We start from the raw sequence: 118,131 nt of genomic DNA on the forward strand, positions 1-118,131 counted from the left end.
GTTTACACTAGAGGAGAGTTTTCCGGATTCATCAATTTTACGTATTCATCAAAAGTAATCGGATTCAAAGTCCCCACTTTAAATTCCGGATTCAAAATCTCCGGAGACACGACCAAACCGGGGAATTTTTATTTCGGATTCGTCCACTTTCGTCGGTAAACGGCAAAATCAATCCGGTACTAAAACGTTTCGGATTCATCACGAATCCGGAACAATTTCCTCTAGTGTAAACCTAGTCTAAGTGTAGCAAAGTATATATAAAAAAAAAAAAACTGACAAAACAACCTGCCTTTCAAGCCTTTTTATCCTCGTAGATGCTAAGTGCACATTTTTTTATGGAAAAGTTCTTTCTCAGTCCAAAAAACTAAAGTAAAAACGACTGGTTGAACCGGCTTTAAAATGTAGAAATGCAACCCAGAGGATTCACGATTGTTACAGCTTTCTCTCCGATTGGCCCGGCGGCCGCAAGAAATGTGTTTCAAGTCGTGCTCACGTTAACATCTATGACGTAATCGTCAGATTGGTAGTCGTTTCCAACCCATTTCATCCAAATTTGTAGGACTCAAATCAAGCTAGTCGTCGGTCGTAATGTGAAGACGTGAATGACAAGGTTTTGAAAACGAGCCAGAATGAATTACGATAAGGCTTGAAGACGCATTTAGTACAAAGAAAGGAGTGTGTAATCTCTTCAGCAAAGGTAAATACTGTATTCTTGTTGGAAAACATTAGATTCTAGTTGCAGAATGTTACCTTGGTCGGTTGCCACGTGCGCGAGTAGTTGGATTTGGGCGTAGGGCACTAGAACTCTAATTTGATAGCAAGATCTGGAAACAGTTTAATTCTGCATTGTAACCAGGGCATTTAAGCGATAACTTAAGCTAAATAAACTGAGAATATAAAATTAGGAAGGCAACTAAAGCATCTCAACCTGAAAACTCGGAACGCGTTTTAAGTCTTCGAGCGGGCCAGGTGCATACAATTAACCTATTTTCTTATCTTGAAAGATTTTCGTTGAGGCAGAATCTTTTGGCGTGTTTCCTAAGTTTCTTGCACCTTTACTTGTAGAGTTTACTGATCATAGCAAAATTTGGCAAAATAACTACGTATGCACACCTATGTAGCTTGCGTTGGTTGAACTTCTTGTTAGGGAACCGAGTAAATCACATGTTAGCAAAACCAAATTTGTCTGTTGCTTATCAAGAGAATGTTTTATTCATCTTTCAGGAAACTTTCTTAGTGGAGAGGAAAAGTAAGACGAATTACCTTCTCGAAAGGACAGGTTGAACCATTGGAATGACGAGAAGATTCGTCGAAGAAAAGAATCATTTAAATTAATCATTTTTTATTTGTAATAAAATGGTGACAGAAGTACCTCAGCGAGGTGCATGATGTTTAGCATATGAGCAAACAATTTCGGCGATAATTAAACAATGTCAAGTTGCTATAATCTTTGTAGGGGTCATCCTCTGTGCAAAAACCTGACGAGGTTTTCTTTGTTTCATGAGGTATTGTTTTGCTGTGCGCTATTGTACGCTATTTCGTTTTTTTTATTGTTGGCTTTGTTTTACGTCACTCGTGAGCTTCACAGGTTTTTACACCGAGGATGAGCCCTTTGTTGTCCTTTAAACAAAAGCGAAGAGGGGGTTTCTGTTTGAATTCGTAGCCCGATTTGCTCGGTTTTTATTTCAAAAAATGCAAAGCATTTAAATGAATTCATGTTGATGGTTGGTCACTTTTTCCCAAAATCAACGTGTTTGCGTATTTGATATTTGGTTGAAGCTGTTCGGTTGAAATTTCAGGAATGCAAAGCACTCGGCTCCTCAAGTCACCATCTTTTCTTCGTCGCTTAGTTACAACATGTCATAGCAACAAGAGTGTAGTTAAGGTGGAACTGCAAGTAAATTAAGAATTACGTACACATTTCACGAGGCAAATTTTCAGTTTCTTTTCATTCAAGAGAAAAGAATCAATTAGTTGCCACATAAAATTTCGATCGAAAAATGGTCTGAATGATTTAAGAGGTCACTTTGCTACAATTATAGTCATCGTGTCATTCAAGATAATAGTTGACAAAAGAAATTTCTCCGTTTGGTTCAATTGGTTCAAAGAGAAATATTTAGGCAATTATGACTTTTGCATCCGCAGTCGTCATGTCGTGCAGTTCACAGTTGTCCATCACAGTTCCACCTTAGTCATATAGATTTGCTTTGGCTATTAATTTGACAAATTATAACCGGCAAGAGAACGATACACTTTCTTTTTGGTTCCTTTTGCTTGTTAGAGGTCGGAAGGTAGTCGCATTTTCTTAGAGAATAACTGCACGAAAGTCAATTTACTGAATGATTTATTGCGCGAAGGAAGCTATCACCAAACTACCGAGACAACTGACACGAACTGAACGCTAAATTCCACTTCAGTGACAATATCTGTCGCTCCTGACAAAGCGCAGAACTATCCCGTGAACTCGACATTTTTATACCATTACCAAAGCGACGACTCCCTCATGACATAGGCAACTACCAAAGACTAACTGAACATGAACGGGTAACAAGAAATTGATGTCAGCTCATCACATTTCTGTGCCCGATTGACTTACCAACACACTGTTACCTGGAACTCTGCTCAGATTTTAGCACTAACAAGTTACAACGAGTAGCTTTGGTGCTCTAGATCATTAAACATTTTACTGAGTAACACCGTGACTTTTCGCTCGACTCCAATGATGACTTTCGCTCCACTTGTTAATCGAGTAACCAACAGGGAGGGGATTTTCGAGAATGTCAGTCTCAGAAATTGTGATTTCAGTGCGTGATCGTGCAACTAAACACCACTTACAAGCAAACTACACTTTTGTATGAAACACCGGTAAATTTCTCAAACTTTCAAAACGACTGATTAAAGGATGTCGGAAAAAAGTAATCTGGGTATCCGGTATTTTTGAATACGTGGAATACCATTGAAATAAATATGGACAACAAGACTAATGAACAGGCACGCACGTGAATACGAGAGGTACAAACCAATAGAATATTACGTCGGAAAGATTTTTTCTTTAGGCCATTTCCAAGTCGCTCACGCTTTAATTACATCTTTTCGTCGTTCAGTGAGGTCAGTTCGTTCTTTATTTTTTCGTTTTTTATCACGTCAGTCTTATGAAAAAAATAAATTGATCAAACCGTAATGCCTTGGCCTTACGTTATGACGTATTTTCAGATTTCCCTGACCGAAAAACTATTTACAGTTTATGCACCTTTCGGGGCTATCGCGTGCACTTTTACGCTTTTTCCCGACAACCTTTCTCGAAACAGCTGTAGATATATTTCATTGTAGGACACTGATATCTACACTTGTGCCGTACAAACGACCTGTTCACGACACAACATCGAAAACCCAAAGACGGTACGTTCCACCGTGACTGACGAGTCAAAATCGAGCCATGGATCTCACTGAGCAATCAGACTTAATTAACAAAATGTACAAAGGCTCGTTTATATGATTAACAACCTTTCAATAAAATCTTAGTTGGAATTTCCTTAAGTTTCCGAAACGTGAATCACAAGCAAAGAGCAATATCCACTTTCTGTCAATGTTCCCTTGTCGGTTATAGTTAATTATACACCACAGTGTCTGGTTTAACAAAAATTGAAATGGAACGATCTTCGTAAACTGCGGCGGATTATGCATGTTAGTTGTGATTAACAAAAGGACAACGAATCAAAAGTCTGGATAATAGGAACATGCGAGAAAATCTTCAAGTTCAACAATTGGAAAGAGAGGAAACTTGATTTTGCCTTAATTTCCCGAGTATTGCCATTAATCACCATTTTAACATTCAAGTTCATGACTAATCGGAGTGTGAACAAACAAAAATACCGATGTCATTGTTTCGTTTTCTAGAGTCTGTCCTAAAAGCCAACTAGTCCAACTGCTGAAGTTTCGTTTTTCGAGAAGAGAATTAACCCATTTTTTTGGAACCAGACACAGTGTTTTATTATAATATGCAATGAACTAATGGAAGAAAAATATTTTGCGCCAGTATTTCTTGTAACACAGGACAAAATGACGCATGCAAGATAGTTGAATCAAGGCTGTAGCCAGACTTCAGGACAAGACGAGGCAATTTTCGAGCGCCGAAGGCGCGAGCCGCTAGGGGGGTCTGGGGGCATGCCCCCCAGAAAATTTTGGAATCTAGAGGTTCAGAAATGCCCTTTTAAGGAATTTTCGGGGCATTTTTCTTCAGAAAAGTCAATCTTCAAGAAAAAAATTTTAAAAAAGGCCAAAATCAAGACGAGGCAATTGCCTCGTCTTGCCTTATGCTAGCTATGGCCCTGTGAATGCAAACGAAGCTTTTTGATTGCCCCCACTTAAAACTGAACAGAATGAGAGAAACGGATTAAAGACGCATCAGAAGAAAAAGCAAAATTTGCTCCTACCTAGACGGCGGAATTATAACAGTTTTTCTATATAAATAACAAGAACGTTCTCTCGTGTATACAATTTGATAGTCAATTCACAATGACAAATTGCTTGGGAAATTGCAAATAAAAAATCTATTTTAAACTGACGAGGATTTTCTACGTTTCACTGAATTCATGTTAGGTGAACACTTTTATTAAATAATTTTCAGCAAAGATAAATTTAAGTACAACAATAGCTTTATTGCGCGCTCAAGTTTCATTTGTCCTGTGTTACGAACGAAAGCTGGCAGCGAAGTGTTATTTTTTGTCAGAAGCAAAATGAAAGGTTGAATTTTTAGCCTGACATCGGAAACGCTTAGTCTATCCTGTTGCTTTCATGTATTTTTTACATCGGAAACATTATCTCGTGCAAATAAAAAAAAAACGAGTCTGGAAACTAAACGTTGCTAAGAGTTATGCTCGATTTAATTCCATTTCGAAAATTTTTAAAATATGAAGGAAAATTGGCACTTTTCGTCTTGAGTTTTTTGCACGAGGTAATGTTCCAATATTTTTTTTTCCAAAAACGTTGTCAGGGGAAACTTTGTGCAAATTGGTCCAAATTTTCTCGCCAAAAGTAGTATATAAACGAAAATTTCTTGACATGTTTTAAATCAATTGAACGGAAATTCAATTAACTAATTAAGATATTTTGAGCTGAATAAAACTTATTTTTCACAACACAATTGCTGTTTATTTTACTAACTTTAGTGGAAACTTTATAAGGTAATAAAAATCACACTGAAAACATTCATTTAAACAAGTCTCTATCAAAAACAAATACTCGAGACACTTCACAAGCAACTTTTGTTGATAAAATAATATTACTCTTGAAAAAGATCCGGTGCATGCGTATTTTGGGCGCCTGTAGTTTTTCAAAGTTTTTTGGCGGGAAAATTTAACCACTTTCAAATAGATGTTATAGAGAAGCAATCATCAAAGTAACAAGCGCATGCGTGTTCAAGGCGCCCGTATTTTTTCCAAGTTTTTCGGCGGGAGAATTTTAAAAGCGTAAACTTTTCAGACCTCAGCCAAATCGCAATACAACACTTGCGTTTGCTTTTGCTTACGTTTGGCTAATTCTTCTTGACCTGTGCTTAATTTGTTTGGTGCCACTGAAGAAATCCTCTGTCTTCTGCGATCATAGACTTTCTTGTGTGATTCGCGCTTGAAGCATCAGAGATATAAACAAGTCAGTCTGCAAAAAAACGAGAAGAAAAGGTAAATCAACAAATGAAATAGATCTTAAGCAACATCAAATTTATCTTACTATGGTAAACGAATAAAAATTGTGGTCTTTTAATATTAAAGCGTCCAGCGACTACACAAGAACGAAAAAGCAACCCAGTTTTCAATATTCTAATAAACTGTTGTCGAAATAAACTTAAGTAAAGTATAATTTTTCAGGTTTTAGTGTTCGAGAACTGAACTATTCGATCTGAAGTTGACGGATTGTAAGAGAGACACGATAACCAATTCCCAAAAATTCCTTTGAGAGCATGACAAATTCAAATATGATACTTGCATAAATAAAGGACATTTCAAACTTCAAATAGGTTTTCCACACTATTATCAAAAGGAATACTTCAACTTTCTTACTCTACTTTAACTTCTGATTAATGGACTTCCACATTAACACCTTGGCATTTCACCTATTTTTTTCTCATTTCTACCGAATTGAACAGCTGTAGTAGTGTGACAAATTAGGGAAAACACCAGGGAGGTATGGGAACCCTTCCAACTAGAATATTGTTTGTTTTGCAGATCCTAAATGAAAACCTGGAAATAAAATGGAAACTTCCTGCTGCAGTATTGAATACATGTTTCAGAGACTATTTGGAGACCTTATTATAAACATTTAAAAACAAAAATTGTACAAATTTTGAAAAGGATAACCAGAAAAGGTTTTAGAGAACGTACTCATGATATTTTCAGTAATCACTCAACAGTAGTGAAATCACCTCCCCATTCCACCAAAATGTGGATAACAATTTTCTTCACAGGTTGAATTGACCACACAAGACAACCTAATTAGGTGAGTTGTTAAAAGAAGTTACATGCACCTTATTATGTATCACATGCTATTGACCAACATCAAATGGGTGTTTGTTTTGCCATATCTTGACAGGGAGGTTTGACTGTAAAAAAAAAAAAAAAAAAAAAAAATACATGCAGTGTACCACAACCTCTACTCTTAAAAAAAAGTTTTTGGAAGGTGCACAAGAGAAAAGCATAGAAAGCAGTTGTCCACTTGCCTACTTCTTATGTATTTCAATGGTAGCAATTCTTCAACTGGCAACTAAACGTTGACAATTTTCACATATTTTGTGATTGTTGCCTGTTTGAAGAATGTGTGAACGAAGCTTCAGTCAGATGTTGTACCATCTATACCCTATTTTGTCTGGCTTCACAGGCTTAGCAACAATAACCATTACAATAATTTCAATCCCCTTTTCTCAGTTCACACTTTCACAATCAGGGAAGCCACTGACTATTTGGTAGGGTGATTTTATGAATATTACAAGGCCACGCAGCAATATAAAATTTCTCTTTGTGTGTCCAAAAATATTTCATGAGCAAGTGACAGGACCATTTATTATATAAACATCAATGAAAAAAAAATACCATTTCACTTTTGTTGCAAAAGGTGCGATTTACCATGTAACCATAGTAATGGTGTTATTTGCATTTGTCTGAAGATACCCCATTTTTCTGTATGAGCTCACTTGGTATTTCATTGGTGTCTATAAAATAAAACCAAACACCACACTGCCAGCCTAAATAACACAATTGGTCAGTTACTCAGTCAGTCTGTTGGTTTGTGAGTCAGTCAGATGCCAGCGAGCCAGTTACTAAGTCAGCCTACCAGTCTGTCAGTCAGCCGAAAAGTAGGAGAGGGAGGCAGTCCTTTGGTCAGTTGTCAATCAGTCAGCCATTTGGTAAGATAAAGGCTGATAGTTTCTAAAGAAACTGTTTGGGGCTTCGTTGGTGGGGGTAACGAAATAATTTGGATATATTAACAAAGTTGAATGGTAAATTGGCCACTGTAACGATTACAAAAGCTGACGTTTCGAGCATTAGCCCTTCGTCGGCCTTCGTTAGCCCTTCGTTAGCTCCGACGAGGGGCTAACGCTCGAAACGTCAGCTTTTGTAATCGTTACGGTGGCCAATTTACTATTTCAACTTTGTTGATATATCCAAATTATTTGGTAAGATAGTATGTTTCACAGTTGTTCATTCAGTTTATCAGTTAGTCAGACTTTTAGTCAGTGCAAATATCAGACAGTTAGTCATCAAGGGTCAACCAAGAGGGGTTTCAAAACAAGTCGGCAACCAACGGAGTTACACCAGCTACATGATAACATATTGCTAGTTACTCTTTTTCCTTTTGGCTCTCGACAAACTTTTTACAATTGCCTACTATTGCATAGTCTGATGCCACTTCAAAACATTTTGAAACCCCTGCAACCAGCCAGCCAGTTGGTGAGTCAGTCAGTCAGCCAGTTGGTAGGTCAGTCAGCCAGCCAGTGGGTGAGTCAGTCAGCCAGCCAGTGGGTGAGTCAGTCAGCCAGCCAGTGGGTGAGTCAGTCAGCCAGCCAGTGGGTGAGTCAGTCAGCCAGCCAGTGGGTGAGTCAGTCAGCCAGCCAGTGGGTGAGTCAGTCAGCCAGCCAGTGGGTGAGTCAGTCAGCCAGCCAGTGGGTGAGTCAGTCAGTCAGCCAGTGGGTGAGTCAGTCAGCCAGCCAGTTGGCGAGTCAGTCAGTCAGCCAGTTGGCGAGTCAGTCAGCCAGCCAGTTGGCGAGTCAGTCAGCCAGCCAGTGGGTGAGTCAGTCAGCCAGCCAGTGGGTGAGTCAGTCAGCCAGCCAGTGGGTGAGTCAGTCAGCCAGCCAGTGGGTGAGTCAGTCAGCCAGCCAGTGGGTGAGTCAGTCAGCCAGCCAGTGGGTGAGTCAGTCAGCCAGCCAGTGGGTGAGTCAGTCAGCCAGCCAGTGGGTGAGTCAGTCAGCCAGCCAGTGGGTGAGTCAGTCAGCCAGCCAGTGGGTGAGTCAGTCAGCCAGCCAGTGGGTGAGTCAGTCAGTCAGCCAGTGGGTGAGTCAGTCAGCCAGCCAGTGGGTGAGTCAGTCAGTCAGCCAGTTGGCGAGTCAGTCAGCCAGCCAGTTGGCGAGTCAGTCAGCCAGCCAGTGGGTGAGTCAGTCAGCCAGCCAGTGGGTGAGTCAGTCAGCCAGCCAGTGGGTGAGTCAGTCAGCCAGCCAGTGGGTGAGTCAGTCAGCCAGCCAGTGGGTGAGTCAGTCAGCCAGCCAGTGGGTGAGTCAGTCAGCCAGCCAGTGGGTGAGTCAGTCAGCCAGCCAGTTGGCGAGTCAGTCAGCCAGCCAGTTGGCGAGTCAGTCAGCCAGCCAGTTGGCAAGTCAGTCAGCCAGCCAGCCAGTTGGCGAGTCAGTCAGCCAGCCAGTTGGCGAGTCAGTCAGCCAGCCAGTTGGTGAGTCAGTCAGTCAGCCAGTTGGTGAGTCAGTCAGTCAGCCAGTTGGTGAGTCAGTCAGCCAGCCAGTTGGCGAGTCAGTCAGCCAGCCAGTTGGTGAGTCAGTCAGTCAGCCAGTTGGTGAGTCAGTCAGCCAGCCAGTTGGTGAGTCAGTCAGCCAGCTAGTTGGTGAGTCAGTCAGTCAGCCAGCCAGCTAGGAAGTCAATGCATAGGCCAACCAGACTGGTAGTATGTCAGCCAGTCTCTTAACTACATGTTGAAAGGTGTTCATTGGTACATCAGTCAGCCAGTCAATTGGACGGTCATTCAATCAGTAAGTCAGCTAGCCAGTCTGTTAGGTTATCAGTCAGAAAGATAGACAGTAAGTCAGTCTCTTGAGGAAGTAAGCCATTAATTCTGTCAGTCCCCCCCCCCCCAAAAAAAAAATTGATATGAAGCTCCAATTAGCCCTTTTGAATCTGTTTCAGTTTTAGCCTTCCCCAAGCTATAATTGACTATTTTTGGAATTAGATTAGTCTCCAATACAGCTTTATGCTTTCTGATAACAATTTCCCTTCTCAGACTCGTGTATCTGGTAAATTGTTCTTTATTGAACTCACAATTCAGACAATTAACTTTGAAAAAACACCATGAAAAATGAAAGAGAGATCAAACTTAATCTACTGTTTATTATAATACACTGCATGTCTGAAGTCAATTTCAAGTTTATATTCTACACAAATTGCATGACACTGATGCCCACTAAGTTGGCAGCATCATGCATTTACTACCTTGCATGAAAACAGAACTTGGCTTAAAAAAAAGGGTTTGTTTACCTGGTACACACTGCAGCTTGATTGCCAAGGGAAACACGCATTTACAAGTTCATTGGATTTAATCTTCGTCCAAATATTCAGGCACTAGGCATTTCACTTTGAAAAATCAGCAGAGATTCCTCCTGATAAGTTCATCTTAAGTGTCCTTACATATTATTTTAACCATAAAATTGACAGACTGAGGTGCTTATCGCTGGAGAGGACTTTCTGACAATTTTGCCAATTAGCTTTGGAAAGTGCCAAACTACCAGCTGAAGGTGTTTGTTAAATTGTTAGAAAAGTTTCAGACTGCCGTCCATTTAGTTATTTGAGAACTGTGATCGGCAGTCCACCTCACACAATTTCTAAGTGTCAACATCCATGGCTCCATGTTCTAAGCCCAGCATAAACGAGCATTAGACATGAGATTTGTTAATCATTTCGGGAAAGCTGGCCATGAAGGCAAATTACAAGCATAGATACATGGAAAAAATGGAGAGTTCATGGAGTAGCAGGGATTTTTCGGCAAAGATTTCCATATAACCCCATACACTAACTATGCAAAGAGTGTTGCAAAGAAACCTTTATATTTAGTCATTGGGAAATGGAATGCATAATTAATGTATGGGGTTATACGGAAATCTTTCCGAATTTTCAAGTTACTCCGAGTTTTATCAAAAAATCATCAAAATAAATGCCACTTTTTACTTAAAATTGTAAAGTTACCTTCATTCGATCGATGGTTCGATGTTTGTACACTCAGTCTGGCCGACTGTAACCTAGCAAAACACTTCCACCAACGCCTCACAAACACACATGATAGCGAGTTACAAAGAACTGAAACTCGAATAATCAAGTAAAGAAACCTCTGGTCCAGCATGGAGAGCTCTTACGTATACTGTGAGAAGGCACAAATGGCTTGCACTGTAAGTATCCCGGAGAGCTCCACACAATTTCTTCTAATCTCATTAGAAGAATTTGTCATGATAGAGCTTTTTCAGCGTTAGTCGAGGTGCGGCGGGTGTAATAATAATAATAATAATAATAATAATAATAATAATAATAATTTAAACATATTTATACAGGATTGCTGCTTCAGTTTAGGAAAGAAAACTGCTATCAATGCAGGTCCTGTTAGTGTTGTCACGTATGATCCTTACGCGGTGTTTTTCCCGACGCTCCTCTGACAGAAGAACGTCACATAATGAAAGCAAACCAGAAACGATTGGGGAACAACTACGGCTTGCACATGTCATCAAGTTCATTAAAACGAGGATTGAATTTCCTGCATATCAACAGCTCATTTGTATTTCGAAAATAGATCAGTTAGCTACATAATTATGTCGGAAGTTGTGAAGGATTTTAAAGATAAAGAAAAACGAAAAGAGCGAGTTATCAAAATATGAAAAAACACTCCAGAAGAAAGAAACAGACAGAGAAAACAATGGAGAAAGAGGAAACAAGGGAAGCGAATGCCAAATTCAACGAATGAAAATGTTGAACTAAAATCATTCAACCGCGAAGCAAATGACTTGGTGCCATGTACTTCTGAGGCCAAGGAAAAGAAGCCACGTCCTTCTACCAATATCTTGAGCCAGAAAATGTCGAGAAACCCTGGGCCATTTCCTCGCGCTTAAATCAGGCAGTAGAGGGAAGAAAGTGGACTTGGATGGTTGCTCAAGAGCTGCTAACTTAAAGATGATTCAAATGGCTGTTGGTGTCGACGCAATTGTCTCGAGAAACAAATGAGGAACAGAAAATTTCTGTTGCATTTGAAGACTTATTGTTAGAGCAGTGGTGGCCATCTTGCAGCCGAATGCAGGCACTGTCGATTCTTTGAAAATTGCCTGGAAAACTGGCAACAATAGGTGATCGCTTAAAATATTGTGTCGGCGTTTATCCACAAACTTTGGTACTAAGAATGTACCAACTCAATTGTGGACTTAATTCAGGGCTGATGACCCGATTGAAGCGCGAGAAACCTTCCTCGGTGCCATCTCTACCGTTACTGAATCACGCGCTTGTAATATGAACGTGCAAAGAAAAGATAGGCGGTCAATATTATATTTAATATTTTAAATGGTTATTTTATTATTAAGTATTAACCACACCCACGACTTTTACCCACACCCACGACCCACGACTTGTACCCACGACCCACGACCATTAGTCAAACTCGGCCAAATACCATGACATTCGAATATTAATTAAAACTGTCACATTATCCAGGTGCTAACTCGAGGGTGTTGATAGCTCAAGCTAGTCGGCCCATGACATATTTAATGAGATTAAATGAGATTAAAGACGGGATTATCACACCCGAAAGAGACCAGCCCAGCAGGCGTAATACTTGCAGTGCAAAGCACTTGTGTCTTCTCACGGGCAGGGGTGGGGGTGGCGGGGGAGTGAGTTGTTCCCACATGCAACATGGCCGAACTCATCTACGCTCGAAATGATTCGTGGGAGATGTAATCAACCTCGTTCCCATGATATTCTTGACTCGAAAACCAATTTGACGGACAGACGATGCGTGGCGAGCCGTCAAGCTTGACAGCTCTCTATGTGTTGTCTGTCCATTAGACAATGTTGATCAAGATTGTCTAATGTCGATACTGCAGAACACACAGTCGAGGAAAACGTCGTAACCGCTTTTTGAGAATGAGATCAGAAAGATTTTTTTTTTTGTTGGAATCATCTGTGATGTAGTCCGTGATGCACAAGAAAATCGCGCTCACTTCAAGAGGGTACAGCCAAGGCCCAACCTCTGTCAGCCCTGGTACAACTCTTAACCCTGAAGATGTCTCTTAATGTTTCTTTCCGACTGCTATACATTGTATTGCTAACTAGGAATTTGGTATTAAGTCAAGATAACAAGCTCCAACTGACTAGTTTGTTCTGTTCGTCTGTTGGCGAGCTAAGGAGAACCATTTCAAACGCAGGCCTAGGCTCTGTCCCAGGCTCTGTCACAGACTTCTTCGCAGGGGATTATTATAGAGTTTGTATAGTGGTTTAGTTGGACTTGCTTTTGAGCTCCATAAATACAAAGTTGTGTGAAATAATAAAAGAAATAAAGTCTTACCTTCATACAGAGTAGTCTGTGCTGTTCTTGTCGGGATTTGAGGCCGTTTTGCTGTGTTTCAGCTCAACGTCCTACAACTACCAAGTAAAAGGGAAGGCAGGAAACCTCTGTCTCACACACGCTCGCCAAAATCGCTCGAAAAACACACTTAAATACTTCCCCTTGAATCGAAACTTGGCAGCACGAAAGCCAAATAGTTTCCCTTCAAGTTCATCAAAACAAATCCCACAAAAGTTGGGTTGTCAAGCAACCAGCCAAGCGAAAATCTCAAATTGACCGCCATTTCAACGCAGTTGGAATGCGCGTCCATCAAAATCTGTGCAGTCAAAAGTTCGTTACGACGCGGTCAGCCTAGCAAAATTAGGCCCAAAGGGTAGCCACACAATATGAATGATTAGTCAGAAATAAATGCCAACCCACAAGTGGAGGGAATATTTTGCTAAATGGCTTGCTGTTTTGGTAAACATTGGCCACAGTTGACAATTGCCTGGGTCGCCTGTGTTTCAAATCGCAGATGCAGCAGATGATGTTAGGCCTAGTTTATACGTCGCGCTAAAGTCGAATTTTATTCAGACGAATTTAATTCAAGGTCGCACAAGCAATTAAATTCGACGCGGAGAACGCGACGTCTAAAACGAATTACATTCGTCTGGTAAATTAGATTCGTCCGTTTTATCCGTCTTGGTAAGACGGATAACATATCGATAACGCGTCTTCAGTTTTAACGTCGCACTAGCGTCGCGTCGAATGAAATGCATACATTTTCTTAATGTATTTCAATTTATTTCAAAACGACACCACTGACCAGAGGCACTGCATTTGAGAAGAGAATTAAATTCGATCGTATTGATTTCGACGCATAAAACCACGCTACGATTTACGTCGACGGAACGAATTTAATGGGATTAATTCGACTGTAGCGCGACGTATAAACTAGACCTTAGGCGGTTAGACGGCAGGCGGGAGAATTCACCTTTCGCGGGTCGCATATACATTGGCGCAGTTCATCACCTCTCTTGTCTAGGGCAAACAAAAACAACCCGGCCCCGAAATGCATAACTATTTTGAAGTCTCTGAACGATTAAAAAACAAACAAATAAACAAAAACAAGAATTGACGCACTTAGTTAATCTTCGATTATTACTAGTCATAAAGGTCTAATTTTAAGGCAAGTTTCAAGTTGTGTTAGGTCTAACTAAATTTAACAAATGTATTTAATACAGTCTCTCAAGTGATTATCCAACCAACTGCTTTGGAAACAAATAAAAATAACACAGCAGTAATTTGGGAAATTTCCGCTTTTTAAGTGTTACATGCATCTCGCGTGTGATGACCTTTGACCAACAGAGCGCGCAAGTCCATCTGACCAAACCTTACTAGCAATTTGTGGCTTAAATTTAATTTTTTTTTAAGTATTTTGAAATTCTTTGGTCCATTTTATTGAAAACTATTCTGAAATGAAATATTCTCTCATTTTTCTCGCGCTCCATATGAAGTTAGCGCCTCTGCCGCAAGTGAGCCTTCATTTCCTGGATACGATTGGCCAGCGTTCGGTTTGATGATGCGCATTTCCCAAGAACTAGATCCAGATCCTCCTCGCTCTTCTGAGAAAAAGCTGTTTCTGCCGCATCCTCGAATTTCCTGCGAACAGAAATGAAACTTAATTGAAACGGGTACATAAAAGTTCATTTTTTCTTGAGACTGACCATCATAAGCATCATAGGCAAATATTCAAAAGGCAATTTTAGTGAAAATCTTTGTCCATGCGACTCAATTATTCTCAGAGAGAGGTCACGAAAATTCAAAATTGGTTTCAATGGACCTCTTAAGCTGTCACTTATTCCTTCCTGTGAATGCTAGTCATAACTCTAAGCTCCTTAAAGCGAAAAAGAACAACTCAACAAAAATTTCAGCTTTAAATGAAAAAAAGGAATAAAATAAAATTTGAAAATCGAAGAATAATAAATAACCTGAAAAGAGGTCGACTTGTTCTATGACCACAGTTCACAAAGTGTCACTGAGTTCTCTATATTTTGGTGATCTGTTTGTACATTTTGAAGCTACAGGAGAGGCATTCTTGCCTTAGATTTTTTTTGCAGTGTTAGCGAGATTGCAAGCAAGTTGCCTGTGGAACCAAGCAACGACTGCGAAGAAGGCTACGAAGTTGCTGAGCTGTTTCCGTAAAAATAGAGGCATTCATTTTCGATTTTCTTGCACAGTTTAAAACACTTTCGCATGGTTTGCTCTCTCTTTGGAATCCAAAAGGCGTTAAAAAGTAAACTGGTGTACACTTTCTAATGACACGATAAAATTCATAAGGTTTCTAAAGATAGGAAATAAACAAGAAAGGTTTTCATACCCAAGTTTGACAAAGCAGGCCACTTTGTTCTCTGGTAGAACTCGAGGGACGTATTTTTCTGCCTCAATCCTGTTGTTGAATTCAAGGCAAGCATCGAAAAATGGCTGCACGAAAGAACAACATAGTTTCAAAATACAGCTACGTTGCCTTTTTTTAGCAACTGGGTATGTCAGTAATAACTTCATAACAGGAGGAAATGCGTTGAAAACTAGTTCTTAAAGTCTAATTTTAGCTTAATCCAACAAAATAGCTTGCTGCAGTAAACAAGGAACTAAAACATAGGTAATCCCAAAACTAATTATGAGGATTAAACAAGAAGGTGATTTACTCCATTAACAACTGCCTGTTTTGAGGATAACCGGTCGTTTCGCCACTGCATCATTCGCCAACGAACAGTTCGCCAACGTGTGAGAGATTAAACACATTTTGAGACCACCTCACCTCATATCCTATGGGAGATTTTCGCGTTTTTGAAAACTTGTCCAGTTCCAGCCATTTTTTACCTTCAGCAAGTGCTCTGACTTTCAGCCAATAAAACCTGAGCAATAAAAAGTATAGAAGATTAATTTAAGGCTAAATTAAACTATGTTAAGTTACACGAATGTTCAGCGAAATGCGGGTGAAACTGCCTTATAAACACATTGTTAATCCAGCAAGTTGGTAAACTTTGATTTCATTGATCAAAAGAAGAAGAAAGGGGGAAAAGAGATGTTATTCAGGGTAAGATATAAGCATACTCGGAGAAAAAGGACTTCGAATACTCCCAGTGGGTGTCGAACTTTCCACCAACCAGTTAATTCTTTGGACGCTCCGAAGCGCGAGGCTAGCGCAGGGAATGTGCGAGGGAAGTGTAAAGAGAACGCGAGGATAGCGCGAAAGGCGAGACACGCGCGAGTGGATGAGCACTCATCATCTCGCGCATGACTAACTCTTCATGCTTTCCTCTCGGTCGCCTCGCGCTTTCCTGGCGCTCGCTTCACACCGTGTATTCGTAGAGAGCAGTTTAGCTACAAACCTTTTGTCTGGAACTTTGAACTCTTTCTTCAATTGTTCGACTGCTTTCAAGTCTCCGAGAAGAACACACTGCAACGAAACAACGAATCATTCAGAAAGATTTAACGAAGTTTCGGTAGTTCAGACTGTCTACAAATTAATTATTATTCAGGGGAAAAAAGACGATTTTCTTTCAGGTATTCCAGCGTTGGAACAACGGTACTCTCGCTTCTCCGCCCGCTGTACCGCTTCTACCAAGATAAAGCCTTTCGTCTCCGCCCGCCGTTCGAGGGTTGAACCCATGATCACACCTGATTCACATTTCTTTCTTTTCTCCAATTAGAACTCTACATTGCACATACAACTTTAACCTTTTACACCAAGGATTTAATTAGTAATTCTCTCTACCGAATGCCATACATTCTCTTAGAAATTAGGCGAGAGAATTGGGTGATGCATCGAGGCAACACACTCCAGCTGATGAGCTTGTATATTCTTAAAACCTGTTTACAAAGGAACATTTTGGAATCGCAAAGAGATGTTTTGTGTCAGTCACTCATTGGAGTGAAAGGGTTAAATTAATTACATTATTGTAATATACGCAATTCAGCCGCAAGGCTGCTAGGTATATTTAAATAAACTATCTATCTATCTATCTATCTATCTATCTAAAGAGATTTTTCACCGCGTTAACGTGAAACGATAAACCTCAGCTTTCCCTTTCACGTTTCACGTTAAATAGCGTGAACCTTGCTTCTTTAGCTTCGCGTGAGCTCGCGTCATAGTGGATTTAAAGGCGCCCGTGTATGACTTACAAGAAAACGTTTCCGTACCCTTTTTCCGGAAATTAACTTCTACTCTGTGAGAGAAGAAGTGAAGAAAATCTTACGTAAACGGCAAACACGAAATAGGTTACTTTCACGTAAAAACGGCAAAGTGCATCCGGCAAACGTGAAAAGAAAAATGGCAGGAAAAAAAAAGATCACGTGGTCCCTCTTGCCGTTCACGTTTTACGTAAAAGCGGTGCTAAATCTCTCTAATGTCTGGATGCCACATTAATTTCAAACCTGGTAAATGGTATCACTCAAAGACATATCCATAAAGGTCTTTGGGTGCTTTTCCCTCAGTCTAACTTGATATTCCATCAGTTTAATCTGTTCTTCTGTTGCCTATAAGAAGCCGAAAACCAGGAAATGATTGTGTATGACACTCCACAAGTTTATTTTCCCCTCCATTGAGGGAAAGTATTATGCAACATTCTTATACCGTAACAAAATTTCATCACGCAAGGAAATAAATGAACTGAGAATGAAACCAAATCAAAAAACAAAAAAGACACTTAGCAACGAATGAATTTGTTTACATCTACCCATGATCCACTAAGCACTGAAATGGTACTGAAATGCTTCCTTTGACAACAGCAACACCAATAACAAAAATGTTCTACTCTGGAGAGAAACATTTGGGCATTTTTGTCACGAGGGTGACAGAGAAAAAAACATTTTAGTTCCCTGTGAGGAATTATCGAGTTCCACACCTTGACTCTGTTACAACGACGTGGGACAACCAACGCCTACCTTTGCATAAAACCAAAAGTTTCCTTGTTGGTATGACATCTGCGCCTTCGACAGTGCTTTAGTCTTGGCCTCTAGCGTCTAAAGGAAAACGGAAAGAAACCTTCTTTATAATCTTCGACGGTTTGTATTTCCACAAAGTGTTACCAATAATCATGGGTTACCATTACTATTCATGAGAACTACAGCACAGTTTATGCTTTTTGAAAAGTGAGTCTAAACTTTCTAAGTACATTATACGCAATATATATTTCAACCTACCCCATTCTTAGCCACCCTCGCTTCTTCTTCATTTGCTATTACCTCTGCGTTTTTCTGTCTTAGAAACCAATCATTATTCATCGCCCGGACGGGGTGACACAACCAAAATCCTCCGACCCCCTCTCCCCCCCCCCCCGGCGATAAATAACGACAGGTCTCCTCCTCACTACTATTTGGCAGTCCCTGAAAGGTTGAATGTCGTTTTGCATTGTTTTTCCGCACGTCAAGTTTCCAACGAACGCAGTTTTTGCAATCTCGTCACGCTGTCAATGAAGTTCCTAGCTTACGTGTAGCCGTACCCTCCCCCCGAGGAAAACGTTTCTCCTGGGGGCGGAGGTGCGGCTACACGTAGGCTTTGAAGTTCTGTGCAATCTTAAATAATACTCTTCCAGTCCTTATATTTTTACAAGCGTCTCAATTCTCCAATTTCGGAAGTCACCTTTTCACTGTAGCTGTCTTGTACAAAGGCGTTGCCACTGTTCAGAAACTGATCATCCTGGTAAAACAAGTCAACGAGTGTGCGACGATCTTGTTCTTTACAATACTACAAGTGAAAACAGGTCCGCAAAGCGTACATATAAACAGGACAAGAATTCATGGGTTAGCAGTGGTAGATATAAAGTTGCAAAGCATACATGTTTGCACGGCACGATATCTGTACTCCCAGAGACATTCGTCGGGGGGGGGGGGGGTGGTGTATCTTCTCCCACCGTTTTACTGACGGTCGTCACATCTCAAGTCTTAAAAGAGCTGCATAATCCAATGTTAGAGTGAAAAGAGGGGTAATGCATCCCGAGTTTCTCGCTTTGTCGGCGACCCAACATTGATCGTAAAAAAATAGGCTCACAATGCGTACATGTGGCACACAAGGTCTAAAATCAGTAGTGCGTTCATGTACTGTGGAACAGTTCGTCAAGAATAGGTTTGTCTGTGTTCTTTACGCATGTGGGCATTCTATAAACGAGGCTCTGGTTATACATGCACAAAAGCTGAAGCGCAGCTTAAAACTTGACACTCAAAGTCACGAAAAAATCATTCAACAAAGGAATCGACAACATGTCGGACCACTTCGCCACAGTATCATCCAATCGATTCACGACTTTTTAAACCCTCACCTTGATGTATAGGCTAAGGGCTACAGGCCTATGACGTATAGCCATCAGGAACTCTCCCAGAGTCAAATTGTCCTTCAGATGCATCACAACCATGTACACTGAAAACATACGTCATGTATAAATCATCCAATGTCACACATAGCGTACGAAAATAAGTAATTAATGACTTCCCCTAAATTTGTTCAAAAACAACACTTGAATTACAGAAATTGCAACGAGACTGACATAAAATGGGAACAAGATGGTATTGAATATCAACATCTACGATATCTAATCACAGAGTTTGCTTAGTTAACTAGAAAATATATCCCCTGTCAAACAAAACAACGGTAAAATTCTTACAGTTTTGTTTCCGAAAGAAGCAAAATTAAATCAAAGAAGATGCATATCAAAATTGTTAATCCCAAGGGTAAAAGCGACTTTAGAAGAATGATTTCATTGCAAAATTGACAGAATGAACCATTTAAGTCATGAAAACAGATTTCAGTATAACCGTTATAGTAAACCCGCTGCTTCAACTCTTTAGGGCTAGCTAGAGATTGCAGTGCACATGCTCAAGGCTTACCTAAGTCTGTGTCACCACTCATGATGGCTTTTTCGAGTGCCAGGTCATCTTTCTTCATACGCATGAGCAGTGGGACTTGATCGGCAGCCTTTGCTTCATAGTCCAGCAGCTGTCAGAAAGAGAGACATAAAAGCACTCAGAGCCTGAAGCCAATTGATGGAACTACTCTACAACTGTTCCTGTATCCTTTTACATTGTATACATTTAATGAGTTTCACTAATATTGTTCCAAGTTGGGAAATTTCATAGGTGGCATCGTTTCGAAAGTAGTTCTTGACAATTTTAATTACAATTAAACAAAGTTTCTATAAAACAAGCGTTCTGATTGGCTGAAAGGGTGTGCTTCATTAAAGTACAGATGCACGGAGTAACCACGGCACGCCATCTACGTCGCACGTCATCTACGTCTCACGTTTGCCCCTACACTTCTTTCGAGTCCTAGCCGCTTCCTGCTTACTTTACAACAGAACATAGCACATTCGAGGTTTCTTTATTTCTTACTGATCTTCGCAAAAAAGGGAAAAAGAAATATACAGAGACTACATGTGTTGTAGAACACGACTACTCCGTTCTGCGAAGAAAATTTATCTAGATAAAAACATCATGAGCAACCTTGATAGCAAGATGTGTTCTTCCACAGTCCACTGCTTTGGACGCAATCTCTGAATATGATATCCCAGGGGTCTCTCCGAGTTTAGAATTGATGGCTCGGGCTATTTCCTCGTCATCAACATTTGCTTGTTGAACCTGAAAGAAGTTGAGAGGAGTTCGGTCACTATACTGTTGTTAGCATTTACAGTGCTAACCAAAGGGAACTTAAATGGTATGCTATATTAATCGGACAGTGATGCTATACGTCAAGATAAATGGAATTTAAAAGTAAGAGGAAAATTAAAAACGTAGCGAACGTAAAGATGACTGCAAACCGTGGGTCAACTTTTCACAATTTACCCGAAGAAAGTAATCCTCGGAACCTTTTTTTTAAGTCTTACTCTGAACGCCTCCTGAGTTAATTTTGTAAGACCAAATCAAGAATAGCAAAAAGCAAGCGTGCGCGGCCGAGTGGTCAGCGTGTCGGACTCGCAATCTGCCGCTCTCGGATTCGAGTCCCGCCCTGACCACTTCCTGGATTTCTTTCACGATAGCTCCGTGTTCAAATCCTCGGCCATGCTTGTAAATAGCCAACTGGTTTGCCTCTGGCCAGTTGGGATTCTTAATAATGTTATGTTCAATTTGAATTAATCAGTTGTTTATCGAGAGCCACTAGTTCATCAGTTGAATTACTGTCATGTGTTATCCTCATTAAATAAAGTTGTTATTTATTATCATTATTATTATTTTATTATTTATTCCCTTCCTAGAAGCGCATGTTGTTAGGAGCTTACTTTATAACAGGCCCAGTGCCCAAGGATACGACTGGCCCCTTCTCCTTTAGGCATCTTCAAATAATCACAGATCCGAATGGCCAGACAATAGTGACGTCGTAGAACAAGTCTGAGGGTAGAGAATATGAGGAAAAATTTTTTTTAAACTGACATAATCGGGCTAAGATAAAACAGACATGGTTATAATGTGTATTTATTTCTGAATCATAACTTTCTATCTAAAGATACTCTCACGATCAATAATTCATCTTATGTAATATCCCCTTGATATTAGCTGAAAGAGCCTAGTTCAATTATGATCAACTAACGAAGAATTAAAGTCAATAACAAGTTTATTCACCAAATAGGTTTTCATCACTCAGGCAGAAAACATAAGGGTACTTTCCTTTATCCAATAATTCAATCTTAAAGAAGTAGAAGGCAATGACTGGCACTCTTTTAATGAATGAAAATATCAGATAGTTCTATGCTGTGCAAATGTCTCACTGAATACTCTTAAAATGTTGCATATCCCACCAATATGCCCAGGTCACACTATAATTTATTTTGTTGTTGTTGTTGTTGTTTTTTTTTTTGGGGGGGGGGGGGTACACTCAAAAAAGTTTAAAATTTTAAAACCACATTCTTACCTGTCGATCAAAGTTTTCATCGTAAGCTTTTCCAGTCTACAGAAAGTGTTAAGGTCTTTTAAGAAACATGGAATAAACAGGCTGAGATACGTTGCGTATCTCAACTTCCTCCAACATGTTATGCATGGCAAGCCCAAAGAACGCCTGCGTCTAAAGCTTTCATTTTCCATGATTACCCTACTACAACTTACTTAGTATTGATCATATTCCCGAGTATGTATTTTCTTTTTGCATTCCTACAATTCCTTCGAGCTTTTCAGTCAAGATCTTTAGCCCATAAAGTGATAGGGAAGGTAGAATCCAAATCAAACTTCATCTTTCAGGTAATAAGTCTCGCATAGTAAGATAATTTCTTATTAATAACCAAATTTCCCACAAGAAACCATTTAAATCGTGACCAAAATAATGTTTTACTTGACCATTTACCTTAACTTCCAATATGTTATCAGGTATTCTCCCTTTAATGCTCCTATAAACTTCCTTGCAAGAAAGTTATGATGACAATTAAGATCCTACTCTCCCACTGATATGAGGGTCAATTCTCCACACCCGTTTGCCGGTCAACGTTTTAAATGATGTTAAATTGTATGTCTAAGGATACTGGCTGTATGTGAGTGGCACACCCACCATGTAGTCCCGCACGGCATTCAAAACTCTCAGATTTCTACACATTGTCACGAATGCCTGTGGAGGCATGTCATTTAAGAAGCTTTTTCCAAACGAAGCGGCCTGGAAAGCAAAGAGTAAATTGTACACTTGGAGTGATTCAGGAAAGTCAGCAAGGCGATTGAGCTCTAGATTAACCAACGCTCTCATTCTATCTTATTGCAGGAGGCTGACCCTGGCTGCTTGCAGGACATTCTTCAGAAATAAAGCTACCAGTTGGACCTAGCTCGCGTAAGAGATTTCTACTGCTCTGTTCAACGGGTATACCATTCGGCAGCAAACACGGAACAAACTTGTGACGACTGTTAAAAATATTCTTTTTTCAATAATCATTATGCGTCGATTAAAAATACTTAAGGGCTGAAATAAGAGTGTAAATTACTTACGGATAAAAATCCCTGTCCTCTCCGCCGAAAAGCAACAGAACACAGGGTAGTAGAAATAGAAGTACTTGCGTTCTTTTCAAATACCTAACTTTTTCAAAACGAATATCAAGAATCACTCTGGACAAATCCTGAAACTTGTGCTGGTCAGCGGCAAAGAGCTACAAACTCAATCAAGACCAACTCTGATCAAAACATAAAAGGAAATGTTTATTTACCCTCAAAAGACCTCTTTGTACTGCAGGCTCGTGCTCTCCAGCAGCTGCTTGGATACACTGCTGTACAGCTTCTGAAAGTCGATCCTTAATCATGCGAATGTACTCCTCCGCTCTGGCACTCTTTTTCTGCAGCCGTAAAAAAGTGTTTCTTGAGAGATAACACTTAATTATTGGGACAGTAATACGTTTGTAAGTTTGAGAATCATAATAAAAAATAGCCTTACGCATTTGGACGCGAGGTGAGAGAACTGGCTCTATAGCACGTGCTCGAGGCTTACTGGTGAACTTGTTCGTAAAAATTAAGTGAAAACACAGATCTTGTTTTGCGAGACTGAAGTTGGATAAAGTGCCACCTCACAACTACAAAAGCATCATTCAATCATCAAGTAATTTTTTCCTCTTCTTTCTTTTCTCTGACATTTACTAGGTAGAATCGACTTCATGTGTTCACCAAATTTTCACGGTCCACGCCCACACATTAAGCAAGTGGCTAACTAAATCACGTGATCCTAACTATAAATTAAGATCGATTGATGAAAACTCTACAACTAAACTAACAATATGTCACACAGTGAGTTTATGATCACTTGCCTCAAATTCTTTCGAAGCATCAAACAACATGGCCCCAGGTTCCATTGAACCAATTTTGAATACTTGCTCCACGGCCGCTGGCAAGTGAAAGGACGACAAATAAATAAAAAGATAAAACTGAGTCGGTGACATTTCTAAGGTGAAGTTTCTTATCATGCCGATTACATACTTTTTCAATTAAATATTTCAAGCGGATGCTCCAGACACTTTGCGTGAATGGAGGGGAGGGGAGGGAGAGGCGATAATGTGCTTAGCATTCCCCGTTGCAAGCTAGCCGGTTTGGTTTTGCATCTCCTTCCCATATATGCATTCTTAGCAAAGTATTCAAACTACACATTGGCTTCCCAGCAGTATTAACAGGTGAGTAAGGGCAATTGGGCTTGTTCACCTCATCTTTGTTAAGGAGTTTGCTATTCTCTCTGTTTTTGCCCTTACAGCACAAACCCTCTGATGAATCAATTGACTCAGCCTGAAATAACCTTCAAACAACCAGGGTCTCTTAATGCGGTAGGGAGATAATTAGCGCCAAAAGGAGTACTCAAATGTACACTCAAAGTAAAATGCAAATAAAATGAAACAATCTGTCCAGTTGTACACATTCTTTTAAAAGTATTTTTTAATGTGTTAGCCGTGATAGCAGAACGATTACTGAGCTGAATTCTGATTTGAGAGGTCTGGGTTTGAGAGTGAATCACTCCCCTCTCCCATTACCTCTCTCCATCCAGGGGCATTAATGGGTACCGGTGAACTGTTAGGGAAGCCTGTTGAAATGCTGAGGAGTGGAGGGGAGGGGGCAGTAACCTTGCAATAGACTGGCATCCCATCCAGGGGGGAGTAGTGATAGTCCAGAGTGGTCACTTAATGCAAAGGAAACTGGGACAAGCTCCGCCTGAGTGGGCCACCAGGCTGAAGTACAAAAGAGAATAGTAACATTTCAGAGCACACTACATGACATACCAGGAACTCTCTGCAGCAGTTCATGAGCGTCATTGCCAATAATTCTCACTCCATCCGCTTCCTGTACCAAGTGCACTGCACTGTCCATCTGATATGTGGCACGTGTCAAGGTAATATTGTGTATATTTACTGAGCAATCTATTTTAAGTCACAAAAGAAGCCCAGGACTGCATTGATTCCCTTCACTATGCTCTGCAATTAATTTTGTCTAAGAAACTTTTACCATTTCATCCAAAATGAAAAGCAATAGCTTGGTCATCCACATTTTTCTGCTCTTAAGATTGTTGACTTGCATTAACTTTGAGTTCTCCCTGGTTCTTTGCAATGCTAACCTCTGTTCTGATTGGTTGTAATGACCAGGAAGCTTTGATTTTACAAAATTTGATCAAAAAGCTCTGTAATTCTAAATAAGCAGACCCAACATTTGTGTAAGCTGTGCAGAATTCGTGTAGACATTCTCTGATCTGTGTAGTTAAGTATTTCATGACAGAATGAACCTTAAAACTCCCAGAATCTCAGAGTTAATTGATGAACTAATAATGGTTCACTGAGGCAAGCATTTTAAATATCATTACTTGTCAGTGCAATTAACAAGGTATTAAAATCATGTGAAAAAATAGGAACATAGTACTAATCATTTAAAACAGTAAAAGGGTGAAAGCCTAAAGTTTTTAATTTAATCACATCCATCTGGAGGGACTGCACCTGTTAGCAATATTGTCTTGGTGTTTAGAAACATCACTTGTTTAAGGATATCTAACAGTGTCTTTTGTTGGTCCAACCACATCTAAGTAATCATCCCAATAACATATGACTGCACCCATTGCACACCTGTGAGGTACAAAAGTTATGTTAAACATATGACTTCACCCATTGCACACCTGTGAGGTACAAAAGTTATGTTAAACATATGACTTCACCCATTGCACACCTGTGAGGTACAAAAACCGTCGATCAGAGTCACCTAGCCTATTCCAGGCATTACCATTTTTGACCCAACCAAAACCTCCTTCACTATTTCAATCTGCTGCTAATGTTGTGCCATTGACTATTTTGCTTAATTTAACCTGGATCCTGCAATCTGCAACAAAATTGTTGACACAATGATCTTTTCAACCCATTATTACTTCAATTTTATCTCTTTTGCCCATGATGTTAAGTTAACCATTTTGCCCCCTCTCCTCCCCCCCCCAAAAAATCAATGTTTTATTGTGATTCCATGAACTTTTAGCTTTTAATTTTTGTGGTTCCATGAACTTTTAACCATGCTGTTCTCTATAAATTTCCTTGGATGCAGACAAGGAGAATTTGTTTCACAATCAAGAGCTTGTTTAGTTGGTGATCATTTCCTTTACTCTTGTGACAAAGGGTTAATGTCATCCCGTGGATAAATCTGTATCCAGAGGGTATTGCAGTACATTTTTTTAAACTCTTATCAGCTGGATAGTGATTCATCCATTGAATAGTGTTACCTCCCCCTTGAAAAACTGGGACCTTACAGACAACTAAATTAACACACCAAGTTTAATTAAGCAAAATGTCAATTCAGAAAATATCAAAACATCTGTACAAAGTTTCACTTCATTTTGAATTATCACATAGAACTCATTTACAAGTAACTCTTGTAATTTTGAGAGCAGAAACTTTGCTCAAAAGTTTACAAAAAACCAAGCTCAAAATTAACCACATTGGCAAAAATAAATTTGACCTGTTTTACTCTTGATCTCCAAGCAGAATGCATAGCCACAGCAATCTCCCCCCTCTCCCCTCCTATGCCCCCTTTTCCCTTCTTCCTCCCCCCCCCAAAAAAATTAAATTAACTATAACTAGGTTACTGGTAATATTGATTGTCAGATCAGGGTTATCTGGGGTTCGTATCTCCACAAATGATATATTTTATTCTACACTTATGACAAAATTAATGGTCCACAAGTTTTCTTTCATCCATTCAAAGTTATCTCTAAAAGTTAACTCCATGAAGTCACAACTGTATGAAAGTTATAAATTACCTTCTCATTCCACAACCTACCTACCTACGCTAGAAATTAAAATAATAATAATAATAATAATATAATAATAATAATATAATAATAATAATAATATACATTAATTGAGGCTCCCCCTTAGGGACTTTTCAGCCACAATGTAGACTAACTAAGAGCTTAAAAAAGTCCAAATATGTCAGACTGCCTACCATGCCAGCTGTTTGGGTCTTGAAAGACAACCAGTGTCGAACACACAGTACACTTTCTATTACAAAAAGAAAAGACACATATAGTTCAATAATGAGTCTGTCTACGAGCCTTGGTGGTTAATCTGAATAAACCTTCACACTTGATTCCCCACATCTGATTAGCAAATCCCTCTTTTGGCTGTTATAAATTATATTTCCTGGTAACACAGTCAAAAGGCCTTAAGTGTTTTATCAAGATGGGGAGTTCTACCTGAAGAATTTCTGTATTCTCATCTCATAATTGAGGCATAATGTATTGAAACCTTGAGAAGAAGTTACTTATTGATCACCTCTTGGAGTTATGGGGTAAAAGAGTAGTCAGTATGTCAAAAAAAAAAAAAAAAAAAAAAAAAAAAAACTTGCCTTTGTCATTCAGTTTTGTTATTTGTGATCCAAGTTGATTTACTCTGTCTTTTGATTTCCTCGTTCCTTCTTGGTAACTTAGCTTATCTTCTGTATTTTTTCACTTTCAACTTAAAGGTATTTTTATACATCGTGAAAACGCTAGTCTTGAAATCACCTTTTCAACTTGAACTTTTGAAAAAGTTAGCTGTTTGTTGTAGAAAGGGGGGAATTAAGTCTAACAACATCAATTAAAAATAGCTTGTTTTAAGTGAATGACTAAAAATTGCTTTTGCACAGCTTAGCATAATTTAAGGACAATCTCTCATTTGACCAATCCATCAATCAGTTTTTCAATCAAACAATCTTTCAATCAGTTAGTCAATCAATTAATCAATCATTATGTCAGTCACAAATTCAGAAACAAGCAAGAAAGATGCAAAACCTCCAAATTTGCAGATCCAATCCATAGCAAGCCAGTATCAGTGAACATTGCCAGGTATTCAAAGTTATATGATATTGCCATCTCTGTAATGGAATTTACTGGTCCTTCCTTGAAGTTCACAGTCTGAATGACAACAAAAAAAAGGGTATGCTGAGTGTCCAGTTTTTTCTTTCTTCCTAGTTCCATTTCTCAGAGATCCACCACTATTCAGCTCCACTTTGGCGAATAATTGTTAATTACCTGTTCAAAGTTTTCCTAGTTGTCAAACCATTTCCATACATCCAGACACACAAAGAAATAGAGAAGTTAGCTAAGGATAATTTTTGTATTTTTTTCTCCATCAATTTTGCCATAATTCAGATAATCTTTGCAGCAAAAAATGCTGAGGTTGCCATGCTAACAATCTGTACAAGGCATACTTCTAATGTTTTCCGAATTACATAAATTGACCCAAAAGGATGCAATTTGTGGTATATCCCCTGGTTAACTTCAAAATTGTAGACTGAAGTGAAAGGGGTGAAGCACGGAGTGACTTTTAAGGAAAAATCAACTTCTCCCTTTGTTCCATGATCAGAAGTCATTAACACCTTCCTAACCAGAAAAGGCATTTCATTTTAGTAGGAGGTGAATCGCTAAGAAGCCTCTAAGTGATGAACATAGCACTCCTATTTCTCCAACCTTGAAGCAAAAAATATGGAGCTCCAGCTGTTCTAGAGCTTTATTTCTGAAAAAAAAAAAAAAAATACATGTGTATCTATTAACCAACCTGTTTGTTACACTGACTTTTTTCTGTAAGATAGAGAAGATGATCGATTGCCACAAGTAAAGAAGAGCCTCTGTCATGAGGCATTATCACCCAGCTGCTTGGTGGGGCATCTAAACCTGAAAATTTTTTTCAAAAGTATACTTGAGGAAACTTGTATTGTCACTCCCAGATAATCAGAGTCACAATGTCACAAAGCAAATGATGGAGCTCCAAGCTGTAAAAGTTTTTGTCACTATAGAGAAGGAAGAAAAAAAAATTTTGGCACCTTATTGGTGACCACAGTCACCAGTTTGGCAACCTGGAATTAGCAGTCACATACATGTAGTAAGATACTATGATTTCTTTTTTAATCAAATATTTTTTATTTAAAATTGAAAACATTCCTACCAACGAAACAAACAACAACGACTTTTGTTATAAGCAGTACTTAAAATTGTAACAATTGCAACAAGAAGTACAGCAATACTAACCATATTAACATTACTTAAAACATTAATTTAAAAGCTCTTTCTTCATGGTTACAATGCTACCTCTTTTGCATTTTTTAGAAAGTTCTTTATTCCTATTATAATTATCCAATCATTGTTATCATTGCTATTATTATCTCTTAAGTGTACTCTTTACACAGATATCTTACCAACAAATAAAATATTATGATTTGTTACTTGTAGTTTATTTGTTAGTTAGAATGTAACTTCCTGTTGTAATTTGTCTAGAATTTTTAAATCTCTTTCTCTATAAATCTTTTTAATTTATAATATACGTATTACACACTGCCCGCCTCGACTAGCCTTTGCTAACTGCAGGCAGTGCATATTTTTTGTAATATTGTAATATATCATTAAACTTTCATTAAACTTTCAATGAGGCAAACATTCACAAGACTAAAATTGCAAAAAACTCCCCCTGTCTTTTCCTTTCTTTTTCTCTTTTATTTTTGGTGAGAAACAAATTTCTTTTATGGCTATGTACCATTATAAAACTTTATGTTGAAGAATGCTGAGCTTGGAGCCCTAGATGACCCGCTTACACACTACCACACTTAACTGAGAATGACAAAACAAATAATATCTGTTACCTGGAGGATCAAAAAAACGTCGACTACGGACCTCTTCCAGGTTGTTAACCACATAAAAGTGGTAGCTGCCAGTCAGTACTGCTATGCCTGTTCTTCCAGCAAAGTTGTAAATTTTACAATCAATAACCTTGGATTCCTTGGCATCCTACCAGCGGAATAGCAGGCTGTTACAATTATTTCACTTGCAAAATTTAAAGATAAGTTTTTAGTTATGGTCACTAGAGTGAATTTGGAAAAATAAAAAGCGGTTTTTCCTTTTAAATGGAAGTTCAAACACTCCGTGCATAATTAGGTGGAGTCTGACAATCTACCACCCAGTGAAGACATTTATTTATTTTTGTAGTAATTACAAAATTTGTGAGACATGCAGAAAAGAAATACTATTTTAAGATTCTCCAAAAATCTGTGATCAGGGAGAACAGACAGATACATGATGAATGAATGAATGAATGAACTTTCTCACACACAACTGGGAGCCATGCCAAGCCGACCATGCAGCCCCACCTTTATTATAATTATCAACACGATGAACCATTAGGGTTACAACACCAAAAAAAACAGCTGAAACTGAGCCTAGATACAGAAGATTGACATGCACGAATAACTGGAACTAAGGCACTACTTGAAATTCTATATCCCTAAAATCATATGGAGGGTGGGTGGGTGGGAAAGGTCAGGCAATGGCGGAAGGCAACAAAACAACTGAACCTTGAAACGCCATGTGACCTGGAGACCCCCCACACACTCAAACCCATTCTCCCAGCTGTGTGAGAAAAACGTTTTCCGCTTCTTTCGTCCCTCAGCCAGCGGAAAACCACACTTAATAATTACTCCTGTACAGGCTTTTTAGCAACTATTTATAATCATGGTAGACAATTTACAATCACAAATGAACAACTTAAAATAGGGTAATAAAAATAAGAAATATATATATAATTATGTCCAGTGGGTATCATACAAAGACTATTAATGAGCCCCTCTTAGGGAGTCCTTCAAAGAATGTTTCAGTGACCTTACTGAAGGCAAGTTCACTACTCAGGGAATTTAAAAGTGAAACTGCTCTATAGGCAAAGGTTCGTTGACTGTTCGCAGACTTATAAAAAGGGATCTAAAGTTTGTTGCTATGCTGCATGGCTCGATCATGTCCATGGTGGTGCGTTTTTCTAACCTGTTACACAAGTAGTTGGGTGCTAAATTATTGGCACACTTATAGGTCATAACTGTATCTCTAAGTTGTAGTGTCTGGCTCACTGCCAACCAGTTAAGTTGGTGCAATAGGGGAGTAACATGATCGTGCTTCCTGGAACCGGTGATGATCTTACAAGCAGAGTTTTGGATCAGTTGTAGTTTCTGATTGTATTCTGTGTAATGTACATTTGTATTCTGTGTAATGTACATTGCAGTTTAGACAAAAAGTAATAACTTTATTTTTGCATTTCCAACCTGTCCCATGGTTAAAGTTTTCTTGATCGCACCATGAATGTCATACACCAAGACGGTGCCATCATCAGCTACACACAGGAGATCTTCAGTGACTGACCAACCCATCTGAACAACTGAGCCAGCATCCCACTGAAAACAATAAGAACTTCAGAGCAGGATGGAAAACAATCAGCTCTAAGATACAGCAAACACCATCAAGACACATTGCTTCAAAAGACAAACATAAAAAGGAGTGGACTGTTAAGCCAAGACTAACTTTCTACTTTCAACCTATTTGATACAAGCCAAGAATGGCAAATGGGGAAAGTAATCAAAGTTTCTATGGACCTTATCACCTTTTTAATAAGCAAATGTAAAGGTTCTTGTTTACCTTGACAGAAGCAAGTTCCTTCCCAGCAGAGGAAAAAATATGAATAACTGGCTTGTTAATGGATGATCCTTGGACTCGTACAAAATGTTTATCTGCTCTCATCAGAGCTGCAAGTGTTTAATATAACATGAAAATAATTACTGAGTCCATTCTGTTTGGAGTTGAGATAGACTCTACGATCTACAGTCTGCAAAAGATAACTGGCAAGCAACTGAGCTGAGTACATACAGGAAAGGAAAGATATGTTGAGTCTCTACTCCCATCAAGAGGCCCATCCAGCCAGAGGTTATCCTGGTTTCCAGGGATTTCATTTATTTCAGAAGTAGGTATAAATTAAAATACAAGTAAATAGGTGGAAGACAGTTCAATGGCAATTGAGGCAGATTGTTAAGAGTTTGATGGTTTAGTGGCAGGTGATTTGTAGTCTAAACAGAATGCAGGGTTGTCAGAACAAATTCAACAAACACTGCCTTGCCACACTTGACTGATCACAACTGATCATGACTAACTCTCTTCACTTGTGAAAACTACTTAAAACTTCGCTTAACCTATCCTACTTATAAACTTGCACGATAAAATTCTAGAACTTTCTAAAAAGGTCTAATTATAGCAGCATTACAAAATATACTGCTTTTAGAAATGATTACATAATATCCTAAGGTAAACAAGCCATGACCTTTCACGAAGTTTCCAGAAGGTCACGCATGTCACGCAACACTATTTTTCGTAACACAGATATATCATCAGTCTCTCTCTTCTGTCCATTCAACATGAAGTACAGTGATGCGATTGTGTTGTTGATTGAATTGTTAAAACTCCTCACAAAAATCACCCAACAACCAAAAAGGTGACAAAACATCAACGAACAAACACCTTTATTAATGACTGCCATTGAATGTTTTCCAAAAAACATGCAAAAACCAGGAAGTGGAATGGCGATAGTAGCCCGCTCTGTTGTTGAGAATAGCTGCCAGAATTCATGGGTTGCCGGCTTCCAATGAAATCCCTGGGTTTCCAGAACAAGAGGTATTAGCCTATAAGTATTACTACTTTCCTTGGATGGGATGCCAGTCCATTCACAAGCTAATGCCCCAGGATTTCATCAGACTTCCCTAAGAACTCACTTGTATTAATTTATACTCCTGGCTGGAGAGAGCCAGTAAGGAATTGAAGTAAACTGTTTTGTCCAAGAACACAACACAATAAATGGGTCAGCTCTCAAAGCCAGACCTTTCAACCTGGAGCTGGGTGCTGCGACCCTAAAGATCACCGTATCTTCAAGGTATATAGGGTAGAATTACATACTTGAATAAAATCTCAAGTCCTGGTTATCTAACAAAGCAAAGTATTTTTAGCATAGAATTGCTGGTTGAAAAGGAGGCTAAGTGATATTGTTTTGCAGCTCTTGTTTCATACTCAGGATAAAAACAAATGAAATTATAACTGTTTCTTTCTTCCTTTAGTTATTTTTATTTAATTATGCAATTCCAGGAAAATAAATTCCTTGACCTGAGGGAATTCTGCTTTAACCCATTGACGTCCAGTGCGCCCTCATGCGCCCGGAAATAAAACCCCTCTGAAAATCCAGTGCGCCCTCATGCGCCCTGTCAGATATGACTCGTTTTTATTGGCTGTAGCTAAGAAACCGTAGTCCCCTGGGTATTGAAATATAACTGAACGTGACCTGCATAAATTAACCTTTCATTTGATGTTATGTTTTTCATTCAGCGATTCGTGTGTGATTTTTAGCGAATTTTTGAAAATAGCATTCAGTATTTTAGCGTGGCTTCTCGCGGATTTGATGATACTTCGCGTTCTTCCGATGAAGAAGAAGAAATCTTTCCTGGTTTTTCTCTCTCGAAGTGGCTGAAAATCGACAGGAACGGCAGAGAAGGCTACAAGAAAAATCTGCGTGATGTTGATGGAGAAATCGGGTAGATCTTTGATTTCGGCAAGCGCTAAGGGGGAACAAACTCCGATGTCCATATTTTTGCTAGCAAAGAAGAAGAAGACGATGAAGTAGATAGCGACAACGAAGATATACCTTTGGGGTTCAATGGTCAAACACATTGAGTGAAATTGACATCGAAGAGTTTACCATAATTTCCTCATGGCCCAACGAAAGATCTGGGCGAGGGTGCAACATCGAAAGATTTCCTTAATCTTTTCATCGACGATGGGAGAAAGCAAAGTGATAGACGCGCCTTCGAAACATATGCTTGTGAGCAATGCGGCGTTGCATTATGTCAGCAAATGCGTGGCGAACTCTCCTGCTTTTCAAAATAGCACGAAGGAAATTAACTCTTAAAAAACACTTAACCTTTGATCTTAAATTGTACCTTGTTTTTTTTCGTTCTTTGGAGCGCTGTATTAGGCCGTAAAGCCCAATTTCATTTCACCTTCACTTTGCAAGTCGTGAACTGGTCAAAGATAAAAACAACTTTCTTTGTTTGGTATAATCTAAGCTTTGTTCGTAGTCTCTAACTGAAAGGGTTCTATTCAATCGATAGTTATTTCATTCTTCAATACTTCCATAGACAATTTACTGCCAGGTCTGTGAAGGCTTAACTAGTAACTTCTACTTTTTTTTACCTCGTGACGTTCACTGATGTCAGCACTGGCGGTAAATTCAAATTTGATCTGTGCAAGAAAACTTACGAATTTCACTCTCTTACCCGTGAGATGGCCTGTTTTAATGCAAAATGTTTTTGACTAATTCTTTTTGTTTGCATTTCTGCTGAGTTAAGAGCAGCAATTGAGACTTACTGTGGTTTTAAGATGTTTTCATTTTCTTGTACATAGTAGGTAGGACAGCGATGGTCACTTTGTTTACTTGATGTCCATACTTTAATATTTTTTTTAAAAAAGCATAACATACATCTTCAGTATTTAAGCAGTTTAAGTAATTCTTTATTGTATTGGCAATCATGTTTTAAAGTTTCACTGCTGAAGAGTAAAACCAAGACATAAAATGGTAAATTTGTTTGGACCATGTGGTTTTTTTTAATTGGACAGCCATTTTGTCTGGATTTTCAGGGGTGGTCTGGGCTGAGGGCTTTGGACCTTAATGGGTTAAACTGCACTTTATAACCAATATCACACTCATTGCTTTGCAGTCCATGTGATATAGGTTTTTGCGTGCAATTTAGCCCAGAATTCCCTTGTCAGGGAATGAATTCTGTTATAGATATTACACTAAACTTGCTCTGAGTGTGTCACCCTTCAGATAATAATGATCATTTATGACAGGTATGTGGCCATCAAATGAAAGAAGGTAACTTAACATGGAGTGGTCATTTTTACCTACCTATTGGACCTCCAAACGGTGCAGCACTTACAATAAACTTGGAAAGATCCACAGTTTCTTGCCAGGCCATGCTATATAGCTCAATTTTTCTGCAGACAACAAAATAAAGGAAATGTAGTTTTAAACCTTTAAGTAACTGATATCATATACAACGTACAAGCTAGCAGCTGCAGAGTGGGCTTGTAAAGCAGGTTACAAATTCAAATTATAACATTATCAACAAAAAGTGTATTTCTTGCATTATTTTCTTTTCAAAATATGTTCATGTGAGGAATCAGTTGAAGTTGAAGGATTGCTCAACTTCATCCATTCACAAACAACAGTGTTGTAATGGAGGAAATAAAGAATTGGAGGAACCACATAATGAAAGACTCATTACCAAGTTATGGAAGGGCTGGCTAACTAACAGTAGAAATTGAAATTTTTACATATCATGAAAGATCACCGATTATAGGAGATTCTGGGATGCATAGGGAAAGAAAACATTTCCAATTTTCCTGATTAATTTTGTTGCCGACCATTCCAGAGAGTCAGGGATCTCTACAACTTTGGGTTTTCATCTTTCCGAAAAGTCTGGGACCATCACAAGGCTGTGCTCTAAGGAAAATTGAATGGAGCCTAGTGGTCCGAAACTGTGAAATCCAGGGTGCCCAGCATATGCTTTGTATGAATAAACTAAAATTCCTGAGTTGCCCAAGAGCAAAAGTAAGGTGCCAGGGGCCACCGGGTGCTGCTAGACCACAGCCTTGCATCAAGAAAAAGTGAAATTGCCAATTGTCTGGGAGTTTCCCAACATATGAAAATCAGGCTTAAGCCAAAATAGTACTGTCCAAACTCTCTGCAGAGTTCTCTATGGCTAAATGTTACAACATCATGATCAGTGCATGGACTTTGTAGGTCTGAGGTTTGATTCCTCATTGGGACCCCTATTTTTTTTTTTTGACCAAGTACCTGTATATGAAAAGAGAAATGACATACTTCTTTGAAATCTGTTCTGCTAAAGGATCACTAATTTGATTGATATGTGGTACATTAATTGGTTATTGGGTTGAATGAATGACAGACAAGCTTGGGCATGACTTACATGCCTGTGAGCCTCAACTCCTGAGGATGATTGGTATCTAATTTCTCCATGCAGTACTGTATCACTCCTCAATCAAGCAAAGTGGTCAGGAGAATTAAAAAATGATCATCACCTTATGAGGCTCTTGCTCGTTAAATAAATTCAGCACCTTATTTGGGAAATGTATATAGAACATTATGGAGATTATGCATAGTACTGATCACAAGCTCACAACTAGAAAAACGGATGTGACTCTTACAGTGTTGTGCAACATTTTATATTTATGAAGGTTTGTATGGGATGGTATCAGTTTGCCTTAAAAGAGAGAAAAAAATGTCTTGTTTTGAAATAAAATGGACTTGCCTTATTGCCTTGTTGTTTTCTTTGTTGATTACCAGCATCTCAGGCCATTTTGAAGCATTTTCGGCGAGTTAGCGCTATTTTGGTGTTCAACTGCTAAAAAAAAAAAAAAGGCCGGAAACCTATTTTAGAAGTGTCTATCGCCAGAAGCGAATAATTCCGTAAAAAAATTACCACCAGTCTCGATTCCTCCAGAAAATCAAAGCAGAGATGTTGCAGTTCTATTTCCATTCACTTGATTCCTAATTCCTCTCACAGATCTTTCACTAGCGATGCTTTTATCTCCAGATCGATTGGCTTTCCAATTTCGAATTTGGCTCCTTGAAACAGTTGTGGACCCGTTTGCCGATCGCACAGTATGTTGGGTAACAAAAATAAGCCCGGCGAGGGTAGCCAGCAGCCTGCCGACCAGGGGAGCTAACTAGTTTGTTTGTCGACTGCAGGCCGCTGGCCACCCTTGCCGGGCTTATTTTTTTACCTAACATACTGTGCGATAGAGAACGGGTCCACAACTGTTTCAATGAGCCAAATTCAAAATTGAAAAGCCGATCAATCTGGGGATAAAAGCATCGCTAGGGAAAGATCTGTGGGAGGAATTAGGAATCGAGTGAATGGAAATGGAACTGCAACATCTCTGCTTTGATTTTCTGGAGGAATCGAGACTGGTAGTAATTTTTTGGTGGAACTATTTACTTCGGGCGACGGACACTTCTAAAATAGGTTTCTGGCCTTGTCTTTTTTTTAGCAGTTGAACACCAAAATAGCGCTAACTTGCCGAAAACGCTTCAAAATGGCCAGAGACATTGGTAATCAACAAAGAAAACAACAAGGCAATGAGTCCATTTTAAAAACAAGGCATTTTTTTCTCTCTTTTAGGGCAAACCGATAACATCCCATACAAACCTTTGTAAATATCAAACGTTGTGCAACACTGTAAAGCCCCGTCTACACGAGCAATTAATTTTTTTAAGTGGCAAATGTATGTGGCAATTTTTATTTGCCCGTGTAGATGGCTGGACAAATATTTGTTGTTAATTTGTGTCAGTAATAATTTTGCACAGCAGAGATGCTCATGGAAAGGAAAAAAGCAAGATGGCAAAAGTCAGAGGACGTGCCAGACGTGTTGCAGCTTTAGGCGCGTTTGTCACATTTTATGTGGCGTCTCATCTACACGGACAATTTTTTTATGTGGCAATTTTTATTTGCCACATAAAAACTAACGCGCCAGCTTTTCAGCAAATGCAGTTGTCACATAGAAATTGGTAATTTTTCATCATCTACACGGGCAAATAAAAATTGCCACAAAAATTGCCATATAAAAATTGCTCGTCTAGAGTCACGGGGCTTAAGAGTCACGTCCGTTTTTCTTGTAGTGAGCTTGGGCTGCCTGTGTACTGATGTTAGGGTATAAACTTAAGATTTAATGATGAGACATAATTATCATTCCGATTCATTTCGCTTTATGAGACTTCCAATTAAAACAAATAATTTTATAGAATTATTGTACGGACTACAAAATTACATGCAGTGAGCATATAGATTGCAGGGTCAAAAACGAAAGTCGAAGAACATTTGGATAAAACTCACCTATAATACACCTTTCCGAGGGGGTTCCAGTCTACCGTAACGTGGGCCATCTTCCTTTGTAATCTATTTAAACGCCCCGGCGACCCTAATTTTCTTTTACGTGTTTACATGGTGTAGTAGTTGGGTAAATTTAAAACACACGACCTTCTTCTCTGCGCGGTCTGCGCGGTCACCATATTGTCTTTACAGGCCCGCACTGCTTTTATCCAGTGCTCATTCATAACTAACTATGTAAATGTTGAGTATCCCAGACATCATTTCGGGTCATACAAATTCAAGATGGCGGTTCCGAAAGCGAAAGGCTATCGTCCCAGATGCTTTTTCGATGTTGAAATTAACGGCTCGCTAGGTAAAAAAGATACTAATAGTTTATTACAAATACAACTTAAGCCTCAAGTGTTAATCGCTAGCTATTATTTTGTACGAGTGATAGATTTTGGTTGCAAACGCGGTCTCCAATGTGTACATCCATCGCTTACTTGATACTTTTCTGAAATTGTTTTTTCAATGTGTAGACTAAACAATTTCGTGTTGTAATTGTCTTCCATTTTCACGATGACCTGAATAGTGTTTTGTGTTGCTTTTTCAAGTTTTGGGGCTTTGATCACAAATTGATCGTGTTTCGAAACATTTCAACAGTCGGAGAATGTTACAATTACTAGCTTCCATTAAAACCCTTTGTTCAAACTTAGCGCGTTATTGAGTAACGCATATAGAAAGGAGGGGTTATGCATGGTAAATGGAGAAATTGGCAAGATAATAAAGGGGTCTCTGGTTTCTTCACTTCTTAAATGAATTCGTGAAGAGTTTCAGGTGCATCAAGAAGTTATTCTAGACACTAGATCTTCTTTTGCACTGCCTGCCTTTCACCTAAGATTTAAGATGCCATTTTGATGTTACAGACTAAATAATGATGCAGTCATACTTGTTAAATGAGATTGACACATGAACCGATTCCTCCGTGGGTAACCATGGGGGGGGGGGGGGGGGAGGGAGCACAAACTCCCTTCTTACCCCAATTTTTTCAGTATCTTTAAGCATATCACTCTAAAATCAGAAAACTTTGCTGATTGTTGGGAACTTTTGAAGTCCTTTTGATGAATTTTCCTTATTGGTTAAATGTCACAAGTGGAAAAAATTTATGGAAGTGTCTTCTGTTACATGCATGAGAGCCTTGCAAAACTTTTTCCTGGTGTTTTTAGCAGTTTCCTGCAATGTTCAAAGTTGCCTTCAACTTAAAAAAAATACTATTCTGTTTTAAGGGTTAGAAAAGCACCCAAGAGATAGAACTGCAAAAAAAGAAAACACTTGAATTATTTCTTCTTAGAACTAAAAAACTTAAGATAGATTTGACATGTCTATCTTGATGAAAATTGGGCCAACTTTTTCACTTTCAGATTTAATGTTTGCAAATAATCAGCCAGTGGTATTTTCGATGTATAATCTCAAAACTTTTGAAGAAATTAATTTGTTTTAACCACAGTTTCAATGCAAATCATCTCCTTGAGGGAAAAATTTGAACTGTTATCATTATCTTTATGCATGAGATCTATTAAATGAGACGTTTTTCCTTTCTAGTTGGCAGGGTAATTTTTGAACTATTTGCTGATATTTGCCCAAAAACTTGTGATAATTTCAGAGCATTATGTACAGGTGAGATAAAACTTTGTAACAGTAAGCTACGTGTAAGTGATGATAATAATACTTTTTTTTTAAATCCCAATAAGTTCATGTTGTATTTAGCAGTAAATCCATCTTCAACCCTCTCACTCCATGGATGTGAATGCAAATCATTGTGACTGTCTGCTATAGACCACTTAATTAATTAGTGGGCACAATTAGTACTCATTTTTTATTAGAGACGGCAGAATTAAGCCACCAGGGTCTTAGGCCTTTCTTTGTTCCAAGCTTAAAGAATTGCTTGGTGTGGTGTACTAACCATTTGTAAGCTTGTCATGTTGTATTTGCTATTAATATTTATGAATTTAACTGTTTACACCTTAACATCAATATGCAAGTTCCTGCTACTCTTCTCTATATAATTCTTTTCTATAGTACACTTACAAGGGGACTTTGTTTAACAATCAAGAGGTTCTTATTTAACAATCAAGAGGTTCTTGACCTTTATAGTTGATTCAAGGGGTGATACTGTTGGAGGAAATTAGATCCCTTTCTCTTTTAAGGTGTTAAGGGTCAAGTACATAAATATTTTTATATCTTATTAACCAAGCGCGAGGGCCGCACTGGGAGAATATCGGCCCAAGGTCTTGACAGTATGGACCGAGCACGGCAAGGTCCGTACAAAAAAGACAGAGGGCCGATATTCTTCCAGTATGGTCCCGAGCAAGCTTGGTCAATAAGAGATTTATTATACGACTGAAGTTCAAAGGGACACAAGTGCGGTATCATTCGGGACCATTCGGGACAGTGCCCTGTCCAATACTGAGAGAATATTGACCAGCAATAGAGCATTTTGATTTGGATATATCAACAAAGTTGAAATGGTAAATTGGCCACCGTAATGATTACAAAAGCTGATGTTTCAAGCGTTAGCCCTTCGTCGGAGCTAAATTATTTCGTTACTCCCACCGACGCAGCCCCAAACAGTTTCTTTCGAAACTATCAGCATTTATTCAATAGAGCATTTTGATTGGTTGATTTTAGTTATTGGCCCTCTGACTGACCGAGTCGTGTAATAAATTTTCATATTCTTTATTTACTTCATATAATCACAAAACTTGTTATTTCTAGGAGAAAATGGGCTAAGCAAGGTTTCTGGGAAAACTTTACACTACAAAGGGTCACCATTTCACCGGGTTATTAAGAATTTTATGGTCCAAGGAGGAGATTTCACCAAAGGTGGGTTTAGAAACATGCATGCATATCACTGGTCTTTGTAATGTCATGGTGATACTAATGGAAACCTCTACTGCTGGATTGCCATTGAATCATGGAAATATTTGGTAAAGCCAATTAACATTAATGTTTTTTTTTTTATCAATGATTAAAATAAATGTAACTAAGCTGTTTTAAAATTTGAACAACCAATTTTTTGGTAACAAACTTTTTTTTCATATGTAACTCAGTAGGGGCTGTTGAATATTTCCTTTTAGGTAATGGAACAGGAGGGGAATCTATTTATGGAGGAATGTTTGATGGTTAGTACTCATGTATGTAACAAACGTAATGCTTCTTGATCAAGTACATATTTCTTATTAGACATTTTGCTGTGTAGAATCGCTGAGTATTTTTACAAGTTGTGCCGTATTTTGATGAGCCCATACGGTGAGTTAAAATACAAATAACAAGTAAAAAGACTCAGCAATACTACACAACAAAACATCTAATAAGTTATTTATTATCCAACACGCTAAACTGTTATTTCAGTGCGGGCGAATTTCGCGGACATTTATTTACGGAGGGTGTGTGACGGAAGTATGTAGAATTGGCACGTAGTCGTGTTGCTGTTTCTTTTGTCTTCAATAAATGAAGAAATTTCCAGGTCATCTAGCTGTTTTTCTTCGTTCGATTCATCTAATAAACTTGGATGTATATTTTCCAGCCATTCTGACTCTTCATCGTCAGAAGTATGATCCAAATTGTCCGCCATTTTTTTTTTGTAACTACAATTCAATTCTTTGCTTGCGCCATGCGAGAAAACTTGTTTAACGGGTACTCTACAGTACAAATACCGCATTGATATTTGTACTTGTCTGTGGCGGTATTTGTACTCTACGAAGTGTAGTTGGATAGCTGTACTTGTATTTGAATCACTTGAAGTGACAATAACAATGGAAGGCAATGGTTTGCTAAGTTAATGGTTCGCTAAGTTAATGGTTCGTTAAGTTGATTCGTAATAAACCCGTGATGATAAATAAGATACAATGAATATATGAAAGTTCATATATTTTGAACTGCGGTTATAGAAAGGTATGATGGACGATCCTTGCAGTAGAGAGTGCTATTTATGCAATAGCGAGAATCAGACCTGAAAAAAGGTCTGATTTTCGCTATGGCATAAATAGTGCTCTCTACTGCAAGGATCGTGCATCATACATAAGACACTATATTCTTGTAAACTGTTGCATGTTTGTCTATACCTTTACTTATAAATTATTTTTTGTATTTTTAAATTTTATCCTGTATTTTCAGCTTTCAAGATGTCTTGTATTCTTAACTATTGTAATTTTCTTACTCCAGGGCCCCTCTGGATATCAGCCTCGCTGCTGAATGGGCCACCCTGGCTAAATAAAGTGTACCTACCTACCTACCTATCCTTAAGATCCAAATACATGTATCAATTCTCTGCACCATGTTTCATACATCTGTTATTATAATTTTAGCTCTGAGAATTTATTATGTTAAATCAAGCAACATCCCCTTTTTGATACATGTATGCATGGTATTCATTCTCCTAAGATCAAATACAAAAATTAGTCCTAATTGAAATTACTGTGTTACATTCTTTTTTTGTATTAGGTTTAAATGCTTTTTCTTTTGTTGTGTATGGCAGATGAATCTTTTGAAGCTAAGCATGATAGGGCAATGTTGTTATCAATGGCTAACAGGGGCCCTAATACCAATGGATCACAATTCTTCATGTGAGTAAAACAAAGAAATCTTGATTACCCAGTAATTTTACTTTTAAGCTCCTTTCAGCATATTGAATAGTAGCCAATTAAAGAGTAAGAGGCACAATCACAAGCAGCAGGCTTTTTGTATATGGACCATAAATAATCACTGCAAAATATTTATATATTTGTTACTGGATTTGGAAAATTAAGTTATATTGTTAGCAAAACACCTCAGTTTACCAACTGAAGATATAAATTTCTTGAGACAAACATAAATAATCAAAGAAAATGTTTGTTTATTCTGTCCGTTTGTTTGACTCTAAAATCCAAAAGCATTAAAGTGCCAATGAAGTAAAAATTTTTTTTGCCCTGTTTGTTTGCTTATGTCTTGATGAACACAGCTAAGCGATTTTGACTGACCAAAAGAACTTTCTTGTATTATTTTTTGAACCTCAAAGTTTGGATTTTGCAATCTGAAATGGGTCCATTTTGCGCGCCGTCAAATCTCATCTTACAAAGGAAGTGACGTAGTTGGTGGTTCTGAAGATGACAAACAAAAGCTTAAACAAAGCGCCAGAACCACCAACTACGTCATCAGAGCCAAACTCATTCCCAGTTTCCGGAGACACCGATAACGTCTAATTTAGGGACTTTGAGCCACCAAAAAGCCGATTTAAATTTCTTTTCTTGAAATTTCTTTTGTCATTCCTTAATAAGGACATAATAAGCTACAAAATTATGCAAAAAAAATTTTTACTTCATAGGCACTTTAAAATGATTGTAACATTTAATTCAATAATAATGATACTGAGTACTCAAAAATTTTACATGTTTCCTTTCTTATTCCATAGAACCACTCAACCCACTCCTCATCTGGATGGGTAAGTGTTTAAAGTCTATTGTTAATTACTTGTAGGTGTTAATGCAGTTGTATAATTATATTGTATATTGTGTCTGAATGTACTGTACCATTATCCTAATTCTGATAAATATGTGGTACATAATCAATCAAAATGAAGAACACCAGTATTCCTACTTTTCTTGCACAATATCCTATTGTTGACAATTTTCTTTTTTTCCTTTTGCCTTTCTGCTTGAAAATGTGTTGATATTGCATGGAAAATTCTGCTTTAATCTTAATTTTCACTTAATGGGTAGGAATAAAGTGCAAATTAACACTTGGTTCATATGTCAGCGTGTGTTCATCGAGATATGAAGCACGTGGGAAGTTTGGAGAGCACGAAAGATGCATAAGAGTTGCTCGAGGCATAGCCGAGAGCAACTCCAGCTTCTTGAGTGCTCTCCGAACTTCCCAAGTGCTTCATATCTCAATGAACGCACAGCTGACATATGAATCAATTGTTTTATAACATTTTCAATGCAGTAGTTTATTTATAAAGGGCAGAAATTCCCTCTCCTACGCTTCAATTTGTTGTTTATTTATTTTGTTTTGCGAAAGTATTTCGGTATGCTTCAATGATCTTGTCTCAGATTGGTCAAAAACTGACAGATGCATTCATGCATGGAAATAAAGTTAGAGTTGCGAAACGAGATGAAACCGGAGTTGATTGTTTTGTTTTCCCTTTCTCTGGGTTCTTTCTTGGGAGTTAAAAAATCCATTCCCAAAGAAAAAGTAGGCAGATCTTCATCAGCTTGTTCGCTTGTTGCCATGTCTAGTTTAACTTTTTTGCAGAAGTTTTTTCCATTTTTTCAATGAAAAATGCTGAAGTCACTCACAAGAAAAAGAATTTTTTCGCAAGGCATTTGTTTGCCGACATCACCAGTGTGCACAATGGAAAATTGAAGCACACTTGGGCTATTGAATTTGATTGCAGGAATTTACAAGCTATGTTATAACAACAAATAAAGTAAAGGGAATGTTTTTCAAGCTAATTTGCAACTGTGGTTCTGAATCAAATTGTTTTATCATCTTAATATCTCAGCTAGTACACCTGCGTTAATGGGTCAACTTAGCAGGTGGTTTTTCAGCATATGGCCTGCTAAATTCAAAAGTTTTTTTGAACTGAAATCTTCCCTTCTGCAGCATTGTTGCTAGGTGCTGGCTTCCTGTCAAACTCACCAGATGAAAAAGCAGTGATTGCTGGCTGGCAATTGCTTGGTAACGCACAACAGGCATTTCTGAGGTTACACACTTACAATTGTTCACGGCCTTTAGCTGCCCTGCTTGAAATGTCAGCTGGCAGCAATATTTCTTAGCCACAACCCTGCTTCTGTTTGAACCCAGAGATATATTAATAAATATCTGAACAACCCTGTTTTCTCTGTAATCTAATTTTTTTCTGCTTGGATTTATGGCGATAAGTGGTGAAAAAACTTCTTCATTCGCTCTGACGAAGGGCTAACGCTCGAAACGTCAACTTTAGTAATCGTTATGGTGGCCAATTTACCATTTCAACTTTGTTGATATATCCAAATTATTTCATTACCCCCACCAACGCAGCCCCAAACAGTTTCTTTAGAAACTATCAGCCTTTATTCATAAATAAGAATTAAACTTCCCAAAGCTAAATTTGTTGTTTATGTAATTAGGGCTTGGAATCATACTTTCATCTTTAATTGTTGTCTTGAAGGATCCATGTGGTATTTGGCCATGTACTTCAAGGACATGAGGTGGTATCAGAAATTGAGAATCAAAAAGTTGATGACAAAAGTCGTCCCCAAGTTGATGTTAAAATCGCCAACTGTGGAGAGCTTATTCCAAAAGCAAAGGCTAAAGGTACAGAAAGACCCTCATAATTCCCTCTACTTAGAATTCTAGTTCTTATTTGTTAGGAAAATGCAAACTTTCAGGCTGGAAAGGATAATTCAGTATAAGAGTATGCAGGTTTTCTTCTATGAACATGTAGGTATGTCATCTCATTATAGGATCTCTTTGAGGATTTCTCACACAAATCAAAAGCGTTTCAATTACTTTTTTGCCAAAGTTGTTTATTCTTTTTTAAGCAAATAATCACTCTGTGTAAATGGTACAGTATTTTTTCCAGAACTTGCTGAGGAATATGAGCCATCAAATAAGCTTCTCATTACCCAGCATTATTAACAAATATTCAATGCGCAAGTAGAATAGTTTCCATAGGAAAAGTGGAAGTTAATTTTGTGAAATATTAAAAAGAAGATTCTCTTCAAAGCCTTAGTAGTGAAGAGTAAGTGTTTAACAGTCAGTATCAATTTAAATGGAGGAAAAGAAGCACACTCCATGTAGTTACTTTTCTGAATTCTGAAACACTGCCTAGGTCACTTATGTTGTATTTTTAGGCAAGACACCTTTATTTTCACAAATAATTTAGATATATCAACTAAGTTGAAGTGGTAAATTGACCACCGTAACGACTACAAAAGCTGACGTTTCGAGCGCTAGCCCTTCGTCGGAGGGGTAACCATTTAGCCCTTCGTCGGAGGGCTACCATTTCAACTTTGTTGATATATCCAAATTATTTCGTTACCCCCACCGACGCAGCCCTAAACAGTTTATTTAGAAACTATCAGCCTTTATTTATTTTCACAATGCTACCATCAAGCTAGAAGAATTCTTGTAAATGTGTACCAATGAATCGTCAGGGAAACCTGACAAAATGATCCATATGGGGAGGGGGGAAGGAGCTGCTATTCTGCTATGGGATCCACCCTTGGGAAGAAGGAATCTTTTTGCACCAAGCTGATCAAAATCTGAACTTTACCAGTCCAGATTTAGATGCAACAGCAATGTAGGGATCCAATTTTAGCCCTCTTGATGTAATGCTAAGTAGACCAGAAAATGCCTTGGTGGCTTCTCTGAGAATATTATGTAATTCAGATCACGCAGGGTTACCCAATCAAGCTCCTTTCTTACATAGTCATCCACTCCCATTCATACATACATAGGTTAATTGACCACTCCCCATAGGGGCTTTATAGGGCCAACACCCACCCATCCCACCCAGGGGAGGACGTCCATCACACAGTAATCTCGTTCGTGGGAAATTAACGTCTCCTACCCCTAACCCTGCCAGGAGAGGGGGCCTACGGTTTATTCGTCCTTATCCAAGAAGACTAGATTATCTATCCATTTCTTGATTATAGAAAGGTAGCAAATTCTCCTCACTTATTTTAAGACCATGAGTATTGGTCCGGCCGGGGCTCGATCCCTCGACTTCACGCACAACACAATCCGGCGCTCTAACCAATTGAGCTAACCGGGAGGCGGTCATCCTATCATTTTTTTTAAAAATTAATTCCATCATTCAATCCATTCATCATCCTGTCTTTTTATTAAAAAGTTTTTGTTTTCACTTTTTCTTTCAAGCTATGGCGAAAAAAGCCGAGAAGAAAAAAAAGAAAAGGAAAGAGTCCAGCACAGCTTCTGAGTCCAGTTCAGAGTCTGATACTGATTCAGAGGGTGAGTCCTCATCTGATGAGAAACGAAAGAAAAAACGGTCAAAGAAGAAAAAGAAAGAAAAGCGGAAAGATTCTGCTAAAAAAAAGGGAAAAAAAAATAAGGCAAAGGATAAGAAAATGAAGGAAATGAAAGATGGGTAAGTTATCTTTCCATTTGTGACTTCATTTTTATTGCAAAGTACGTTGCACCTTGAGACATTTTCATAATATTCTCCGTGGAAACAATATAGGAATGTGTGTATAATATAGCTTTGAAAGCCTGGTACGTGGACAAAAGCTTTGTAATGGATGCCTTTTCCCCTCTATTCATAGAACGTAAAAGAGAAAATTTTGCAAAGTCAACCTCTGCCTCTTCATTTCTACTATACCATACTAAGGATTTTCCGTACAGTGTTTCTTTTGAATTCATAAATTATCATCATTGTTAATTTAATAATTGATATTGTTGCTGTTGTTTTATTTTTTTAACTCTTGATAAAACTGGATGCGCTTAACCATGCATATTTGATTCATTTTCAGTTCAGATAATGAGAAATCCCAGAAGAGCCCAGAGCCTTTTAGTACAGTAGCTGCAGATGAAATCCCGGATGTCCCTAACAACTCGTTCTTGTTTAGAAGAAGCCGCACTCCGAGTCCTGTTAGGGAAAAAAGGATTGCAGAAGGGAAAGACAGGTTGGTAAATGAAAAATATCTGGTAGATATTACTGGTACAGACCATCATCAAACCACTTTTACTACACTTTTACTAACTTTCGAAATTTCTATTCTTAGGAGAAGCAAGTCTCCGACAACAGAAAAAACGTCTCTTCGTAAGAGCAGGGTAGGTACCACGGGAAACGGTGCTTATTAAGGGCAGTTCATGTTGCTAAAGGTTATGCTGTTTAATTTGTCTTTTCAAAACGGCGTTACTGAGGGAGTCGAGAACAGCCTAAGGACAGTTAGGCTGAATTTAAATTATGATGACAATGCAGATTCGTTTTTACCGTCTCTTCAAGTCAAAAATCTCCTTTCTGGCGCATTAGTTTCTCTTAGTTATCTTGAGTATATCTCTGTTGATTCCTTTCCTTTCTAACGCCCGACTTTCACTCTTGTTTATGCGGTCGTAATTTTACCTTAATGATGTTGTTTGTTGGATAGCGAGTCAACCTTTTGATTCTCAGAAGAGATCAGTTGGTAAATTCTCTGTACGATTTTAATACGTATTTGGGTTGAAGGACGATGAGAATCAAGGAAAATGTTAACTGGGGATATTGTTCTGATTTTACGCTAAATTCTTAGGACATAGTACCACAGCAAGGTATGGCCATCGGCGGGGAGAATTTGCTTTCTATCTCTTGGTTTAACGGGTTTACATATTAGATTTTTTCTTGCTTTAAGTATGGCAAGTATGGTTTAGTGTGGTCAAGGTCTCAAAGAGGAAGAGTGTGGATTGGACCAAGTTGTTACGAATTATATTGCGTGATGATTTTAGACGGGATGTACGTTTCTTGTTCCCATGGCAATAAGTTTAAATTGGATTTTGTAATACTATTTTGAAGATGACTAGAATGTATGGCTTAATTTTTTGGGGAAACACTGAAAAGCTACTTGAAATAAAAATAAGCTCCATGTTTGACGTTTAAATCATAAATTTCAATGTAGGTTTCCCAGTCTGGAAGGATTCTTCGAGGCAGAGGAAACATGGTGAGGAGAAATATACAATGCTATTGATGTTTAATTCGGCAAGGGGTCAACGGAAAGCGACATTTTGTGTGGCACTTGGACGCTGCAAAGGAAAAAATGTCGGAATCTATAACTTATTTAGTCTTTGATCTACTGTTTTGTTCTCACAAGTACATTTAATCTGTAATTTGGTTTTCTTTTCATTCCTCAGCGATATCGCACACCTCCACCCTCCAATGAATCCAACAGTAGCGTGACACGAATAACTCCACCATGGAATCGTTCCCTTCAAAGGCGATCAAGGTCTCCTCCACGACGTGCGAGATCTCCACGCGGACGCTCAAGGTCCCCACGAGACTCGTCTAGATCTCCACGCAGAAGAGTTAGTCATCGCTCTAATTCTCCTCGATCCTCGCGAAGAAGATTTAAGTCTCCGCAAAGAAGGTCGAACTCTCCTCGAAGAAGCCCGAAGTCTCCACGAAGACGCTCCAGATCTCCCCAGAGAGAGCTTGAGAAAGAGTCTCAGGCAAAGCAGGAATCGTCACTTAAAGAAATATCAAAACAAACTGACCACTCATCTCCTGATCATACAAACCCTAGCAACTTAACAAGGACTTATCGGGAAAGAGATAGCGGCAAAAGATATGACAGCGAAGACAGCGAGCCAGTGACCCCACATAAGAACAGCTTTAAAAAAAGAGAGATTGAAGAACATGGCACTACCTCTCCAGTCACTGATTCCTACAAACAGGTAAGAAACCAAAAGAAAAGGGGACTGAAGTCGAGCAGTAGCAGTGATAGCGATGAACAACAAGGAAATGGTAACGACGGCGTTTTATATTTGAAAAGAAAAAGGGCCAATCTTGAATTAAGATCACACTCGAACAGCACAGGACGACATTCAAGGAGTGAAACACGTGATTATGTGGAAGATAGCAAAACAAAGCAATCTTTAAATGAAGAAGGGAGGATAGGTCACACAGACGGACCAAACGTCTCGATTAAACACGATGAAGGAAAGAGAGAGTACGGAGAGAGTAATAGAGATTCCGTTCCTCAGAACAGACAACAATATAAGGAAGACAAACATACAAACAGTGATAGTTCTTACAGTAGTGATAGCGATAGCGATGATTCTAGTGAGAGGAATCGGAAGTCGCGTCATCGGCATCATCGTCACCGGCACCATCATCACCGGCATCGTCATGATCGTGAAAGGAATTCTTCTCTATGAGTAAAGTAAGGCTGATAAACTTTATAAGAGAGATGACATGTCCATGAGAACTAATTTGTAATGTTTCCACGAGCTTATCGCGGAATGCAACCTCCTCGAAGTCTTGATGCAGCCGAAAGAAGAGAGAACTAACAAGTTTATCGATTCCTGCTTGGTGTTTTTTAGTGGTAAAAACAAAGAAGAGCAGGGAATGAGAAATGGTTTCTTCACGTAGTAATAAAACTTAAACCCCGCCTCCTTTCCGTACGTATTACTGTTCTAGACTGTGAAATTATGAGCTATTTTTGCTGAATCGTTCCTTCAGGCAAACTTTGATGTTTTGCTTTCAGGCTAATGATCGCGAAGGAGTCTTTGTAGCCCTCACCTACAGGTTAGACATAAAATTGCTATGTGGTATCTTACTTGTAGCAAGGACGGCTATAATGTATTTAAATGAAGATATTAATAGCCAAATGGTCTTGTTTGAAGAGAGAACAAATCTGTTTGGTTGTAAACAAAGTTGATACTAGCTGATCATTCTTAACATGGGTCAACCGTCTTCTTTGGCTAGGTCACTAATGGATTTGTTAACTGCTGTTGGACACGCAGTATTGTTTTAAAATCAATCTAGTAAAAAGTACGATAAATTACGAGTGACGACGACTACCTTTGTTTGAAAAAGTGTTTCACTCTTCTTCTCAAGTAATTTGATTTGGAACGTTTCATGCTTAGGGAAATCAAGATGCTAATAGATATTGAGTTTTGTTTACTTCACTTCTGTGGTTTGAAGTGTACTTGGCATTTGACGCTTCAATAGCGCCGTGTTCAGTCTCCATCTCTTTTCCTGCATGGTGTACAAATACGCTGTACGGGAAAAAAAAGGTTTAAGTAATTTTAATGTCAAGACTATTAAAAAATTAAGTCTGGACGATATATTGGTTACATATTTCAAAGTTAAGTTTTCATTTCCTTCTAATCTCCCATCGATCGGCGAACAGTGATTGATGTTCTGTTCTTTTGTGAGGCACTGAGACGGAAAAAGCTTTTGATTAAAGTGTCAGTCAAAAGCAGTGATTCTTATATTCTCACATTACTTCTGCGAATACCGTTGCCTCGTTTTAAGCCGGGGTTAAAGTGATGTCCTCGATTGTATTAGCCGTATTTAAACATACTATCGGCTTGCTTGTGAACAAAGGTAGAGATAAAGTGGCAAAGCAACTTAAAGATGGCGATGTAACAGACCAAAAGTTTCGTTCTCTCATCGTGCGTGATATCGACGATGTCAAGTCAAGCTTGGATGGATTATCAAGGAAAGATTTGTTGACAAGTATCAGCTTCTTCAAAGAAGGAATCGAGTTGTTGTATGAAGTGTTTGACAAGGTAAGGTCCCGAACCGGTTTTGGTGCGGTAACAGCACGAGCGGCTAGTGCTGAAACGGTTTTTCTCGCTCAAGAAATGAAAAACTTGGAGCTTAGTGACCTTGATGAATCAGAAACGAGAAAGCTCGGTCAAGCAAAGGAAGCTTTTAAAGATGCTCGTAGAAAAGCAACAGAAGCCTTCAACAACGAAGCACTAGAAACATCTGACCGTATTCTAGCCATGCAGTACCGAGTTATGGCGACAATACTGGAAACAGTGGACAATCCCGCGAATGCATTAGCACAATGCAGGGTGTGTATTGACGATTTACACTCTATGGCAGCTGTAAAGAGTAGTTTCGATGTTCAGCCTAAAAAAGGACTCCAGGCAGTCAGGGGTTTGGTCGGTAAAGAGGAAAGGAGGAAAATCATCTGCAATGTCTATCGCGTGAATCATGTCATCTATGACGTCAAGGTAGCGGTTGGTGAAGATTTGTCTTTTGCGATCTATCCCGCTCATGTTGTTGATACCGGAAAAGAAGACGTTGAATTATTAACGGACGAAAGAGTAATCAAAATTCTGCGCAAGCAAGGCATAGAGCACTGTTGTGTAACACCTTGGTCATTTGGTGCGGCGGGTGAAGAGGAGCAGCAGTTGAAGGAGCCGTGGGGTATCACTACAAACTCCAACGGAGAATTCATCGTTGGGGAATATGACAATGGTTGTGTGAAGGTGTTTGACAGGGGCGGCAAGTTTTTGAAGCATTTCAGTCTCCCTACTGATGAAGTAGATTCAAAGTTATTTATCTATGACGTAGCCACAGACATGAGCGACAACATCTTCGTGCTGACCGAACTGCAGAAGCCTGGAACTAAGAGATCTTGGTGGGTTTATAAACTTACTAAAACCGCTGACCTGCATCACACGTTTCGTCTGAGAAAAGAGGACTGGTCCAGGGGATTGTCAGTCAGTGACGCTGGAAAAATACTGACATTGAGGAACACGAGAGCTGTGGAGGAATATGACACTAATGGAGAGTTTGTTCGTAGCTTTGGAGAAGGAATATTGCATAACGCGTCGGATATCACTATCGCTAACGATGGCCATATTATGGTGGGGAACTTTGATGGTGTTCATATATTCAGTGAACACGGCGACCACCTTAACTATTTTCAGCTGCAAAACCCACATCTCAATTCTGTAGTTAGGCTTACTTATCTCCGAGCAGGTGGACATGTCGTCGTCGCTTCTTCGATGAAACAACTCCTGCATGTCGAAACATACGCCAATGATGGTAAGTTTGAGCGCAGTGCTCAAATCCGACGAGAGCATTCCTACTGGCTTAAAGGCATTGCACTGACTACTGATGGACGCGTTGCTGTTACTTCATCTTTCTCAACTGAGGTGCTCGTTATGTGAAAACCTTACATTGCCTTTTTCACACATTTATTTTGCACCTTTGTAACGATAAATTGTGTTGTTTTGGAAAGCTTTACGAGGAACTGATAACTGTGAGCGTTTCCAAAACAGGAGTTTTATGAGTTGAATCATGTCATAGTTATTTCCTGATCTTTTATATTAACTTTGAAATCCCTGGTAATCCTTGCAACCTCATTGGTGCAATTTATTCACAATTTATTCAATTTGTATTATTAAAATTCTATTTTTAAAAAAAGAAAAACTTGACAGAAATAACTTAACTGGATTTCTGCCATGTAAGGTGGCAACTTTTATTTCTGATATAAGCAATATCCACTGAAAGAAAAAAAAGAGAAAAGAATAGTTCCTTTATTGCATATTTGAGGCGAAAAGATGGACTCAATACATTTAATAATACACATGAAAGCATGATAGTTGTCACGATATTGGTTATATATTACATGTACAAGTCTGTCTACTGGCTCAGATCATTGTAAGTTAATGTCATGGTTTTTTTTTTTACTAACGAGAAATCTTGATTTTAGACACATGAAAGAGTAAACGTCAAATGATTTTGATTGAGTACAGATTATGAAAAGAAAAGCTAGACACTTGTTTGTTTCAGTTATTATTCTTAAGCTCTGCAGTTAAGTAACCCTAAACTCCAAAGATGCAAATATTAATTCTCTTAGATGATTTATTGGCTTGTCCAGAGAATTAAATATTATGTACAATCCAGATATTCTGATGAAGAATGCCATATTCTTGGTACCTCTCTGTGTATTGAGATATCCAGGAGAATTGATGTCAGGATATTTTATAGATTTAAAAGTGTTGTGCTTAGATGTTGATGATAAGAAGTGTGCAAAGTTATGTTTTTGATCATAGTGACCTAAATTAATTAAGTTTTCAAGTGTTTGCTTATCATTAACTGGTGTGTGTTGAACCTTACTTTAACATATTTTCCAGTAGTTCTTTAATTGTAAGTGGTCACATTCTAAATGATCTTCTTTTGAAGTAATGCTCTGATACCATGGCTGCATTTTTTAGCACTTTGAGTGACAAACATTTGACAGGTTCATAGAAATTTGCAATGAGATTACCTTTAAGTTTTTCCAATAACAAAGATATGAAAAAGTTACTAGTTAATCATTTTTGCTTTCTAATAACTAGCTTTTGTTATTGATTGAGAGTACAGCATTTTCATCTTAACTTCATAGATTGATGGTATTTATTGTAATTTTTGAATATCCTATTAAGATGTTTACTTCCAGTAGGTTCATTCTGAAAACTGACTTTTGAGTGACTGGAACCCTTGTCACGAAATATTTGCTCCTACATATCATTATATGTTTGCCATGATATCCAAGAAAAAAGTTTGAAATTGAGTGTAATTGCAATGTATAACATGGTTTACCAGTAACTGCTTTTGTCTTATATTTTCTGGTTTAGTTGCTTTTGATTTTTAAAAGGTGCCTTTACCAAAAAAAAAAAATATTGTTAAAGTGTGATTTTGTTGCTGTTGTTTTATCCTGAGAAATAGAACATGTCTGTAGTTATCAACTGAAGGAGAAGAGTTGGCCCAGTGGTTCATGTGCTGGTATTTACAGTTATGGCTATCAGGAGCCCTCTCCTCAGTTGAGCCACCTTTCAGAAACAGCACCCTTCTTATCCTACTCTATCAAGCCTTTTTCTCTAGTACACCCTTCTTATCCTACTCTATCAAGCCTTTCTCTCTAGTGCACCCTTCTTATCCTACTCTATCAAGCCTTTCTCCCTAGTACACCCCTCTTATCCTACTCTATCAAGCCTTTCTCTCTAGTACACCCTTCTTATCCTACTCTATCAAGCCTTTCTCTCTAGTACACCCCTCTTATCCTACTCTATCAAGCCTTTCTCTCTAGTACACCCCTCTTATCCTACTCTATCAAGCCTTTCTCTCTAGTACACCCTTCTTATCCTACTCTATCAAGCCTTTCTCTCTAGTACACCCTTCTTATCCTACTCTATCAAGCCTTTCTCTCTAGTACACCCTTCTTATCCTACTCTATCAAGCCTTTCTCTCTAGTACACCCTTCTTATCCTACTCTATCAAGCCTTTCTCTCTAGTACACCCCTCTTATCCTACTCTATCAAGCCTTTCTCTCTAGTACACCCCTCTTATCCTACTCTATCAAGCCTTTCTCTCTAGTACACCCCTCTTATCCTACTCTATCAAGCCTTTCTCTCTAGTACACCCTTCTTATCCTACTCTATCAAGCCTTTCTCTCTAGTACACCCTTCTTATCCTACTCTATCAAGCCTTTCTCTCTAGTACGCCCTTCTTATCCTACTCTATCAAGCCTTTCTCTCTAGTACGCCCTTCTTATCCTACTCTATCAAGCCTTTCTCTCTAGTACACCCCTCTTATCCTACTCTATCAAGCCTTTCTCTCTAGTACACCCTTTGTGTTCTGCTCAGTCTCCTGTTTTCCTTAATCAGCCCCCCCTCCTTAATCAGCCCCCCCCCCCCCCCACTATAGCCCGTTCTTTCTAGTAAGCCCCTTTTTATTCCTCACTGCTCCAACTTAAACCTCTAAACTGAAATTTTAATTATTGTATTAGTGGGCTTCATACCATTGCAGCCTAAAACATGATATTTTGTTTTATGAAGAACAGTTTTCATCTTAGCACCCTAGAAAGGAAGAACGACCCAATGTGAAATTTACCATTTTACTTGAAAATGATACCTTATGGAAATTTGTGCTATTCCAGATGTTTTTTTTATTAACGTTCCAGTTCTTTACGTTGGGATACATTTTTATCAGAAAGTCACTTTTTGTACAATTTTAAATGAGAAAAACCACTTTTCTATAATTATGTGTAGGAATTTCAAAAACGATTAGAAATGAGATTCTGTCATTTTACATTTTCTAATCGAATTCCTTCAAGTCAAAGTGAAGTTTACAAGAAACTCAGGCATAAATCAATATTTATTTTCTGTTTTTAAATTTAACAGACGTTTTAAAAAATATCAACATCAAGGTCAGCCACACATGTAATATAAAGTAACACATCTTCCACAAACACACATAAATGAAGATGACGGTGTCATGTGAACATTCTACTCAGTGAAAAGGATTCCATGTCCCGTACTGAACTTGAACTGTTTTTTCAGCCTTAATGAGATGTAAAATCTTATTTCTCCGAAAAGCTAGTGTTATCTCGAATTCCTCGACACTTTGATGATCCGTCAGGATGACTTCGAAAACTACGATAACTTGGAGTTTATTTGTTTGCGTGTTGTTTGATCGGGTCTCAGCTGTAAAACTACCAAATTTACATCTTTTTCCCGCTTCAAACGGAGATATTCACCTGCCTGGCCTTGGATCCGATTATTTTCTAAGAATGGTGTGGATGTTTGCTAATAAAGCTCTCACGAGTGTTATTGTTAAACCGGAGTCATCAAAGGAAAGTCGAGGGAATCCCCGACTCATGCGAAGCGTGACGCTGGAATAGTCGGAATAGCCACGGTTGTTATCTTGAGCGGCAAAGTATATAACGCCAACAAAGAGTAAGATAATACAAGATTTCCCCCAAAATTAAAGCAGTCAGTTAGTTTATCGTGACAGAACATCGGTCCAATTACAAGCAGATTTCAATTGGTGATGATACTTGAATGCGATTTAATACTCATGAGAAATTCGACATAACGAATTATTTTGGGTGATTACTCCCATTAATGACTCGGTAAGACATAATTTCTCCCTCCATTTTTAACATTATATCAAGCATCGAATACATGAAAACCTCAAGTAGGGGGTTATTTTGATCTAGCCGCAATTACTTAGATCTAGAACTGTGAGGAATGTGTTGCAGACAATAATGAGAATTACTTGGCATTAAAAGAATTGAATCACTTTTACAATTGTTGACCCTCTCTATACACGCATCGTACCGAGCGACACCGCCTCCCGTTGGCAGAAAACTTTCCCTTCTCATTCCCCTTTGCCTGTCAGTCTACCAACCTCCCTTTTCGATAAAAACAAAGTTTCAATTGGTTGTATACTAAGTCGAAAGTTCCAGACCCATTCTACCCCACTTGATCAAAAAGATTGTGTGTTCAGAAACTCAAACTCACGCTACCCAGTAAACATGTTACCTTTCAGTAATTAAATGACCGTATAAACAGAATTTTTTATCTTGTTCCCTGAAACAGAAATTTTTTGAAGAGGAATATAAAGGTCACAAGAATAATGGGAACCCGACGTAAGAGCAGCTTTAAAGAAGGAGAGATTGCCGGAACATAGCAATACCTCTCCTGTCACTGACGCGCTCAAACAGGTAAGAAATCGAAAGAAACGAGGTCAAAAGTCAAGTAGCAGCAATGATAGCGTGGAATAACTTGAGGAAATGGAGACGTTTTACATGAGAAAAAGGGCCAATCTTGAATACAGAGAAAGCGTGACAGATGTAAAATCACACTCAAATATATCAGGACAATATTCAAGAAGCTCATTACTGTGATCATGAAGATAACAATACAAACAGGTCTTTAAATAGAGAAGAGAGAAGAATTCATATCGACGGACCTAATGTCGCGGTTAAACACATGATAAAGGTAAGAGAGAATATGGAGAGAATAGCAGAGGTTCTATTCCTCACAACACACAACAGGATGAGGAAGACAAACGAGACACACATAGTTCTCGAAGAAGTGGAAGTGATAGCTACACTTCCGGCGGTAAAAGAAAGCGGAAGTCGCGTTATCGTCATGATCGTCACCGGCATCATCATCATTAGCATCATAGTGAAAGGGATGATTCTTCATTGGAAAGTAAGGCTAATATACTCTGACGTCTTATAGGGACTAATTTTATGATGCTTCCACAAGCCAATCATGGATGCATTCTCCTCGAAGTTTTGAGGAAGCAGAAGGAAGGAGGAACTACAACGATTCCTCTTACGAATGTTTGGTTTTATTTTTCTCATGCGTCACTCTTTTATTCAAACGCCTTCATACTTTCCGTGGCCCTGTCTGTAGGGTGTTCTCCGAATAAATCTTCAGCTAGTAATCTGGGATTAACACGGATCGAGAAATTGTTCAATTTTAATTAAACCAATGACAATTGTCTTTAGCATAATAAAAAAGCGAAACAGAGGCTTCGGGTGAAAAACAAGGTTAAACTCAGGGACAATAGAATGACGCCACAATCGCATAGCCCCCGCATCCTTTACGCAATAGTGTGCTAAATTGTTTAATCATGAATTATTTTTGACTCAATCATTCTCCACAGGCAACCTTTGAGGTTTTATCTTTCCTGCTAATGATCCCGAAGGAATTTTTATAGCCCTCAAACATAGATTGTAAATAAATTGCTAAGAGGTATCCTACTTGTAGAAAGGAAGGCCATAATGCATTCAGTTTACTGAAGATATGAAGGGAACACATTTATGTTTGACAATTCCGGCACAGAGTTATCATTGACGTGTATTCATTACAAGGGTCAACCGTCTTCTCTTGTCTGACGTCACTAATGTATTTGTCACGAGGTGAATCTGTACGTATATAGACTGTTTCCTATTTATGTTCTGTTGGAAAGCAGTGGCATGGATGGCGTCATCTGTCATAACTTTTTGCTTCTTTGTTATATAAAACAAATAGATTCCATGTTTCCGTGCGTCTGTTCAGAAATAGATCACGAAAGACTTCAAAATACGGTAAAAATATCAGTGACACACTCAGCTGCCCCTCATGTGCCACTTTTTTGTTCTTAACCACTTTCAGTTTCACGTGATTAGTGTTCCATTACTGAACAGACTCATGGCGGAAGTGTTATTTTGGTCGTTCTTACCATATTTTAACGTCATCTGTGTAAAATCAATAAAGAAATGCGCGTCAACATGGAAATATTTGTTAAACAGCTGCTGAAGATACGATTATCAGTATCAGTAAAAAGTATAACACAATATATTTCAAATGGCGACGACTACAACTGTTTGAGAAAAAATGCATTTTGCTCTTCATTCTGTGTACTTTGACTCAGAACGTAGCCGGTCTAAAGAGTGTTTCATGCTTGGTGAAATCAAGATATTGAGTTTTCAGTCTCTCAATCCTGTGGTTCCGAGTGTACTTGAAGTTTAACGCCCCTGTAACGCGCTTTATTCACTTTTCGTTTCATTTCCTGGTGTACTACGCTATAAAAGTAAATTGAGAAATTAAAACAACTCACATGTCAAAATTATCAAAGGGAACTATTGACCACATATTGTTTACAGTTTTTAAACCGACCTACGTTCTCGTTTCCTTCCGAACTCTGTACGACTAGTGAACAGTGAATAGTGCTCTGTTTTTTTGTGAGGCACTGATATAAAAAAAAAAAAAGCATGTGATTGAGTTGTTATTTCAAAGAGGAAGTCGGTCAACTCAGTTTACGTATTCTACTCACATCCTATTTCTGCCAATACTGTAGCTTCGTTTCAAAACAGTGTTAAAGTGATGTCTTCGATTGCAGTAGCTGTCTTTAAATCCACTATCGGCTTGCTTATAAATAAAGGCAGAAATAAAGCAGCGGAGAAACTTAAAGATGGCGATGTGACACATCAAAAATTTCGTGCTCTTATCGTGCGTGAAATCGACGATGTCAAGTCAAAGTTGGATGGTTTATCAAGGAAAGATTTGCTGGCAAGTATCAGCTTCTTCAAAGAAGGAATCGAGTTGTTGTATGAAGTGTTTGACAAGCCAAGGTCCCAAAGCGGGTTTAACGCAGTAACAGGACAAGCAGCACGGGCTGAAAGCGTTTGTCTCGCTGAAGAAATTAAAAACTTGGAGTTTAACGACCTAGATGAATCAGAAACGAGAAAGCTTTCTAGTGCAAAGGAATCTTTCAAAGATGCTCGAAGAAAAGCAACAGAAGCCTTCAACAACGAAGCTCTAGAATCGTCTGACCGTATTCTGGCCATGCAGTACCGAGTTATGGCGACAATACTGGAAACAGTGGACAATCCTGTGGACACATTGGCACGATGCAGAGTGTGCATTGACGAACTACACTCCATGACAGCTGTGAAAAACAGTTTTGATGTTCAGCTTAAAACAGGAATCCAGGCAGTTAGGGGTTTGTTCAGTAAAGAGGAAAGGAGGGAAATCATCTGTAATGTCTGTCATGTGAATCGTGTCATCCACGACATCACGGTAGCGGTTACTCAGGGTTTGTCTCTTGCGATCTATCCTGCTCATATTGTTGACACCGGAAAAGAGAACCTTCAAATATTGTCGGACGAAAGAGTAAGCAAAGTTCTGCGCAAGCATGGAATGGAACACTTTTGTGTAACACCATGGTCATTCGGTCAGGAGGGCGAAGAAGAACAACATCTAAGGTGGCCGACAGGTATCGCTACAAACTCTAGCGGAGAATTCGTTGTCGGGGAATTTGAAGATTGTCATGCAAAGGTGTTTGACAGAAACGGCACATTTGTGAAACAAATCAGTCTCCCTAACGAGGACGCAAATACAAAGTTATGTATTTGTGATGTTGCCACAGACATGAACGATAACATCTTTGTGCTGACCATCCTGGAGAAGCCTGGGACTGAGATATCTTTTTGGGTTTACAAACTTACTAAAGCCGCTGATCTGGTTCACAAGTTTCGTTTGAGGGGAGAGGGCTTGTACAGAGGACTGTCGGTCAGTGATACAGGAAAAGTAGTGACACTGAGGGGCAGGACATTGGAGGAATATGACACTGATGGAAAGTTTGTTCGAAATTTCGGAAAAGGCATATTGAAGGAACCGAGGCATTCCATTGTTTGTAATGATGGCCGTGTTATAGTGGTGGAAAGATTTGATTCGTGTGTTCACATATTCAGTGAACGCCGCGGCGACCATCTCAAAAGTTTTGAACTGCAAAGCTCAACTGGCTTTGGTTCAGTTAGGCTCACATTTCACCGAGCAGGTGAACATGTCGTCGTCGCTGGTGTTGAAGAAAAGAAAGACCTGCATGTAGAAATCTACACCAAAAATGGTGAATTTGTACGCAGCGTACAAACCCAACAGGAAGGTAACTATTCGGTCGAGGGTATTACAGTGACTACTGATGGACGCATCGCTGTTGTTTTGAGTTTTTGGCCAACCAAAGGAAGTAAAGTACTTGTTCTGTGAACGCCTAGTGTTGCCATTTTCGCTCGTTATTGACGCAACACCCCCCTCCTAGTGACCCCTGTAATAGTAAGCTGTGATGTTTTGGAAAGCTTTACGAGGAACTGTAAGTTTTTCCAAAATAGTAGTTTTTTTTTAAGTCGAACCCTGTCTTATACTAATTTCCTGTGTTATAAATTTATCAAATGAAAACACTCACTTCAGAACCGAATTACATTTGATTGATATGAGAGGGGAGGTTACTATGAAACCATAAACAAATTGAATTTCCCTATTTAGATAGGCATATTCATATTCAGTATTGAGATTTTTTTCTGTGTTTCTTCTTTCTCTTTTCCCTTTTTTTTTCTTGTTTTGTACGTAGTCGCTTTCAAAACTGTAGAGAAGTGTATATACATGTTTTTGGTGGGTTTCTCTTTTTTATGAATGACTCCACTTTCAGAGTTAACCGCAATAATGCATTTCATTTCACATTTTTTGCCTGACCAAGACTGGTAAAAATGCTTTCAAAATTTTCTTACGTTACATTTTTCTGTTATTCTATGCGATTATATGGTTTTGATGCCACTAGTTCCAGAATGATTGTACATTATATTGGAAGTTTCTATTTACCCATAGGTACATCTGTTTTTGTTTTCAGTTATCAAACATTTTAGAACTTACTTAATTAAGTATAACACTGAAGTTCTGTAGAAAGGTCATTTTACAAATTGGCTGTATTCTTAAGTTCAGAAATGATATAAAGTTCTGCTACAAATCATTTCTGCTGTCCAAGCTGTAGAATTTCAATTTTTGCTCCCTCTCTGTGTATTTAGATTTTAAGGAGAATTGATATAATGATAATTGATAAATTTAAAGGATTGTGCTTAGACATTGATGATCAAGAAATGTGTAAATAAGTTACATTTTTTATCATATACAATGAATATATGAAGTTCATATATTTTGAACTGCGGTATTAGATACGTATGATGAACGATCCTCGCAGTAGAGAGCGCTATTTATGCAATAGCGAAAATCAGACCTGAAAAAAAAATCAGGCCTGTACGGGATTCGAACCACTGACCTGACAATGAATATATGAGCTTCATGTATTCATTGTATCTGATTTATCATCACGGGTCCATTACGAATCAACTTAACGGCCTGCACCCAGTTGGCTTGTTAGCTCAATTGGTAGAGCGCTATACTAGTATCGCAGAGGTTAGTGGTTCGAATCCCGTACAGGCCTGATTTTTTCAGGTCTGATTTTCGCTATCGCATAAATAGCGCTCTCTACTGCGAGGATCGTGCATCATACATATATGTTATCATATTGACCCAAACAAATTAACTTTGAGGGTGTGTACTCATTATAAACCAGTGTGTTGAATATTACCTCTATTATAGTTTCAGTAATAAACTTGTCTGTGGTTGAATGCCATGGTTTCTATTATAGTTTAAACTAGATTTCTTATTTGCTCTTTCATTACACATATATCAGTAAAAAGTCAAAACAAAGAAAATATGATTCATTGCACTACAAATATAGTTGGCTTTCTTTCTCAGCTGAGAATTAAACAAGTAATTCTTGATTCTAAAGCGAAATTTTTTTACTGCATAATAAACGGCCTTTTAGTGTCCAAGCCTGTTCGGTCAAGATGACTAGATTGTTGCCTCTTCCTATTTTTTTTTTGCGCTTTTACGGACCAAAGAATTCGGCCAATATCCAGCCATCTTGATCCCATGCTTGATCTATATCACATGTTTTAAAGAAAATATAAACTAGGTTGCTGGGTCGATCTTAACGCATCACATCACTGATCATGCTCCCACCTAAAAGAAACCCAATTTTTAAGACCTTTCCTTAAATTAAATGGAGGTCTTTGTTTTATATATTGATCTAGGATGGAGGAGCTTGGGAGATGAACTAGTTACAAGTGATTGTAACTCCTTCATCTAACCGCCTCCCGGTTAGCTCAATTGGTTAAGCGCCGGACTGTTATGCGGGAGGTCGAGGGTTCGAGCCCCGGCCGGACCAACACTCAGGGTCTTAAAATAATCGAGAGGAATGTGCTACCTTTCTATAACATCAATCAAGAAATGGTTAGATATTCTAGTCTTCTCGGATAGGGACGAATAAATGGAGGTCCTGTCTCCTGCAACTATTAATTAGTTAATTTGGTTAGGCAGGGGACGTTAAAGAACCCACTTCACGAGATTACTGTGATGTGGTCTGGCCTGGTTACTGGGAATAGTGGGGAGGGGGCATCTGTTATATTCGCTTTCATTTGATTGTAAACTGCTTAACAGTCTGGTAAAGTCCCCCGTACAGTGTTGTAAAGCGCCATGAGTTTAAGATATGAGCGCTATATAAATACAAGTTATTATTATTATTATTTTTTTTTTTCCTCATTAGTTGTCTTTACAGTGAGCTGATCGGATGCGCTTTATGAAGGGTCGCTGAATTCATTTTCTCCATTAAGCCTTCTATATCTGTTTTGTCAATAGACTGTTATGCTCTGAATGCACGTTCTATGAAACTGAATATTCAATGCTAAAAACTAAAACAGGTCAGTGTTTTTGTTTAGCCACGGACACATAGTCTCCTTCGCAGTTGTTCTCTGGGGAATCGTCTACCACTCTCCCGGCACTCCTATTGGGATTTTTAATCATTGGGCGAAAGGTTCCTTTACTTGGTATTTTACTGTTGCCAAAATAATCATTAAAAAAGGCAGAGGAAATAGAAAACCCGATTAGTCCCCTATCGAGATGTTGCAATAGTTAATCTGAAACAATTTCCTTTTAAGGACAAAAAGTCTCATAGTGAGTTCAGTTATCCAGGATCTATAGCCAAAGCAAACAGTATTTACGCCTCGATCTTATGGCGCCAATGTTGCACGTTCTTGCTAATTTTCTTAATAACTAGTTGCACTTTTGTCAGTAACTCCATTTTGACTCATGCACGGTGCTGACCAGTCAACTGCTCTGCTTTGTGATTACTATTCGTGAAGGAACGGATATAATGCTGTGAAGTCAATCCACATAGTTGACCTCCAGACGCCTGCCTTTAGATCTATTTACTCTAAAAGCTTTTTAACTCGTAACGGTGGCCAATTTGCAATTTCAAATTAGTTGATATAACCAATTACCTTGTTACCCCTACCGACGCAGCACCAGTTTCTTTAGAAACTTTCACCCTTTATTATTTACTCTAAAGCTTGATTATTTTTTTTCTTCCGCGAAGACCAACAATTTCAGTCCCGTTAATAAAGCTACGGCTAATACAGCAGATCTTGATGATCAAGAATCTGTTATCTGGCCAATAATAACTGACCGAGATAAATGCGAGAGAAAGTCAGGTATTTACGGAGCAAACGTGGTCTGACGAAATAAGGATTGTACTTTGTCCTGCCTGTCAGTTATCTCTGCAAAACACAGATCAGCAATGTCAACATACATCATTTTCGGAGTAAATGTAGACTGGACTGAACTCAGTGTCCTTGCAAAACGGACTTAGTGCTATCAGTCTTTAATTTCTCGTTATATCACTTACGGGATTATCTGTCTGGGGTTAGACCTACAAGTGTTACCTAAATAAAATCTAGATATTACAAAAACGCGTATTACGTTTCATGTTCTTCGCAAAGAAAAATAAACATACTATTCCACTATTTATTAACGTTAAGATTTTGCCTCTAAACTTCTTGTACTATAAACCTTTATCTTAGTTGATGCACGATGTTAGCACTGCTTCTAGATCTGCCCCAATTAACTTATGTAATTTATTTATAAAAATGTCCAGTGTCCATTCTTGCAACACACGTTTTTCTACTTTAGATATTTTTACATAAAAGCCTCAAGACTTAAAATCCTAAAAAATGCCTTTTCAAGAATTGGTGCTTAACTATGGAATGAGATAGCAAGCTCTCTCAGAGAGCTACCAAAGAAATCATTCAAACGCAAAATTAAAAACAAACTACTAAGTGCTCTCGAAGACGAAGATTCCTTCAATGAGGTTCACAAGATCATTTCTAAATTAAAATGTCAGTAGAAGTAGCACCAAAATATCATCTATTTAAATCTAATTACCCCTTAGTTCCAACCTCGTTCCCAGGGCTTTTCCCTTTCTGAATTTTCCCGCCCGCCAAAATTCAAAAAGGGAAAAGCCCTGGGAACGAGGTTGCCCTAGTTCTTTTCTCATTCTTTTCCTACTTTTTCCTTTATAACAGTAATAATAATAGTTATATAGTCGGTAATAATATAATAAAAACATTCGTAACTATTGATAGACTGGCCTGCCTAGACTAGCATAGCTATCCGCGGGCCAGCCCAACTGTAAAATTTACATTTTGATAGAATAAATTCCTGTTGTTGTCTTTGTAGTAGGGTGGGGAGAAAGTCACGCACCGAGATGTTGTAATAATTATGCAAACTGCCTTCAACAATTTCGTCTTTCGAAAATATGGTCAATTATCTCAAAGTCCATTCTCTAGGATTCATAATTCTTAGTAAGGAGGACTAGACCATGATCTTTTCTAACCAATGTAGTTTGTTTTCGCTAATTTTACTTCATAACTGTAGCTAGATGACTTTTTTAGCAAGTCCATTTAGACCGTGCAGTGCTCACCTGTACACTGATTTGTTTTGAGATTATTTTTCATTTATCATATAAGGGGCAAAATTACTGAATTGTGATTGGTCAAGACAGAGGGCTTTTTTTCTTAATTTTTGTAATTGCCCCGGGCAAACTTACTTGAGAATGATTGGCTGAAAATCGCTTAGCAACGGCTGCCAAGGTAAAGAAATTTCTGTTTGTTTTGTAACAATGGCGTCCCATTTTGCGCGAGATCAGTAAGAAAACATTTTGCCCCTTATATTATAAACAAGTAATCACATGGTTCCTCGTAAAATTAAGGATGAATATCACTTGTGTTTTCGGAAGTCGCAGAAATTGCCCTCGTCGCTGCGCGACTTGGACAATTTCAGCAACTTCCGAAAACACGCGTGATATTCATCCTTAATTTTACTCGGCCCCATGTGATTACCTATACTTATTCGTGAAAGAACTCGAAGAATGCTATGAAATCAATCCATGTAGTTGACCACCAGATTTAGCTTATTGTCTTCTTCAGAGACCAACTATTTCAATCCCTTCATTAAAGCTATGGTTGATACAGTCACCGGGGCCTAAGCTCTCCCATAGGGGAGCGTTTAGGCTCCGCTCTGTAACTCTGTAAATAACACAGCAAATAAAGTCTAACCTCCAAATAGTTTGCTTGTGTTATTTTTGTTCTCTGGTAGCGATTTCAGACCATTTCGTCGAGATTTAGCTGAGCCCTCATCCCACTTCTTGTTTATAGCATACAGCATGAAAAGGAAATTTACGGAAAGCTAAAGTTGCATAAATCTGCGTAAAGTTCGTTAAGTAGCTTTACGCAGTTTTATAATGGGCGTAAAGACCTGTAAAGGTAGATTTAAGTAATCGGACGTAAAAAAATCTGAAGAGCCAGATTTACGTTCAATGTAAAGTCTGCGTTAAGTTGAACTTTATTAGACGGGCAAAATTGGAGTTGTTGTGAAGCTAGCAAAAATGTGTCTAGACACATTAATGCTGGTTTAAATTTTACCTAAAGGTTGTGGTAAGCCATACATTTCGCAAAACACGTAAAGCTTTCGTTAAGGTGGCTGAACACAGTTTTTGCACGCGCTTTTGCTGATGCAATTCAGCGCGCGCACAGGGATTGCAAAAAACCAAACATGCCGTAAATAGAGCGGTCTTTTTATTACTCAACACGTACCCGCACTATCTGTGCTATATATTTTTTTGTAGTTGGCACAGTGTATTGAAGGCTTTAATCTTTTATTACAAAGATATGTTAGAAAAGTTAAAGGTGCAAAGAACCCAACAATTCTCAGCTTTTTCGTCGTCACCGAAAGAACCCAGTTAAATGCAGCGTATGCCTAGTAAGTAAAGCAATTGCGATTGAATGGAGAATTGCTTTCTCGGAAATATGCCTATTTCTTGAGAACCACTCGTTAGAATTTCACGAAATTTGGCACGAAAATACTTTAGGAAATAAGTAACTGGAGTATTGAAAAAAAAATTGATTTTAAACAAAGGAAATTCTAGAAAATCGAGTGAACCTTCAACAAGGTATAATTAAAGATCTCTCTGTTAGATTGTTAGAAAAATGGTGTTAACTTGTGAGTATCGTTACAACCTCGTTAATGATGAAGCTGCTGGTAAGATTATAACTGAATTTGCTAAAGAGCAAAATGTATTCGATTTCAAAAGAGACCTGAGCGAAAACAAGACTGCTAAAGGAGCAAAGAAGAATGTCATTAAAAATGAGATAAAACATAGAGATTATTTAGAATGCCTCAGAAATAATCAGCGTAGGCCGTATAAGATGAGAACAGTTAGGAGTGACCATCATATATTAAACAGTCAAGAGATAAATAAGATATCAGTTAGTCCTTTTGATGATAAGAGATATATCTTAGATGATGGCATTACTAGTTATGCATATGGGCACAAAAATATCTCAGAAAAGTTCACATAGATCATGTAGATGTCTAAAATATTTTACTAGAATCATATCTCAAATAAACTATCAATAGAAGAAATATCTGAACTAAAAGCTTATTATTACGCTTATCATCGAAAATTTTGGGCTAATAAAGAAGCTTTTAAAAAATTTAAACGAAAAAAATACATTGGTAATTCGGCGGCTTTGATATTTGCATCTGGAGGTTTTGCTGCAGCTGTTGTTTCGGGCGGTATTGGGCTTGTAGCAATTAGCACCATCTCATTATTGATAAAAGGATACATGGAACATAAAGACTTTGATCTAAAGATTCAAAATTGTCAATATGCATATCAGAGGTATCAGCACTTGTTGAATGAAATTAAAGAAGCAATGAGATTAGGCACGTTTGACAGTGTGCACCTTATAAATACAATGAATAATATTGATAACTTTGTGATTGATAATAGTCCAATTGTAGAAAAATATTTACAAAAGCATAGCAAAAAATTTTGTATTAAAACTACAATTTCGCATTAAGTGTGTATGGATAATGAACAGATAGTCAATGAGATAGCCGATATATTGATAAGGAGAGCAGATAATCTCAATAGTGGAATACAGAATCCTTATCTTATTTTATACTTACTTGGTAAATTATTTGAATTTTTGTCCTGGGTAGATGGATAGGACATTGCCATCATATGAAAAAAATTTGATTCTTATCTCTAAAACAAATGAATTGTATCAGAGACAAGATAGACAGACTCACAAAGGATATAAGTGACTTATCATTACAAGAAAACTCTTTAAGATTAAATACAGAACATCTTGAGACTGTAGAAAGGCTATCCTTGGGTTTCACCCACGTGACCTTAGCAACGGTTACTATCCGCCATGTTAGTGTCCCTCAAGCGTAAACAAACCGTATCTAACGAAGAGTTCATGTGAGAAAGAAGGGATGGTTTTATGCATTATTGTTGGCTGTTCGAGCAAAAGTGGAAAGCATAAAGACTAAGGATTTTTTCGTATAATAATTTAATAATTTTATTATTTCTATAGCGCAAAATTCATTATATTTATGATCTAATGCGCTATGCCTAAGATCATCACAAATCAAGGGGAAGAACAGGAGGAACTAGAAGTTGTTGTATTGTTCGAGGCTTGCGGCTGTTGTAGATCCTCGATTTTTTGGTAGAGCTTTTCTTTGAGCTTCTTAGCCGATGAGAAATCGATGTCTTTAGCCCTTGCATACTGCACTTCATTGACCTATGTCGGCAAAATCCATGAGCATTTTACCTGAGTGCAAGTAAGCTTGGGGTGTCACGAAAACTCACACCCCGAGTGTCGGATTTGTTGCATTATTCCACCGGTTATATTATAAAAAAATTGGTTCATGCTTTATGCTATGCACTATGGAATTATGGAGCACTTCGGAAGCTTGGAGAACACTTCGAGGGCCCTGAGTTTTCGGTGTCTGAGTTTTCGTGACACCCAGCGACCTTGCCATGAATTCTAGTAGTTGCCTCTAACATAAATAAAACACTCGCGATATGTGAACATGACTCAGCCAGTCCAGCTTTGCATCCCAAGCAATAGACTGACAAAATAGTCCCATCGTTTTCGGAAATGACCCAAATGTTCACTAAAGGATCATTCATATGCTGTGAATGCCAAACTCGTGCTCTCACGGCATACTTGCCGGCGATTACTTTGCCTACAACTGAGGTTACAAATCCCGACACCATTTGATTAAACGCCTCTAGACTCTTGAACGCCTTGAACTGCTTCTTGGTGTAGAAGCTAATCTCAAGAACGAGGTAACTCAGCAAGTCCGACGCTTCCACTGGAGGCAAGCATTTTGGACTGAACTTCTCGGCTGGTATGCTTGCAGGGTCAACCCCAATGACCGAGATCTTTTGCAAACATCTTTCCTTCCAACTCTCTAAGCTTTCGGCATACTCAGAGAGCACTGGGATACCTTAAGATGAATGCCAGATACTTTTATCGCTTTTTTCTCCCTGGATATTTATGTAGTTGGCGAAATAATACGGCGATAAGAGAGAGGGCTTCACTATAGAAATCGACTAATTATTCATAAATTTGACACCCGAGGGACACCAACATGGCGGACACTAACTTCAGCAAAGCTTGTGACGTCACCTGAAACCCAACCATTGAACGATAGAGAATCGATGCTGGAATTCCACTTATTAGAAAGAGGTGTAAAACCATATACCATTAGAAAGAAATCAATCGGTGGTCCGACATATAACATGATAAACAGATTCAAAGGTTACGAAAGTTACTTAAGAGTTGCTTCTTCTCCTCTTGTAAAAGAAGTTTTGGAAGAGTACAATAAGCGAAGGAAGATAAAACTAAAAGAGATAGAAGAAAAGAAGAAAGAATTGACATATCTTCAATTGTTAGCTGATGAGATTATAAAATATGATAAATATTTGGACGAAAAAATGAAACATATCTTTTTATCCTGACAAAAATAGATAGCATTAAATTCAATGAATTAAAAACCAGATAAAATTTTTGTCCTAGCAAAATCGATAGCATTGAAAATCAATAAATCATGAAAAATAGAGACAAATTTTTGTCCTGGATACCTCCATTTTTATACTACTGTATGGAAATACGTGGATGATACCACGCTCGCCGAGGTGGTTCCAAGAGGTGGTCAAAGTGGAATGCAGGTCTCTGTCAACGCTGTTGAGCAGTGGTCTGCAATCAACAAGCTCCAGCTGAACGCGGATAAATGCAAGGAACTCGTTGTTGACTTTAAGAAGGTTAAACATCATTTTGACGCAGTTACTATGAACTCTTAAGAACTTGAACCCGTAGATAGTATAAAATTGCCAGGAGTTACCATAACCAACACGCTTCAATGGAATTGTCACGTCTTGGATGTAATTCAAAAGGCCAACAAAAGAATATACTTTCTTACATTACTTAAGCGTGCAAATGTTCCAGCACACGACATCATTTGTTTCTATCTTTCTTGAATAAGGCCAGCTCTAGAATATTGTGCCCCACTGTACCATTACGCACTGCCTGACTACTCAAGTAAGGATATTGAACGCATTCAAAAACGTGCACTATCAATTATTTCGCCAGGCCTTTCTTACGATGACAGTCTGTCAATATACAACATGGCATCTTTAGAGGACAGACGCATACTGACATCAATACGAAAAATTGTTTGATTCTACTGTATCTAATCCAGATCATAAGTTGCACCATCTTCTCCCTCCCAAGAACTATTGTCATTATAACTTTAGAAGACAACGCCTCTTTGCCAATCCTGTCATGCGTACCAAGCGTTTTTCTAGCACATTTCTGCCATCTATGTGCAGGTATTAGCAGTTTTCGTAGTATGAATTTTTACGAATTTTTATAAATTAGTATTCTAAGCTTAACTTTGTAGGTTTTAGTACTTTTTTACATTATAAGCCTTGTATTAATGGAATTTGTAAATTCATGCAATTCAGCCTTAGATGGCTGCCATATGTATTCAATTAAAGCTCTACTTACTTACATTACTCACATGCATGGGAGGATGTTTTTATGACAAACACGCAAGATTGTGAACACAGCAGATTAATTGATTAATTGATTGACTCTTCCTATTCCGTACAAACAATTTTTAAATCTAGCTTTAAAAGTGAGCAACTGGTTGATCGGCCTTGCTTTTATGTTCCCTTAAATTATGTAAAATAAAGCTAATTTTCTCAATCTGAGCAGTCGATACTGCTGCTTCACACAAGAATAAAGTTGACTTTACGTCAAGCGTAAATTTGGTATAAAGACGCTTATACTCCATATTTACGCGTATACGTAAAGCTGGTGTAAATCTCTACTTAACACCAACTTAACGCTCTGCTTAAAGGCCTCCTAAAGAACTCTCATTACTCTAGCTTCAAGACAGAGCGTAATGGCTGCGTAAAGCGTGCCTATAAGAAATGTAAAGTTGTCGTAAAGCTGTGTAAAGCAGAACTGTATGGCAGCTTTACGCTAACATTAAGCCAACTTAAATTTGTCTTTTCATGCTGTTACAACTGACGAATAAGGAATTTTGTTCTGCCCTACTTGTCAATGATCCTGTCAAAATTGATCACCACAATCAACAGACATCACTGTCCTAAGTAAATGTTGACTGGACTGAACTCATCTCAGTTGCGCCAGAGATCACAAATAGAACAAAAACAGTGATTTTATTTCGATACGAAACAGTGTTGGCATCTTCTGCAACACCATCCATGTCTTCGATTGTAACATTGGTATTCAAATCCACTATCGGCTTAATTGTGAATAAGGGCAGAGATAAAGCGGCAAAGCAACTTAAAGATGGCGATGTAATAGACCAAAAGTTTCGTTCTCTCATCGTGCGTGAAATCGACGATGTCAAGTCAAGGTTGGATGGATTATCAAGGAAAGATTTGTTGACAAGTATCAGCTTCTTCAAAGAAGGAATCGAGTTGTTGTATGAAGTGTTTGACAAGGTAAGGTCCCAAAGCGGTTTTGGTGCGGTAACAGCACGAGCGGCTTGTGCTGAAACAGTTTGTGTCGCTCAAGAAATGAAAAATTTGGAGCTTAGTGACCTTGATGAGTCCGAAACGAGAAAGCTCGGTCAAGCAAAGGAAGCTTTCAAAGATGCTCGTCAAAAAGCAACAGAAGCCTTCAACAACGAAGCACTAGAAACATCCGACCGTATTCTAGCCATGCAATACCGAGTTATGGCGACAATACTGGAAGCAGTGGACAATCCCGCGGATGCATTAGCACGATGCAGGGTGTGTATTGACGATTTACACTCCATGGCAGCTGTAAAGAAAAGTTTCGATGTTCAGCCTAAAAAAGGACTCCAGGCAGTCAGGGGTTTGGTCGGTAAAGAGGAAAGGAGGGAAATCATCTGCAATGTCTATCACGTGAATCGTGTCATCTATGACGTCACGATAGCGATTGGTCAAGATTTGTCTTTTGCAATCTATCCCTCTCATGTTGTTGATACCGGAAAAGAAGACGTTGAATTATTGTCGGACGAAAGAGTAATCAAAATTCTGCGCAAGCAAGGCATAGAGCACTGTTGTGTAACACCTTGGTCATTTGGTGCGGCGGGTGAAGAGGAGCAGCAGCTGAAGGAGCCGTGGGGTATCGCTACAAACTCCAACGGAGAATTCATCGTTGGGGAATATGACAATGGTTGTGTGAAGGTGTTTGACAGGGGCGGCAAGTTTGTGAAACATTTTAGTCTCCCTACTGATGAAGTAGATTCAAAGTTATTTATCTATGATGTAGCCACAGACATCAACGACAACATCTTCGTGCTGACCGAACTGCAGAAGCCTAGGACTAAGAGATCTTGGTGGGTTTATAAACTTACCAAAACCGCTGACCTGCATCACACGTTTCGTCTGAGAAAAGAGGACTGGTCCAGGGGATTGTCAGTCAGTGACGCTGGAAAAATACTGACATTGAGGAACACGAGAGCAGTGGAGGAATATAACACTAATGGAGAGTTTGTTCGCAACTTTGGAGAAGGAATATTGCATAACGCGTCGGATATCACTATCGCTAACGATGGCCATATTATGGTGGGGAACTTTGATGGTGTTCACATATTCAGTGAACACGGCGACCACCTTAACTATTTTCAGCTGCAAAATCCACATCTCAATTCTGTAGTTAGGCTTACTTATCTCCGAGCAGGTAAACATGTCGTTGTCGCTTCTTCGATGAAACAACTCCTGCATGTAGAAACATACACCAATGATGGTAAGTTTGAGCGCAGGGCTCAAATTCGACGAGAGCGTTCCTACTGGCTTAAAGGCATTGCACTGACTACTGATGGACGCATTGCTGTTACTTCATCTTTCTCAACTGAGGTGCTCATTGTGTGAAAACCTTACATTTCCTTTTTCACAGTGTTGTTTTGGAAAGCTTTACGAGGAACTGATAACTGTAAGCTTTTCCAAAACAGGAGTTTTATGAGTTGAATCATGTCATAGTTATTTCCTGATTTATTATATTAACTTTGAAATCCCTAGTAATCCTGGCAACCTCATTGGTGCAATTTATTCACAATTGATTCAATTTGTATTATTAAAATTCTATTTTTAAAGAAAGAGAAACTTGACACAAATAACTTAACTGGATTTCCGTCATGTAGGGTGGCAACTTTTATTTCTGATGTAAGCAATATCCACTGAAAGAAAAAAAGAGAAAAGAATAGTTCCTTTATTGGATATTTGAAGCGCCGGAAAAGATGGACTCAATACATTTAATAATACACATGAAAGCATGATAGTTGTCACGATATTGGTTATATATTACATGTACAAGTCTGTCTACTGGCTCAGATCATTGTAAGTTGACGTCATGGTTTCTTTTACTAAAGAGAAATCTTGATTTTAGACACATGAAAGAGTAAATGTCAAATGATTTTGATTGAGTACAAATTATGAAAAGAAAAGCTAGACACTTGTTTGTTTCAGTTATTATTCTTAAGCCCTGCAGTTAAGTAACCCTAAACTCTAAAGAGGCAAATATTAATTCTCCTAGATAATTTATTGGCTTGTCCAGAGAATTAAATATTATGTACAATCCAGATATTCTGATGAACAATGACGATTTCTTGGTACCTCTCTGTGTATTGAGATTTCCAGGAGGATTGATGTCAGGATATTTTATAGATTTAAAAGTGTTGTGCTTAGATGTTGATGATAAGAAGTGTGCAAAGTTATGTTTTTGATCATAGTGACCTAAATTAATTAAGTTTTTAAGAGTTTGCTTATCATTAACTGGTGTGGTTGAACCTTACTTTAACATATTTTCCAGTAGTTCTTTAAATGTAAGTGGTCACATGCTAAATGATCTTCTTTTGAAGTAATGCTCTGATACCATGGCTGCATTTTTTAGCACTTTGGGTGACAAACATTTGACAGGTTCATAGAAATTTGCAATGAGATTACCTTTAAGTTTTTCTAATAACAAAGATATGAAAAAGTTACTAGTTAATCATTTTTCTTTTTTAATAACTAGCTTTTGTTATTTGATTGAGAGTACAGCATTTTCATCTTAACTTTATAGATTGATTGTATTTGTTGTAATTTTTGAATATCCTGTTAAGATTTTTATTTCCAGTAGGTTCATTCTGAAAACTGACTTTTGAGTGACTGGAACCCTTGTCACGAAATATTTGCTCCTACATATCATTATATGTTTGCCATGATATCCAGGAAAAAAGTTTGAAATTGAGTGTAATTGCAATGTATAACATGATTTACCAGTAATTGCTTTTGTCTTATATTTTGTGGTTTAGTTGCGTTTAATTTTTAAAAGGTGCCTTTACCAAAAAAATAAATGTTGTTTTAGTGTGATTTTGTTGCTGTTGTTTTATCCTGAGAAATAGAACATGTCTGAAGTTATCAACTGAAGGAGAAGAGTTGGCCCAGTGGTTCATGTGCTGGTATTTACAGTTATGGGTATCAGTATAGCCCTCCCCTCAGTTGAGCCACCTTTCAGAAACAGCACCCTCCTTATCCTACTCTATCAAGCCTTTCTCTCTAGTACACCCTTTGTGTTCTGGTCAGTCCACTGTTTTAATTATTATATTAGTGGGCTTAGTACCATTGCAGTCTAAAACATGATATTTTGTTTTATGAACAACAGTTTTCATCTTAACACCCTAGAAAGGAAGAACAACCCAAGGTGAAATTTACCATTTTACTTTAAAATGATAATACCTTATGCAAATTTGTGCTATTCCAGATGATTTTTTATTAACGTTCCAGTTCTTTACGTTGGGATACATTTTTATCAGAAAGTCACTTTTTGCACAATTTTAAATGAGAAAAACCACTTTTCTGTAATTATGTGAAGGAATTTCAAAAACAATTAGAAATGAGATTCTGTCATTTTACAATTTTCTAATCGAATTCCTTCAAGTCAAAGTGAAGTTTACAAGAAACTCAGGCATAAATCAATATTTATTTTCTGTTTTCAAATTTAACAGACGTTTTGAAAAATATCAACATCAAGGTCAGCCATACATGTAATATGAAGTGACACATATTCCACAAACACTCATAAATAAAGATGACGGTGTCTTGTGAACATTCTACTCAGTGAAAAGGATTCCATGTCTGGTACTGAACTTCAACTGTTTCTTCAGTGTTTATTTGTTTGCGTGCTGTTTGATCGGGTCTCAGCTGTAAAACTAACAAATTTACATCTTATTCCCGCTTCAAACGGAGATATTCACCTGCCTGGCCTTGGAACCGATTATTTTCTAAGAATGGTGTGGATGTTTGCTAATAAAGCTCTCACGCGTGTTATTGTTAAACCGGAGTCATCAAAGGAAAGTTGAGGGAATCCCCGACTCATGCGAAGCGTGACGCTAGAATAGTCGGAACAGTCACGGTTGTTATCTTGGGCGGCAAAGTATATAACGCCAACAAAGAGTAAGATAATACAAGATTTCCCCTAAAATTAAAGCAGTCACGGACGTCAGTCAGTTCATCATGACAGATCATCAGTCGAATTACAAGGAGATTTCAATTCGCGATGATACTTGAGTGTGATTTAATACTCATGAGAAATTTGACAAAACGAATTATTTTGGGTGATTACTCCCATTAGTGACTCAGTAAGACATAATTTCTCCCTCAATTTTTAACATTATATCAAGCATGGAATACATGAAACCCTCAAGTAGGGGGTTATTTTGATCCAACGGCAAATACTCAGATCTAGAACTGTGAGGAATGTGTGACAGACAATAATGAGAATTGCTTGGGATTAAAAGAATTGAATAACTTTTACAATTGTTGACCCTCTCTATACACACATCGTACCTAGCGAGACCGTCTCCCGTCGGCAGAAAACTTTCCCTTCTCATTCCCCTTTGCCTGTCAGTCTACCAACCTCCCTTTTCGATAAAAACAAAGTTTCAATTGGTTGTATACTAAGTCGAAAGTTCCGGACCCATTCTACCCCTCTTGATCAAAAAGATTGTGCGCTCAGAAACTGAAACTTACCCAGTAAACATGTTACCTTTCAGTAATTAAATGACCGTATAAACATAATTTTTTATCTTGTTTTACATGTTCCCTGAAACAGAAATTTTTTGAAGAGGAATATAAAGGTCACAAGAATAATGGGAACCCGACGTAAGAGCAGCTTTAAAGAAGGAGAGATTGGCGGAACATAGCAATACCTCTCCTGTCACTGAAGCGCTCAAACAAGTAAGAAATCGAAAGAAACGAGGTCAAAAGTCAGGCAGCAGCAATGATAGCGTGGAATAACAAGGAAATGGAAACGTTTTACATGAGAAAAAGGGCCAATCTTGAATACAGAGAAAGCGTGACAGATGTAAAATCACACTCAAATATATCAGGACAATATTCAAGAAGCTCATTATCGTGATCATGAAGATAACAATACAAAGAGGTCTTTAAATAGAGAAGAGAGAAGAATTCATATCGACGGACCTAATGTCACGGTTAAACACATGATAAAGGTAAGAGAGAATATGGAGAGAATAGCAGAGATTCTATTCCTCACAACACACAACAGGATGAGGAAGACAAACAAGACACACAGTGATAGTTCACGAAGAAGTGAAAGTAATAGCTACACTTCCGGCGGTAAAAGAAAGCGGAAGTCGCGTCATCGTCATGATCGTCACCGGCATCATCATCATCGTCGTGAAAGGGATGATTCTTCATTGGAAAGTAAGGCTAATATACTCTGACGTCTTATAGGGACTAATTTTATGATGCTTCCACAAGCCAATCATAGATGCATTCTCCTCGAAGTTTTGAGGAAGCAGAAGGAAGGAGGAACTACAACGATTCCTCCGTACGAATGTTTGGTTTTATTTCTCTCATGCGTCACTCTTTTATTCAAACGCCTTCATACTTTCCGTGGCCCTGTCTGTAGGGTGTTCTCCGAATAAATCTTTGGCTAATAATCTGGGATTAACACGGGAAGAGAAATTGTTCAATTTTAATTAAACCAATGACAATAGTATTTAGCATAATAAAAAAGCGAAACAGAAGCTTCGGGTGAAAAACAAGGTTAAACTCAGGGACAATAGAATGACGCCACAATCGCATAGCCCCCGCATCCTTTACGCAATAGTGTGCTAAACTGTTTAATCATGAATTGACTCAATCATATTCCCCACAGGCAAACTTTAAGGTTTTATATTTCCTGCTAATGATCCCGAAGGAATCTTTGTAGCCCTCAAACACAGATTGTAAATAAATCGCTAAGAGGTATCCTACTTGTAGAAAGGAAGGCCATACATAATGCATTCATATAATTTGGATATATCAACAAAGTTGAAATGGTAAATAGGCCACCGTAGCGTTTTCAAAAGCTGACGTTTCGAGCGTAAGCGTTAGCGTCGGAGCCCTTCTTCATTCGCTCCGACGAAGGGCTAAAGCTCGAAACGTCAGCTTTTGTAATCGTTACGGTGGCCAATTCACCGTTTCAACTTTGTTGATATATCCAGCAGCAGCCCCAAACAGTTTCTTTTGAAACTATCAGCCTTTATTCATAATGCATTCAGTTTACTGAAGATATGAAGGGAACACATTTATGTTTGACAATTCCGGCACAGAGTTATCATTGACGTGTATTCATTACAAGGGTCAACCGTCTTCTCTTGTCTGAGCTCAGTAATGGATTTGTCACGAGGTGAATCTGTACGTATATAGACTGTTTCCTATTTATGTTCTGTTGGAAGGCGGTGGCATGGATGGCGTCATCTGTCATAACTTTTTGCTTTTTTGTTATATAAAACAAATAGATTCCATGTTTCCGTACGTCTGTTCAGAAATAGATCACGAAAGACTTTAAGTGTTATTTTGGTCATTCTTACCATATTTTAACGTCATCTGTATAAAATCAATAAAGAAATGTACGTCAACATGGAAATATTTGTTAGACAGCTGCTGAAGACACAATTATCAGTATTAGTAAAAAGTATATCACAATATATTTCAAATGGCGACGACTACCACTGTTTGAGAAAAAATGCATTTTGCTCTTCGTTCTGTGTACTTTGACTCAGAACGTAGCCGGTCTAAAGAGTGTTTCATGCTCGGTGAAATCAAGATATTGAGTTTTCATTCTCTCAAATCCCATGATTCCGAGTGTACTTGAAGTTTAACGCCCCCGTAACGCGCTTTGTTCACTTTTCGTTTCATTTCCTGGTGTACTACGCTATAAAAGTAAAAAGGAGAAATTAAAACAACTCACATGTCAAGGTTATCAAAGGGAACTCTTGACCACATATTGTTTACAGTTTTTAAACCGACTTATGTTTTGTTTCCTTCAGAACTCTGTACGATTGCAACTGGTGAACAGTGAATAGTGCTCTGTTCTTTTGTGAGGTAGTGATAAAAAAAAAGCAGTTGATCGAGTTGTTATTTCAAAGAGGAAGTCGGTCAACTCAAGTTACGTATTCTACTCACATCCTGTTTCTGCCAGTACTGTAGCTTCGTTTTAAAACAGTGTTAAAGTGATGTCTTCGATTGCAGTAGCTGTCTTTAAATCCACTATCGGCTTGCTTGTAAATAAAGGCAGAAATAAAGCAGCGGAGAAACTTAAAGATGGCGATGTGACACATCAAAAATTTCGTGCTCTTATCGTGCGTGAAATCGACGATGTCAAGTCAAAGTTGGATGGATTATCAAGGAAAGATTTGCTGGCAAGTATCAGCTTCTTCAAAGAAGGAATCGAGTTGTTGTATGAAGTGTTTGACAAGCCAAGGTCCGAAAGCGGGTTTAACGCAGTAACAGGACAAGCAGGACGGGCTGAAACCGTTTGTCTCGCTGAAGAAATTAAAAACTTGGAGTTTAACGACCTAGATGAATCAGAAACGAGAAAGCTTTTTAGTGCAAAGGAATCTTTCAAAGATGCTCGACGAAAAGCAACAGAAGCCTTCAACAACGAAGCTCTAGAATCGTCTGACCGTATTCTGGCCATGCAGTACCGAGTTATGGCGACAATACTGGAAACAGTGGACAATCCTGTGGACGCATTGGCACGATGCAGAGTGTGCATTGATGAACTACACTCCATGGCAGCTGTGAAAAACAGTTTTGATGTTCAGCTTAAAAAAGGAATCCGGGCAGTCAGGGGTTTGTTCAGTAAAGAGGAAAGGAGGGAAATCATCTGCAATGTCTATCATGTGAATCGTGTCATCTACGACGTCACGGTAGCGGTTACTCAAGGTTTGTCTCTTGCGATCTATCCTGCTCATATTGTTGACACCGGAAAAGAAAACCTTCAAATATTGTCGGACGAACGAGTAAGCAAAGTTCTGCGCAAGAATGGAATGGAACACTTTTGTGTAACACCATGGTCATTCGGTCAGGAGGGCGAAGAAGAACAACAACTAAGGTGGCCGACAGGTATCGCTACAAACTCCAGCGGAGAATTCGTTGTCGGTGAATTTGAAGATTGTCATGTAAAGGTGTTTGACAGAAACGGCACCTTTGTGGAACAAATCAGTCTCCCTAACGAGGACGCAAATACAAAGTTATGTATTTGTGATGTTGCCACAGACATGAACGATAACATACTTGTGCTGACCATCCTGGAGAAGCCTGGGACTGAGATATCTTTTTGGGTTTACAAACTTACTAAAGCCTCTGATCTGGTTCACAAGTTTCGTCTGAGAGGAAAGGACTGGTACAGAGGACTGTCGGTCAGTGATACAGGAAAAGTAGTGACACTGAGGGGCAGGACATTGGAGGAATATGACACTGATGGAAAGTTTGTTCGAAATTTCGGAAAAGGCATATTGAAGGAACCGAGGCATTCCATTGTTTCCAATGATGGCCGTGTTATGGTAGTGGAAAGATTTGAATCCTGTGTTCACATATTTAGTGAACGCCGCGGCGACCATCTCAACAGTTTTGAACTGCAAAGCTCAACTGGCTTTGGTTCAGTTAGGCTCGCATTTCACCGAGCAGGTGAACATGTCATCGTCGCTGGTGCTGAAGAAAAGAAAGACCTGCATGTAGAAATCTACACCAAAAATGGTGGATTTGTGCGCAGCGTACAAATCCAACAGGAAGGTAACTATTCGGTCGAGGGGATTACAGTGACTACTGATGGACGCATTGCTGTTGTTTTGAGTTTTTGGCCAACCAAAGGAAGTAAAGTACTTGTTCTGTGAACGCCTGGTATTGCCGTTTTCACTCGTTATTGACGTTCCTCCTTCCCACCCTACCCCCGTAAGAATAAGCCGTGATGTTTTGGAAAGCTTTTACGAGGAACTGTAAGTTTTTCCAAAACAGTATTTTTTTTTTTGGTCGAACCCTGTTATATAGTAATTTCCTGAGTTATAAAGTTATCAAATGGAAACACACACTTCAGAACCGATATTACATATTACATTTGATTGATGTGAGAAGGGAGGTAACTTGGAAACCATAAACAAGTTGAATTTCCTTATTTAGATAGGCCAGAGTTAATAGAGGGAACTCTGGATAGGCATATTCTGGAAAGTTTTCTTTTTTCTGTGTAATGGATTGTTTTGTACGTGGCCTTATTTTATGAATGACTCCAATTTCAGAGTTAACAGCAATGATGCATTACATTTCACATTATAAGCCTGACCGAGACTAATGAAAATGTTTCCAAACTTTTCTTATGTTACATTTTTCTGTTTTTCTATATGATTATGTAGTTTTCATGCCGCAAGTTCCAGAATGATTGTACATTATATTAAAAGTTTCTATTACCCATAAGTATATTTGCTTTTGTTTTCAGTAGTCAAACCTCTCAGAACTTACTAATTAAATAACAAGAAAATTCTGCAGAAATGTCATTTTACAAATTGGTAGTTTCCTAATTCAGAAGTGATATAAAGTTCTGCCGCAAACGTATTTTTGCTGTCCAAGCTGTAGAATTTCAATGTTTCCAATATATTTAATAGTTAACATGAAAACATGTCAGTATTCCAACTATTGTATGAAAAGTAGAAGAAGAAGTTCTGGTTAACTGGTTCAGAACATTTTAAGCTAATTGCATTGTTTCTGTTAGTAGAAATCTTGATCTCAGATACACTCTGTTCATGAAAGAGAAAATGTTTAATGAAATGATTTTGACAGTGATTATAACGAAAGTAGAGACATTTTTTTTACCCTTTTCTTTCCTTGAAATGTGAAGTGAAAAGTAATTCTTCTCAAGATGTAAATGAATTCTCTCAAATGATTCGTTGGCTTGTCTTGAGAAAAAAGAATTATGTACAATCTAGATGTTCTGATAAAAAATTATTAATCTTTGCTCCCTCTCTGAGTTTTAAGATTTCAAAGTGAATAGATATGGTGATAGTTCATAAATTAAAAGGGTTTTGCTTAGACATTGATGATCAAGAGGTGTGTAAATAAGTTATATTTTTGATCATATTGTCCCAAATGAAATAATTTTAAGGGTGTTTGCTCATTATAAACCAATGTGTTGAATGTTACCTCTTTCTAGTTTCAGTAGTTAACATGTCAGTGATCAAATGCCAAAGTTTCTATTATAGTTTAAATTAGATTTTTACTTGCTGTTTCATTAAATATATATCGCTAAAAAAGTTTCTTGTTAATCAATTTTGTGTAACCTAATTGACTGTAAAGCTTTTGCACTTTTTTTGGATTATTAGTTTTTATTGTCATTTTTAAATCTCCTTTCGAGATTTTCTATATTTCAAGGAGGATCCTTTCGAAAATAAATTTTGAGGGGTGACTGGAAGTCTTCTCAGGAAACATTTGCTTCTATATATTGTTAAATGTTTGTTTTGGCATACAAGAGAAAAGTCTGAAATTGAGTATTCCAAATGTATAACATGATTTACATACTATCGTGAAGTATTTTGTGGTTTAGTAGCTTTGATTTTGAAAAGGTGCAAATAAGAAATAAACAAATGTCGTTTAAGTGTGATTGTGTTGTTGTTGTTGTTGTTTTGTAATTGCTTTTAAACTGAAAAATCTCTTTCCAATGAAAACATTTTAATTCTTGTTACTATGCTCAACTTTTATTCAGCCTCGAAGTAGACAAATAATCACGTGTTTCCCGAATTCCTCGACATAATGATGATCCGTCAAGATGACTTCGAGAAAAACGATTGCGAGGATTTTGTTTGTTTGCATGTTGTTTAATCTGGTCTCAAATAATCTGGTCAAAAATAAAACCAAATTTTAAACACAATAAATTTACATCTTTCCGTTTCATACGAAAACATGCACTAACCTGGTCCTGCAGTCGAGATTTTCGTTAGGATGGTGTAAATGTTTCCTAGGAAAGCTCTCAAGAGTGTTAGTGTTAAACGTCATCTGAGGGAAGTCGGGGAATCCCCGACTCGTGTGAAGCGTGACACCTGAATTAGCCAGCAGAGCAAACGTAATTTTTGCGAGCAAGTGCTTGGCATTTTCATAGCGAAAATTATGGCCGTCATCTTTGATTTTAATAGAAGCGAAAGGCTGGGGAGAGAAAATTTTGTACCAAGAAGTTAAGCGACAGCGAAAAAGTAAGGAGTTGATGAGGATGGGGGAGTGAATATTTTCGCCCTTCGCCCCTTCCTGTACCGTCGAGTTTACTCCAAATTCAAAATGGCTGGTTGAATAAATCGCGATCGTGCGCTTCCTAACGTTAACTTGCCATGATAAGAGGCTTGTACTACAGGCTACACTCGATAAGTCGCGTTTACTTTCTTAAGCGATAAAAAAGTAAGATAGAACTAGATTTTCCTTTAGAACCAAAGCAACTAAACTTTACTGTCGTTATTTCATTACGATACATCATTAGTCCAATGGAAGTCTTTGTTTAAAAGTTTGATCCTCGACGGAAGAGCTAAACAGAAAAAGTAGTGACAGATGACTCATCAGTGAGTCTTTATCACGGTGAGCTGATCGGAAACTTTTTGTCTCATGCGTGCAGAAATATTTGAATAACATGAATTGAAATTCATTACGTGACTAAACAACAGAAAAAAAAAACAACAAACAAAAACATAAAACAGTGGCACATTAGAGACTTAACTCTTCAAGCACTTTTCCGAATTGCGACCCGTGCCGTTGTCATGTTACCTTTGTTGTGGGGGATTTATCACTCGCTTGGCGAATTAACAAGAGGTACTGAGACTCTGTAATTTTCTTCTTTATTCTCCTATACTGCTGTTTCTACTACAGCTAATTTTCTCTCTCTTTCTCCACTGCTTATTTCTACTACTTTCAGCAAGGAGTGCCCCAGTATTAAAAACAAAAATCACAGACATGTTTGGGTTAGCTAACCGTGGGAACTTCCAAAACAGGATGTTCAGTGTGGGTAAAACTCAAGGTCAGTTTTACCAACCCAAACATGACCACCTAGCAAACTACTCATCCTCAACCATAACAAGGGATTAAAATATCTAGCGCGGTGAGAACTGAGCCAAGTTCAAGCACACACTAAAAATAAATGATCAAAACTATAGATTCATCAAGATAGCACGTAGCGGCGAAAAGGCGAGACTTTAGTCAAGTGAATGATTGTTGTCAGTTTCAACTGACAACAATCATTCACTTGACTCTGATGACGACTTCCGCACAGGTTGTCGAAACGTCAGTCACTACCACCGACAACAGTCCTTCTCAGGACTACACTCACCCGGACGATCAGACTACACCTTCACAATAATAATAATAATAATAATAATAATAATAATAATAATAATAATAATAATAATAATGGTCTTCGTCAAAAGCAATAATGCATCAACCGTGTTATTATTTACAAAGAATGAAAAATAAAACAGATTAAGATAGAAAATAAACTAACTATTAATGGCAGACAAAGCTAAAAATTCATCTATTTACAAAAGTGGATTTAAAACGTGAAATACGAACTCTAGGTAATATATAATCATGGCCCCTGCTGCATAATTTTCTAGTACGTCTCGGCGGTAAAAGATCATCAAGTGCAGGGATATTTGAAGTGATCTTGATCCATAGTTTGCTATCTCTGGTGGCTAAAATATCACAAATACTATATTTCTTCAAACAATATCCAGACTTAAAAGCCCTAGCAAACAGTTTGTCTATTCTCTTAAGATATTTATCATAAAAACAGCAACCCCACACCTCGATAGCGTATGGGAAGACTGAAATAATTAGGCCTTGGAAGAGCAGATCTAATTGCTCCTTAGGGTAGCCATAAAATCTACAAACTCTTAAAATATACATACGACTGCTGGCCTTACCAAGCTCGTGATCAATATGTGAGTCCCAGTTCACAGGGTCATCCTCAAATGTAACGCCAAGCAGCTTGAGCTTGGTTTTACGCTCCACAATAGCGAGAGGAGCTGGTGGATCTCGTCGTTCTCGAAAATGTTTGGTAAATTTAATTCTTTTAGTATTCATTTATATGACGCTTTCTAAAAGAGGACCTCCTTGTAAGAGAAGTGGGCAGTAACAAGGGTCCCCGACAACTAGAGATCGCGCGAAAGAAGTATTATGCAAATACTTTTAATACTCTCGCGGGGTGCATTTTGATTGAGCCTGACAAAAAATAATATAACAGAATGGGAACTGCTCCAAATATAACCACAAGAAAAAAAAGACATTTAAATGACGAAGGTTTTTCTAGGGGATGCCTGTGTATTTGGGGAATAGGTTGAGCTGAAACAAGTTCCACAGTTGACGCCAACCTCACGATTCTTTTGAAAAGGGCAAGTTTTGAAATTTTGATAAATGACCCGTCCCTTTTGAGGGAGCTTGAGGGTGAAAAACTAACGATATAACTGGTTTGTAAGACTAAACTAATACGCGGATGAATTATTTTGTCCTGTTTGTTGTTAAGATTTCCAGTGAGTTTTTGATTGATTTGACATCAATCACAAGACTTATGGCAACGCAAACGGCAGTTATTACAAATATTACCCAAAAGCTTCTCTTAAGGTATTTCATAAGTAAACGACGGTCCTCTTGGCTTCCACGGCCATTCGTGAAATCTTTAACAAGACGGATTCCTTTCCTTTGGCATATTTCGACAACCTCCTTGGCAATCACAGGCCTTCCAATAAAGTAACAACATGATTTCTTATTAGCAACCTTCAGAGCTTTTTCAAAGTTAATTCGGCCCTGAATGAGTTGAATTGGCGATTCTGTTGTGTCGTCTGCGACATCTCTTACATCTGAACCAGTGACATAAAATGTAAACGTTATAGTGGCTACGTCCTTTTCTTTGATCTTCCGTAGGAGGTCTTCGATGGGTCTCCGCAGGAATTCATAGAATTCCTTACACCTGACTGAGTAGAAAATGTCGATTTTGGTCTGTTTACAAGTTTGGCTTTTATGCTGTAATGGTTCATATTTGTTGGCCAAACAACTGAGGACATCTAAGATGTAGCCGCAGCCAGATCCAGTGGCGAACAAAACTAAATGCGAAGGCGAACCTCCATTTGTTACATTGGTTAGCTCGTCATAAAGCTTCCAAACCGATGAGCGATAAGGTCCCCATGTGTGGAAGGTGATGGCTTCGTCGTTGGTAGCAAGCCACTTTGTCCAAGGGAGACACATTTGCTCCTCATCCTCCATTATCGATATCACAAAACCAATGTCCCAAGTTGAATCTTGTGACATATTGGCAAAGGTTGTAAAGGGATGGGACCGCTGTGGTAGCATTCCAGTGTTTTCTCCTTTGTGTAGAAGATAATAAACATCGCCGACAGCATGCTTAACGTTGCTGTCCAGTTTCACGTACATAATCACGTATTCATTGTCTCCAACGACTTCCTTTCTCACAACGTGGCCACAGTTGCGCCGATAGTACAAAATGGAGAGAATTTTGTCGATGCACCAGAGAACCAAAATGGGAAGATTAGCGACTTGCGACAGACCATGAGTGATCTTTCGGATGTTGTCAATGGCGTACCAGATCCCTGCAAAAACGTGTAGGGCCATCGCTAACGAGTAGCTTCGTTTATTCGCATAATTGGATCTGCTCAAAGGGACAATTAAGCAGAATATGACGATAACGAGCATGAATCGATAAATCTCGTCCGACGTTAAATGAACCCCCTTATGATCATTGAAGGTCCAGCCTTGAACTGCTGCAGGATCCCAGAACTTCGTCCAGTTTAAGTGATCAGGGTATTTGCTGTAGTTGAAGGTACTCGGTGGATAATACAGAAGTTGAGTGCCATCAATAAGGGGCGGAACAAAAATTAGAAGAACATGAGCAACGGAAGGTATCGCCAAAAGGAAGATTCCAGCAAATGCATGAATTCTTGAGTGAACATTGCGGATTCCGTCTATTGTGATCCAGTTTGGAGCCGTCTCGCAGATGAAGTTTGGGAGGCAACACATCATCGTGTAGAACATTAAGTTTTGAGAAGTGATGATCATTCGCGCAGTGATGGCCCACACTACATTAGTAGCAGTCTCTCCCAGGTGATTTCCCCAAAGCCGCTTAGGGAGCTTTCCACTTCTTCCTAAAACCATATCCCCTTTAAGTACAAAGCGATCAATCACGCACAGGGCTGTTGACACCAGAAAAACAATCCAAACCAGTGTCTCGTAAGAAACAGTAAATCGCCTGCGACTTTGGCGGAAGGAAAGACTCCCTTTTTGGGTCTTCTGTATCTTTTCTTCTGGAATATCAATGGTAAATCCATTTGACTGTGGAGAAACCTTGTTTCGTCGTGAAGTTGGTCTTCCTTTCTTATGACAGTCTTTCATATTCTGCTCGATAAGAAAGACAGCATTTTCTAACTCAATGTGAGACATTCTCTGGATGATTTTTTTTGGTATGTTTTACGATACGTTTGGATAACATTAAAAAAAAAGGGTTGGGTTCCTCTGTGAGTGAATTCAAAATGAGGGAAAATGAAATCATATTTACCTGGAGATCCTTTAGAAACTCTTGCCACTTGAAACTTGTCTCGCCTCCGTACACAGCAATAATTACCTGGAGTGTAACATAAAATTAAAAGGCTGAGAAAAGGCCATGTTTTTAATTCCTTGGATTGTTGCCATGCTATAGCCTTTCTGCTCGTGTTTAAGCCTGAGGATGTTTTTTTTTTTCAGGAAAAGGTTCTTATAGAGCAGAACAGTAGAATTTCTGGCCATCAATTTGCTGAAATATCTTCTTTTGAATTCTTACTCTTTAAGCACACCCTATGACTTTGATTTTCTAACTTGATGTTTCACTCTGCATCAGCCTTTCAGTGTTGTAACGACAGTATTGTTCCAGTTTTACACATTAGTGGCTGTCAGGGGTAAAACTGAGTACACCCTGCCAGCGGGAGGTTTCACCCTACACTTTTAAAAGGCTCTAGAAAAATCGACTAAGCAGTCAATTCTTGGATGGTCTGCTTGACGGAAGGAATTTCTTGTCCATCCAAGTTTCTTTCTCAAATCAGTTCTTCGAAGTATAAATGGAGCTTCAACCTGAGCCTATCCCCTTAATTAACTCTTTAACTCCCGAGAGTGATAAACATGTAACTTCTCCCTATAATATCTATATATTATCCAGCAAACAGGTCATGAGAATACTCAAACTTATCAAGTAGAAGTTGTTATCTTGATCTAACACCAAAATGTCATCACTTATTTACAAGGAAATGTGTAGCAGTTAGAGGGGAGAATTCATAATTAGATCTTGGGAATAAAATGGTTAATTGGGCACAAGGCAGAAGGAACGGAAGTGATTTACAGAGTTGAGTATCCTTGATAGAACAGCTTAACCTAATCTCTTGTTCAAGTACATTTGTTCACTTAAAAAACATATTACGGTTGCTGATGTCGATATTTCGGTTCAAAGAGGATTGTGTCTTAAGATCTCAGTTACCACGATGCTGTATTTCAAACACGCCCACTTGTATCAAACTTAGGATCAGCGCGTGAAGGGTCATGTATCATTTTTCGCAAAATGTTTGTATCATTTTTCGCAAAAGGTTTGTATCATTTTTCGCAAAATAATGACACTTTACTGTGTGATTTCTTTATTGACCATGCTGTAACTTTCAAGTAACCCAGTATTCAGTACCACCCGCAAGCAGCCATTCCATAACTTAATGATCTTACCTCCAAATCCTCTTTGTCGACAATCTCCTTGAGAAACTGAAGAACATCTTCCTCTTTATGGCCAATTTGCTCATTCCTTGTGAAAACAAAACAAACGTTATAAACCTGTTCTAGGTCAGTACGCCTTAACAATGTCCGTTTCTCGTTGATATAAAAAGTAAATTGTAACATGTAAATTTGATTTCTCATGCCTGTGGCATTTTTCATAGTTTGAATGTAAATATACAGTTTTAGAAGGTACTGAATTTAAGCCGGATTCCTTACATGTCTTAGACTCCTTCATCTTTTGCACAATCCGCATTGCACGGTAACGGAAATTAAAACTGAGGATATACCGCTGAGACCAGTTGTTCAAAGAGTTGATAAAACTATCCAAGAGGACAGAGCTGAATAATTAAATGCTACGTCAGCGGGTATGCGGTCAACAACGCGGGCTCAAGTGTCCTAGGTCTAAACTTTAGCGAAATTTGCGGAAAATAATAAGGGCTGGCCTTTAAAACCGAGGAACTCTGTTTTCGTCGAAGGCACTTTCCTATTTCCAAAAGTTTAATAGAGAAAATTAATTTGTGAAAATTTTTAGGGGGTGTACCAAATTTTTGGAGGTTGTTCTGTAAAAGAAAAGCGGCTTGGAAAACGACGCCTCGAAGCAACAGAATAGGAGATCAACCATGCGAACGACTCAAAATCCGTGTTTCCGCGGCAAAACCTGGCGCATGCGTATACGTTATTCAGCTCTGTCATCCAAGGGTTAAATCGCTATTCACCAGATTAGTGTGAGCAAAACGTACCGCGCTATCCACCAGGGCGCAGTTGTTCAAAAGACAGGTTAAACTAACCTCTGGTTAAGTCTAACCGGAGGTTAAATTTCCTAACCGTGAGTTTGTTAACTCGCTGTTAAAATTGCGTTGTTCGAGGCGCGGTTAGAGGACAGGTCAGCTAACCTCTGGTTAAGCGCGTTTAACCCGCGGTTAGCATTCCATAATAAACTATTCGTACAATGTTGCCATGGTGAGCAAGTTGCGAGCTCTGCAAAATGGCTTCCTTAGCTATCTCACACAAAACTCGAAAACAAAATTTTAGCGCTTCAGAAATTGCCTTTTTGACAGAAAAAGTCGAAGAAAACCTTTAGCTTAAAGCAAGTTTACCAACAGCGTCACCAATCAGAAAAAAATCAAATGTGGAAAAATATCGCCGATGCTGTAAACGCTGTTGGTGCGGCAATGCCGACAACAGCCGAAGTTCGCCTATAACTTGTAGGAAACTTTCACTGGCGTAAAACCTGAAAGCAATCAAAACTTGATGGAGCGGCGGTAAGGCGTGATTCCGTCGGGTGTTGCGACTGATATCACCGGCAACAAGATTGGTAATAAATAAAATAGACTCTCGTCGAAAGCGGTAACGAACAAGCAGCTCTTCGTCTGTGAAATCGTCGATTTCACACAGAGTTCGGCTCTAAATCTCCTTTCTCGTCATCGCCTTCTGCGTAAATCGCAAATCAACAACTCTGCCATTTTAATTTTTATTCCTGATTTAACCGGAGGTTAACAATTTAACCCTGTTCGCACGGTGGGTTAAATTTAACCCATGGTTTAACCCGAGGTTAGTGTTAACCTGCCGTTGAACAACGCAACTAACCTCCGCTTAAAATTTAACCCAGGGTTAGGACGATTTAACCCTGGGTTTAGACTTAACTCTCTTTTGAACAACCGGGCCCAGGGCTGGGTTGTTCAAAGGTGGGTTAAGATAACCCAACGTTAGTGTGAAATTTGAAAAAGAAAGTTCACTTTAATTCCATTTGTCTACAATTTGATGTTTGAATGCTCTAAAAAGAATAGGGAAAATTATCCCAAAACGCCTTTTGAACAGAGATGTTGAAACCTGGATTAAAGTATAACCCTGGGTTAGCGATAGTCGGCCTTCGAACAACTGGGCCTAGAAAGAGATTTATCCAGTCGGCAGTGTTGTCCAACGTTTGAACAACCGGGGCCTGGGGTTTACTTTTCATGAATCACAGCTAACTCTGGCACCTTTGAATTCAAAAGTACCAGTATAACAAAAGGAGACTTTTGAAAATTGAACGCACCTACAGAGCTAAGCTTGAGCGTAAAATGCTATTGTGGTAAACAAGTATCTCGAGCTGTTCTGTTGAAGAATTAAACGCCTTTTATCATCGGTTGGGTGAGCCTTCTCTTTATTTTGTCTTTTCTTTTTCTCTACCACTTAAAGTAAATGAAAAGCAAAAACATGAAATACCCGTTGGAATCTTGAAGAGGGGTCCTATCCAGTAAATCTGAAATATCCTGTTTGCTTTTCATCAGCTGAGCGATAACGTTCTTCAGTACAGCTTCCTTCTGACGCCGTGTGGGTTTGTGATTAGGTTCGGCAGAGGTTTGATTTGAATCTAAAGAAAGTGTAACAAAATTTCAGTGTCGTAACGCGACACAACTGGTAATGAAACAACTGGCAATGGAAGAGATAACGCACTTAAGAATAGTTTTACTGGGTTGACCAACGACACTCTGTGTGCCCTCTTTTCCCGCATTTAAGATGTTTCATTTTTAACTAGACCCACCGAGATATCATATTCCTGAATGGTCAGTGGTGAGTGTGCAAATAGGAGAGAGAATGCAATACGCCATTTCCACGTTTCTATCCTTCGAATCTTAAGAATTAGATCTTCTCTCTTTTCTGAAATCAGTCACAAAGGTTCATTATAAAGGAAAAGGAGCATTTCTCCACGTACCCTTGAAAATTGTTTCAAGTGTGAACTCAGGGCTTTTAAAAGAACCATTGGAAAGCGATTATTTTTCTAGAATTTGTGATAAAAAATCACATTGCCTGCTCTTTTTGCACTATCTCAGGTCAAGATTAGGAGAGATCATACCATTCTTAAATCTATGGCTTACGTATGATTTTATACTTAGTTCTACCGGTGCGAGACAACCGCGTTCCTCACCTTTTTCAGCATCATGAAGAAATTTTGGCCAGTCGTAGCAATCCATATTATCAACCATGCGATATCGGCTCTGTATCTCTTCTACCTCCTCTTCGGTGAGAAGTCTTCCAAATGACTTACTGAAAGCTTCCTTGAAATCATTGGATGACACGTGTCCTTTCCTTAGCGGATCATAATCTTGAAAACAGTCCTCAAGCTGAAATTCAATCATACAGGAAATATGTGTTATGAAAGAACATAACTGCTTCCCCAGGGACAAGTCATCACTTTTCGGGAGGGGAAGGCGGAGGGGGGGGGGGGTGGGTTTGGGGGGATTTTGGTCGTCTTTAGATTGAATTTACCTGATCCCCCTGATCCCCCCACGAGGCTCTATAATATTCTCATGATTCCCTCCTCCCTAAATGGGGGATTTTGGTCGTGTTATGACTGATTTTACCAGATCCCCCATGATGCTCTGTAATATTCTCATAATTTCCATTTCCCATTAATAATCTGTTGGCGATGACTGATCCCCCCTCCTTTCGCCTTGAAAACCATGTGACTCACTCAACCCCCCCCCCCTCAAATAAAAATTCTCCACCTCCCTACCCCCAGGCGATATAATGACTGGTTCCTTGGTTAGACCGGCCCATTGTGAGTTGCAAAATATAATGAAGCAAATCCTTGAAAGCGAAACTTAAAAGTCTTACCATAAGTCCTCTTTCAACGACGAAACGCTTGACTTTATCCATTGGATCATCAAGAGAAATGGACGCCACACTTCTGGATGATATTTGTTCGGAAGGCCTACGAAATAAAATGATTCCTTTATTCGACACTAAAGAGATTGCTCGGTGGTAATGGTAAAAAAATGTTTGAAGTAATAATGGAAGAATGAAGCCAAGAAAAGAGCATAAGGATAAATAATTCAGTCCATTAATTATTGGCTTGAAGACATCTTTGTGTGGGAACATAAAGTTTGGGTCCTTTTTGAGCTATGATATATGTCCATGAGGATATCTGACACAGTGTTGACGCAAATTTTAACCACAGAACTTCCGATTTATCGTCGTATTCTGTACAAAGAGAGGTGCACAGAGCTCTGTGGCAAGTTAAGCTATGCTGTAGGTTCACATGTTATAAGCGTTCAGCATGCTGTTGGGTTCAGCCACGCCAAAAGCGTTGTGTGCAGAGTTAAAATTAAGACAAAATCTTAATATTGCTCTATCGGGAGATGCATACCTTTCACTTCCTGACATGTCAGTAAGACTGATATAGGCTGAAATTAAAAAGATTCAACTGTTAACTTTCTGATTCACTGCAATAATCTGTGGGTAAATTATCATTACGTGGCGAGATTAAAGATGATCAGTCGTGAGATATTATCTCTATGGTATGAACAGTAAATCCCCTATGAATACGTAATAGAGAAAGTGGTATGGTATTAGCTGGGGGGGGGGGGGTCAGCATTCAGATCTTAGCGGTGTAAAAGTTATTGAATATATAAAAGGAAATAAGTGAAGGTAACATTTGAAACAACACACGATTAAACAGAATAAAAGTAAAAGGAAGACAAAGTCAATACAGCAAAGAATACAGGAAAACAAAACAAAACGAAATTTAATTGAACAGTTATGACATAAACTAAACATTTGTAATCAACATACCGCTTTCCAAAGACATGATGGTAACTTTCTCCAGAACGTGTCCTTCCACAGGAAAATTCGAAAATTTTACAGATCTGTGTAAAAGGCAATATTACATTATTATTATTATTATCATTATTACTATTATTATTATTTTAAATCTTAACCGGAAAGTCATCACTAAGAGTTTGTTTTGTTATCTTGCTAATTCATAAACTTTTCTTTCTTTCTTTTCTTTTTCTTTTTCTTTTATACTAGACAACTTCAATATTTGGAACTCCTCTTGCCTCCTAAATCTGAAGAATTGCAAGACTTTTGAACATACAGATTAAAAAATGAAATTTGCTGAACTTAAGTTACTTTTGTAAACAGGCACCAAGCATTGCCTTTCATTTTCCTAAGAAATCTGTACAAGGGCACAGAGCAATCTTCATTTTAAGGAAACTTTATTTTGGTTTCGAGAGGTTATGTTGAAAAGCCAAAATATCCCAAAAAGCAAAAATGAACGAAATCTAAAAAACAGGGTTTGTTTAAATATTTTCAGGTTGCTTTAACAACGAAATTTGGGGTCAGTTACATGTCACTTTGTTTATCTAAAACACTGCGGAAGTGTTATGGAAAATCTCTTACAAACACTAATGTGGACTATCGTACGATCATAGGGTAGGCCTATATAATTTGGATATATCAAAAAATTTGAAGTGGTAAATTGGCCACTGTAACGATTACAAGAGCTGACGTTTCGAGCGTTAGCCCTTCGTCGGAGCGAATAGAGGAATTGTGGGTTGTATGTGCTTTTAAAGGCAGAGAATGGAGCTACGTTATTGGTGGGAACATGGCAACGAGAAAAACATGAATAAATTAGTGGAATGAAAAGCGTACGTTGATCCCTGTCGGATTTAGACCGCCTGTTTGAAAGATGAGCTTTTGTTCAAGATTTTTACGGCTTTCCGTGCTACCTAAGTGTAATGAAAGACCGCATATTGCCATATGTTACTTAGAATGATTAGGTAAATTAAAATGTCTAGCGACTGGTTTCCATGTGTCCTTGTCATTCCTTTCCACGTCTCGAAGGTGTTCTCGGAATCGGTCACCGAGTCTTCGGCCTGTTTCGCCGATGTATATCTTTTTGCAATAAGTGCAAGTTATGCAATAGATTACATTGGCGGAGGTGCACGTAAAGTGATCGGTGATCTTAATGGATCGTTTAGGTCCTGATATTTTATCAGTGCTGTGAATGAAAGGACACGTTTTGCATCGTGCACGAGCGCATTTAAATGTGCCTGGTTGGTCATTAGTCTGAAAAGAACTTCTGACCAAAAAATTTCCTATGTTTATGTCGCGTTTGAATGAAATGAGCGGAGGCTGCGAAAAGATAGTACTTGTCTCTGGATCGTTTTGGAGTAATTTAAATTTTTTAAGAATGATGGATTTAACTGAGTGGTTGTGAGGGTGAAACGTGAGAGTGAATGGAATGCGGTCGGAATCTTCCTTATTCGACGTTTGTAGTGCTGAATGTCGATCAATAAGTTGGGCGCGGTGGTAACCCGCTTGAACGACAGAAACAGTTGACTCTGATTTGTGGTGGAAATCAGAGTCATCACTGCATAAACGACGAAGTCTCAGAAACTGAGAAAAAGGAATGGAATTCTTAACGTGAGATGGATGCGAAGACGAATATAACAAGGAATTATGCGAGTCTGTAGGTCTCTAATACACACTAGTGCATAAACCGTTACCTTCAATCGAAACTTTGATGTCTAAAAAGGATAAAGAATAGTTTATAAGAGTGTTGCTGAAGTTATTTTCATAACGAAACAAACCTACCTTTCTGCCAGACTCAATTAGGTGTAAAAAATACAGCGGTTTTGGTAGAAACAAGCAAATAAAAATCGGTTTCGTTGTAACGATACTCTAGCGTCAAAGTACTGAAATTAGCATGTGAACACGAATTACCATGTGTCACACTGTAAAGATTGCGTGACGAATAACGCGACTACACATTTATCATCTTTGCTCATTTTTCTAACTAAACAGCTCGATAAAAGAATCGAATGCAACGCAAAGTAAATTCATGCTTATTCCCCTCACAGTTTTCACGTTGAATCAAACATTAAGGTCATGGAAATAAGGGAAGTGACCACCCACCAAAGAAACTGTTAATTGTTGACGAAATTCTCGATGTCAGTATCATTGGAAAAGTATTTAGAACAGTATGGAGAATATGCATATTGATCTTCTGGCTTAAAGGGTTAAAGATATGGGAAAAAGCCATTTATGTAGTTATCATTGTACTTTACTTTGTTTTCAAGATGAAATATTACTTTGTACGTATTCCCCATGGTAAGTAATGGAAAAAGTCTGCGCATTATTGCACGACAGACATTTGTGGAGGGTAAGTGAATCAATGGCCGTCTCTAACTTTAGAGTAGTTCCTCTTCTATACATAGTTACAAAGAACGGCTCTCTTTCTCCTCGTCCAGCAAAGACTGCTTTACGGAAAAACAATTTCTTCAATTCATTCCTCTGGGTCTGAGGAATGATCAACCTCTGTAGATCCTAAATTTCAGTTCATTTCCGTATATTTCACCACGATCGTCTGCCAGGCTACATTGTTATTCGTGTAAATCAGTTTTACGCTGATCTTCCATTTTATGTAACGTCTGGTCAACTCAGCACTAACTCAGGTCTAGACACGTAAAGCTATCTTGTTTTCTAAATGCTTGCTACAGTCTCAGTTGGAAGTACGTGAATTCTGTCAATCTTTATTATTTAAAAGTTTGCCAGAGAATTACCAGAGCATCGAATCTGCGTTAAAAAAGTTTGTTCTTTACATGTTCCCTTTTGCTGAGAGCTGTCTTTCACAAACAAGCTTTTTTCAAAGTGACAAAAACCATACTTGTGACATTTATGATTTTTAAGATTCCAGGGACGTGCAGAAATATGAACTTAGTTGGCTCAACACATCTCTGACCACGAGATCTCAGCTTTAAATTCTCAAGTGGTCTTCAACAAAGTCTGTCTTAGAAATAAACAACGCCTATATAAGGTTAATTGATAAAAAGAGGAAGAAGTCCTCAATAAAGCTCATTTGGTGGATAAATTCACTTTGCCGGTATGCTTCTATGTCAGACATGACTGCACGACATTCAGATCATAATCTCCTTGATCCATTTAAGGATGCTTTAAACCCTTTTTCAATAGGAACGTCACAGCCCAAGGCGTTTCTGACAGTAGATCGGGCAGTCTCAAGGTTTTCTTAAACAGACAGTCTCGCGATTAAAACACGCTTACTTGGCATGGCGGAAGTGGAACTGAATCGTGCCACAATTCCTCATAACGATCATGGACAAGGCGGATTAAAATCGCTCAGAATAAAAAAAAAATTCTAACAATTCACTGAGTTTGAGAGCCATATCAAGCCCTAAATAGTTTACTTCAAGATAAATTGGGCGTTCCGAAACTAACATAGCTCGTTAACCGCATTGTTTGGATGTTTAACATAGGCATTGACCCGCAGAAAGATTGTCTTTGCCCCTATTATTCAAACACGATTGTTCTTGATCGAATTTAGTATTTAGCCTCAAGCACGTCTGTCATTTAAAATGACCTTCACTGTGGAGTTAAATACATACACGATTTGACAATTTGCTGGTGCTATATGTTTCAAAGCATGTAATAAATTTTTGTCAACTGTGTCTTGAGCACACGTTATTCTGTTAAATTTTTTATCCTTTTTTGTTTTTGAGGAAAAGACTGTTCAAGACTTTGCATTGTGTGACTCGGTGGACTTGATTACGTAATCTTTACCAGCGACGTCATTCAGGGTCTACACATACCATTTGAAGTGCGCAAATCGCATGGCACATACCTCAATGCGATATATCTTCATAAAACTGACCATCATCTGATTGTCTAGAGATTGTTTTAGCTTGAAAGATTAACTCAATCTTTGCAGTTTATTTTGGAGTTTTTGACCTCTCGTCCGATCACGTTTCAGTTGTATCCTATTCCAGTATTGTCAAAATAATTTTCTGTTTGCCATCCTGGTTTAGTATGCATTGGGTTGGTCGAACGCGAATGCTACAAGCATTTCATTTGAAGACAGAGGGCTATTTGCACAATGCATTGTATACAGATCCTTCTGTTGGTTTCTTAATTGATTTCCACTTAGTTTTGATAATACTTTTAAAACCATTCAAGAATTAAACCAAGGTGAGAATGGCGTTAAAGCTCGTTTCATCTCGATGAAAGCCAAGCCACGGTTTGAATATCCTTTTTGACACAACAAGCCTTGATTTTTCCGGTTCATCGTTTACAATCAACTTTCTCCATTTCATTTATCGATTGCTCTTGGTTATAAGCACCTCGCTACTTGAACGTACCACAACTCACAAGAAAACTTCTTAAACCATCATTTCCCTCTGTTTGAAGGCGAATGATATCACGATTCAGGAAAGGGGATATAAATCCCCCTTACGCTACTGCTAAACTAAAACCCTGACTGCATCTGGTTATTAATCGTTTAAAATAAAAAAAAAAATGTGCTTCTTGATTCTATAAAATTTTCGTGATTTCACTGGTGAGGATCATATGAAAATTGCCTCATTTAGCAGCTACTTCGATAGAAGAGGACATGCGTGAGCTGATGTTTACTCGGTTAAAGATAACACCTCTGAATAAAATTTACAGTCGTCCTGTTTTCCTAAGGGTAACATTTTCACCTAAGCAACAAGTTTTCGCAGAAATGGCTTACCTTTCTGTGAAAGAATATCTCCGACCTTGTTCCTAAAAGCGGATTTGACCTCAGAAGTGAAGTGCCAAGGCGGCACTGTCATCTTTTATGCTAGATGGTCACGTGTCACCACGCTGGCAGCACGCGGAAATAAAAAAAAAAAAACAATCACGAGCGGCTACATGGGTCAAAATTAATACCCAATCAATTTGAGATTTGTAATGGTTTTTTTTGGCTTTTCGACACGTGGCACGTGGCGTGATGTTGATTTCACAGTTGTTTTGTCTAAAATTCAAAAATCCATTCCTTAGAACCCAGCGTGGCTGTTTATAACTCTCAATGCGAGTGAACTGAGCCTTCATACAGTCGACGTGATTTAATTCTGTTTTAACTATTTTATCAATCAATTAATCCTGTACACCCTTAGAGCGACTGGAATTTAAATTCTCCCTACCATATCATCCCTGAATCACACCACGAGAATAAAGGAAATGATCTCTGACTGAAGAAGCGTTTATTGTTAAATAAATTCTGCTTGGCAGCATCTCAGGAAATGTATAAAAAACAGCATGGAAAGAAATGATCACTAACGCAAGAAGCTCTTGATCGTTAAACAAATTCTCCTCGTAAGTTTGCTAGGAAATATGGAGAACAGAATGGAGAATATGCATCCTGATGTCAGGGTCCATCCAGGGAATAACTTCCAGGTCGTGACTCTCCAAGAAGTATTTCCTGTCAGCCGAGTAAGCGACCGTGTTAAGCCTGTTGATTTTGTAACAGTGGGGTATTGAGGTATTTAAATATTTGTTTAATGGAAAATTCTTTAAGTAAATGCTCCTGTCAACGCGTTACCTTGATTGTGCGATTGCGGTAAAATATTTTTAATCCCAAAGTGTTTATGCAACATGGCAGTTTCGCGGAAGTTGTTCGGACGGATTCCACGAAAATCGAGGCTTTGCTGTACGAAGAATAAATATCATTATGACCATTGATCATTGTATATGTTTACTTAACACCTTTATCTGAAAAAAAGGTGTTCCTTTCCATTTCGAGAAGATAAGAGAAAATTTTGGCATTTCTGTGGAAAAGAGGATAAAAAAACTGTCATCTGTAAAAATAATTAAAAAGGATTATGAAAGCGAAACGAAATCATTCTCGGGGAGTGGCACTTACTGTCGTCCGTGGAGTATTCCATTTCCGATGTTTAATTTTTCTTTAAGACTTAAATTGCGGTTGCTGACACAAGTTCTTATCATATCACTTGTTCCGTTTCAGCACTAGAGGAAGTAATTTGAACTTTTCACCAGTAATTATTGTAACAAAAGATATATTTATATGAGCACGATCCTTCGCAGTAAAGCACTATTTGAGCAATAGTGAAAATCAGACCTGAAAAAAATTTCAGGCCTATACGGGATTCGAACCACTGACCTCTGCGATACTAGTGCAGCGCTCTACCAATTGAGCTAACAAGCCAACTGGGAGCAGGCCATCAAATTAATTCGACATAAACCCGTAGATGATAAATTAAACAACAACAAACATATGAAACATGTGTGTGAACTGCGGTTATGAGACGTATATGAGCACGATCCTTCGCAGTAAAGCACTATTTGAGCAATAGTGAAAATCAGACCTGAAAAAAATTTCAGGCCTGATTTTCACTATTGCTCAAATAGTGCTTTACTGCGAAGGATCGTGCTCATATACGTCTCATAACCGCAGTTCACACATATGTTTCATATGTTTGTTGTTGTTTAAAAGATATATTACGTAACTACCAGAGTTATCTTCCAGCTCCGAGTTAGCATGTGCTTATTATGCAAATTTTTGAATAAAGCAGAATCGCTCTTTGAACCGACGAAAGTTTGATTGTGATAGTATTTGGATCTATGATCCCACGAAACAAAGATCGGATTTAGGTGGGAGAGAAATGAAGGGTAATATAACATTGTCTAACAGTTCGATTCAATTAAAATTTAACATTGACCTGAAAAAAATTGTGACATCGTCACCTCATTTGGAGGAATGGTATATCAGAACATAGTTATGTAAAGAGCTGTGAATAGTCCATTTAATTTTTTTGCACATGTTTTTTTTTTTTTTAGATGGAAATGTACGGTTTTATAGTTGGTATGAAACCAGTAATTGGCTTCTTAACAGATATTCTTTTCGAACAGACCTTGGCTAATTTGAAATTTGGTTAACGCTACTCCAAGAACGACTAAGCTAATAATATCTGAAAAACTAGTAAATGAATATTACGTCCCTGTTCAAATTGTTTGCGGAATTTTGCACAATCTCTAAGTTTCACTTTCGTATAACGCATAGCACTACCATATTAGGTCATGAATATCAATCTACCGTAGTTTTAGCACCAGTCATACATACTCATAATAATTTTCCTCAATATCGTTCGGCAGTGCCAGACAACTTATGATATTTGGAGCTTTTTATATCATTTGACGTTCCGAGTTATTTATGGTGTGCGGCAGTCTAAAGCTTATATCACGGTCACTATTGATGTAGCAAAGCAAAACATATGAAACACATAGGAACACCATAGTTAAAGTCCTGCCATTTGGCTAATATAAAAAGATGCCCTCATAAACATTTCAGGACAAAGTCAGTGATATCCAGCTATGATTCTACCCCTGTCGGATCGTATGTGTCAATTAAAAGAGTATGTTTCTTGAGCTATTAAGACCTGAAAACCGCAATAGATGTTGACCAAATGGGATGGTTTTCCAAAGAACCACTAAGTGATTAACTTTCAAAAACTCAGCGACTCCTTATTGCTGGGCTTACTTCGGTTACCCGTTTTTAGCTCGAAGCGACTTCGAGTATCGCTACTCTTTCTTTACGAGACGCTAGTCAATCTGAGGTCCCTTTCCCCTAATATTATCTCAAATTTCTCTAAAAGTTTGCCGATACCCATTCATACTCGTGAGAAGAGAGAAATGCTGCAAGAGCCAACTTCTTCGCTGAACACAGTACATCAGCCCGGTAAGAACTCAAACCGGATGTCTCAATCCAAAGTTTCGCGCGCTACCCGCTAGAGCGCCGTTTCATTACATTTAACATAATGTAACATAAATGCTTAGACCTGACCGATCTTTAGCAGAATAAGTTTTGCTATTAGTTGTCAATATAGCCGCACTGACTAGAATTGAATTATCTTGTAGAAGACAGCATGTGTCCATAAATTATTCTTGATAATTGGGAGGCAGGTCGATGTAAAGTTCAACGCGGAACTTACGTCTGTCAATAGTTGGATTGACCGTGCGGCTTATCAGGTAATAATATAACTATAATCAGATATCATGATCAGTCATTGTTGTGCGTCACCAGGCAACCTAAAATAAAACGTTTCGGGCGACGTGTTGGATAAAGAAACTTCCAGTCAACGAGGAGATTTTGCATCCTTGTTGCCGACCATACCGTAAATATTGCTCGCATACGCATAAAAGAAAATATTTTGTAAGTTTTTCCTTGTAGAATTTCCCCAGCAGAGTTGTTACGTGTTGAAAGTTAGACATTTTACTGAGGTTCTTAAACCTTAAAAGGTCATTTTCATTCTAGCTCTTAAAGCTAATACATGTACCGAAACTCATTATCTGTGAACTTTTCACCTGATTGAAAAATTAAAGTTATGCTCCCCCAAAAGTGCTGCAATTGCATTTCGACTAAACCCTTTAACAACTCCAGCTTGCCGCTTTACCCGTTACGTAACCGTATTTTAAATCTTACCCATTTTCTTAAGTTTCACAAAGCTAAAGAGCTTCTAGAAATTTACTGCATGAATTTCCACTTTGCATTGAGGTGTGTTTAAACTTTCAAGCATTTGCAATCTGTGTGGTAAATTGAATTCAGAAATGCTTGACGTTTTGGTTTTTGGAGAGATTCTCGCATCTAATTTTAAACTTTTATGTGATACTTCTGGTACTAAACTATCAATTTATGGGAAAGCTAATTAACAATAGGTATTTCTGTAACTTTGAGACCTCGAGGCCGCCATATTAAGCACCGGGTCATTAATGGCGATATATTACGAATCGGCGTCACCGATCAGCTCATCCATTGAAATAGAGAGATGTAAATCTTAATAGTGTTATTTCTGTATCAAGCTTCAATCAAACTGCCATTTTCTTGACTCATCGACTGGATGTTTTTTATTAATTTTTTTTTTATCATTTAGCTCGGGAAATCCATTTAGGGTAGTGTCAAAGGTAACCTCATGAAAACATCTCCGAGACACGTACGTTTTGTAAAGCCTTGCGGTATATTAGCGCAATCGATGAAGTTACCTTTTATCGGTTTTTTCTTGTCCTCAGCTCAAAATTACCAAAACCGAACACTTTACGACAACCAAGCTTAGGGCAGAATTTAAAAAAATATTTTGGGTCATCAAGTATCTCGTAAAGGCCTCAAGAGTAAAAGGATCAGTTAAAATTATCATGACGGGATCTTTTTATTTGGAACTGGGAAATAATCATCTCTTTGACATAAGGCCGTATTTGCTTTTAGTTGACCCTTTTGATAGAACATTGCCTAACCCCAGCACGTTTTATTCCTCGCCAGATTCACAAGATATTTTTAATTAAAAGAAAATCAAGATTTTTCTCCGAAAGTACTTTCTCATTTATAATTTTATTTTCCGAGTTAGGCTATTACTGAAATAGTCGGAAGTGCAGAACATTCAATATTAATATTGACATGCGTGGATCATGTGCATCGTTGCTTCAAAGCCTATATATACATTTATAAAACAATACAATTACGTTGTCAAGCACCTCTCGTGGAAAAAACACTTCGTTACTCATCTATAGTAAAGAGCTCTTTTTGAATAAATATGACCGACGAAATCCACCAAAATTGACCGAAAATTTTTGACATGAAATATTTGAGGCCTCGTCTAGGTTCATTGCTAATTACGCCTTCGGTAAAAGTCGCCATTAATCATATGGTATACCAATATGAAACTCTCTTAAACTCACTTGAATTGTTTTCACAATACTGGTTTGAACAAATACGTGAACAAAGTGGCGTGTTTTTTTTTCTTTCTATTTTCAACAATTTCAACTATTTTAAAAAGCGTTTGCAAGTCTCGAGACTTATTTAATCTGAAGACCATAGAATTTGTCTGGTTCCGAGATGTTAGAGGGAAGACGATGGATTATGCGGCCAAGTAACTAAAATAAAAGAACCGTTTCTAAAAATAAAGCTCTTCAGTATAATTTTGTAATTACTGTTGTAATCATTAACAGAAGCACAGAGTTATGATTAAATGTTGTAGAGGACAAATTCATGTGAATCCACAAATGAGAGAGAGTATTTTTGACAATATTACAAATCAAGGTTTACCAAATGCTCTCAATTTATAGCCGAGTTCCCCATTCTCGATAAGGTTTTACCTTACAATTTCTAAGGCCTGATCAAATCGCAAAAGCTGCTACTTATAATACCAAAACTAAGAATATTGTCAAGATCTTTACAGTAAATTTCTCTTAGGGACGGGATATTTTTAAAACCGTTAAACTGGCACTAGTTAGGTGTGAAGAGCCTTTAGTTTTTAAATGAGTTTAAGCACTCGCTCACCTGCTTTTGTTATCCTGTTGAGTGCGCGCCTTCCTGTGACGATATGTCACCGATGCCACCATCTGTGTTCCTGCTCCCTGTTTTAAAGGAAATATCGGGCGGTGTACAATTACTAAGCCAAGAGCAGATACCTGATGGCCGGGACATCGAGGCACCTTGATGATATAACTTCTAAAAAGTTGTGCGGGTGATCCAGGAATAGTTATAATGAAAGATAATTGAGTTTTTGCGAATCAACAATTAAGCCTCCCAAGTAAGAGAGTGTAAAAGGCGAATTTGGTTACGCTAAATTTTTTTGCCATAAATGGGATGCCATATTCGATTTAGGTAAACCATAGTTAGTAGAATGGAGACGCCATTTTGTTTAGCTGTGTGCAGGGTCGTGATCACGTGACGACGCAAAAACCATAACAAAGAGTTGTTTCTCTGAAGTTTGCCGGGTTTCATAACCAGTTCCCCTCTACTAACTATGGGTAAACTAGTACATCGGGGATTGGCGCGCATTTTTAAGACATAAGTACAAGATTAAAAGAATGAAAAAGAGGCCACGAGAGAAGAGTGGAGACGAGTTGTAAATTAAATAGAATATGATGGTGTCGTGAAAAATATTGTGAAAGTCAATGGCGGGTCTGTGCACATAAATATCATATCCAGTAAGGCTTACTCAATTATTGCCTAGACAGTGAGAGAGGGAAAAGAGAGAGCGAATACACTTTCGAGCAGACGACATGTTGGCGAGAAGTGTTCTCCTATACTAGGTGTAAGCACCAATAAAACTTAAAGGAAAGTTTTTGGATTACTTTTAAATCTTTTTCCTGCCAACTTAAGTCTTTATCGAATTAGACTTCATAAAACAATCCCTGACATTTAACAATCTCCATACCATCCGTGGGTGTCAAATAAATTTATGTAATTCTTTTTTTCTCTGTAACAGACAAACTGACGTCTGCATCTATGGTGGCACTGAGACGGATCTGAAACACTGTTTGGTAGAATTCATTTACAGATGTTGGCTGACACTTAAAGATATTTGTATATTTTACTGATTTTGGATTGTTTGACCCTTTTAAACGTTTTTAAGTGTTTGAAATATTTTAATCTCATGTATTTTAATCACGTAGTATATTGTTTTGTCACGATAAAATTTACCTGACCCCCTTGAGGTTTGTAATATTTTTAAGCCCCTCTCTCTATGTTGGCGGCAGTTGATCCCCCCTTCCATCTCCACTGAAAACTCTTGCACCCCGCCCCCACCCCCCTCAAATCCTTCTAAATAAACAATGACTGGTCTCTAAGTGGGCTCTAAACAGGTATGAGTGAACAAACGTGATCTGTACTGTGGCGTCCTCCTGCTTCCATCATGCATAAAATAAAACATTGGAACGTTTTTAACTAAGTTCGTTTACCTACCCATGCTTGAGATTTTTGTATTTGCTTCCAGAGATTAAACGGATATTTCCAGCATGTACGGTGATTGGTGCGTGAAATGAATCCAGGTTTAGCCCACTCGTCCTGCGCTAACATTCGACTGTGGATTACAGCTGGAGTTAAGTGCTTAATCCCGCTAACAAAGCAAATGTTTTGTTCTACTAATCGCCATGGCACGTCCAAATAAAGCGTGCTTAACTATATCTGTTTTGAATTGTCCCTTAATACAGAGCCTATAATTTCAGGTCGGACTCCGAGGTGTGAATTCATCCGGTGTCCATTCCCTCAACTCACGCATCGTCATATTACAATTAAAAATAGACACAACATTTCCTGGCATTTCACACCAAACTCATGTCTTTACGTGGTAATACCCAGCGAAATGGAAACACCATGATGCACAAGAGGCTACGTTTGATAGATTAGCGCGAACTAATTTATGTAACTTTATCTACTACGTCCCTTCTTTCATATATCGCTGCATTACACTGCTCAAAATAACGCAATATTTCTTAGAATGTTATTTGTCTTCCGAACACCGTAGACATGGAAATTAAACTTATTATCTGTGGTAAATACCTTGGTGTTTGATATCGGGTCATGAGTGCGCTCCGTAAAGAGTTCCCTTATATGTGCATAATTTTGTGAAAGTGGCTTATAAAAAACATCGATGCTCTCTTCTTTTTTATAATACCAAAACAGGTCTGAAACAATCTCTTTCCCGAAAAATAAGAAAATACATCAAGTTGCATTTATTTCATTCCAAATTGAGAAGTGTCCAAGCGTCGAATTTTTGCGGATGTGCATAGGGTTTTTTTGTTTTGTTTTTGTCTTTTTTTTGTTTTTGAGGTTTGCCGTTTCTGACGATCTCTCGTCCTGAATCAATCCCTATGCAAACACTTCAACTTATTAATGATCACAAATACTTCTGAGCGATGACTTGCGTCACACATGCTAAAGCCTGAGTGGATTTACGCTGAAATTAATCATAACTTCTAGACGTTTAAGGGTCTTTAAGCAATAAAACCACATCTCATATCAGGCCTCAACGCGATTACCTCATCATCCCTGTTGGGCTGCCTCACGTGCCACCTCCCTCGACTGACACAATTAAAGATTCCTGCTTCCTGCTTCGTTTTGTCACAAACGGGCGCCAAGTAGTTGATGCTATCAAATATTTTTTTGTTAGGAACAGTGGAGAAGATACGTTTTTTCGATGCCATTTATGAATTGTTTGCAGCATCATAGAATGCAAGATTTTATCGGAGATCAAAGAAACCTCAGTCACCTTATGTGTAGTTCAAATACTCCTTTTAAAATGTAATTAGTAGGACGGCCACTCATGTCCCTCAATAACTGGAGTAAATTTAAACGGAGTAATTCTATGAATATGAACTTGACTGTACATAAAGTGTTAAAGTTTTCAGCTTTTTTATTCACCAGTGAATTTAGCTGAGAAATTTGGAATTTTTCGTACAGGATTGGCTGTTAATTTAGCCCCTATTAAACGTAGCTATGAGTTTTGATGTTTGATAGGTCGCAATGCCATCAATATCTAGCTACTATTCGTTGAAATAATAGAGAAAGCAAAACAGTTTTTTAAATGCTTCATGATCTCCCCAAGAGAAAAAATCCATGTCTGAGCAGAATTGCTTGAATTGCGTCGTGGATCAAAACGCGTGAAGCGTGAAGTCAGCCATTAAGGAAGTATTGAGCCTTTCAAGGAAGGTAAAATATTATGGTTGACAATGGCGCCCAATAAACCTCTCATAGACTATGTGGGAGGATTAACATCAACCTCAGCTTTTATGGTGAAGTCAAATATATAGTACGTCGGTCTATGAAACTTCACATCTTAAGTATGAGGTTTCCAGCCCTAAACGAAAATGATTTTTGACGCCTACACGTGGGCGCTTTCAGAGCGTTATTGATTCAGCTCAAAAACTATATCACATATGAAGCCTTTATTTAATAAAATTTCACTAAAGTTTCAAATTAAAGCTCTAGATATGGGTCAGTATTTTTCATGGGGTCGATACCGCTGTGAAACCCACTAGCTCAGTCGTTAGCGTTCTCTTAAATACATGAGCATATGCTAAATGTATCATCGTCCGTTGTTACATCAGGAAGTTCAAACTAAAGGATTCTTGTGGTAAAATAGTGGCTGGAAATCCATCAGTGTCCTTAAAGTCTCCTATGTATCCTCGACATCTCTTCCTTGTCGCCTAACTTTAGCTATTTAGGCTCCAGGGAAAATTAAACTGCGCCTAGCAAGTTTAATTTTCCTGTTGCTTTGTTTTCTTAAAAACAAATATCTGATAACGAATCATGTGATTGCATATTTGCCCTCATGCCGAACTCTTTAACAACTCCAAAAATGTCAACTTTATAAGTACGTAAATCCGAAGCAAATATCAATGCACTCTTTTAATTCTGTGGCCACCTTGTATTGTTAATGTGTACTGATTCTTATTTAGTTTGTCTAATTTGGTTTGCGACCTCACTTCCTGGTACGGAATCAGCAAATGATAAACCAAGCATACTTCTAATTAATCGTTACGGACTCCATGATTGCCAGACGAAATGTAGTTGCCTATTCTGCTGCCCTAACTTCATTAATTTTAGACCTCTTTGATACTGCCATTCCCTTGTGTGATGGGTAACATCCTGTTTTGACACACTAAGATTTATTTTTCTAGAAGAGCATATTAGCAATCTGCATTGCAAATAGGCTTTGTTAACTTCTTTCTGTTGCTCCCGTAACGCATTTTAACTAGTCATCGATGCAAATTTTAGCCTACTTGTTGGCTCATTTTATTTTATTTTGTTTATAACCACGCACTGTTAGGTTAGGCGACTCACGTTTAAAGACGGAATGGATGGCCCGTCAAATCGTAGCATCTGTGAAAGAACGTTGGTAAATTCATAATCAAATTTTGTATTTATAGAGAAGTTATTCATTTTGTGACGCCGTAAATCAAATAAAATCATAGAATATCGGATTTTGCGTTCATGTTCATGTCCGACGTGATTTAATTCTGTTTTAACTATTTTATCAATCAATTAATCCTGTACACCCTTAGAGTGACTAGAATTTAAATTCTCCCTACCATATCATCCCTGAATCACACCACGAGAATAAAGGAAATGATCTCTGACTGAAGAAGCGTTTATTGTTAAATAAATTCTGCTTGGCAGCATCTCAGGAAATGTATAAAAAACAGCATGGAAAGAAATGATCACTAACGCAAGAAGCTCTTGATCGTTAAACAAATTCTCCTCGTAAGTTTGCTAGGAAATATGGAGAACAGAATGGAGAATATGCATCCTGATGTCAGGGTCCATCTAGGGAATAACTTCCAGGTCGTGACTCTCCAAGAAGTATTTCCTGTCAGCCGAGTAAGCGACCGTGTTAAGCCTGTTGATTTTGTAACAGTGGGGTGTATTGAGGTATTTAAATATTTGTTTGATGGAAAATTCTTTAAGTAAATGCTCCTGTCAACGCGTTACCTTGATTGTGCGATTGCGGTAAAATATTTTTAATCCCAAAGTGATTATGCAACATGGCAGTTTCGCGGAAGTTGTTCGGACGGATTCCACGAAAATCGAGGCTTTGCTGTACGATGAATAAATATCATTATGACCATTGATCATTGTATATGTTTACTTAACACCTTTATCTGAAAAAAGGGTGTTCCTTTCCATTTCGAGAAGATAAGAGAAAATTTTGGCATTTCTATGGAAAAGAGGATAAAAAAACTGTCATCTGTAAAAATAATTAAAAAGGATTATGAAAGCGAAACGAAATCATTCTCGGGGAGTGGCACTTACTGTCGTCCGTGGAGTATTCCATTTCCGATGTTTAATATTTCTTTAAGACTTAAATTGCGGTTGCTGACACAAGTTCTTATCATATCACTTGTTCCGTTTCAGCACTAGAGGAAGTAATTTGAACTTTTCACCAGTAGTTATTGTAACAAAAGATATATTACGTAACTACCAGAGTTATCTTCCAGCTCCGAGTTAGCATGTGCTTATTATGCAAATTTTTTAATAAAGCAGAATCAAAGCAGAATCGCTCTTTCAACCGACGATTGTGATAGTATTTGGATCTATGATCTCACGAAACAAAGATCGGATTTAGATGGGAGAGAAATGAAGGGTAATATAACATTGTCTAACAGTTCGATTCAATTAAAATTTAACATTGACCTGAAAAAAATTGTGACATCGTCAACTCATTTGGAGGAATGGTATATCAGAACATAGTTATGTAAATAGCTGTGAATAGTCCATTTATTTTTTTTGCACGGTTTTATGGAAATGTACGGTTTTATAGTTGGTATGAAACCAGTAATTGGCTTCTTAACAGATATTCTTTTCGAACAGACCTTGGCTAATTTGAAATTTGGTTTCTGGTGGAGTGTCTTCTTCGCGCTAAGAGCTGAATGCTGCATCGACATAAATGTTCTGTCAACAGCAATGCATCAGTATGAATACTGCCGGTAAATGATGAAAATATTGCCGAAAGGCGCAAAGTGCTTGATGATTGATCCTGTGCTCGCCACGTTCTTAAAACATGTCTCCAATTTTTTACTGTAGAGGATTAGATAGTAGTTGAACAAGATCAAGTTGTGCTCAACCTGATCTAGAACTTCGGAACGATTCAGAGAGATTTCACTGATTCAAAGCAATTTGTATCCTAATGTTTTTTTTCCCAATTTGTTCCTTTATCGCTAAAACGGTTCTGTTAACGCTACTCCAAGAACGACTAAGCTAATAATATCTGAAAAACTAGTAAATGAATATTACGTTCCTGTTCAAATTGTTTGCGGAATTTTGCACAATCTCTAAGTTTCACTTTCGTATAACGCATAGCACTACCATATTAGGTCATGAATATCAATCTACCGTAGTTTTAGCACCAGTCATAGATACTTATAATAATTTTCCTCAATATCGTTCGGCAGTGCCAGACAACTTATGATATTTGGAGCTTTTTATATCATTAGACGTTCCGAGTTATTTATGGTATGCGGCAGTCTAAAGCTTATATCACGGTCACTATTGATGTAGCAAAGCAAAACATATGAAACACATAAGAACACCATAGTTAAAGTCCTGCCATTTGCCTATTATAAAAAGATGCCCTCATAAACATTTCAGGACAAAGTCAGTGATATCCAGCTATGATTCTACCCCTGTCGGATCGTATGTGTCAATTAAAAGAGTATGTTTCTTGAGCTATTAAGACCTGAAAACCGCAATAGATGTTGACCAAATGGGATGGTTTTCCAAAGAACCACTAAGTGATTAACTTTCAAAAACTCAGCGACTCCTTATTGCTGGGCTTACTTCGGTTACCCGTTTTTAGCTCGAAGCGACTTCGAGTATCGCTACTCTTTCTTTACGAGACGCTAGTCAATCTGAGGTCCCTTTCCCCTCAAATTTCTCTAAAAGTTTGCCGATACCCATTCATACTCGTGAGAAGAGAGAAATGCTGCAAGAGCCAACTTCTTCGCTGAACACAGTACATCAGCCCGGTAAGAACTCAAACCGGATGTCTCAATCCAAAGTTTCGCGCGCTACCCGCTAGAGCGCCGTTTCATTACATTTAACATACTGTAACATAAATGCTTAGACCTGACCGATCTTTAGCAGAATAAGTTTTGCTATTAGTTGTCAATATAGCCGCACTGACTAGAATTGAATTATCTTGTAGAAGACAGCATGTGTCCATAAATTATTCTTGATAATTTGGAGGCAGGTCGATGTAAAGTTCAACGCGGAACTTACGTCTGTCAATAGTTGGATTGACCGTGCGGCTTAGCAGGTAATAATATAAACTATAATCAGATATCATGATCAGTCATTGTTGTGCGTCACCAGGGAACCTAAAATAAAACGTTTCGAGCGACGTGTTGGATAAAGAAACTTCCAGTCAACGAGGAGATTTTGCATCCTTGTTGCCGACCATACCGTAAATATTGCTCGCATACGCATAAAAGAAAATATTTTGTAAGTTTTTCCTTGTAGAATTTCCCTAGCAGAGTTGTTACGTGTTGAAAGTTAGACATTTTACTGAGGTTCTTAAACCTTAAAAGGTCATTTTCATTCTAGCTCTTAAAGCTAATACATGTACCGAAACTCATTATCTGTGAACTTTTCACCTGATTGAAAAATTAAAGTTATGCTCCCCCAAAAGTGCTGCAATTGCATTTCGACTAAACCCTTTAACAACTCCAGCTTGCCGCTTTACCCGTTACGTAACCGTATTTTAATCCTTACCCATTTTCTTAAGTTTCACAAAGCTAAAGAGCTTCTAGAAATTTACTGCATGAATTTCCACTTTGCATTGAGGTGTGTTTAAACTTTCAAGCATTTGCAATCTGTGTGGTAAATTGAATTCAGAAATGCTTGACGTTTTGGTTTTTGGAGAGATTCTCGCATCTAATTTTAAACTTTTATGCGATACTTCTGGTACTAAACTATCAATTTATGGGAAAGCTAATTAACAATAGGTATTTCTGTAACTTTGAGACCTCGAGGCCGCCATATTAAGCACCGGGTCATTAATGGCGATATATTACGAATCGGCGTCACCGATCAGCTCATCCATTGAAATAGAGAGATGTAAATCTTAATAGTGTTATTTGTGTATCAAGCTTCAATCAAACTGCCATTTTCTTGACTCATCGACTGGATTTTTTTATTAATTTTTGTTTTTATCATTTAGCTCGGGAAATCCATTTAAGGTAGTGTCAAAGGTAACCTCATGAAAACATCTCCGAGACACGTACGTTTTGTAAAGCCTTGCGGTATATTAGCGCAATCGATGAAGTTACCTTTTATTGGTTTTTTCTTGTCCTCAGCTCAAAATTACCAAAACCGAACACTTTACGACAACCAAGCTTAGGGCAGAATTTAAAAAAATATTTTGGGTCATCAAGTATCTCGTAAAGGCCTCAAGAGTAAAAGGATCATTTAAAATTATCATGACGGGATCTTTTTATTTGGAACTGGGAAATAATCATCTCTTTGACATAAGGCCGTATTTGCTTTTAGTTGACCCTTTTGATAGAACATTGCCTAACCCCAGCACGTTTTATTCCTCGCCAGATTCACAAGATGTTTTTAATTAAAAGAAAATCAAGATTTTTCTCCGAAAGTACTTTCTCATTTATAATTTTATTTTCCGAGTTAGGCTATTACTGAAATAGTCGGAAGTGCAGAACATTCAATATTAATATTGACATGCGTGGATCATGTGCATCATTGCTTCAAAGCCTATATATACATTTATAAAACAATACAATTACGTTGTCAAGCACCTCTCGTGGAAAAAACACTTCGTTACTCATCCATAGTAAAGAGCTTTTTTTGAATAAATATGACCGACGAAATCCACCAAAATTGACCGAAAATTTTTGACATGAAATATTTGAGGCCTCATCTAGGTTCATTGCTAATTACGCCTTCGGTAAAAGTCGCCATTAATCATATGGTATACCAATATGAAACTCTCTTAAACTCACTTAAATTGTTTTCACAATACTGGTTTGAACAAATACGTGTACGTGAACAAAGTGGCGTGTTTTTTTTTCTTTCAATTTTCAACAATTTCAACTGTTTTAAGTGTTCTGAAGACCATAGAATTTGTCTGGTTCCGAGATGTTAGAAGGAAAACGATGGATTATGCGGCCAAGTAACTAAAATAAAAGAACCGTTTCTAAAAACAAAGCTCTTCAGTAAAATTTTGTAATTACTGTTGTAATCATTAACAGAAGCACTGAATTTCGATTAAATGTTGTAGAGGACAAATTCCATGTGAATCCACAAATGAGAGAGAGTATTTTTGACAATATTACAAATCAAAGTTTACCAAATGCTCTCAATTTATAGCCGAGTTCCACATTCTCGACAGAGTTCTACCTTACAATTTCTAAGGCCTGATTAAATCGCAAAAGCTGCTACTTACAATACCAAAACTAAGAATATTGTCAAGATCTTTACAGTAAATTTCTCTTAGGGACGGGATATTTTTAAAACCGTTAAACTGGCACTAGTTAGGTGTGAAGAGCCTTTAGTTTTTAAATGAGTTTAAGCACTCGCTCACCTGCTTTTGTTATCCTGTTGAGTGCGCGCCTTCCTGTGACGGTATGTCACCGATGCGACCGTCTGTGTTCCTGCTCACTGTTTTAAAGGAAATATCGGGCGGTGTACAAGAGCAAGATACCTGATAGCCGGGACATCGAGGCACCTTGATGATATAACTTCTAAAAAGTTGTGCGGGTGATCCAGGAATAGTTATAATGAAAGATAATTAAATTTTTGCGAATCAACAATTAAGCCTCCTAAGTAAGAGAGTGTAAAAGGCGAATTTGGTTACGGTAAATTTTTTTGCCATGAATGGAATGCCATATTCGATTTAGGTAAACTAGTATATCGGGGAATGGCGTGCATTTTTAAGACATAAGTACAAGATTAAAAGAATGAAACAGAGGCCACGAGAGAAGAGTGGAGACGAGTTGTAAATTAAATAGAATATGATGGCGTCGTGAAAAATATTGTTAAAGTCAATGGCGGGTCTGTGCACATAAATATTATATCCAGTAAGGCTTACTCAATTATTGCCTAGACAGTGAGAGAGGGAAAAGAGAGAGCGAATACACTTTCGAGTAGACGAAATATTGGCGAGAAGTGTTCCCCTATACTAGGTGTAAGCATCAATTAAACTTAAAGGAAAGTTTTTGGATTACTTTTAAATCTTTTTCCTGCCAACTTCAGTCTTTATCGAATTAGACTTCATAAATCAATCCCTGACATTTAACAATCTCCAAACCATCCGTGGGTGTCAGATAAATTTAGGTAATTCTTTTTTTTCTGTAACAGACAAACTGACGTCTGCATCGATGGTGGCACTGAGACGGATCTGAAACACTGTTTGGTAGAATTCATTTACAGATGTTGGCTGACACTTAAAGATATCTGTATATTTTACTGATTTTGGATTGTTTGACCCTTTTAAACGTTTTTAGTGTTTGAAATATTTTAATCTCATGTATTTTAATCACGTAGTATATTGTTTTGTCACGATATAACTTACCTGACCCCTTTAAGGTTTGTAATATTTTTAAGCCCCTCTCTCTATGTTGGCGGCAGTTGATCCCCTTCCATCTCCAGTGAAAACCCTTGCACCCTGCCCCCACCCCCCCTCAAATCCTTCTAAATAAACAATGACTGGTCTCTAAGTGGGCTCTAAACAGGTATGAGTGAACAAACGTGATCTGTACTGTGGCGTCCTACTGCTTCCATCATGCATAAAATAAAACATTGGAACGTTTATAACTAAGTTCGTTTACCTACCCATGCTTGAGATTTTTGTATTTGCTTTCAGAGATTAAATGAATATTTCCAGCATGTGCGGTGAATGGTGCGTGAAATGAATCCAGGTTTAGCCCACTCGTCCTGCGTTAACATTCGACTGTGGATTACAGCTGGAGTTAAGTGCTTAATCCCGCTAACAAAGCAAATGTTTTGTTCTACTAATCGTCATGGCACGTCCGAATAAAGCGTGCTTAACTATATCTGTTTTGAATTGTCTCTTAATACAGAGCCTATAATTTCAGGTCGGACTCCGAGGTGTGAATTCATCCGGTGTCCATTCCCTCAACTCACGCATCGTCATATTACAATTAAAAACAGACACAACATTTCCTGGCATTTCACACCAAACTCATGTCTTTACGTGGTAGTACCTAGCGAAATGGAAACACCATGATGCACAAGAGGCTACGTTTGATAGATTAGCGCGAACTAATTTATGTAACTTTATCTACTACAACAACAAACATATGAAACATATGTGTGAACTGCGGTTATGAGACGTATATGAGAACGATCTTTCGCAGTAAAACACTATTTGAGCAATAGTGGAAATCAGACCTGAAAAAAATTTCAGGCCTGTACGGGATTCGAACCACTGACCTCTGCGATACTAGTGCAGCGCTCTACCAATTGAGCTAACAAGCCAACTGGGAGCAGGCCATCAAATTAATTCGATATAAACCCGTAGATGATAAATCAAACAACAACAAACATATGAAACATATGATAGATAGATAGATAGATAGTTTATTATCAAAAACCTTGCAGCCACAGGCTGAATTACGTTTGATTTACAATAAAATATATACTACAAAAATACATGGCTAAGAAGAACTAATTAAAAAGACAAAAATATATAATTAAGAGAAAAACAATATTACATCATTGCTTTATGGACATAGTGATGGATAAAACTATTTCGAGTACGAATGGTGTGGAGGCGCCGTGTAGTAAAAGAGTGCTGACTCCTTAAATTGACTTCGCACTCATTCTTGGGAGGTAGTAAGCTATAGAGCTTGTGCGAGGGATTAGACAGGATGGAATTAAAAAGCTTATCACATAAGAACTCGCGGCGGTTGTGTAAGGGAACTAGACCAGTCAAAAGAAGCGCCTCATTGTACGAACAATCTGGATAGATAATACGTAAAGCTCGCCTTTGACATCTCTCAAGATCTACTGAAAGGTATTGCGGGAGGCTATGATGATAAACAGGGCATGCATATTCAGTGACAGGCCTAATACAAGTCAAATAGAAGAGCAAAAGTTCCTCCGACTTGACCTGTGCACGCTTAAGCTGACGCAAAAAATACAGGCGCTTGTTTACTTTCTTTACAACTTCGGATACGTGATTATTCCACGTGAGATCGCAAGATATCTGCAAACCTAAGATCTTTGCTTGCTCTACACACTCTAAGTCCTGATCATTAACCTTAATTGGATCAAAGTTCTTTCTAGAGTGACTGAATGTTATGCGCAGTTCCTTGCACTTGGTTTCATTTAATTGGAACTTGTCAGCAGAAGCTTGCGTCGCGAGTTCGTCAACCGCTTGTTGGACTTTGCTGACCTCAGACTTCATGACTGTTTCAGAAATAGTGGAGTCATCGACATATTTCCACATGTCTGTACCCGGGATGATGAGGTCGTTTATCATAATAGTAAATAACCAGGGGCCAAGTTTTGTGCCCTGTGGGACCCCTGATGGGATGGCCCCCCACTCCGAGTAACAGTCCTGACTAAGTTTAACACGCTGTCGGCGACAGGACAGAAAGTCCACTATCCAGTCAATTATTCCGCTTGGAAGATCGTATGAAATGAGCTTCTGAACTAGGATCTGATGGTCAATATGTGTGAACTGCGGTTATGAGACGTATATGAGAACGATCCTTCGCAGTAAAACACTATTTGAGCAATAGTGGAAATCAGACCTGAAAAAAATTTCAGGCCTGTACGGGATTCGAACCACTGACCTCTGCGATACTACTGCAGCGCTCTACCAATTGAGCTAACAAGCCAACTGGGAGCAGGCCATCAAATTAATTCGATATAAACCCGTAGATGATAAATCAAACAACAACAAACATATGAAACATATGTGTGAACTGCGGTTATGAGACGTATATGAGAACGATCCTTCGCATATACGTCCTTCTCATATACGTCTCATAACCGCAGTTCACACATATGTTTCATATGTTTGTTGTTGTTTGATTTATCATCTACGGGTTTATATCGAATTAATTTGATGGCCTGCTCCCAGTTGGCTTGTTAGCTCAATTGGTAGAGCGCTGCACTAGTATCGCAGAGGTCAGTGGTTCGAATCCCGTACAGGCCTGAAATTTTTTTCAGGTCTGATTTCCACTATTGCTCAAATAGTGTTTTACTGCGAAGGATCGTTCTCATATACGTTTATCTACTACGTCCCTTCTTTCATATATCGCTGCATTACACTGCTCAAAATAACGCAATATTTTTTAGAATGTTATTTGTCTTCCGAACACCGTAGACATGGAAATTAAACTTATTATCTGTGGTAAATACCTTGGTGTTTGATATCGGGTCATGAGTGCGCTCCGTAAAGCGTTCCCTTATATGAGCATAATTTTGTGAAAGTGGCTTATAAAAAACATCGATGCTCTCTTCTTTTTCATAAAACCAAAACAGGTCTGAAACAATCTCTTTCCCGAAAAATAAGAAAATACATCAAGTTGCGTTTATTTCATTTCAAATTGAGAAGTGTCCAAGCGTCGAATTTTTGCGGATGTGCATAGGGTCTTTTTGTTTTGTTTTTGTCTTTTTTTTGTTTTTGATTTTTTTGTTTTTGAGGTTTGCCGTTTCTGACGATCTCTCGTACTGAATCAATCCCAATGCAAACACTTCAACTTATTAATGATCACAAATACTTCTGAGCGATGACTTGCGTCAGACATGCTATAGCCTGAGTGGATTTACGCTGAAATTAATCATAACTTCTAGACATTTAAGGGTCTTTAAGCAATAAAACCACACCTCATATCAGGCCTCAACGCGATTACCTCATCATCCCTGTTGGGCTGCCTCACGTGCCACCTCCCTCGACTGACACAATTAAAGATTCCTACTTCCTGCTTCGTTTTGTCACAAACGGGCGCCAAGTAGTTGATGCTATCAAATATTTTTTTTTGTTTGGAAGAGTGGAGAAGATACGTTTTTTGATGTCATTTATGAATTGTTTGCAGCACCGTAGAATGCAAGATTTTATCGGAGATCAAAGAAACCTCAGTCACCTTATGTGTGGTTCAAATACTCCTTTTAAAATGTAATTCGTAGGACGGCCACTCATGTCCCTCAATAACTGGAGTAAATTTAAACGGAGTAATTCTATGAATATGAACTTGACTGTACATAAAGTGTTAAAGTTTTCAGCTTTTTTATTCACCAGTGAATTTAGCTGAGAAATTTGGAATTTTTCGTACAGGATTGGCTGTTAATTTAGACCCTATTAAACGTAGCTATGAGTTTTGATGTTTGATAGGTCGCAATGCCATCAATATCTAGCTACCATTCGTTGAAATAATACAGAAAGCAAAACAGTTTTTTAAATGCTTCATGATCTCCCCAAGAGAAAAAATCCATGTCTGAGCAGAATTGCTTGAATTGCGTCGTGGATCAAAACGCGTGAAGCGTGAAGTCAGCCATTAAGGAAGTATTGAGCCTTTCAAGGAAGGTAAAATACTATGGTTGACAATGGCGCCCAATAAACCTCTCATAGACTATGTGGGAGGATTAACATCAACCTCAGCTTTTATGGTGAAGTCAAATATATAGTACGTCGGTGAAACTTCACATTTTAAGTATGAGGTTTCCAGCCCTAAACGAAAATGATTTTTGACGCCTACACGTGGGCGCTTTCAGAGCGTTATTGATTCAGCTCAAAAACTATATCACATATGAAGCCTTTATTTAATAAAATTTCACTAAAGTTTCAAATTAAAGCTCTAGATATGGGTCAGTATTTTTCATGGGGTCGATACCGCTGTGAAACCCACTAGCTCAGTCGTTAGCGCTCTCTTAAATACTTGAGCATATGCTAAATGTATCATCGTCCGTTGTTACATCAGGAAGTTCAAACTAAAGGATTCTTGTGGTAAAATAGTGGCTGGAAATCCATCAGTGTCCTTTAAGTCTCCTATGTATCCTCGACATCTCTTCCTTGTCGCCTAACTTTAGCTGTTTAGGCTCCAGGGAAAATTAAACTGCGCCTAGCAAGTTTAATTTTCCTGTTGCTTTGTTTTCTTAAAAACAAATATCTGATAACGAATCATGTGATTGCATATTTGCCCTCATGCCGAACTCTTTAACAACTCCAAAAATGTCAACTTTATAAGTACGTAAATCCGAAGCAAATATCAATGCACTCTTTTAATTCTGTGGCCACCTTGTATTATTAATGTGTACTGATTCTTATTTAGTTTGTCTAATTTGGTTTGCGACGTCACTTCCTGGTACGGAATCAGCAAATGATAAACCAAGCATACTTCTAATTAATCGTTACGGACTCTATGATTGCCAGACGAAATGTAGTTGC

General features: G+C 38.2%; 7 protein-coding genes and 2 long non-coding RNA genes across 10 annotated transcripts; 6 read left to right on the plus strand and 3 right to left on the minus strand.

Moving 5' to 3' along the window:
• Positions 1 to 5,471: 5,471 nt before the first annotated feature.
• LOC111331490 (uncharacterized) lies at positions 5,472 to 10,554 on the minus strand. Its single transcript, XR_002694932.2, has 3 exons — positions 10,449 to 10,554; positions 6,521 to 6,595; positions 5,472 to 5,655 (listed from the first exon to the last, which is right to left on the minus strand). It is a non-coding gene; the product is annotated as an uncharacterized LOC111331490 (long non-coding RNA).
• Positions 10,555 to 13,914: 3,360 nt separating this feature from the next.
• On the minus strand, positions 13,915 to 37,684 carry LOC111331489 (vacuolar protein sorting-associated protein 16 homolog). Its single transcript, XM_088740929.1, is given in 25 exon segments — positions 13,915 to 14,442; positions 15,161 to 15,264; positions 15,602 to 15,698; positions 16,176 to 16,243; positions 17,221 to 17,322; positions 17,731 to 17,808; positions 18,428 to 18,532; positions 19,104 to 19,201; positions 19,669 to 19,777; positions 20,281 to 20,415; positions 21,054 to 21,162; positions 21,683 to 21,718; positions 22,284 to 22,411; positions 22,950 to 23,075; positions 23,541 to 23,617; positions 24,498 to 24,585; positions 25,235 to 25,328; positions 26,692 to 26,747; positions 27,518 to 27,640; positions 28,284 to 28,399; positions 29,362 to 29,506; positions 30,805 to 30,933; positions 31,175 to 31,281; positions 34,482 to 34,570; positions 37,492 to 37,684. Coding segments are annotated over 25 exon segments (2,514 nt in total). The 5' UTR covers positions 37,542 to 37,684; the 3' UTR covers positions 13,915 to 14,297.
• A 71-nt stretch (positions 37,685 to 37,755) lies between these two features.
• Positions 37,756 to 50,266, plus strand: LOC111331472 (peptidyl-prolyl cis-trans isomerase G). The gene is made up of 12 exons (XM_022936594.2): positions 37,756 to 37,840; positions 39,070 to 39,144; positions 40,243 to 40,350; positions 40,605 to 40,649; positions 42,005 to 42,092; positions 42,917 to 42,946; positions 44,657 to 44,802; positions 46,369 to 46,597; positions 46,980 to 47,132; positions 47,232 to 47,280; positions 48,102 to 48,143; positions 48,334 to 50,266. The coding sequence occupies exons 1-12, from the start codon at positions 37,771 to 37,773 to the stop codon at positions 49,354 to 49,356; spliced, it is 2,058 nt and encodes a 685-aa protein (XP_022792329.1). The 5' UTR covers positions 37,756 to 37,770; the 3' UTR covers positions 49,357 to 50,266.
• Positions 50,267 to 50,420: 154 nt separating this feature from the next.
• Positions 50,421 to 53,624, plus strand: LOC148719051 (uncharacterized). Its single transcript, XM_088740852.1, has one exon. It carries the CDS (start codon positions 50,473 to 50,475, stop codon positions 52,111 to 52,113), a length of 1,641 nt encoding a protein of 546 aa, XP_088596978.1. The 5' UTR covers positions 50,421 to 50,472; the 3' UTR covers positions 52,114 to 53,624.
• A 4,847-nt stretch (positions 53,625 to 58,471) lies between these two features.
• LOC148719052 (uncharacterized) lies at positions 58,472 to 61,693 on the plus strand. The gene has a single exon (XM_088740851.1). It carries the CDS (start codon positions 58,591 to 58,593, stop codon positions 60,250 to 60,252), a length of 1,662 nt encoding a protein of 553 aa, XP_088596977.1. The 5' UTR covers positions 58,472 to 58,590; the 3' UTR covers positions 60,253 to 61,693.
• A 9,269-nt stretch (positions 61,694 to 70,962) lies between these two features.
• Positions 70,963 to 74,146, plus strand: LOC111331473 (uncharacterized). The gene has a single exon (XM_022936595.2). The coding sequence runs from the start codon at positions 71,027 to 71,029 to the stop codon at positions 72,665 to 72,667; it is 1,641 nt and encodes a 546-aa protein (XP_022792330.2). The 5' UTR covers positions 70,963 to 71,026; the 3' UTR covers positions 72,668 to 74,146.
• Positions 74,147 to 78,300: 4,154 nt separating this feature from the next.
• Positions 78,301 to 81,716, plus strand: LOC111331495 (uncharacterized). Its single transcript, XM_088740901.1, has one exon. It carries the CDS (start codon positions 78,301 to 78,303, stop codon positions 79,960 to 79,962), a length of 1,662 nt encoding a protein of 553 aa, XP_088597027.1. The 3' UTR covers positions 79,963 to 81,716.
• Positions 81,717 to 82,915: 1,199 nt separating this feature from the next.
• On the minus strand, positions 82,916 to 97,301 carry LOC111331484 (uncharacterized). Of its 2 annotated transcripts, none has more exons than XM_022936610.2 (9): positions 97,176 to 97,301; positions 92,441 to 92,514; positions 92,016 to 92,052; positions 91,484 to 91,580; positions 90,795 to 90,990; positions 90,092 to 90,239; positions 87,839 to 87,914; positions 86,655 to 86,720; positions 82,916 to 86,494 (listed from the first exon to the last, which is right to left on the minus strand). In XM_022936610.2, the coding sequence occupies exons 2-9, from the start codon at positions 92,454 to 92,456 to the stop codon at positions 84,587 to 84,589; spliced, it is 2,544 nt and encodes an 847-aa protein (XP_022792345.2). In that variant the 5' UTR covers positions 92,457 to 92,514; positions 97,176 to 97,301; the 3' UTR covers positions 82,916 to 84,586. The 2 variants fall into 2 exon arrangements, with proteins under 2 accessions (XP_022792345.2, XP_022792344.2); XM_022936609.2 differs by having other exon boundaries at positions 82,916 to 86,497.
• A 2,579-nt stretch (positions 97,302 to 99,880) lies between these two features.
• On the plus strand, positions 99,881 to 103,912 carry LOC111331466 (uncharacterized). Its single transcript, XR_002694930.2, has 3 exons — positions 99,881 to 100,160; positions 100,340 to 100,450; positions 103,687 to 103,912. It is a non-coding gene; the product is annotated as an uncharacterized LOC111331466 (long non-coding RNA).
• The last annotated feature ends 14,219 nt before the right edge of the window (positions 103,913 to 118,131 follow it).

The sequence above is a fragment of the Stylophora pistillata genome, chromosome 12 (assembly GCF_964205215.1).
Source record: "Stylophora pistillata chromosome 12, jaStyPist1.2, whole genome shotgun sequence".
NCBI classification, from domain to species: domain Eukaryota; kingdom Metazoa; phylum Cnidaria; class Anthozoa; order Scleractinia; family Pocilloporidae; genus Stylophora; species Stylophora pistillata.

Coding starts and splice junctions, on each gene's coding strand:
- LOC148719052 (XM_088740851.1), top strand. CDS start 58,591: ATGTCTTCGATTGCAGTAGCTGTCTTTAAATCCACTATCGGCTTGCTT.
- LOC111331472 (XM_022936594.2), top strand. CDS start 37,771: ATGGCGGTTCCGAAAGCGAAAGGCTATCGTCCCAGATGCTTTTTCGAT. Junction 47,133..47,231: donor ATTGCAGAAGGGAAAGACAG/GTTGGTAAATGA, acceptor TTCTATTCTTAG/GAGAAGCAAGTCTCCGACAA. Junction 48,144..48,333: donor TTCGAGGCAGAGGAAACATG/GTGAGGAGAAAT, acceptor TTCATTCCTCAG/CGATATCGCACACCTCCACC.
- LOC111331484 (XM_022936609.2), bottom strand. Junction 90,240..90,794: donor TCTTCATGATGCTGAAAAAG/GTGAGGAACGCG, acceptor CACTTTCTTTAG/ATTCAAATCAAACCTCTGCC. Junction 86,721..87,838: donor TCGACAAAGAGGATTTGGAG/GTAAGATCATTA, acceptor GTTACACTCCAG/GTAATTATTGCTGTGTACGG.
- LOC111331495 (XM_088740901.1), top strand. CDS start 78,301: ATGTCTTCGATTGCAGTAGCTGTCTTTAAATCCACTATCGGCTTGCTT.
- LOC148719051 (XM_088740852.1), top strand. CDS start 50,473: ATGTCCTCGATTGTATTAGCCGTATTTAAACATACTATCGGCTTGCTT.
- LOC111331473 (XM_022936595.2), top strand. CDS start 71,027: ATGTCTTCGATTGTAACATTGGTATTCAAATCCACTATCGGCTTAATT.